We start from the raw sequence: 142,508 nt of genomic DNA on the forward strand, positions 1-142,508 counted from the left end.
AGACTAAATTACAGAGGGCAAGCTGAGCAGTGGGTGTGCACGCATGGATTTTCTCTCTGCTCTTGACTGTGGTAGTGTCTAGCTGCTTCAAGTTCCTGCCTCAACGTCCTTGCCATGAACTGTGACCCAGAACTGTGAGTTACATAAGCTTTCTCTGCTGAAGTTTCTTTTGTCAGGGTATTGTACACCAAGAACATGAAGGAAATTTAGGGGTTGTGGGTTCCAAGGCTTGAACTTCCAAGGTCAACAAGGTTTTCTTTCACAGAAGGTACCTTACCTGACCTAGGTATTTCCTCTGGCAAATTCAGGACCCCGTGAACATTGTAATAAAAAACTGATTATTTGTAAGCTAGGAAGTACTCTCCTAATGATCATTTGCTGAAAAGGAATCATGGACATGAGGGGCCTGTCACCTCAGAATGATGTCTGTAAGGGAATGTGGGCATCACATGACCTATCCTGAGAGCTGTCAGTGACTCATGAACTGTGTATTTCTAAAATGATCCATGGGTGATTTGACCTAGTTGGGTGGCTCACAGTCAGCTGGAACTGTTGGCAGGGAGGATCTCTGCACAGGAGCACCGACCATGTGGGAACTCGGTAGTCTAGGCATCCAGGCCAGGAAGCTGCTTTTAATAAGCTCCCGGGTAACCAATACAATGGAACATTTGGGATCCTCTGCCATTGAGCAAATCTATATTGATAATCTGAAGATGTTACTGTGTGTCCCAAGCATGTGAAACGTTCTACTTACTATTAAGTAGAAAGAACACCATTCACAAGTATGGACAGAAAAACATACATTGAAGATTTACTTCATTATCCTCTTCATGTAGATTTGGACATAAGCAAAACAAACAAACAAAACAAAACAAAAAAAACCCTAAGATTTCCCAGGAACTGACTTCTCTTGATGGTTATCATTTCATTAAAAATAAATAACCACGCTGCCATCAAATAGACAAATTCATATCCATTTAGCAAACATACTTCCTTGTGGCTTACCTGCAGGTGGGCTTTTTACATGGCATTCATCCCTCTTGATAGAAAGTTCTTCCTCCAAAACCTCCTTGATTCTCTTATGGGGCTCGCAGTATAAAAATGTCTTCCCTGGAAAGGTATTCACAATTGGTTTATATCAGCTTTACCCAGCCTTTAGCCAATACTCCTATAAGAACGGCCTGTTAAAAAACAGCCTGTCATCCCTCAGAAATAGCAGACAGCTTGTCCTTCAGGCTCTATCTTGGGATGATCTCTCTCTCGCTCTCTCTCTCTCTCTCTCTCTCTCTCTCTCTCGCTCTCTCTCTCTGTTTTATTTGTTTTTTTTTGTTTGTTTGTTTGTTGAGACAGGATTTCTCTGTGTAGTTTTGGTGCCTGTTCTGGATCTCGCTTTGTAGACCAGGTTGGCCTCGAACTCTCAGAGATCCTCCTGGGTGCTGGGATTAAAGGCATGTGCCACCACCGCCCGGCTGGGATGATCTCTTTCATCACAACTTCTGGTTTGGAGGACTTCAAACTTTTGTGTAATTCCTGAGTGTGTGGGGTAAGCTTCAGGATTCTCTCTCAGATATGATGAAGAAAGATACAAATGTTCTCATTACCTTCCTGAACTTTCACTTATCAATAAGGAGGGGTCGGGCTTGTTGGCTTTGTTTTTGCGACTGTTTCTCAGCCTGCTGTAGAACCTAAGACCATCTTGCCTCAGCCTCCTGGTGTTGAGATTACAGAAATGCACCACCATGCCCAGCAATGACTTCTGATTAAAGACCTACTCTGTTCCTGACATTTCCCTTGGGGATGAGGACAGAGTAAAGAGTAAGGTAAAATCTGTGCCTGGATTTTACACTCCAGGTGAGTGTGTGTGTGTGTGTGTGTGTGTGTGTGTGTGTGTGTGTGTGTAGCATGCATATGCTCCAGTGTATATATGGAAATGAGAGAACGCTCAGATTTCAGTCCATTCCTTCCAAATTGTCTGAGACAGGGTCTCTTGTCTCTTTGTTACTTGCCACTGCATGCACCAGGCTGTGTGTTTTGGAAACTTCCAGGAAATCTCCTACACTAGCCTCCTATCTCACCCTTGAAATTACAGATAGATGCTTCTGTGTCTGGCTTTACATGCTCTTGAGGTTTGAACTCAGGTCCTCACACCTGCATAGCAAGTGCTTAGGCCAGCCTCCCCAGCCTCCTCTCAGCCTCCTCGGCCTCCCCAGCCTCCCCTCAGCCTCCCCTCAGCCTCCCCTCAGCCTCCCCTCAGCCTCCCCCAGCCTCCCCCCAGCCTCCCCCGTCTCCCCTCAGCCTCCCCCGTCTCCCCTCAGCCTCCCCAGCCTCCCCTCAGCAGCCCTAGCTTCCATTTTAAAAGATTACAACTGAGAGGGTTTGCTGCTCCTGCAGAGAACTGGAATTCTATTTCTGACACCCACGGGGTGGCTCACAGCAGCCTGGAACTCCAGCTCCAGAGTATCCAACACTCTCTTCTGGACGCTGTGACACCACACACACACACACACACACACACACACACACACACACACACTAAAAACTGATACAATGAATCTTAAAATAAACAAGAGATTAAACCCATGGAAGCTAACCACAGATTAAGGTTCAGGACTTCTTTCTCCCTGGCCCCTGAGGCTAGCCCCACCTCTCACAGCTGCCCGGGCCCAGGACTGGCGTCTGTTCCCAGTGCCCTGCTGCCTTCTTTCCAATCTCCCAGAGAGCAGAACCCTGGCAGGAGAAAAGCACTGTGTGCTTCCTGGCCTGGGGTGCCTCCTGGCCTGGGGTGTCCGCAGACTCCCCTCGCTGTTGCTGGCTCCATGCTCAGTCCCCCTCGGCAGCCCCTCTGTCAGATCCCACCTCTGCATGTCACCTCTGCCTGACCAGCCTCTCTCCTGAGTGTGTGCCTAATTACTGCCTCGCACATTCTAAGTGTCAACTTGAGCACGTGACCACATCAGTTCCTGGGGGAGAGTCCCTGGTTCTGCAACCTAGAACCGTCTTTGTTTTTTTCTTTCCTGGTAACCTTTCTTCTCTCTCTTGTTTCGTGTATTATTGTTTCATTTGCATAGTTGTGTACAATTATTGAGTAACTGATGGCTTGATGTCTTTGAAAACCAGCCGTCAATGCATAGAGGCAGAAGTCTTTCTGTTCCACTCACTGGAATATTAGAACTGAGCTTGGCATAAGAGACGCACAGCAGATGTATGTTCACACTGCTGCATACATGTCTGTAAACACAGCTTCCTGTCACAATTCAAGGAGCCCTAGAGAACTCAAGCAAATTTTTTACATATTTAGGATTAGATGCTAATCTCACAAAGACCTGGCAGGCATCTCTTGTTCTGGTCTAGCCAAGAGAGAGCAGGAGTGTACTTGTCCAGAGTGCAGACGGCCACCTCTGATGGTGGGACTCAGACACACCCCAGACTCAGAAAAGGTACAGCCAGACACATTTAGCTTCTCACTCTTATTTCCTAAAGGTTAGGGGTCATGTGAGTAGAAATGAGTGTGTTACTTTGGCCTGTTTTAGACTTTCTCTGAAGAATCATGACCTTCACAGGAAGTGACTGGGGAAGGAAGGAGGCAAAGTCTGCGGGGTCACAGAAAGAAGAACTGCCTGCTCAGAGTGCTGGTCTCTTGGAAGACTGTGGGGTGGCAGCCGAGAGAATCCCCGGAGGAAACTGCAGAAGGAGATTTGTGGAGCCTTGAGTTGATTGATAAAAAGCCAGTGAGGGAGAGTCCTTCCTCAGTTAAGAAAAAAGAAGGGCAGAAGGGAGGGAGAGGGGCTGGAGACAGAGGAAGGGTCAACAGGCTGTCCTGTTAGGGACAATGGGGGGTGGGGCAGGCCTGCTGAGAACTAGGCAGCCCGGGCTTTGTTTTGGAGTAAAGTTTGCCAGGCTTGTTGACATCTAACGACGGTTGATACTGATATTTTTTTGTTTTGTTTTGTAAATGCACCTAGGTATCTTACTTGTGTTTCTTTTTCTCACAGTTACCTGTGGGCTAGTATAACTGCTTATGTTTTATAGTACGAAAAGCCTGGTATGGTGGCATATTGATCCCGGGAGCTCACTGGCCAGACAGTCTCGCCTATCCTGTATGAAAACTTCCAGATCAGTAGTACAACCTCTCTCAACAAAATTTGCATGGAACCTGAGGAATAGCACCTAGGATTGTTCTCTGGCCTGCACACTCACTACACCACACCACACCACACCACACCACACCACACCACACCACACCACACCACACCACACCACACCCCTGCTTGATTGCCTCTCTGGAGATTAGCCAGAGCATCTGGAGGCTCCTACACCAGTGTGTGGGATGCTTTCTGCCAGTGTCTTTATCTCTGTGTTTGCCAAACAGCAGCTCTCCATCCCTTCCCTGGAAATCTTCAGGGCTCCACCCAATTCCACCCTGGGGTCCCCAGCCTGGTTGCCACTGGTCCCCCATGGCCCCTGGACCCCATGGCCATGGTCTGAGGCTGAAGCTTAACTTACATTGTTGGCGGGGCTCTTGGGGGCCTCCGGGCTCTATACGAGCCCTGCACCCCAGCCCTGTGGGCCTCGGCTGTTCCCCGTCGCGGCCCGCCTCCGATGCTGTCCCTGCCGTCACCACTAGCGCCTCCTGCCGCCTCATGCCACTGGGGTCTCCGCTGCCCAGGGCCACCAGGCCTCCCAACTCCACCACCGGCTGCTCTGGAACGCGAGGCGTCTGAGGTTGCCATAGTGACTGCGGATGCTCCGGGCCTCCAGGGCTCTGCTAATTTCTCCCTGGCTGGGTGTGCAGACCACACCCCGCGTGTAGTCTGGCGCTGCGATACCTTAGATACAGACCCACGCAAAGGACCCAGCTTCTCAAGAGAGGTGCTTCAGTTGCGTGACTGGGAAACCGAGAGCCACAAAGGTTTGAAAATGTGCCCAAGGCCACAAAACTGGGGTGTGACTCAGCAAAGTCTGATCCAAAGCCCCAAGGGTTGGTCACCACCTGGGACATAGAAGGTGTGAGTGCTGGAACGGGCCACCGGCCCAGGACCGTGATTCCCTACTATGAATTCAAAACTTTGGGGCTGTGAGTTACTAAATAACTGTAGTTTCCGAGGAGTTTTGTACTTACAGTCTATGTCAGCTCACAAAATCGCCAATTTTACAGGTGACGAACCCACAGAATTGGAAGTGAGTCCGAAAATCGAGTTTGTTTGAAGGAGCGGTTACTTTCGTTTTTCTTTTCGAAGTTATTAAAAAGTTGCAATACTTTTATCAAAGTTAAATGTGCATTATCTTAGAAAGTTAAATAATTTGACAAGGCTTTTAACAAATTCAGGAGACACCCTCCCCCATATGGCTGTCTTTACTGCATCCCACTTTTCTTCTTTTTTGGTTTGTTTGTTTTGTTTTTCAAGACAGGGTTTCTCTGTGTAGCCTTGGCTGTCCTGGAACTTTCTCTGTAGACTAGGTTGGCCTTGAACTCACAGAGATCCGCCTGCCTCTGCTTCCCAATTGCTGGGATTAAGGGCATGCACCACCTTGCCTGTCTCCCATCTTTAAATTCCAGAACAAACCTTTGCACATGCGTGCTGCACACCTGCCACTGATCCAGACATCGCCTGCCTCTGCCTCCTGAGTGCTGAGATTAGAGGCCTACACCACCACCGCCCAGCCCACTTTTATTCTTGATTGAAAATTCATGTTTGTAACCATTAAACTACATTGGTGGGAGAGAATGGTCTAGAAATTGACCTAACCATGTATGAGCACCAGATATAAACAAAAGTGTGTGCGGGTGTGGGGTGTGACTGAGAGAGAAGAGCTTTTTGAGCAGTGGTGTTAGATGAATTGGATGTTCATCTGGGAAACATCTTGACTCCTGGTGTATTGTGAACACAAACAGCAGATTAGACGGATTATAGTCAGGAAGGTAGAACACGGAGGCTTCTAGGCGATATCTATTGAACATGTTCACGACCTTGGGGTTGAGAACACTTTCCTTTGCAAGCAATAAAAGACATTAATCAAAAGAAAACAGCAAGTCAGAGAACGTAAAAATTAAGATACCCTATTACGAATGTGGGGAGTCAAGTCACCCACTGGGAGAACATTTTCGAAACACATTAGCTAACAAATAAACCAGGACCAGATTATATAAAGAACTCTCACAGATCAGTATGAATAGGGCATAGAACTCAGTAAGAGCATGGAGAAAGATAGACAAATAGATACATGACAAAAAGAGGAGATCCCAATGGCTGAGGCACATAAGAGACACTGTCCCACACCATTTGTCATCAGGCCAAGCAATGGAAGCTGCAAGAAGATGTGACTTCCCCACACCAGAGTGGTTGCTGAACCCACACACAGGAAACGGTCCCAGCAGCAGCAGCCAGGCTTGGAGGCTCCATAGCCACTGGGCTCTCATTCTCCACTGTTGAGGGACACCTGAGCTGGCCATGGAGGTTTAGGCAGGATTGTTTGCACCCAGTTGGAGCAACATAGTGAGAGTTTGTCAAAAACAAAAGTGTAAGTTTATGTGACCAATTTGAAGAGCTGTTTTTTCCTGCTTTTACTAAAGAGGAAAGGAAGTGCTTCACAGTCCTAATATCAGACACGTACTAAACTGTGGAAATGGGTGCACCAAAAACACTCACTAGAACTGTCCCAGCAACACCATTCACCAGAAAGGCTCAAGAAAATTTGAAACAAGATGTCCCTATTAATTATTGTGTTCTTAGAATACCACAATGAAAAACAGCAAGCTCCTTCTTTATGTAGGAATGTGGGAGAATTCCACAGATATGACGTCGTACATTGCAAATTATTCCATGGTGTAGTAGAAATTAAGTAAAGATGATGAAGTAAAAATGGTGGCTAGTTTTAAGGAAACACTGAGGGTGTGCAAACAGGCTTTGGGGACCCCAACTATATTCTGCACCTTGATCTGAGAGTAGATACAAGTTTTATTCATTTTGTATAGTTCCTCAAGGTTTCTAAATTTTGTTGTATGTTTGGTATATCTCTAAGCAAATTTTAGTTAGAAAACAAAAGTTTGTCTGGAATTTTACTCATTAAAAATGTAGTTTATTTGGTTAAATAATAAAGAATCATACAATTCTTGTTTCCTATTTTTTCCAACATCAAAAACTTGGAGGTTATTTAATTTTGGGTGGCAGTAACTGCAATAATTTAGGTAATTTTTTTCTTCTCTCTTCTATGGCTTTGTCTTTTAAAATTTCCAAATCACAATATATGTATACCTCTTCAAACTCCTTTGTGTAGAAATTATTGGCAAAAAATACATACAATATGTTATTTTAGCTGTGAAAATGGGGTAATTGGTTTACCCTCTTTGTAATGAAACGGAAAAAACCAAAATGGCCACTAGGTGGAGACATAACCAAAGACCTAATCTAACAAAACACACACACACACACACACACACACACACACACACACACACACACACACACCCCACACCTCGGTCTTTAGCACAAGAAACAAAAGCTATTGTATTAGCAAAGTTAATATATTAAATCACATGGCTTTATAGTATTTTAGTAAAAATCTAGGTGGATGTTTAGTTCTTTAGATTTAGAACAGTCTCAAGAACGCTTACCTACTTGTTTAGGTTTTGAATAATGAGTAAGTAGTGAGGTGCTTCCTGCTGTTGTATTTCTTCAGAGAAGTAGATCCTATACTTGCTTCAGCGTCTCATCTCAATTCCTACAGTCCTAAGTTACTGTCAAAGCCAACCGATCCTCGCCATCATTTCAAATTTATTGAATGTTTCAGGGCAATTGGCTTTAATTCCTCATCTGTTAATGGTGAAGCTGTTTCCTACAAGGTCTTGTTTGCTTGGGATTTTAAAACTCCAGTGAATTGGTTAAATACAATTTTTTGGTAATTTGCAAGAACTCAAAAAACGCCCAAGAAAATATACTTCCTAGAATTTGGGCAGGAGGGCATCATGTATCCGTCCCTACTTGCTATAGAAAAATAAATGGATAAAATTAGTCATCTTAGATATCTACCTTCAAAAATCAACCTCATTGAAACTGGGTGTGGTGGCCATACCTGTAGTTCCAGCCTTCTCTGTAGGCTGAAGCAGGCGGTCATGAGGTCAAGCCCACCAGTAATATAGGAGAGTCTCACAAAAACCAATGTACTGGGCGCTGGTGGCACATGCCTTTAATCCCAGCACTTGAGAGGTAGAGGCAGGTGGATCTCTATGAATTCAAGGCCAGCCTGATCTACAAGGTCAGATCTCAGATAGCCAGGACTGTTACAGAGAAACCCTGTCCTGAAAAAACAAAAAACAAAGCAAAAGAGAAACCAATGTAATTGCACTGTGTTTTCTGTGCAGGGCCTATACTCTGCTCAAAAGACTGTGGAAGCCAATGATGTTTGAAAGTTGTGCCTGCCTAAATACTACCATAATCAATAGGTAGAAAGTTCTAACAGGCCTTCAGATCCCTTGTCCAGCCATTCTGCAATCTGACCATTATCCATGTCACTAGACAAATCTAGAATTTGTCTTTTTGTCTGTAAATGAGTTCTTTCCCCCAACCCCAGAGAAACATTCATCTAAGAAAGAAAAAGTCAACTTGTTATCTACATCTGGATGTATTTTGGCTTTAATCCGTTGAGTGTTACCACCCACTAATACCCTACTGCCTCATTCTGCTGTTCCATTGCTAGTCTTGAAACCACTAAGTCACCAGCTGCTTTTCATTGCAAGGACTTTTGCTTATTTGTGTTTTTATGCCACAAAGTGAAATTTGTTTCTTATTGTGTAATTGTACTTATGTGAGGTGGTTGAAAAAAGTAAGCTCATTGCTATGGGGTAGGAATGTAGTTTTGATGGTGAAAGGGAGTGGATTCTGTTCTGTGTACTGGCAGACTAACAAAACACTTATTGTTGGCTAATACCCTCCCTTTCTTTTTCAAAGAGACAAGTCCGGGTAAAATTCATTGCAACTTTATTCAGCAATACAATAAAATTTATATATCCAATCATGCAAATTATTGAAAATCAGGATGAATCACAGAAGTCAGAATTTTCTAAAAAGAAACTCATTTGACCAAAGGGATAAATTTCCTAGAGGCCAAAATTAGGAGTAGGAAATGTTTCCTTCCAAACAACACCTTGCATTGGGCAGGATTCTTTTCCTAACAGTATGTTTTAGCTCGGCATTTGAATGTATTTAAACGAGTTCATGAAGGAAATGTAAGGAATCTGAAGTAGAATCACAGATTTTTCTCTGATTTTTAAGGTGTGTACTGGTGTCCTAATTCCATTTCTGTTACCATGACAAAAGGTCCTGACAAAGGACAACTTGGGAAAGACAGGTCTTTTTTATTTTAATTTTCTTGTGTGTGCATGTGACCTCGTCTAAGAAGTTGAGTTAGGATACCTTCTCTGCCATACTCAGCCTTATTTTTTGAGGCAGAGTCTCTCACTTACCCTGAAAATACCCTTTTCTGCTAGACTGGCTGCAGTGAGCTCCTGCTGTTTCTGCTTTAGTAGTGCGGAGATTACAGGTGTGTGCCATCATGCTACATACCTGGCTTTTTATGCGCATTCTGAGGATCCAAACTCAGCTCTTTTTGCTTGCACAGGATGCACTTTGTCCTCTGAACCATCTCCCCAGACCCTCATTTTTTATTATTATTAAAATGCTCCCATGTTAGGGTGGCCACGTGTGAAAATGGAGCTTATGGCATCTCAAAGGGTCCATGTCCTTCCTGAGCTCAATACAATTCTCCAGTGTTTCCAGTTTCAACTACTGTGCCTCTCATAGAGATGAAACGCTGAGGATGTTGTACTCACAAAGAAAAGAAAAACAAACGAAGTAGCAGCTTGCGTTCGGCCCCTGAGAGCTATCGCTTTCCTTAATTCTATTCTGAAGCCCACAAATCTCCCTGCAAGATGAGACCAACTGGAGGGTGTGGCCTGGTCACTGAGTCCACAGTGGGGACTGGAGGGTGTGGCCTGGTCACTGAGTCCACAGTGGGGACTGGAGGGTGTGGCTGTATCATTGAATCCACAGTGAGGACTACTAAATGAACCTGCATTTTGAATGAATAAAATGATGAACCAGAAATGAATGCTTTTATAGATTATTTTCCCATTTGCTCCATATTAACAAGAATACAGGCTGGAGAGATGGCTCAGCGGTTAAGAGCACTGGCTGCTCTTCCAGAGGTCCTGAGTTCAATTCCCAGCAACCACATGGTGGCTCACAACCACCTGTAATGAGATCTGGTGCCCTCTTCTGACCTGCAGGCATGCATGTAGGCAGAACACTGTATACATAATAAACAAACAAACAAACAAACAAGAGTGCATCTTGAAAAAAAGGGGGAAATGAGGCAACTAATTTGGGGTGGTGGGCTTCAGGAAGATGCAAACAGAATGAACCGTAACCCATTCAAGACCTGGCATTTCCCTACAGCTATATTTTCTCTCAGAACCTCATTTCTCTCCAGTCCTTTCAATTAGTTACTTTTAAATTTTGTGCTTATTCCTTTTTTCTTATTGTGCTTACTCTTTAACTTTTTCTTGTTTTGCTCATTCCCTTAGTTTTTCTGTTGAAGAAACCTTTGATACATGGCTGGAGCCTTTGAAACTGGGATACGAGTTTTTTCTTTAAGTCTAGTTGCTTGAATTATTGAGAGACGCTCCATGCTGCTAATTTTACTGGAAATGTGTGAGAGAAAAACATAGCACGAGAAAGAAGAGCAGTCTTTAGAGATGCAGATGCCTAGGCTGGGAAGGCGTGTCTTCCTGAAACACCGGCAACAGCAGCGCTGATGCAATGAATAAGCACTGTATTTTGCATGTATTCCTCACAGTATCTCAACAAGGTAAGGAAAGACCTGGACTTATTTGTCTGAAGTCACACATAAGTGTCAAACAGGGCTTAATCTTAGGTTTGTCCATTTACAGCTGGCAAAGCCTCCAGAGCAATGGTGCTCCACCTTCCTAATGCTGCAACCCTTTAATACAGCTCCTCATGGTGTGGTGAGTCCAACTATAACATTATTGTGCTACTACTTCATAATTGCAACTTTGCTACGTTATGAATCATAATGTAAATATTTGCTCTAGGGATTATGCTGGGCACCTAAACCTGTCTGTTCCATGCAGTAGCCAGTACCCTAGTGTGGCTGATGGGAACTTGAAATGTGGCTAGTGTGAATCATGATGTGCAATAAAACAAACACACTATACTTTGAAAATGTACTACGAAAAGCAAAATGTATCAATTTAAAAATAACACTTATATGTATTTATTCATTCATTTATGTGTGCACCTGCTATGTGCATGTGTGCAGGAGAAGACAGCTTCTGGGAGTCAGTTTTCTCCTGCCACCATATTTGCCCTAGGAATCCAACTTAGGTTCTCAGGGTTGGTGGCAAACCCCTAATCGACTGAACCATCTCTCCAGTTCTCAGTTTTTAAATATGCATCTCATGTTGAAATGAGCATTTTAGATGTATTGGTTTACATATATGTTGTCTTAAAAATTAACATCACTTACTTTAAATATGCATCTCATGTTGAAATGAGCATTTTAGATGTATTGGTTTACATATATGTTGTCTTAAAAATTAATGTCACTTACTTTGGCTGTCACTTACTGTGGCTGCGAGGAAAACCCCCTTAAAGCTACTTATGAGGTGATGTCCTACTTAGGCTCTCAGAAGTAAAAATTTGAGATTTTTAAAGGTAAGTTTCCAGGAATTAAAATCACCAATGTCTACATTTGATCATTTCTTTCTTCTGAACTTAACAGATTGCAAGTTGATTTAAAGAACGCATTCTGTCTTACATGAACATCTAGAAACCCCACAGGATTAGACCACACCCTTATTAGAGAAAAAGGCACTGTGAATGAGTTGGGGGTTGTATTACAGAACAGCCAGCTCCTTAGATCCTAGAGCCACTTCAGGTAGGATGAAGATAAGCTGTAATCTCCCTGTCAGTCTATCAATCATCCATCCTTGTGTGCATGTGTGATGGAGTCACTCTGGAGACTTGGTTTGGTAAAAGAGCTATGTCTCAGGCAGCCTCTAGACTTCTTTTGGTCCTATCTTTAGCATGGTAATGGGATACCATCAACTAGAAATAATGCCCTCAGATCTCTAGTGTAAGGATTCCACACATCACATCACTGTGATAGGCTGTGGGCTGGAAGGCTCTCTGGAACTGTGTCAGACTTGATAAGGCAACACCAACTAGTTTTACTCTGGGCCTATGAATTCTTTCCACTGAACAACAACAAAAGTTGATTCTTCCTTAAACATTTACATTAATCAAGATTAAGCCCTTACTTACTTAAGACTTTAAACTTCTTTGGAATAATTCCCCAAGAGTATAGAAAACTTTGCTTATAAACTGAGCTATTTAGCCTGTATAAACTGGAAAGTACAGGTATGTAACAGAACCCAAAGTGAGGGCCTTTTGTGGACAGGAGTCTCCAAATGTTGAAAGAAAATCGAAGGATGCAAACAAGCAGAATGGACTTCTGGAAAATGGACTTTTATATGCCCATCGCTTTCTGTAAAGAGTAGTCAGATCAGCTCCCTGTTAGGAATAAGGAAAGTGTGGGGGTAGGACCAGGTCATCATCCTTGGATAGACAGCCAGTTTGCGTTACACAGAACTCTGTCTTCCAAGGCCAAAATGAAACATTTTAAACAGAGGCTTCTTTGACTCTGTGTTTACACAGTGAGGTAAGATAAAGGCAGGCATACAGCCCATTTCCAAATGGTGCTAGAGCCGAAAGCTCCTGGACTGTCAGGTCACTAGCAGCCTTGCTTAGTAGTCTACTAAGATGCGTGCAGACTTTTTCTTTCTTACAGACTTAAAAGAAAGCTGTCTTCCACTTCCTTCCAAAGCCCTTGTATCAGAGATACTTAGGAACAGAGGCACATTCAAGCCCCAGATCTTTTGAAGTTATCCTGATTTCTGAGACTGTCATGTAATCCAATTCATTATCAGCTTTCAAGAGATAATCTAATACTGTTCTGATAAATTGTTGCATATACTTAAAGATAATTATATGTGTGGGTGTTTTGTCTGCATGTCTGTGCACCACATGGTACATGCAATGCCCTCAGAAACCAGAATAAGGTTTTGAATTCCCTGGAACTGGAGTTATAGATAGTTGAATCTCCATGTGGGTGTTGGAAATTGAATCTGGATTCTCTGAAAGAGGAACCAGTGCTCTTAACACTGATTCAACTCTTCAGCACCACAGATATTTGATTAAACAATCATTATTTAATCTAAGTTGACAGAGTTATACGGGTTAGCCCAAAAGACAAAATGAGGTCAACTTTTAAAAACGACATTAGAAAGGACAACTATTTTAGTGTGTTCCTTTTTGTCTTGCTATGACCAAACACTTAAAAAACAAAACAAAACAAAACCCACCTTAAGGAAAAATGTATCATACGGTCTAAGAGGCAGTCATCGTGGTGAGGAGGGCATGGCAGTGTGTGTGAGGTAGCTGGTCACACTGTACCCGGCGAGGAGGGCATGGCAGTGTGTGTGAGGTAGCTGGTCACACTGTACCCGGCGAGGAGGCAGAGACAAACACTGGTTCTTAGCTTGCTTTCTCCTTTTTATTTAATCTGGGACTTGAGCCCATGTGATGGTGCCATCCACATCTGGGTATGTATTCTCGATTCAGTTAAATCTTTCTAGAAACTCCCTTTCAGAAATGCTAGAGGTGCATCTCCTAGGTGAGTCTGAGTTGACAATGAGGATAAGCCCCAGTGGCCTTTCCCTAGGACTCAAGTGAGAAGACCCTTTGGGAATAGAGGGGCTAGGGAGTCCATCACAAACTATGTTGCAGGCACCAGGAGGAAAAAAGTTAATGTAGTTTGAACAAATGTGCCACAGATCCCGTGAAGTTATATGCAAGTTAAAAAAGAATTCACGCCTCCTGTAGTGTCAGAGCTCATACTCTATTTCTATACACGTGTCACTATCCATACTGCCTGTTTTTCTAAGAAAGCCTGAGCCTCTTGTCGTTCTGTCCTCTGTAATAATCACTCCTCACTGTTCCAAGTCCTTGTCCTTTTGTCATGGCTTGTAGAAAATGAGGGCTGTGGGGGTAGTGGTGGACATTTCCTGGAACTCATGAGTCTAGGTAAGGAGTGCCCAACCCAGCAGGAAGAGAGACAGGTGAACCCTCGGAGGGCAGTTTTAATCTCCTGGACCAAGGTACAGTTTTGTGCATGTCTAAGTGGAGACACTGACTGGTCATAACAATAAGGATCACATGGGTCGACCAGGGTGAGGTAGGACTGTCCACAGGATTATGAGGAATGTGGTGGGGGAGGCAGTGTACAACATTCAAGGATTAGACATCTCCCTAACTGCTTTCCTCCACATGGCCTACATCTTACAAAACATTTTCCACTATTTTTTGAAACTTCCAAAGGTGTAAGTCACTAATTTGTTAGTGTTTCCTGTTTAGAATGAAAGCAGCTGGAGATGCAGAGAAGACAGCGGAGCCGCACCAGTGGAAGATGAAAATCTGGAGTCATCTTAGCTTATAAAAATACAAGTCAGTATGCTAAACATTGAACAAAGACCCAGGGCATGGGATATTTAAAAATACTTTTCTCTTGGATCAGCACCAAAAAAATATCCTTAGCTTCTGTATTACTCATGTCCAGCTAAAGTTACCTCTGATAAAAATCATAAGCTCTGCATCATTCACCACAGATGCATCTAAAACCTCTCAAATACATCTGACATCAAGATTGGGCAGGTCACCTGAAAGAAAACTGTGATGCACACAACAAAATGTCTGTAGTGAGCCATCTGCTCTCTGTATATGGGGTATTTTACATCTCATACGTAGGAGGCACTGGTACTTTGGAGCTTACGAAAATCACTAGAGCCCTTAAGAGGGAGGTGAAGAGTTTGTGCAGCCTTCCACGATGTCGAAGAGGTAGTGATAGATGCCTGTCCTCCTGGCGATATCCGAAGCAGTTTCTTGTGAGTTGTTCTTCAGCCCTGGTTTGATGTAGCGATTCATCAGGAGGAGTTCCAGGGTGTCCCTGCTGTCTCTGTTCCCAGCAGCAAGATGCAAAGGGGTCAAGAGGCCTTTTGTTTGGGCATTGATGTCTGCATCGTGCTGAAGTAAGAAAGAGGCCACCCTGGTGTTATTCCACTTACAAGCACTGTGCAGTGGTGTCCAGCCATCCACAGTCACTGCATGAACATCTGCCCCCTGAGCCACTAGTTCACGAACAATATCTAAGTGTCCACTGTAGGCTGCTCGGTGAAGAGGGGTATACTCATCTTCATCCCTAGTGTTCACTTCAGTGGCCTTCTCAGAAAGTAGTCTCTGCACTGTAGCAAGCTAAGGAAAAAAAGAGAACTTTAAAAAGTCCAACTCAAAGCAAAACAATCAATAAAGATAATTACATCATCCAGTGGCTTTAGATTTTAAGATTCTCTTTTAGGGGAGGAAGAAGGTAACTAATGATGAACAAGTTACAGCTCATTACACTCAGGTGCATCTCAAGAATGATTCTCTGAATATCACACCATACATTAATCCTACTCTAATAAGTGTTTATTACCCAGTGCTTTGGCCCTAGATGAACAGTTTAACTGTATATTTCACCTGTGAAGCAAATTTAACTTTCCTATAACAGATTATATCAATATACATAGTACGTGAACCAAAAAATAAAAATGAAACCTCCTTTAATGGTAGAATAAAGTGATGCTTCAGCAGCCCAGTGACTAAAGAGCTCAACTCCTACAGACAAACTCACAGACATGTCATGTTGCTGAGCATCAAGCTTAGGTTTGTTTGTTCTATGGACCTCTGGCAGAATACATTGTGCTCTGGGATCGAAAAGCTATTGTAAAGTGTAAAACCCTTTCAGTTTTTAGTTTACCAGCACAGACATGGGAGAACTTAGTAAAATGAAGTACAAATGGTCAAGTGGGAAGAACTGATTTGGGTAGTTTTTGGATGACTCTGGGCAAACATGCCTTGCCTTCCTTGTAGGGCTTTGTGAGGACTTATAAGTGCAGTTAGACACTTGATGGTGTAGTCCTCTAAGTTAACTTCTACCTTACCTGTCCTTAGTGATACTTACCTACAGAGTGATCCTAATGATTTAATCAGAGGGTGGTTTATAATTACCCCCAAACCTCTCAACACCTAAACAGTTTATAATGTAGTGTGCACTTTTATACACACCCACATGAGACAAATATTAAGCTGTCATTTTTAAAGACAAGAAATTAAAAGGGTCAGAAATGGTGGAATATGCCCAAAGATAAAGATAGAGGTTCAGAGGCAGGTCTTTGGACACCAAACCAAATGCTTTTCCAGCTCTGTAATGGTTTCTTTTCTTTTTTCTTTTTCTTTTTTTTTTTTTTTTTACCCGATTTTTTTCAGCAGCCCAAAGAAGCAATTTGCTTGGATCTTTTTCCATCTTTTTCTCTTGCAATTGATACCACTCTTCATGTTTTTCCTCTTGCTCCTCATCTTCATCAGAATCGCCTACCCAGAGACTCTGAGTACCAGTGGGAATCAGGTGTCCATGGGTTTCCAACAATTCAAGCTGATTAAACTGTTCAGAAAAGCCCAAAGAGTTTTCTGGGTCTGGTATTTCACCATCCCTTCCTTTTTCTTTTTCCATTTTTGTACTATTCTAAATAAAAAGCATTTCAAGCACTCCGGCAGTCTTTCTTGAGACAAATTATGTCCGCATTGTTTGACTCCTTCCAATCTGAAAACACAAACATAAGTGTTAGACATTGGTAACCGGGTATCATCAACACGGATACCAACCTTGCAGACAGGACAAACACTGTCATAAACTCTGGTGCTTTCTCATAATACCCATTAGATTTACTAAATACTGGACCTCAGAGGGTTCTGTTATTTATGATCATTTACAGTCCTTATTTTTTTTAAAAATGTTTTCTTTTACTAAGGGCTACAACTATCTTATTTTGACTTAATTGACTTAATTTAGGTATGTTAAGATGGATGGAGTCCAGGTACAGTGAGTACACAGGAGAGTCATAATTCATCCAGTCCTAAAAGATGTAAGTGTTCCTGTGGGCAGAGATGATTACTCTGCTAGCCTGCCACATTAATTCAGAAATTGACATCAGCTTAAAGAGGTACCCAGAATATAAACTTCAATGAAAGAAAATGAGAAGTTACGTTACACTTTATCAGCCTCTTAACTCTATTTGCTATTTTCAAATGTTGCCGCTTTCACTCTCTTGAGCCAATAAGGTTTCTTTAATGTTTGTTCTCTTGGGTGCTATGTCTTATACTCTTTTGCCATTAACGTTTTAAGGATACACCACCTTCAACTTAGATTTCTGTGCCACTTGTATGGAACTTGCATTAAGAACTATTTGTATCACTGAACTTAAGACCTATCATTTAATTTTGCTTTGAATGGCCTCTAAGAGGAACTAGTCAGTTATACATACTCCTCATGATTTTGTTTTACTTAATTTAATGTGTTTAACATTCTGTTGTCCTAGTAAGCTTCATTACTAGTGACAAGAACACCAAAATCATGACTCTGTCTTCTTAGGGCCTATAACTGTATTGTAAAATGTTAAATTCCACTAAGGAGTTTATAAGGTCTTGACCATGTTTTAAAAGAGCTATCAGAACTATTTTCTTGCAGTTTTCATGTCCTTTCATCTTAAACTATTTTCTAATAAGTTACTATATGTCAGGTCACTTCATTAAACGCTTAACCTGTCATTACCAAAATATAACAGCACAGATTTCAGCCCCCTTCCCACAGCTTTCCTTATGAAAACTCATACTGATTCTGACTTTACCGTTTCAGATGTAAGCTACATATAATCATTTTGGTATATTTAATTTAAAAATAAAACCCAGATGTATCTCCAGATGCATACTATTATGAAGGAATACATTTTGAGAGAGATACGAACTGTTCCGATTCTCATCTCAGTGAGATGGAGCCCCACGCCCCATTTCAGAGGACTGCGCTGAGATTCTGACAGTTTAAGACAAGTTGCGGTACATCAGGACCTTCTGGGGTCTGATCTAGTTCAAAGTTCCACATTATTTTTACTGCACTCTCTTCAAGGTTCTCAGCACACAAAGCAAGCAAGGCAAATGTGGTGAGGCGGGGATTCTGGGGCGATCGTCAGGGGAAGCAGGGAAGAAAAAGGCCTTTCGTCTAGAGGGGAGGGCTTCCGAATCCCAAATCTAAGAGGCTGCCTCGGTGCTACCTACGACGTGGCCCGCCACCCACGGTTGCCCGCCCCACCGCTCCGGACACCCGCCTCACCTTCCACAGAGAGAACCTCGCAGAGAACATCGCTTCCGGGTTCGCCCCTTTGCTGCCGATGATTGGCTCCTTAAGGGGGAGGAGCCATTCTGGAGCCAATGAAAGACGAAGGAAGACCTGTGCCGCCGACGTCATCAATGGATCTCGCGAGAAGCACGGACGCGGCTCTCCCGCGCCTAATTCAGCTTTCTGGTTGCAGTGTTCTTGTCCGGGTGACTCCTGCGCTTTTTTCCGTGCTGGAGATGACCTGTGGTCTCGCTGGTGGGCTCTGACGAGTCCGGACTGGGGTAACTTAGGCCTCGTTCCAGTTTTTGCGTGGGGGCTCACGGCGGAAGCCCCGAGTGCGTGGGGCCGTTGAGGAAGAAGGGCCGGGTGGGCCGGGTGGACCGGGAAGGGTGCGGGCTCTGCGTTCCGGCCCGGAGTCCGGCGGGTGGAGGGTCGTCTGTGGTGGCAGCGCCGCCTTCGCAGTGACCACTTCCAGCTGTCACCTGGCTCTGAGAGCTGCTCCGCGCAGACCACGTGTTTGGCTATTTATTTTAGCTTTAAAAGTGGGCTGCCTCATAAAAGCCCTGTTAGTATTAAGTGTATGTGGTGGCCTCTCCTCCAAAGCCCCGCGTAATTGCAGCTTAAATTTATGCACGTAAAGTGACGTTTGAACCTCTCCGTCCAGGGATTTACTACACATCAATCTCATGAGGAAAACAGGAGAGTAGTCATGATAAGGCAATTAGGGCCTCGCCTGGGGGAGGATGTGACTTTCTCTTATTCTTAGGTCATGAAACAATTATAGAGATGAAAACTAGTCTTTCTCAAAATTGCCAGTGCTTATTTAAGAAGTTTATCCCCCAGCTGAACTCATGTTAGTGAAATACATGCAACCTTTATAAAACGTGTATTTTAATATTTATTTTTAGAATTTAGAATCGGGTGGCTTTTCTGACATACCTGACTGAACACAGGACCCCAGGGTACTTGGAGAGGAGCCTGGCCTCAGAGGAGCTCTACCATACAAATGAGTCCCACAGATCCACTGTAAGCCTGACGTATTAATTGTGATGACCTTAAGAGAAAACTTGGCACTTTAACAAAAACAGCACAGAACTTGATAATGAACAGAGTAGCATCAAAAACATGCCTGGTGTGCTTAAAAGAGCATATTGTGGGCTTATTATCAAAAAGATAATATGGAGCTGTTAGAGGAGTGTGTTGCAGTAGTTTATTACATGGCCGTGAAGGAGAACTCATGCTTTTTTAAATTGTTGAGTCTATAAATAGTCTTTTAGAGCAAGTTGCTGTAGTACTGAGTAAGTTGGAATTAATTTGAACGAAATGGAAATGAATAAAAGAACTATAGAAGTTAAGTTGCGGGGGAGGGTCTTGCACATGTATGGGATCTTCCACTCTGGTTTCAAGTTCTTGGTCAAAACTGGCTCTGTGTTGTTAGGAAGATCAGCAATTCTCTGGGCTTGCCTTGTTTTGTTTTTCATTTGTCTAACTAGAGTACTTGAGAGAATTTATGTGAAAATGTGTATACTCAGGAAGGGTGTAACTGAGTTGAGAAGATTGTGGAACAGCCAGGACTCATGCTCACAACTGTTGAAGCTTCTGAGTTACGGAGTTGTATTTTGAATTCATGATAGCTCAGTGAAGATAGCCTGACATTTTTATGCCCTTTAGTCTTGTTTCTGCTACTAGTTGTGTGGTGAATGAGTTATCTCTGCGTCTGGCCTTTTCCTTTTTCAGAGATAGTGACCATGCCTGCCTTTCCCTGTGGGGACTGCGATGAGATCTTAGCTATGCAAGTATCTTCAAGAACTAGACGTAGCGCTGGTTAGTGAGCGTTATAATGGTTAAGTGAGGGTCGTAGCGGCTAAGCTACTGGTTCACACGAAAACAACCTTTATGTTGTGCTTGGATTGAAGCAACTCTTTTGTTACTTGGCAAAATTATTGAAAAACTGTGTAGCTAGCAGAGTCAGGCAGATGTTTTCTGGGTTTGGGATGTAAGCAACTCGTATTTTAGTATAAAATCTACTCTTAAACCGAGAGGAAGACTTTTAAATGACTTTCCCAGAAAAGTGTGAGTCAGATAATGAGGGAGCAGAGCCTTTGGGTTTTTGTGTAGTAAAGTGGGGAACAGATCTGAGAGTGTATAAAACTGGTTATAATAAGGCTATGAATTTTCAGAGCAGACAGGGAACACTTACAATTGTCACTCACATCTGTTCTGTATTGAATTTGAAATGGAAAACTGTGATGTTAAAGATCTCTTTCTTGAGTACTGCAAACTTTCATGCCAAGTTTGAGGCTAGAAAAATGATTTTGCTTTACAATTGCTATTATTTATTTTATGTTTAGGTCTCCATTTGCTTGAATATCCTTTTAATGAATTGCATTGAATTTTGTTTTGTATACAGTGACGATGAAGACACATTTAAAATCCTGGTTGCTACTGATATTCATCTTGGATTTATGGAGAAAGATGCAGTGAGAGGAAATGATACATTTGTGACCCTTGATGAGATTTTACGACTTGCCCTGGAAAATGAAGTGAGCTGGGGTTACATTGTGTGCACTCTACGGTACTTCCTTGGGTAACAGGCTCTGTCCATTAGGTTAGAGTTAATTGCGCAGTCTCCCACAGTCACATTCCCTGGCTAAATATCAATGTACTAAAAGCCCAGTTAAAATTTTGAGTACTTTGTGTTCATAATTGGAGCAGAAACTGCCTTGACAAATAGCCTTCAAATTTAGAAACATAAGGTGTTTAATGATACACTAACCTGTTGCGATTTCTACCCGAAATTAAAAAGATGGCTGTTAGTTTACAAAGAACATATAGCCAACCGGAGACAAAAAAAAAAAAAAAAAAAACCAAACATTCAAGTACAGGGTTATTTGTGGAAAGGCCAGTAGAAGCACCATTTCCTGGGACTTCAGAGGTAGAGGAGATTGGTGTTTAGATGAGACTAGTCACATGAGCTTAGTTGAGGAGGTGACATTTAACATGTGTTGAAGGAGATGCAGTCTTTATTGCTGGGTGACACAGAAAGGACATTCAGTGTGAAGCAGAAATGAAGGCACAGGTATAAGACAACACAGAGTATGTTAGATGACTGATTGGGCTCATGTGTGGGCCTGAGAATGTAGCTCAGTTGGTAGAGTGCTTTTGTATCATGCACAAGACCCTGGGTTTGATCCCCAGCACACCTTAATCCCAACACGGAGGGGGTGAAGACAGGAAGTGACTTTGAGGCCAGCTTAAACTACATGAACGAGACCATGTATTTTAAAAAAAAAAATGCTGAAAGACTGGAACTGAGTATTTGAGCTGTATTAATGAGGAGAGCTACAAACATTAGACTCAGTTTGTGCCCTGTGCAGTGGAATGTCTTCTCATGGCCTGGTATTGCAGCAGATATTGGAGAGCATTTTAATGCTTTTAGAAACTGGTGTTATTTTTCATAGGCTTTTCTGCAGTATAGCTTCTTACAAAACTAGGCTGTCTTGAACCCCTGGCAACAGGATTGTTTACCTTTATACCAAGAAGGTTGGGAAAGCACCTAAATCCTCATGTGTTATATGTCCAGGCAGTCTTCGAGGGGTTTGTGCTATGAGATCCAAAGTCCTTATGAGGTTGTCTAAGACAAAGAAGCATGTCAGCAGGGCCTACAGTGGGCCCATGTGTGCCAAGTGTGTCTGTGACAGGATCAAGCGGGCTTCCTTATTGAGGAGCAGAAAATAGTTGTGTAAGTGTTGAAGGCACAAGTACAGAGTCAGAAAGCAAAACAAAATGCAGCTTTCTTTAAATAATAAAGGTCAAAGCTTGGTCAAAAAAACAAAACAAAAAACTAACTAAAAAAACAAACAAACAAACAAACAACCCTCCCCCCCGAAAAAACCTGGTGGTATTGGGGTAGAAAAGAGAAAGTAAATATGAGAGAAGTTACAAAGAGATGTACATATATTCACTCTCAGGATTGAAAATGAGTCAAGTCTGTTGAACCTGGGCGGATGATGGTGGCATTGCTAAAAACCACCTAACTGAAGGAGAACCTGTCATGTGATAAGGTGTTGAATTCTGACGTGACACCAGGATAGAGTTGGAGATTGCAGTGGATTTTTTTTAAAGTGTATTTACTATTTATTTTTGAAATCTAAATTCTTAACTTTTAAGTTCTCTTGTATATGGACCCTTGTCATCCAGCTATTCTCATTTTATTCCTTTGTTCTTGATCCCCCCACCCTTAAGACAGGGTTTCTGTATGTAGCTCTGGATGTCTTAGAATTCCTTATATAGACCAGGCTGGCCTTGAACTCAAAGTTCTGCCTGCCTCTGCCTCCTGAGTACTGGGATCAAAGGCATGTGCCACCACTGCCTGGCATTCCTAGATATTTTAAAGCTCTTTGTGTGTGTGTGTGTGTGTGTGTGTCTGTGTGTGCCAGAGTGCATTGCATATTTGGTATATGAGTGCATATGTTCATGTGTGCATGTAGAGGTCAGCAGTTGATGTTGGATGTGTTCCTCAGTTTCTTTCCACCCATTTTTTGAGAGTCTTTCTATGAACCTGAAGCTGATATATTAAAGTTTCCATGACTAGTGCAGCCATAGAGATCTGTTTCCTTATCTTCTGAATAGTTAAAAACTAGCAATCTTTGTTCCTTTCTGTCTAGCTCCATTCTTTTGTGCTGTGACTGAACCTAGGGCCTACTGTGGATGTCATCTGTGGCAGGCCAACTACACCACTGGGCTGCCCCTCTTCTCTTTTAAAATTGAACCAGTAATCTCATGTCACTCTGTTGCTAAGGCTGGTCACTTAAAGTAGAAGGCTTAAGTGATCACATCAGGCTGTGAAATCTATCTCTTCTGTACTTTAAACAATTTTTACCTTGAACTTACCAGTTTTAACACTGTTTTCTGTTGATTAGGTGGATTTTATTTTGTTAGGTGGTGATCTTTTCCATGAAAACAAGCCCTCGAGGAAAACCCTGCACAGCTGCTTGGAGTTGCTTAGGAAGTACTGTATGGGTGATCGTCCCGTGCAGTTTGAGATCATCAGTGACCAGTCAGTCAACTTTGGTTTTAGTAGGTAAGTACACTTACATTTGAGGGAAGGTTCCCTTGGGTCTGATTTCTGTATAATATACATGTATGTGTTTTGTTTCTTATTGCTGTGACAAAATACCGACAAAGCAACTTTAAGAGAAAAGGGTTTATTTGACTTACAATTCCAGGTTACAGTCCATCATTTTGGGAAAGCCAAGGTAGGAACTTCAAGCAGCTGGTTGCATCCACAGTCAAGAGCAGAGAGAGAATGAATACATGTGTGCTTACTGCTCAGCTAGCTTTCTCTAGTCTCATACAGTCCAGGTCTAAACTTAAGGAATGGTGCTGCTCACAGTGGGCTGCGGCTTCCCTTATCAATTACTGTACACAAACATTTCCCACAGACATGTTCACAGGCCAGTAGACCACCCTTTGCTGAGACTCTTCCTGGGTGATTCTAGTTGTGTTATGGTGATGCACACAGCGCATTACCTACTAGCTCTGTTCCCTCCATTCTAGGCAGTTTCCAGAGTAAATTCAGTTCTTTGAATTTTCTGTATATCATTCCATTAATTTGTATTTCTCAACTACTGTTGGGCCGAAGTTTATTCTTAGATTTTTCATCGTCTTTGGTATTTTCTGGGTTTTGTTTGTTTGGTTTTGTTTTTTCTATTTTAAAACTTGGTGTCTCTCTCTCTCTCTCTCTCTCTCTCTCTCTCTTCTAGACAAGGTTTCTCTGTATATCCCTGGGTGTTCTGGAACTCTCTATATAGACCAGGATGGCCTTGAACTCACAGAGATCTGCCTGCCTCTGCCTCCTAAGTGCTGGGATCAAAGACGTGCACCACCACTGCCCAGTGGTATTTTTTTTTTATCTTTTGACATAATTTGTGCAAGTTTCTTATTTACGCTAGCTACTGAGCATTTTTAGGCCTAGTAAAAGGCTTAGGCTTTCCACAGTCATTTCCTTTTGGATGTACTTATAGTTTGTTGTTTCTGCTGCCAGATATGGTTTGGATCTAGAGCCTTACATAGTAAAGGTTTCTTTTTCCAACCTGCCTGTTGGGAGGGAAGCCAGGGCCTTGTGTCTATTAAGCAAATATTCTACCAGTATTTGAGCTCTGTCCCCACCCCAAGCCATCGTTTACCTTTTCAGTGTTGTGAGGACACCACATTGTATTTTAGTGAAATGTGTTCTTAGTCATGCATGGTGTCAGGTCCTTTCTTTCCTTGTCTTTGATGACCCTGGTACTGACTAGTTAGTGTTTGTAGACTACCTCTCATTTGCTTTTGTCTCTTGTTTCTTCTAGACAGGGATTGTGGGCTTGGAGGGAAGACTATCACTGAAGCAAAGGGCTCTTCTGATAGCCTTGTGTTAGGATGTTCATGACTTCTGCCTGGTCAGTGATGTCATTGACCTTGGTCGTTAGGCCAAGGTCTTCAGGTTTGTCCAGTGCAAAGCCATTTTTCTCTCCATTGCTCTTGGTTAGAAGTGAGTCCCTAAGTCCAGTCCATACTCAGTGGAAGAGGATTAAAGTCCGCCTCTGGAGGGAGAATACGTGTTCAACTACCGTCACTGAGCTCCTTCCTTAGCCCCCTTATTTTCCCTAGCATCTTTCTGCATATCCCTATTGGCCTCAAACTCACAGTCTTCTTGCCTCAGTGTTCCTGCTGGCTGTGATCACAGGTGTGCACTATTGTGCACACCTACCTTCTCTGTGAAGTCATTTTCTTTAGGCATATGTGAGTGATGAGCTCTTCGTTTTGTTTTTTTTAATTACTGTTGAATCTGTTGTCAGCTCAATTGCTGGAAAGACAGTGAAGTGATGGTTACAAACATGGATTCCCTGGATGTGGTTATGCATGCCTGTAATCTTATTATTTTGGAGGCAGAGGCAGGAAGATTGAGAGTTTGAGGCCAATAGGCATGTGGGTATACATCAACTTCAAGAACTGTCTGGCTTATCTCCCCAACTCCCAAAAGAGCATTGATTCTGGATGATGTGAGTTTAGACCCTGGCTCTGTCATTTAATGGTCACATGACTCAGTCATTCACTTAAATGCTGTGCCAGTTATGGAGATTGAGTTATCGAGAAAACTGCTTAGAATATTCTTGGACCTGAAGAGAGCATGCGGGTGACTGAGGCATTCTTTATCATCTTCAGCCTTTAGCTGTGGGTTGGACTCTATTTACCTGTTTGGGTTTCATTATACATTTCACTTTTCATTTTTCATAAAGTGGTGCTGAAAGTTGATTCAGGACCTCACATGCGAGGCTCAGTTCACTACTGAGCTGTGTTCCTCAGCCCTTCCTCCTGCATTTTAATTTAAGAATTCTTTTTTAGCAATTTCAGGAAATTCATTCCTTTTGGGGGGGCGAAAGTGGGGGAGTGGGAGGAACAGGGTCTCACTATGTACTTTTGGCTGGCCTGGATCTCACTATGTAAACCAGGCTGGACATGAACTCACAGAGATCTGACTTCCTCTGCTTCCCAGGTGCTGGGATTCAAAGTGTGTGCTCGCAGACCTGTCTTAATTTCAGGAAATTCTTTTTCAGACAATAGTCTGCCATTGTTTTTCCTGAATGCTTTTATCTTTTACTCTTTTTTGATGGGAACACTTAATTTCACGTCATCTCTTTCCATTGCATTTTGGTTAATTTCCTGTTCCAGTTTCCTCATGTCATGTGGGAAAAATGGACGAACATAGAAGGAAGATTCTGAAATAAGGAAAGATTAAGTAGCCTGATCAGATTATAAGTGATTAAAAATGTGATTCATGAACTGGCAGAGAGATGGGAGAGCCTAGGAACTCCAGAAAGAGCTTCATGTCACAGGCAGTTAGTCTTTGATGAAGGTGCTAGCTCACACCTCGGGGGAAATACCTATTATTCAATGCAAGCTGTATAAGAAATTATTAAGTATTAAAGAAAGTCTGTAGGTAGAGGACTTAGAAAAGCATCTCTTTCCTTGCTGTAGAGAGTAACTCGTACAAAGATGTTAAATCTTATAGAGGCCTGTTAACTCCCCACTAATCAGCTACCCATTCTTTCATAATACAAACTATTCGTGGTTTGAATTTATTTGAAAGGTCATGTACAAAACCCAGGAGCTAGAAAAAAAGATTTATACGTTTGTCTTCTTAAAAATAAATATATTTTTGACAAAAGAATCCCAGAGCAAACTTAAAAGTCATAGTTCACTAAGGAAGAGTACTTGCAGCTCAGCACAAATTAAGGCTGAATTTCCAGTGAATATGTCTTTCTGTTGTTTACAAAGTCCATTAGTTTCTAAAACGTAAGCAAAGAGTGTACATAGTAAAACAGAAATGGAAATAGCACTAATGTCTGTCAAGAGGCGCTGTCTCATTTGTAAGGCAGCAGATGAGTCAACTGAAGTGTTTTCTCATGGACACTGGTATAGGCAGACGGTTCTCAATGCACAGTACAGTTACCTAGCGCTCTGAGGTGCTCATGTCCAGTCTCCATGACAACTGGAGAGTCTCTTGGAGTATGGCATGGGCAATGGTATTTCTTAAAAGATCCTTAGCTAATTAGAGCTTGTGGCAGAGTTCAGAACCTCTGGTGTAGATTGAAAGGGTTGATAATAACCATGCTGCTGAGGTTGGGAGGAATGATCTCTGGTACACATTCACTGTGGCATCACTTGGAAAACAAGACCAGAAATAGTCTAAATGGTGGGGACCTGCTTATGCTCTGGACAGAAAGCCTTACACTGGAGTACATGCAGCTGACAGAAAGCTGAGGGGAGCTCTTTGTGTCCAGGATCTCTGGAAAGAGTTCATAGTAGGTTAAGCAGGGACAGAAAGCCATATTGTACTAATATATGTAAGAAGGAAAAGTGTACTTTTTTATACCTATATAGGTAAAATTTTCTAAAGATATAATAGAAATTGCTCACCCTACTGTCACAGAGAAGAGGCGCCTGATGGCTGGGGAAAGGAATGGACAGGGACTACTTTGCAAAGTAGAGGCAGTGGAGCTGGTGAGAGGCTACAAATTTTGGTGTTTTGGATTCCAAAAGGCCAGCAGCAGCACCACTGTGTGAGCACAGATTGTTTTTCCCCTCCTCCGAGCTATAAGGAGAAGCCTATTAACTTCCCAGTTACCAGTTGTCTATTCTTAGACATTCATATACTTTATAATTTAACTGTTTATTTCCAGCACTGGGCCAGGATTGTCTGCAGATAAGGCTTTGTAGTTGCCTAGTACATTAGTGCTTGGAAGGAAAGTTTTGGGGAAACTGCTTTTATCCCTTACAGAAACTCTCCCTCTTTGTTTTCTTTGAAGGTTTCCATGGGTGAACTACCAGGATGGCAATCTCAACATTTCCATTCCAGTGTTTAGTATCCATGGCAACCATGATGATCCCACAGGGGTAATTACAAATTCCATTGGAATCTTAAGAATGACATTGAATTAGTACAAAGCATCCCCCCTCCTTTTCTAATAGTTTGCAGTCAAATTGAGCCATGAAGTCAAATTAATTTATTATCATTAATGATGTTTTTGTATTTCTTTGTTGGTTTGTTTGTTTTTTAATATGGAGTAAGAATTGTATGAGAGAGCCGAGGTGTTTTTCTCCTTGCAATACTAAGGGTGGAAACTAGGGCCGGATGCATGCCAGGCGACAACTACCATCCTCAGCCCTCTTTTTCTCTTTATTTTGAGACATGATCTCATTAAGTTACCCAGGCTGTCCTTGAGCTTGTGATCCTGCCTCAGCCTGTAGTAGCTGGAATTGCAGCCTCTGCTACAGGGCCTGCTGGGGCCTTGCTTTGGTTCCTTTGGAGTTTGCTAACTGAGTCGCTGGCAGTAGGAGTGCCTACCTAGAGCTCCTCGGCATACTTGAGCTCCTGGATTCTCACTGTAAAAAAAGATCTTTTTCTTTGGTATTTTAAATCTAGATTTAGTTATTTTATTCCGTTTGATATGAAAGACTGGCAGTCTTAATACAAAGTAGCTTTGTGTCTTCTCTGCCACTCTAAGTCATTAGTTTAGTCTAGGGTTATATATGCTCCGCCCCCTGCCCCCCAAGAAAACCCCAACAATCCATTGTAGACAGGTGGTATGATTCTCACCCAGACCGTCCATTCTGTGGACACACTCATGCTCTTTGGAACTTCCAAACAGGCAGATGCCCTCTGTGCCCTGGATATTTTAAGCTGTGCTGGGTTTGTGAATCACTTTGGACGATCTATGTCTGTGGAGAAGATTGACATTAGTCCAATTCTGCTGCAGAAAGGAAGCACAAAACTCGCTCTGTATGGCTTAGGTAGGTGACTGACTGGCTTAGGTCAGATGGTGTTCATTCCATTGTCCATTTCAGTCAGTAATGTGTGAATGGTTGGCAAATACAGTTTTAGAGATAGTTTGGACCCAAGGAACTTCCAAAGGAGGAAAAAATCAGACAAATTTGATTATTCCTTATTGATAACTAAAAGTTGGTGGAATGCTCTGGTAAAAATGATTTTACTATTTCTAAGGACTGATAGCTATTCATATTTAATGGCAGTTTTGGTAGAAAAAACAAGCAAATGAAACTTTGCTTTGTTGTAGAATATTATTTTAAGGTGTGTTATTTTTGTTTATGTTGCATTTGTTTAACTCGGTGATGCTGTGTTACTTTGCCTGTCTAAAACACCTAACTGGTCTAATAAGGAACTGAATGGCCAATAACAAGGCAGAAGAGAAAGGTAGGTGGGGCTGGGAGGCAGAGAGAATATATAGAAGGAAGAGAGGAAGAAAAGAAATGGAGGAGTGAGAGGAAGAAGTAGCCAGAGAAGGAGGAGGACTCCAGGGGCCAACTACCCAGTCATCCAGCTACACAGTAAGAGTAAGATTTATAGAAGTAAGAGAACAAGGAAAGCCCAGAGGCAAAAGGTAGATGGGATAATTTAAGGAAAGCTGGCTAGCAACTAAGCCAAGCTAAGGCCAGGCATTCATAATTAAGACTAAGTCTCCATGTGTGATTTATTTGGGAGCTGGGTGCCCCCCCCCCAAAAAAAAAAAAAAACAACAACAAACAACCCAGCAGCATTGCTTAGTTTCTTTCTATTTATTGTTTTGGACCTTTTCTTTAGAGTCACATTTACAAAGCTGGATGATAGAAATGCACACTACTTAGCAGAACTGCATTTTGGTGTCATAGAAATGTATGAGAGGTCAAACATCCTGTTTAGTACAGTGACACTGGTCATTTTAGTTTGTCAGATGAAATCTGGCTGCTGTGAGTTGTGACACTCTGGACATAAGAGATTATTACAGATTATATACTTTATTTATATCCATTGTTACAGATTATATACTTTAAAATTAATTTTGCTGTCTTACTTGTTTCAGTGTGACTGGGAGAAGATTTTATATATCTGGTACATTAGTGGCTCACTTTGTGCACCTGTTCTCCAGCTGACATCTTATTATTAAAGCAGTCTGGGTGTGCTGTTATGTGCTTATAATCCCAGCACTGGGGAAGTGAGGGGGGGGGGGATCCTTAGGGCTCACTGGGCAGCCAGCATAGCCAAATCAGGATACCATAGACCAGTTTGGAGGTTCTGACTTCAAGATAAGGTGGGTGATGCCTGAAGAATGACACTCAAGCTTGACCCCTGGTCTCCACCTGCACATCTCACGTGCAAGCTCACACTCTCTCTCTCTCACACACACACACACACACACACATATACACACACACATACACACACTCACATACACACACACACACATGGACACATACACACACATACACACACACATTCACACATACACACACATACATACACACATACATACACTCACATACACATACATACACACACACACACACACACACACACACACACACACACTCTTTGTCAATTTCATTGTTTTCCCTCCCTCCTCCCCTTCCTTCTTTCCTTTCTTTTTCATTTGTTTGGTTTTTGGTTTCTTCAAAGCGGGCCCTCACTATGTAGCTCTAGTTGTCCTAGAACTTGCTATGTGGACCAGGCTGAATTCAGATCCGCCTGCCTCTGCCTCCAGAGTGCTGGGATTACAGGTGTGCACCACCGCTCCTGGCGCTTCTGTTTCCCATTTCTTTAGTGTTCTGTAGGAAAGCCTTTTTGCTAGGCTTTATTATACATGAAGGAAAATTAAATACTTTTTTAATATTTATTTATTATTTATACAGAGTTCTGCCTCTATGTATGCCTGCAGGCTAGAAGAGGGCATCTGATCTCATTATAGATGGTTGTGAACCACCATGTGGTTGCTGGGAATTGAATTCAGGACCTCTGGAAGTGCAGCCAGTGCTCTTAATCTGAGCCATCTCTCCAGCCTCATAAACACATTTTAAAAATTCTGTATATTTTATATCTCAAGTATTTTTGAGGCTAGAAATAATGTGTAAAGCCCATTTGTTGTGCTTTATGTCTGAATCTGAGATAGAACATGAAGGGGATAGACATTTTTAAAAGGCCACTGGCAGTTTTAGTGTCTGCAGTATTGGGTGTTGTGTCTCCTGGAAAATGGCTGCTCTTACATTTGAATTGTGTCTTGGCTATTATCTGGGGCACCCTTTTCACTGGTCCATTTTCCTCCTGAGTTACTCATCCTGTTCTGTCCTCTTTAACTGGCGTCTGCTCCATCCTAAACCTGAAGCATATGCGTTGTTATCAGCAAGTTCTCAGCACCCTCAGACTCTTCTGGAGCCCCACCTCCACCTTCTCCCTTCAGTGATGCACATCTGGAGCCTTGTGTCCCCCATAGTTCTTACACCTGGGACTGTTGGGCAGAAGTGGGGTCCCTGTTCCACTTGCACTGACAGCCTGCTGTGCCCATGTGCTCGGTCCCAGGAAGCTGCTACCACTGTAGGTTTCCCTCCGCCATGTCTCCAGGTCTTACTAGCACTGGGGGTTCCTTAGCAGGCGGCTTTTCCTACAGCACTGTGGGCCTGTGTGCTGGCTTGCCTGTCCTGTGTCCACCTCACTGTTTACTCCATATGCTCGGCTATCTCTGCATCCAGTGACTAGCTTTTCTTCTGTAGTCAACGTGTGGAGTAGAAGCCTTGTTCAAACCCTCCCCAGCTCCACAGTTACTCTCTGTGATGTGTCTTGGCCTTTCCTTCTAACATGATGATGACAATTTATTACTGTCTTGTTACTTGTTTTCTTGGTGTCTTCTACTAGACCAAGGCAAGCCTCTGAGTATAGGAAGAATTCTTTAAAATCATTGAATTATTAAAAAAGTACAAACTCAGTATCTATAATAGTAGTATACCTTAAAATACACTTTAGAAACTCTCATCCCCTTTAGTGTTCATTTCTGTGCATGTTATATGGCATATCATGTGAAGGGATGAGAGATGATGTTATTAGACATTCTGGTGGGATGTAAGCATAGAAATCTTTACATACTATCCTGATTCCCAAAGTGGATAGTGTTCTTTGGCTGCAACTGAGTGCTGTTGTGCATGAGCCTGGAGCATTTGTTGGTAGATCCATTTATTCGTGTGGTTCCAGAATTTCGATATATATCTGAACAGAAAAATGGAGTCCTTTGAGAAATACACAATTTAGAAGTAAAACCTATTCAACCTTTTAAATACACAGTAGGGAAACAATTTTAAAATAGTATTGTGTTCCTCCACAGGGTCCATTCCAGATGAAAGGCTCTATCGGATGTTTGTCAATAAAAAAGTAACAATGCTGAGACCCAAGGAAGATGAGAACTCATGGTTTAACTTATTTGTGATTCATCAGAACAGGTATAAACACTCTAAGTGAAGCACCGAGGTTCTTTAGGAAAGGCCTGACTCCTTCACTGTCTCTGGGATCAGTTTAAGAGGGCTTTCACTGTTTTGTGGGACTTAAGAGTGAAGCCAGTTGATGAGAATTAATGCCTGTGAAAGAATGTCTGCCCAGAATGGCTGAGACGGAAGAGTAACCATAACAGACAGGTTGCTGCAGCGAAGAGTGGAACATTGCCGTCCCTGCCCCATCCAATCTGCTTCCTCATATCCCTTAGGAAATATTACTTGGGTTGTGAATTAATCATTCCATGTGCTTTACTGTATTATCCATAGAAGATACTTAGTATATTAGGAATCGCTGTGTGTCCTAAACAGCTAGTGTTTAATATTACATCACTGAACCTCATCATCCTTCCTGGTACTTAGAAGTGTTACTGGTCTGTAGTTGTATTTTTCTTCTGTCGGTGAGCATTTTATTTCATAGTTTTTGCTTTATAAAGTTTGATGCACTGAGCATTTCCTCTTATACATCTGTGTTTGTGTGTGCTGTGTGTGTTGTGTGAATGCCCTTCCAGAGACATAGCTAGATCAGCTGTCTTTGCTAGTGGGTGTAGATAGTTTATTCTGTTTGTAGAGTCCATGATAGATTGGGAGGAAGAGAAACCAGAGGAAGCATGGTGTGTCCTGTGATCCTTACAGTGGGAAAGTGAGACACCGTGGTAGGAGTGGTTGCAGGAAGCTGGAAGGGGAGAGAGAGACAGAGCTGGGAAGTCTGAAGAAGGCTCCAGGGATGTGGGCCTGACTGTGAAGTGTGTTTGAGTATTTAGGCTAAGTGCTGGGTCAGTGCAGCTCTTCAGGAGGTAGATTTAGGAGTGGAACACTGTCTCAAGTGTGCTTTGGTATGCGTGAGTTCCTGAACCTTTACCCCACTTTACCCCTTTCTGCCTCACCTTGCACCACACAGGGAAAGGTGGAGGGAAGACCCATTATTCCAAAGATTAAGCCATAGTGGAAGGTGGAGAGCCCTGCTGAGAGTTAGGTGTGACATCTCGCCGCAGAAGATGGTGATGCCCATGTCTGATCGAGGGGTGTACTACAGCTCACTCCTCAGTGCAGTTCTCATTTTCTCTTTTGAAATTAGTATCTGAGGAAGATACTTTATAACCTTGTTATAAATGTGAATTCCTATAACATGAATTCCTTGTTTCCCATGATACTGTTGGGGACTAACTTGAGCCTGCAGGGTGATTGTGTCCAACAGTTAGCATTGTGGTACAAGACTTGTGCTGTTTGTTGGCCTTTATGGGGGGGAAAGGAGGGAGAGGGGAAGGGAGAGGAGGAGAGAGAGAGAGAGAGAGAGAGAGAGAGAGAGAGAGAGAGCGAGCGCATCTGTGTGTTTGTGTTTATTAGTTTATTTGTTGAGCATGGCCTTAGATTCTTGACCTCACAAGATGCTGCAGTCCAATCTTGTTTTCCTGCCCTCACCTTGGAATCATCCACATCTCGAAGGAGTTCTGATGGCTTTTACTGGCAGTACTTAGAAGTAGCGTTTATGTGAGCTCTGGGTGTGCTTGTTGATGTTGGATCTCTAAGCCATATCTCAGTGAACAGAGGTAAAGTATAGTAACACTTTTAAACATATCTAATTTCTCAACTGTATTTGTACACAAAAACACAACCATAAGTTCATGCTGATTCTAATTTAATCCAGATCTGCACAGTCCATTTTTGTCTTCTCTTTTGCATATTTGTAACTTTTTTTCCCTAGAAGAGGCCTGGATTATTAGCGCATTGCACATGTGTCCCCTTGCACATGCATGCTCATCAGGTACTCTGCCACTGAACTCGTTTTTGTCCTGTTGGTTACTGTTGTTTGTATAAAGTGCACAGAGAACCTTTGTTACTTCTCACCTGCATCCCTGTGAGGAAAACATTAGACTACAGTGCCTGTGACTTACGTCCACAGCCCTTCACATCGAGTCTGGATGCCAGGTTCAAAGCTGTACCGCTTCATTCCTGGCTTCCATCTTGCCGTTGGGTGTGTGCTTCTTATAGACACTTAGATTCATTTCTTCCCCTTAGATTCATTTCTTCCCCTTCTCATTCTTAGACATCTGCTGTTGTTACATCTGTCAGAGTTCTGGAAACCGGGACTGTTCAGTTGGGTGTGTGTCCTTCAGCCTGTGCATTTTACTTTGTTTCCACTTTTTAATGACCAGCTTTGCACTTGCTGCAGGAGGGAGACTGAAGCTAGCGAGAGAGACTGTTTGCAGTCTCTCAGCAAGCTGCCGGCACCATTGTCCCCTTCTTCCGGAAAAGATTGTGTGCGCTATGAAGGCACTGTGGCACTGTGCAGTGTTTGAGCATGTCCTGCTTTTCCTCACACCCCACACAAAGACACACACAGCACACAGGCCCTCTGCTGCTTTCCATCTCCCTGAGTTTCTACACTTCTCCTTGCTGTTCATATTGTAGTGCTGTCCTGACTTGCCCTTCCCTGCTGGGCACGCTGTCCTCCAATGGATCCCTCCCCTGTGAGGGATCTAGCCTACTAATTCTAAGCACAGCTTTCAAACGAGGTCACTGCAGTTCAGTGTCCTGAAAACTCTTAAGTTAAAACGACTATTTAGTTCTTCTTTCTATAGTCAGTAAAAGAAACAGATGATGTTAAGTCACAGGACCCATTTAGGAGTTTGTTATTTTATTATGAAGTTTAGATTTAACTCACCTTTTTTTAAGATTTACTTATTTATTATGTATACAATGTTCTGCCTGCATGTATGCCTCCACACCAGAAGGGGCGCCAGATCTCATTACAGATGGCTGTGAGTCACCATGTGGATGCTAGGAATTGAACTCAGGGACCTCTGGAAGAGCAGCCTGTGCTCTTAACCTCTGAACCATCTCTCCAGCCCCCTTAACTCACTTTTTTAATCTGTCTTTTTGTGGTGTGTGATCAGATCCACTTGTGGGTTTGCAGTGTGTGATCAGGTCCACTGTGGATCTGTGGTGTGTGATCAGGTCCGCTTGTGGATCTGCAGTGGATAGCTCTTGTTTTCCTTCTGTAAACTCTGCCATCTCCTTTCAGTGCAGACCTCATCTTACTTCTTGTCAGGCTTCTGGTCTGATTATGTCCTGCAAGTCTGTAAACCTGTGCTTTGGAATTCCATACAATACCCACCCCTTGGGCAGTTTCTGACAAGGATAGAGAAAAAAGATCTGTGTAGACCTAAGGTGGAATTTCCCTTACTCCTGTGAACTTATATTCTGCTCTTAAATCTTGGTGTAGGAGTAAACATGGAAATACCAACTTCATCCCAGAACAGTTTTTGGATGACTTCATTGACCTCGTTGTCTGGGGCCATGAGCACGAGTGTAAAATTGCCCCAACGAAAAATGAGCAGCAGCTCTTCTATGTGTCTCAGCCGGGAAGCTCAGTGGTGACTTCCCTTTCCCCCGGCGAAGCTGTGAAGAAGTGAGTACTTACATATTCTAAGTCAGTTCTTAAGACACACCCCACATCCATGGTGTTGACAGCAGAGAACAGCTTAGTTAGCTTTTAGATTTCACTCATTACTGTGTGTGAGGAAGGTCGTATACTGCGGTGAGGTCAGAGACAGCTTTGGAATCAGTTCTCTTCCACTTTGCTCAGGTTCTGGGAATTGAACTCGGGCCTTCAGGCTTGCAGACAGGTGCTTAACCCACTGAGCGGTCCCTCCTCCCCTGAGCTCTCTTTGTGTGTGAAGGTTGGTTATTGTAGTTGCACTGTTTCCTTGGTTTTGAGGCTTTTTTTTTCCACTTTGTCTCATTTATTTTTAGGTAAATAAAAAAATGAGAAATCAAACAACACTTGCTGCTTTCAGAGAAGGGTACAGATACCCGTAGTTCACTTCGAAAGACGATATACAAAATATAGCGGAGATAGTAGGGACGGGAGGAGGGAGCTGGGCAGATAATTTAGTTAATTTAATAAAATACCTCACAGCAGAATCCGAGAATTGGGTAAAATGGGCTCTCTACCAAAGTTCTGACTTTGCTGTGCATACATTTTTTTTTCCCCACAGTAAAATGGGGGAAACCGTTTTTCTGTAAATTCTGTGGTCTTGAACAACTTCTATTTAGCTTGTCTGGACGTTGTCTTGCTCAGTTACCAAGGAAGGCAGGGGTTGAACTAGTTAATTGCCAAGATCTCTTCTGGGCCTCAGATTCTTTGTTTTCCTTTTCCTCTGTGACAGGGAGCCCAAGGGAGACCACCACAGAGAGCAGTCATGTAAGCCACCATGGTCTGTCTCATTCTGCTAATGGAACTGTGGTTATAGCCATTTGGGGTAAACATCCCAGCTCAGCCTTGGCTCATGCAGAGCCTCCTTCAAGTCCATGTTCCTGGACGTCTGCTTCTCTCTAGCCTACAGTTCTGCAGCCTCACATGATCACTCCTAGAATTTCCACTCAGATGTGATTAGATTCAGATTTGGGCAGCTCAAATGGCAGTTGACAGGATCCTTTAGAGGTGTCAAGGCACTAAAGATCTGGCTTGACTTGCTTCCTGTCTTGGCAGGGTAGTAAGACCATGGCTACGCTAACATGGTTAAACATTTTACTGAGAGAGCGTTCGGTGGTTGGTGGTGGTGATTTTGCTGCCTTTTAGGAAAATTCAAGACTAACATTTAAAAAACAAATTTCAAATGATCTACTATGTAGACTTTTACAAATCTCTATATAAGCAAATCCCCATAAAGTCACTTAGCTAAGCCTTTTCTGCTTATAAATATACTGTTGCAGCATATCTAATTTCTTTCAGGTCCATGATGGGAGGTGGCTTTTAAGATGGTGTCTCATGGTATAGGACAGGCTGGCCTTGAACTCATGGTTCTCCTATCTTTGTCCCCAAGTGCTGGGATTAAAGAATGTGTTACGGTGCCTAGCTTTCTAATTTGATTTAAGTTGTTGACATTTCGTGAACTGGGCTTCTGTGGAAGGTCTTACCCAGTGATCTGCTCAGGTTTGGATGGTTATCTTAATGTTAGTATAAAGAGCATGGCAGTGGAGCGTGTTCTTGTGGGTTTTCCTGGGGCTCTGTCATGATCTGGATAGCATTTTAATATGCTGCTGTCAGGTCTGCTCCTTTATGAAACTGTATGCGCTCAAACAGGAGATGATGGAGGAGTACATTTTATTCTTACGAAGAAGAATGTTTGCCATTTTCTACTGTAAAAAAATAAAGTTAAATTGACAGAAACATCTATTTTTAAGAGTATTTTATAAGAACTAAGAGAAAAATGGAAGGGTCACAGCTGGCCTCTAACTTGTTATCCCCCTGCCTCAGTCTCCTTCCTGGGTGCTGGGATCACAGGCATGTGCCCCCATGTCTGGTTGATAGCTTTGATGCTTTCATCCTGCTGAGGATGTCTCCTTTGTGCCTGGCTCTCGGTTCCTCTGTAGACACGTGGGTTTGCTGCGCATTAAAGGCAGGAAGATGAACATGCAGAAGCTGCCTCTCCGCACAGTGCGCCAGTTCTTCATGGAGGACGTGGTTCTGGCAAACCACCCGAGTCTCTTCAACCCCGACAATCCTAAGGTGACCCAGACCATCCAGAGCTTCTGCTTGGAGAAGGTAACTTTCTCAGAACAGCAGTGATATCCGTGTGGTTTGAGAAACTGAGCTTCCATCACAGGGCTGAGCAGAGCAGAGAAGCCGCAACACCACAAGAGCTCAGGAAGTGAGCTCTTTTTGTTTTTTAAGCAGAATTATTTACTGATTAAATTTGTTCCTTGACAATTTCACACATGTATATAATGCCCCCATCTCTGCCCTTCACCCTGACAGCCTCCTCCCCTGAGTCTTTCCACACTTGTGTCTTTTTGCTTTGTGACTCATTGACTTTCAGTGGGGCCATCTGCTTTACCCTGGTGCCTGGTGGCTCTGAAGACGACTGCCCCTGCCTTCTCCAGAATCTGTCACTATCCAGCAGCTGATCTGTGCAAGCCTGAGGCAGCTGCGTGAGTTTATGGTTGTAATAGTATGTCACGCCCACAAGGCGATGCTTGCAGCCATTTTTGTCCTCTGGCTCTTACAGTCTTCCGTGCCTTCTTTTTCGATGTCCCCTGAGCCTTAGAGGGGAGTATAAGTGGACTGTTTTTTTTTTTTTTTTTTTTTTACATAGAAGAATGATAGATATAGAGAAGATGTTAGTTAAGTCTCCCGGAACTTCTTTTAAAGAGCATACACATCCATATCCTCACGTTGATCCATGTTTGATAACTGGTTCATCTTCCTTGTGAAGGCAGACATTGACTTTGGAGATGGAAGGACACTATGGTCCCACACCTCTCTCATCTCCATTACACTTTCCTCCCACCCTGAAAACTACTCCAAATAAAATTGAGCCTCCCTTTATGCTATAGCTGGCTGCCCTCCCTCAGCCTCTGAGGTTCTGGGTGCCCTGCTGTAGTTGTGCTGTGCATTTCATCACATATAGACCGGCAGCTTGACAGCCTTAACTGCTGATATTCTCAGTCCATACGCTGTCTCTTTGCCTTTACTTCGTAGTCTCATGGAAGGTAAGAAATGGCATGATAATGATGGTCAGTGATGTGTACTGACTGTTCCTGTGTGCTGCGTCCCGGGTATCATTTAATCCGTTCACAGTGCTGTATGTGGATAGGTTCTACCTCCCATTTTTTCTTTCTTTCTTCCTTTGTTCCCTCCTCCTCTTCCTTCTCTTCCTAGTTGTTATTTCTAGGAATTGAATCTAGGGCTTTATATATGCTAGATAATTTCTCTGCCATTGACTGCATTAGCCTCCTAATCTATGTTCTCTGCCACAAACTGGACCTCAGATTAGGCAACTGCCAGTGTCACAGCTGAAAGAGCAACGTGTGTGGCTTGCGGAACTGAAAAGCTTTAGTGTGTGCAGTTCCACAGGGACTGGCTTCCCAGATCCGCCTGACTAGGGCTGGAGGCCTCTCTATTTGCGGTTCCCTTTTCAAAATACTCTAGCCGTGTCAAGTTGTTGTAAAACTAGCCACCACAATCCCTTTCCCAGCAGTCATGATAAGACAGACTGTGAAATGTTCTCTGAGGGTTGAAATCACCTCCATTGCAACCCCTGCTTCTAAATTCCAATTTTTTTCTTTCTTTTTTTCTTTTTTCTTTTTTGAGATGGGTTTTTGACTTGAGGCCGGGCTAGTCTGGAATGTGAGTTTGTTGTGAACCTCCTGCCTGCCCCTCTCAAGTGCCAGGATTCCCAGCATGCCCCACCATGGAGAGTCAAGAATGCAGAGAGAAGAGTGGTTGCTAGCAGCAGAGAATCAAGCTGTGTGCATTTTGGTCGTTCTGATGTGGCCAGTAGTCATGTTGTCATCGTCAACACCTGTGAGGACAAGGCCTCATGTGACGGGTTTTGTATTTTAAACTTTTTTGTTTTTTAAACAGCCTTGTTCTGTTTAAACAGTCTGGAGCTCACTCTGACACCTTAAACTCTGTCTTTGTGCCTCGAATGTGGGGACCCAGGTGTGCCACCATGCCCAGCCTCCTAGCTCTACTGACTGGCACTAGTGCTGCCTGGCTCATGGGTGCTCATGCGTGCTCGATGAGCAGAGAACTGGCCGAGCAGATCTCACTCGTGAAGCTCTGTGTCCAGTAGCAGAGTCACCAGGACAGGTGGCTGTAGACTGGGAGACATCCCACACCACTCTCTTGATGGTACTACCTGCTTTTCAAGTTCCCTGTGTCCATGTGCTTTCTGGCAGCAGTGCTAGATACTGCTGAGGAAAAGTTATTGCTGAGGAGCTGGGCATGGTGCTGCACGCCTGTAATCCCAGAGTGTGGTAGGTGGGGTCAGGGAGAGCAGTAGAACATTATAAAATCTCAGACTTGGAGAAGAGCTCAGGCTGACAAACTACTGCAGCCATTAGGAAGACATCTTGGAATGAAAATCTGCCCTCTTAGACCTTAGGTCTCTCTCTGAGGCACTATAGGACAAGTGCTTTTGCTTTTGGATCTCTGAGACTTCATAAGCTTGACCTGGTACAGCATGAGGCAGCTTCAGATACTGGAAACACTCATCTTGTTTACTTGAACTTTTCCAAGGTAAACATTCCAAGATCCTATAGATCTCTGCAGAGTCTATGGTGCCACTGAAAACCTTGATTTATTTATTTGGCTTAAAGTTAAGGTGAGGGAACCCATGTTGAAACATGAGTAGAAAATTGGAACAGAATCAGTGTTTAGATTTTCTTGTGAAGGAGTTACATTAGAGATAGAAAAATTGCCGAGAAAGTTTAAAAAAGAAAAATGCTAAGGGATGGTTGTTAGTTATTTAGGCGCTCTTACCCCGCGAGGAACACGTCCCGAACACGACAAATCCACAGAAGAGCTGTTTATTAATAGAGGATAGAGGTGACAGGCCTGTGTGAAGCACACATGTGAGTGAGGAGAGGAGAGAAGAGGAGAAGAGGAGAGAGAGAAGAGAGGAGAGTAGAGACCTGTGCAAAATGGCACTGGCTTTTTAAAGAGTGAGCCGCGCATGCGTACAGGACCACATGTGGCTACTCCACGCATGCACGTAGATTACATGGCCGTTATGCAACCATGTAAAGCCACGGAGTCCTAGTCATGCGAGATGTTCTGACCTGGAAATGGCTATTTTGAACCGGAAATAACTAGGTGGTCCACCGGGAAAGCCCAACCATGTGGACATGTTGTGATTTCCTATCATTGGTTTTGGTGGTGGCACCACAAGGTGTGTTTAGAAAATGCTGTCAGTGACATGGGAAACCAAGGTGGCTGTGGAGTTTTGCCAATTCTGTGGTGTTAATCCCACCGAACGAGAGTAAAGACCATTACCCATTCCTTGATCAGATCAAGCAAGATTGATTTTCTGCCTGATAGGGCTTTGAAAAAGTGGGGTTTGAAAATATAGAATTGAACACAGAGAGTAGGGTTTGTATAGTCCCCAAACTGCAATATGAAGGGGCTTTGGAGGAATGGAGGATTTCCAGAGGAATTTTGGCTACGTGGGAACTTGGCTGAATATTTTAACATTATTTGGCAGAACATCTGATCTTACCAGGGTATATTCAGTATGTGAGTCAACTCCATAGGGTAGAGAACACGTCACATTCCAGAAACAGTTAAGCAAGGTCAACTTCTGTAGCAAACAGTAATGAACTTGTTATGGCCTTATAACAAAATGACCTCCGTCCTTAAGATGGAGTCAAGCCAGTTCATCAGTAGCAGTAATATAAACCATGTTAAACAATTTACACAAAATTTAACACTTTTCCTTTTTTTTTTTTTTTTTTTTTTGAGATTGAAGGAATGCTTGAAAATGCTGAGCGCGAACGGCTGGGCAATTCTCTACAGCCAGAGAAGCCTCTTATTCGACTACGGGTAGGTCCTTTGTGAACTAAACCTTACTAGTTTTCATAATAATGCAGACTTTACATGCTTTTCTGAAAAGTAGTAAGTTAAATGCTTAAAGTAGTGAGAATAGTCACCCCAGAGGCAGAACTGGGAAGCCATGCGGCTTGATGTAATCTCAGGTGAATTTGGTAGGTTTGTTACTTCATAGTCTGTCATTTCCTCAATGATTTGTTTCTGGCCTGTGCTCCACTCCGGGCACTTGGTCTTGCTGAGGCTCCAGGGAGGAATCCCATCTATTCTCACTCTTCCTGCTTCAGTGCCCCACAGCCCAATGTTTATGTTATCTAAAACTAAAAGGTTTCATTCTATTCTTCCTGCTCTATGTGGATTTCTTGTTCTGGTTACTGTGTGAGCTGCACTGTCAGCCTGCCTTTCCCACTCTCATATAAACAGAGTGGAGCAGGCCTTCCATTTGTCCCAAAGTGTCTTCTTTTCTGCCAGCCCTACTGTGTTTCCCTGACTATCTTCCATGTGCTCAGACACATACAGCCTGCAGTCCTTCTGACATTCTGTTCCTCAGGTCATCATCATCAAGCTGATGGAGCAGGTAACCTTTAATTTTGAGTTCACCTCAGTTTTGACCTGAGTTACTCAGGCCCTCCCTGAGGTATCTCCAGCTCCTCCGGTCTCTTAGCTTTCTTTTCAGTCTGGGTATATTAAGGTTTTAACAGCATTTGGTAGTGACTCCTTATTTACCTGTAAGTCCTGATGCTCAGGAAGTGTGGCCTTAAGCGTCACCAGTGTTTAAATGTGGAATTCCCACATTGACCTTGCTGCCTTCTGACAGGTCCCCAAGAGATTTATCTGCACATTACCATTTGAGAAGTCCTGCAATACACCTGAGGGGCTGAGAACCTGATGGTGCTCAGTCTAGGAGGCTGGTGCCTCGGTGGTCAGAGTAGTCACAGTCTCACACTGCAGAGAACCCTGTAATTGCACAGTCCAGGAGGCCTGGAGAAGACCTGGAGGGCTCCTGGAGAGCCACCGGGTCTGCAGTCCATGGTCGAAGTCTGGAAATGCTCATTTAAAATCAGCAAGGGAATCAACAGCAGCAGGAACAGGATGAATCAACTCAGCAGCAAGGAGGAAAACAGTGACTCGTCTTCCTGTCCTTTTTATCTGCGCTCCTACCAGAAAATGCTGTCCACATTGGGGGATTTTCCCACAGTAATTACAGCAGTAAAGACAAATATGGTTTCATGTTGCGGTAGCGCCCATGCTACCCCCACCTGTTCATGTCTGAGCAAGGGGCTGTGGATTGAAAAACAGACAAGAGACAGCGGGTCATTTGCGCCAGCAGGATGCTGAGTGCCATTTATTGAAGGAGGGAGGAAACCTTAAATACACGCTTATAGCACAATGGGAGAACCCTGGAGGGCAGAAGTTCGCTATTGATGTTTACAATCTTACAGCTAAGCTGTTAACGCCCAAATGCAGGATACACAGGCAGAGAACCTCTGGTGAGCATTCAGGAGGGTGGAGACCGGCAAGGAATCAGCATAGGGAGGACCTCTGATCAAGGTCGGCAAGCTGGGTGGCAGTTACCCAACTTGGGAGTTCCAGGGCCCTACAGTTTCCGAGGGTTAGAGTCCATGCAGCAGGTGGCAGGCATGGTGGCCGTCTTAGAAGCTGAGGGCTCATGTCTTGTGAAGTGGAGAGTGCAGTTAGCAGTAGTCGAGGCCTTTTACTCTCATAGCCTGAGACTACAGGGGACATCTTATTCAGACCACTGTTAGTAGTCGTTTCTCAGAACCTGGACGCGGAATTTCTCGCTGCCTGGATTTTGCTGGCACTTGTCTTTGTCCAGTCTGAAGATGTCTCCCTGGGACACAGATGAATAAGCTGACATATGTACTGAAGGTGGTTTATTTTGTTAAGGATTTGTCTTAGTCAGGGTTTCTGTTGCTGCAACGAAACACCATAACCAAAAAGCAAGTTGGGGAGGAAAGGGTTTATTTGGCTTATGTATTGCTGTTCTTCACTGAGGGAAGTCAGGACAGGAACTCAGACAGGCAGGAACCTGGAGGCTGGAGCTGATGCACAGGCAATGGAGGGGTGCTGCTTGCTGGCTGGCTTCTCCTGGCTTGCTCAGCCTGCTTTCATATAGAACCCAGGACCACTAGCCAAAAGATGGCACCACCTACCTTGGGTTGGGCCCACTCACATTGGTCATCAGTTGAGAAAATGCCTCGCAGCTGGATCTCATGGAGGCATTTCCTCGGCTGAGGCTCCTTCCTCAGATGACTCTAACTTGGGTCAAGTTGACACAAACCAGCCAGTACAGGGTTTATCCCTTTATTTTGAAAGTTGAAAAGTTAACCTAAAAATCCCACCTTGTTTCAGATAGTACTGTCACAGGAGAAAAAGTACATTTCAGCATGCTGGGATGGCATTGCCTGGTTCTCTTAAACAAGAAGTGTGTTCATATAAACCTCACCTTCTGAGTATGATTCTGTCAATAGGACAAGTGGTTTAACATTATCATGACCATTAAACATAGAACATGAGTTTGGAAATAAAAAAGTATTGAGCTTTTAGAGTGATGTAAATACTATAGACACCAAACTATAGATTCCAAACTGTAGATGCAAAAAAGGTGCATTTCTCAAAAATTGGCGCTCTGTTTCCTGTCTTTGCAGGTGGACTACAGTGGAGGCTTTGAACCTTTCAGTGTTCTTCGCTTTAGCCAGAAGTTTGTGGATCGGGTTGCTAACCCCAAAGATGTCATCCACTTTTTCAGGCACAGGGAACAAAAGGGAAAAACAGGTAAACTGGTTATTGTAAAGAGTTAAAGAATGCATTCGTGGGATTTGTGTAAATCATCTTTGGTAAGATAAATACAAGACAGTAGTAGACATTTTAGTCTTTGTAATGTTAGACAAAACAATGTAAGGGAATATTTTATCTTTTGAAAATGAGCATTTAAGGTATTTTCTAGTTGTTTATTTACTTGTTCTTCTGTAGCCTCTGGCCTCACACTCTAGATCCTTCCTTCTCCAGTGTCCTGAGTGCTGGGACTGCGGGCTTGCACTGTCCCACCCAGCTGTATTCAGCTTTTGAAGTTGTGGTCATTAATGATGGCTCGGAGGAAGGCTTTGTCTGCAGACACAGCTTTTTTAGACAGTGGTGCCAAGTAACAACACTCAGACTTGAGGTGTTTATTCTTCATAATACGTATTTCCTACTATGGAGGAATAGTCAGAGTGCATGCTTTCAACTTTTGCATTCTCAAGTATTTTGACTTAGTAGTGACACTTTGAAGTCAAAAGTGTCCTGTAGTTTGGTATTTTTGATGATTGAGTAGTTCATTTCCAGTTAAATTTTATAAACACTTAGTTAACTATAGAACAAAGTCATCAACTAAAGTAACACTTTTTCATAAGAAATAACAATCATGTTCATTATAGAAAGTCCTTCCCTTTATAACTAGTAAGAGACTTTCCAGCAGTGGTAACAATTAAGAATGATGGGTTGGGAGAGATGGCTCAGCCCTTAAGATTACTGGCTGCTCTTCTAGAGGACTCAGGTTCATATTCCCAGCACCCACATGGTGGCTCACAACTGTCTCTAACTGCAGTTCCAGGAAATCCAATGCCCTTCCCTGACCTCTGAGCACTCCTTATACATGGTACATAGGCATACATTCAGGCAAACGTTCATACACATTAGGAAAAAATAAATAAAATTCTTAAAAAAGTAACTTACAAATGCTGTGAATTCAACCCAAAGCCATCTTTCAGATATTGAAGTGTATCTCATACAGTGTTGCTATGGGAACAGAAAGCCATGTGCAAGAACTGTTTTGGATGTGAGTGGTTTGTTTTTTTTTTTTTGTTTTTTTGTTTTTTGTTTTTTTGGTTTTTCGAGACAGGGTTTCTCTGTGTAGCTTTGTGCCTTTCCTGGAACTCACTTGGTAGCCCAGGCTGGCCTCGAACTCACAGAGATCTATCTACCTGCCTCTGCCTCCTGAGTGCTGGGATTATAGGCGTGCGCCGCCGCTGCCGCCACCACCACCTGGCGAGTTTTATCAGTTACTTCTTGTTGGTTCCTTGACAAGAACCTTGTCCTGTTTGAGTTTTATCCCCAGTAGGTTTTGGCCTGGGAATACTTTTTTATTTAAATTTGAGTTGTTTTGTGGAAATGATGTCATGTGGGTGTGTCTTAACTGAAAGTCTCTTATTTTGAACACTTTATTACATATGTGACATGGTATAAATTAATAGCTTCTCCACTGTTTAGATTCCTCATGTATAAAACTGTACTTGTTTTGTAAATGGCCTGAACGCAGTGTCTGGCAAATGCAGAGTAGTCATTGTATTTAAAAGAAGTATCGACGCTCCTGGAACTCAAGAAGGTATTTGTCCACGTGGCAAGTGATGCAGTGTACCAGGTGGTGTCTCTGCATCACAGGCACTGTTGTATGTCTGCCTGCCTTGCGCAGGAAGTCAGCATAAGTGCATTGAGCATACTTCCTGTGAGTGCTTGCACAGAGTGCGGACAGGTGCTAAGGACTGAGAGCCAGCCAGTCTATAAGAGGCATTGCCAGTGAAACTGCTTCCTTTGTTTGAACTGGGGGTGGGGAGGTGGGGTGACATCAGTAGCTCTTTTGGGAACTCTGATTTATCATGGCCTGGAAGTTCTACCCACCCTTTTCTGTCACAGTGCATTTGTCCACACAGTGGAAGAAGCAAGTGATGTCTCTGTTCTTGTGAGAGTTTGGACTCATACATACTTCCTGAAGGGTTATGTGGTGAGGAAGAGTCTGGGGACAGTCTTAGCAGGACAGTGGCAGTAGCCATGGTCCTTAAAGATGGGGAAAGAGTGTGTGGACTGTGTGGAAAAGGAAATAAACCCCAAATAACACCAAGACAATTAGCAAACTTGAGCCGCCCCCCCTTTTTGGGGGGCCTCAAAATTTATGTGAAGCCACCAAGGAGATGGTGAGAGTTTGACTATTTCTGTATTATAGAAGCTGCTGTTTTTTCCTGGCCCTTCCTGTAGGTGAAGAGATCAACTTTGGGAAACTTGTCACTAAACCTGCTTCGGAAGGGACGACACTCAGAGTAGAGGACCTGGTGAAGCAGTATTTCCAGACTGCAGAGAAGGTGACTCCTTCAGCTCACAGGTCTAAGATGGCTGACAGCAAATTCTAGTGTGTGTGTACAGTCCCTCAGTAAAGTGACTCCACAGTGCTTCTGTGAAGTATGCAGTGTGAGGTAGTCTACCAAAGTGTTCGGTGGATGTTCTGATATAATTGACAACAATTGATGGCACTGTGCTGCTCTTCTGTCTCTGTTGTAAGTCTTGATCTAAGTTTCTATCTCATGTTCGAATGTAGCTTTTACTTTAGTTACATGTTTTTCTTTCTGAGACAACCTCTACGACTTCTTTAGTCATATTTATTTGAAAAAAACACAAATCTGTTACCTGGCAATTGTGTAGGTCAGAAATGGCACTGGTCTCTGAGCTGAAAGCAGGGTGTCAGCAGGGCCATGTTCCCTCTGGTGCTTGTGAGGGAGAGTCTATTCTAGCCTTCCCCAGTCTCTAGCAGTCCTCAGTTGTCTCTGGCTGAGTCTCTTTTGTCCATGTGCACAGCCAGCAATGCTGATCTCTGTCCATTTCCCCACCTGTGCCTCCCTCGTCTCCGTTCTGAAACCCTGTGATTATATGGGGTTGCCTGGAGCCCCTCACAGTCTCCATAGTTACAGCCAGATGATGAACAGCCGCACTACCATCTGTAGCCTCATACTTCTCACCATCAAACGTAGTCAGAGGTCCCAGAATGAGGTGGGGAGACTTTTATAACCATCATCTTGCCTCCCGCAATGGTTTCACCTCATTTCTAGTCACCATCCAGGGCTTTTCTTGGGACTCTCAGCCGTTTAGACCTCTAAGGTTGCAACTGTCTTCGACTCCCCTCCCATTTCTGGCTCTTTACTTTTTAGCCATTGGCCAGGTGCTGCCTGCTGACCCCCACACCCCAGCTTATCTTTTCCCGAAACAGATTGGTTTTCATTCTTGGGCAGTGACTGCATGAGGAACTTGTGCGTTGAGTAGCTTGTGTTTTCTCATGCAGAATGTTCAGCTCTCACTGCTGACAGAAAGAGGGATGGGTGAAGCAGTTCAAGAGTTTGTGGACAAGGAGGAGAAAGATGCCATCGAGGAATTAGTGAAGTACCAGCTGGAGAAAACGCAGCGGTTTCTCAAGGAACGCCATATCGATGCTCTGGAAGACAAGATCGATGAAGAGGTGAGCTGCTGGTTGGCAGCCAGCTTTTGTTTTGTGTCTCACCGACCACTGTTTAAGTCGTGTCTCGGCAGCACCCAGTAGAGTTTGACATGTGGCTGGTGCGGAGTCCAGGTTGGTTCTCTCCAGAGCAGTGTCTGTCAGAGCTCCAGGAGAGCCTCAGGGTGGAGCCTGCAGAGGAGACTGCTGCTCTTTCACTTTTTCGTTAGTCGTGACTGAGTCTCACCTGGAGCGTGTGCCCTCTGCATGTGCTTCCATTGGGTTACATCGAAATTTAAATGTTGGCATGTCCAAAAGCAAACTTAAAGGGTATGAACATGGAGAAAATATTTGTGACTGTACAAAAGAAAAGGCTAACATTTTCAATATAGTATTAAAAGGCTCATATAAAGCTTTAGAAAACATTAAACATTTCAGTAGAGCCATAAACAAAAGACATGAAAAGGGAGTTCATAAGAAAATAGAAATGTCTAACAAGCTTGAGAAGGTGGTATTTAATCACAGTCTACCAAGGCCATTAATAGTAAATGGATTTTATTTGTCCAATTTGACTTAAGAAACTGGCAGAAAGTCCACTGCTGGGGAGATGTGCAGGAATAGCTTCAGGAAAGCAGCATGGCTGCGGGTACTGGGAAGCTGAGCAAGTCCTTTCTGTAGTGTGGCCACAGGGAATTGTCCTGAGAAAACCGTAAGACAGAACAATTACTGCTAGTGCTGTCCTCAGTGGGGAATAGCTGGGACACTTGTTTCACTGAGCACTGTCATGTAGAAATCTGGAAGTTTTTAGAGCTATGAGCTATTAGGATTTTGGTCAGGTGCAATGGCATGCCCGTTACCCCAGTGTTTAGAAGGTGGATGTAGGAGGATCAGGAGTTCAGGGCCATCCTGTGTTTGAAAGACATGGAAAAGTATTTTCATTATGATGTGTCACAGGCAAACAGGACTGTAAGGATGCAGAGCCATACACACTGACACACTCATTTTCATCACACACATGAGTGTGAGTAGATACTTGGAGGATCCAAACATACCGACAGGCATCATGGTTACAGATTAGCATTACCTTCTCTATAGGACAAAACACTATTTTGTAAGCACAGTCCCTCACCTTTCATCTTAATGCATTTAGCATGGCCCTCTTAAAGCTTTGCTGTGTCATATGTAAATAGTATGTTCAATGCCAAATGCTGTTCAAGTCACAACAGGTGTGTACCCAGCGCCACTCACTCTGTGACTCTAGATGTGTTGGCTTAGTTGTTTTGTCTTTAGTGACACTGACTTCTGAGCTGCACAGTGTGTATGTCTGTGTCTTTGTGTCTCTATGTCGTGGTAGCCAAGAGCATGGCCTCCAGACTACATTGTCTGTGCTCAGAGTCAAAAGCCTCATCTGTGTGCTGATCCTTAAACTCTCTCAGCTCTCTGTGCCTTATCTTTAAAGTGGATGAATAATAGAATCTCCTCCACAGTTGTGAGGATCAAAACACTGTCTAGCCGTTTGCCTCCTACCTGACTACTCAGTGCCTTCTAGTTGTGCCTGCTCCTCCTGCATTCTCTGAATGACAGCACTTGGTACCCACAGCACCATGCCTTACTGTGTCAACCTTTTTCTTTTCTTTTTTTGAGAGAACGTCTCTCTATGTAGTCTTGGCTGTCCTAGAACTCACTATGTAGATCAGACTGACCTTGAAGTCACAGGGATCCACTTGCTTCTGCCTCCCAAGTGCTGAGATTCAAGATGGGTACCATCATGCCTGGCTCCTATGCTGGCTTTTGACCCATGGTGCCAGTGAAGCTCTTCTTGTCAAGGTTTTCTATGATTCATTTTAGCTCCCCTGTCAGGGACCTACTTTGACTGCTGCCGAACTTCTTATTGAGGCACTTTTGACTGAGAGGTCTTACAGGACTTCACATGTTAGGCCTGCTTTCTTCGCTCCTTGATGGAGAATTTTCTTTCCTGGTAACTTTCATCTCTCCATCCTGTTAAGCTAGACTCTCCAGGGCTCAGTCCTTGGACCCCTCCATCTACATACCCGCTTTCTAATTTCATTCAGCTTCTTGGCTTTGGTGGTGACTTTTCACAGTGCTCTCCCAAGCTTTTCCTCTGATCTCCAGATGTTCACAGCTCACAGTGTCTTCCTTGTGTATGATGAACAGATCTCCCAAGCAAAACGCCCATTCTCTGCCCTCCTCTCCTGGTAGAGTTCTAGTGGACGCTTCAGTCTTTCAGTTGCACAGACCAAAAAACCATCAAGTTGCCCATGACTCTGTCCTTCTGTCACCTGTATTCTGATTGGCTCTGCTGTGAGGACACAGTGTCTAACTTTTGTTTTGTTTTGTTTTTTGTTTTTTGTTTTTCGAGACAGGGTTTCTCTGTGTAGCTGTGAGCCTTTCCTGGATCTCGCTCTGTTGACCAGGCTGGCCTCAACTCACAGAGATCCTCCTGCCTCTGCCTCCTGAGTGCTGGGATTAAAGGTGTGCGCCACCACCACCCAGTTCTAACCTTCTTTATTGTGGTCTAGGTCCGGCGTTTCAGAGAAAGCAGACAGAGAAATACCAACGAAGAAGATGATGAAGTTCGAGAGGTAATTTTCTGGCTGTCATGTATTGCCCACAGGTTGGTTTGTGAACCAGAAGAGCCAGTGGGTATATTTGGACAGCTCACCCAAAGATGTGTGCCTGGGAGTGAAGCCTCTGGCCACCCTTGGTTGATTGGAGCTCAGCTCACGTCAGTGACAAGTGTGTGGCTGCCATTGCCGTTCTCTGTTCTGCCCTTGTTGGAATGTATTCGTACGTGTGGTGGGGCAGACTCAGAGTCCTCACTAATGAAAATAACATCTAGGGTTATTTCTGAGTTAGAATGCTGAAATCCTCAGTCTCCTTGAGTGTCAGGAAAGGAAGATTTAAAACTGCTTACTGAGTTCCGGGCCTCTGTTTAGTGCCTGCTGAGATCATGACTGAAATGTACACATTAGTTTTCTGGTTGTATGTTTGTGTTTTGATTACTGCGACCATTTCATGGTTACTTCACACATTATTGACTCCTGAGCTTTTGTCTAGATTACTTTCCATTGGCAGTTTGTGGCTATTGTGGTGAGCATCCTGCTTTTTACTAAGAGTACACGTATGGAAGAGGTCTGGTCTCTGACCACAGAGTTTCCTGTGCAGTCAGTGAGGTGTTGTGAAGAAAATATTGAATTATTTTTGGTTTGTACTGTCATCTCCTAGTTTACAAACAAGGAGACTGAGGCCAGACTCAAGGTCACATGGTAGTACTGGAATTTGAACATGTTTCTGCCTTGAACTCTTGACTTTGTGCCAACCAGTGTCTTTTCCGGGGTCCAGGTTATCATAACATTTTGCGTGGCCAGTGAATGGCTAAAATCAGAAAGCTTCTGAGCCCTTCAAAACCAGTGCTAGTCATATGCCTAGATGCACCTGCGGTGCTCTTTGTAGGCTGTGTTCTGAAATATAAGGGAAAAAAACAACTGGCTAGGGTTGGTTCACTTACATTTATTCCATTTGTATTCATCTTACAAGGTACTCTTAAAATAGAAAAGAATGTGCTAGAAAGAAATATTTCCTGATTCTTAGATTATCTGGTTAATCTCGGTTCCCCCTTTTAACTGGACATATAATGAAAATACTTTTTACATTGAATCCTTTGGGATTGAAGCCATTAACCTTAGTCTCTTATTAGTCTTTTTAAAGGGATAAGAGCTGGGGTTGAGGGCATAGGTCAGTGGTTGAGTGCCTACCTAGCATGTGTGAGATTCATCCCTATCACCAATAAAAAGAAATAAATAAGTAATAGGGATTGTGAATACTTTCTATGGAAATGTAACATTTCAAATGGGAGTCCTTCAGAGGAATAAAATTAACTTAAAACTTAGCTGTATTTTTTAAAACATTTACAGGTAACAGGATTTCCTGAGCTTTTTAGTCTGTTTTCTGTTGCTGTATCAAAATGCCTGAGACCACATTATTTATAAACTATAGAAATTTTTTGAGCTCACAGTACTGGAAGCTGGGAAGGCCAGAGAACATGGTGCCAGCATCTAATGAGAGTCTTCCTGCAGGGTTCTGATGTGTCAGATGGCATGGCACAGTGAGGCACTGAATGTGCTGGCTTTCATTCATACATAACGGCGCCACTTCCTGTAATACTCAAGGATCACCAAGCTCATGAATAGATTAATCCTTTCTTGAGGGCTGACCTTATCATGCAGTGACCATGCTGTTGATATGTGTGACTTTGTGGATGACGTTTGTAGCACTGGAGTCTGGAGAGCATATTAAACCCTAGCAGTAAGCAATTCCAGAATGTGTAGGGTGCTGACCAGGTGTTCAGCCTCAGCATCCTACTTAGGATTTGAGTAATAGAGTTGACACTTTCCCAAGATGTAATTCACAGCTTTGTCAGCATCTTTGAGCTCAGAATATGAATCCTAGTACCATGCTTCAGTTATTTTAACAGACAAATGGAAGTATTAGTCTTTTTATTTAGAGGGAAAAAATACATTCCATAGAGCTCCTTGTTCACATGGGAAAAACTCAGATATTTCTTTAGACACAAGTTGACTTGGAAACATAGGACCAGGACCAGTAAAGATTGGGTTTTATAGGCTACCATGATCTCCATATTATGCACTAGAATCCTTTAAAAATATAAGGCTGCCGGGTGGTGGTGGCGCACGCCTTTAATCCCAGCACTTGGGAGGCAGAGGCAGGTGGATCTCTGTGAGTTTGAGGCCGGCCTGGGCTACCAAGTGAGTTCCAGGAAAGGTGCAAAGCTACACGAGGGGAACCCTGTCTTGAAAAACCAACATATATATATATGGCTATTCTTAGTCCGGCGCACAGTCCTTGATCTTCTGGCTGATAAATTCTTAGGTCCTGTCTGAATTTAGGTGGGATTGGTACACCCTTTTAAAATGTGATGCTGAGCCCCATCCAGATTAAAAGGGATTCACAAGATGGGAGGGAATACTTATGAATTATACATACAAGAAATTGCTTTAAAAAAGGCTTCTAAAATTCAACAAATTAGCAACTTAAAAATGAACAAGAGCCTTGGATACATCTTTTCAAAGGTATTCAAGTGCTCCACCAGCACTTAGGATTCTAAGTATTCATAATGTAGAGAGACGGCACCACCCACATTAGAGAAGCAAGAATGAAATCCAGGGAGAGAGATGAGAACACGAACATGAAAGAACAAGTATGAGTATTGACGCCTATGTGGAAAGTTTGGAGCCCTGTACCTCCTGGTAGGTGGACCTGGTGTCATTGGGGCAGCGAGCAATATGGCCTCGTCTGAGAGAGATGAGACACAGGCTTACCATGTGGTCCTCATACTCCAGCTTAAGTACACAGCCAAGGGATTGGAAATAGAGTCTCAAATGGATACTCACGGCAGTGCTTTTAGAGTATGATTGACAGTAGCCAAGTTAGACACAGCCAGGCGTCTATCGATAGCCCACTGGATAAGCAAGATGTATCTTGCAAGGGAATGTTAGCACATCATTACAGTCTAACACATGTGCCATTGTGCATGAAATCTGAATGCACAGAGTGGGAAAAGCCAGACTCAAATGGACAACGAAGTATTTCATCTGTATGCCATACTGTGTTATTCAGTCATAGGACTGGAGCAGAACAGGGGCCCCCAGGGACTTGGGGGGATTTCAGTTTGAGATGAAGAATAAATCCTAGAGTCAGTAAATTTTGAGCTATTGCACAGAAATGGTGAGTTAGAATACTGACCATAATAATTAAGAAAATGAAAACAAAGATGGTATTTAGAAAAAGAAAAAAAGACAGTTCAGAAATTGTGGTTGGTCACTCAAAAATCAGCATCACAGTAGGACATCGGGGGTTTAAATGCTGCTGGACATCGCTGCTACTGTAGAGGTGGTACTTGCTTGCCTCTAATCACTGGTGTCCATGAGTGCATATCCCCACAGCCCTCTCATCATGTTGTGGTACTATAGATTTGATATTTGTGCATCTTAGGGGCAAGGTCTTCTTTCTTGGTGCTGTGTTTGTTTCTTAACAGTGAGTATTTCCCCACCCATTTCCTGGAGCTGAGAACTGAACCTGGGTCCTTGGACATGCTAGGCTAGTGCTGTACCACTGAGCTAAATCCCCAGTGGGCAGTTTTTTTTTAAATGTTTGTAAAGTATGCATGTGGAGCACCTGCTAATAGTGGGGTGGAGGATAACTCCCTCCCTTGCCCCCATTTTCCTCCCTCCCTTCCCTCCCTCCCTCTCTCCCTCTTCCCCCCACCCTCTCCTTCTCTTTCCATACTTAGTGTTTTTTCTCATGTAGAATAAATATTCACCTGTTCCTGAAGACTGTTGGCTTAAATCAGGACTAGTGGAAAACTAAAGCCTTTTGGCATCTGGGGAGGGAGAATGTGGGGCTTCCTCTCTGCAGTCTGTTGGTGTGGTTGTGTTAGTGTACACCTGTGTTGCCTGTCCTGCCATCACTCTGTAAACCCTGTTAGGTACGTGCCTGGGTACTCCTGGACTCTACTGTATTCATAAGCACTGTTTGGTTGTTTTCTCTGTGTATGTTCAGCTGTGTCTGTGTCCTGTTGGGCTGGCGTTGGGGAACTGGGCACTTGTTCTGTGCTTCAGGACTCCTGAAATAGCAGTGAGCTCTGTTCTTTGGAAATTTGCCTAGCTCACCTGTAAAACTTTCTTGTTTGTTTGTTTGTTTAACTTTATGTGTATGGGTGTTTTGCCTGCATGTATGTCTGTGAATCACAAGCCTGCCTGGTATCCAGGTAGGCCAGAAGAGGGAGTTGTACTACCTGAAAATGGCATTACTGATGGTTGTCAGCTGCCTTGTGGGTGGTGAAAATGTAACCCAGGTCCTTTGCATCAACAGCCAACACTCTTAACCTCTGAGCTATGTTTCCATCTCAATAATTCTCTCAAAATTTCTTGTATAATTAGACTGTTGATGCCATCTGTTTTTCTTGTATCTCTTTAGGTTGTTTTCAGAACTTGCATTACAAGTTATTTATCTTAGCATTGTGTTTGCACATGTGGACATGTGTGTAGAGAACAATCTTGGATGTCTCTCCTCCGTGCTACCTTCTGTGTGTCTGCCAGGGACCGACAAAGAGCATCCTCCTCTGAGTCTCGCCTGATGTTTTGAGACAGGGTCTCTTACTGAGCCTGGAACTCACTGATTGCGCTGAGCTGGCTGGCCTAGCAAGCTCCCGAGATTGTCTGCCTTTTCCCCAGTGTTATGACACTGGACACATACAGTGGTACCCAGCTTTTAATGTGGGTTCTGGAGACCCAAACTTGGGTCCTCATGCTTATACACTTTACCAAGCAAGCCATCTCCCTACCACCACTACCTTCCACCCGTACACACACACACACACACACACACACACACACACACACACACACACACACGTCTTGATGTCTTGGTGGCCTGGAGCTCCAAGTAGTCTGGGCCTCCCCAGTGCTGGAATCCTAAGTGTGGATCACTATGCGGGCTTTCACATGGTTGCTGGGGCTTCAACTCAGATCCTAACTTGTCTACTGAGCCATCCATCTCCTGAGCCATCCTAACTGTGGAAACTGAGTTAACCTACCTCCTTCCTACCCTGTGTCCTGCAACTTCACCCAGCGCTCCTTTCTCTCCTGCCTGCCTTCTGCCCACACATCTCCCCTCTCACTCCAGTGGTGTCCTACTGGAGCAGAAGAGTTCTCTGGGCTCCTTCTCTTAGGCACAACTTGCTTTTTAGGTAAGAAAGACAATTGAAGCAGCTGTGGGAGCTGTCTTTCAGCACTTGAGACATCTCACTTCTCAGCTTCTCCCAGGTGCCTGGATTTAATAACTGCTCTTCAGGGGCAGTGTTTGTGGGCTTGAATTGTTTTCTAGTTTTATTAAAAACCTATTTTGGGGTTGTTCCCTTTGTTATATTTTTGACTGATTTGGTGAAGAGGTCACGGCACAACTTGCTTTCATTCTATTTTTAATGAAAAATCTGTTCATTTTAGAGTTAGAATGTTTGGCTAAATCTCAAAGTTGTCTTTTCTGGATTTCTTACAAAATGAAGAAAGTGGATATCCTTTATTCTAAGATGTTAATTCTTTCTCAGAAGCCTTTTTTGTAACAATTTATAAGATTACTTACTATTCATGTGTTTCTGAGTATAAAAGTGTTATTTTAGGGGGAAATGTCATATTCAAAAATAAGAAAGAAAATAAATGAACCCTAAAATTTCACCTCTCAGAGGTAAGAGCTATTTTTGCAAGTGTTTTTTTTTCCTCCTTTCCTCCTCTCCTGCTTCTCCTCCTTCTCTTCTTCCTCTTCCTCTTCTGAGCTCATTCTGAAAACGAAGCCCATGACTGTCTTTACAAGCGTTGTGTAGGGTATGGAGCAATCTTCAGCATGGCTTCTGGTTCTGAAAGTGCTGACTGAAAACTGCATCTCTTGGGACCCTTGTAAGAGGTCTCCTGCAGGTTGTAGTACAGGTAACTGAACGTGATGGTAGACCGGTCCTTTACGTTTGTATAGCGCACTTGGTGTGCATGACATTATCAGTGGGTGGATGCCTGTCACTGGATGAGCAGGGGGTAAGATGCTGCTTCTACTGATGTGCTGTCCCTGCTGCACAGGCCATGAGCAGGGCCCGGGCCCTCAGATCACAGTCAGAGAACTCCGCCACCTCAGCCTTCAGTGCTGATGACCTGAGTTGTGATGTAATGGAACCGGCGGCAAATGACTCTGATGACAGCCTGTCAGCAGTGCCTAGCAGAGGCCGGGGCCGAGGCCGAGGCCGAGGGCGAAGAGGAGGCAGAGGGCAGAGCACCGCACCAAGAGGAGGGTCTCAGAGAGGCCGAGGTCAGCACTCATCTTTGCCTTTCAACACTTCAGACTTGCAAAGCTAGAAGAGGAATGCCAAATCGTGTCCTTTGGTCAGATTTGAATTATGAATGAGGTTTTGTTTCTAAAACAATTCTTTGTTTACTTATTTTCGTGATGTGTAACAGCTGCCTATGGTGCAGCTGTGACATGCACCCTTGGCTCAGATGAATTGTAACTGGCCGCATGCACCATAGGGTTTTAGTTGTTTTAAGCTATAATTAAGAACCTCACTGTGCATTTCTCTTGTGTGCATTCTCTCATGGATGGAGAGCATGAATGACACAAATGTGAAGGAAGGGAAATGGCTAGCAAACTGCAACTCCAGGGCATAAAAATACTGCTACTAGGGCTGGAGAGATGGCTCAGAGGTTAGGAGCACTGGCTGTTCTTCCAGAGGTCCTGAGTTCAAGTCCCAGTAACCACATGGTGGCTCACACCCATCTGTAATGAGATCTGGTGCCCTCTTCTGGCCTGTAGGGACACATGAAGGCAGAACACTGTATATGTAATAAATATATAAATCTTAAAATTAAAAAAAAAATACTACTATTAGAAGAAATACTTACATGCTTAGTATCCAGGAGCTGGTTTGAAAATGAAAACTAAACAACTTGATTTCTAAATGCAGTCACAGTATAACTGTTAATCGTCGCTGGCACTGTTGTCCTGAGGTGGCCCAGATGACAGAACATGGCCACCCAGTGACTTCCTGGTGTGATCCATAAATCTATCACTAAGAACTGTTCTTAGTTGTCTTTATTGAATATTTACCCCTGGGAGGGCTGGAGAGGTGGCTCAGGGGCTCATAGCACTGGCTGCTCTTCTAGATGACCTGGGTTCAAGTCTCAGCACCTACACACTGGCTTACACTGTCTGTAACCCCGGTGTCAGGGGATCCTGTGCCCTTTTCTGTTTTACAGGATCCTGATACATGTGAGGCACATAAACTTACATAAGCATACTTACGTACACATAAAGATAAGAGATACATAATTTTTTTTTAAAAAGAATATCTGTGAAGACGTGAGCTGGTATCTTAAATTGTGACTTAATATAAGTGCTGAAGAGCTGGGCATGGTAGCGCATACCTATAATCCTAGCACTTGGGAGGCAGAGGCAGGGGGGTCTCTGTGAGTTTGAAGTCCTCCTGGTTGGTCTACAGAGTGAGTTCCAGGACAGCCAGGGCTACACAGAGAAACCCTGTCTCAAAAACAAACAAACAAGCAAAGAGCTCTGAAGAGTCTGTCCCTGGTGAGTTTTATAATCTTTGCATTCCAGTGTGTGTCTTAGGCTGTAAAGGAGGACCCTTAACTGAGCACAGTCTCAGTCTGGACCCTGGGCTCTGGGGCTTCCTCACCTACACTGCTGGCTGGCTGCATGCTTTGTGACTGAGCTTTCCTCTTGCCTTGTGCTCACTTAGGTGCCAAGGCACTGTTACTGATCCCTGTGATTCTACTTGCAGACACTGGGCTGGAGACGGCTGCTCGAGGCAGGGGCTCCAAGGCCCCGACATCGACATCTAGAAATATGTCCATTCTAGACGGTGAGTATAGACAGTAGTAGAATGCACTGGTAGTGCATTCGTTGTAATCAGCAGCTGTTGCGATGACAGGGTGAATTACTCTTTAGAGATATTTTTTAGGACTGGAGATGTGCCTTGCAGTAGAGCCATGGCCTTGCATGTGCCAAGCTCTAGTAGAAAACAAAACGGAAAACTGAGAAACCTTTGCCATGCATCTGAGTTATTGGAGCTTTCTAACTTTTGTAATGGAGTTAACTTCCGCAGTATAGCTTCACTTCCCTCTGACAGATTCCTCATAGAGAAACGAGGGCAGCGAGGGTGGGTGAGGATGAGAGGAGGATGCGCAGACGTCAGTTACCCGACAGGATGTCCTCAGAACTTCTCAGTGTGCATGAGGGACTAAGCTGAGGTAAAAACCTGCCTGGTAAAACAATTGGATCCCAATGCCTGGTGCACCAGTAGGCACTGGAAAAAAATTAATGCTGCATAAAAAAAGGAAGTAGTGACATGTAGAAAAGAGTGCTTTTTGTGTGTGTATGATCAACTTAATCATTTAAAGCATCTCTTCCTATTTCCATTGTTGTTAAGGTATCAGCCATCACTTATGCTTGTTGCCTTTTCCTAGTAACCTCTTCTTCCCTCAGCTTGCTGTCTCTGGTCTTGTGCAGTTTTGCCAGATTAAATCTAAGTATAGTGTTCTTCTCTGTCCTGTTGAGGATTCATTGAGCTCCTAGAGATGTGTCTCATAGTGTCTAGAAAAGCCTTAGCTGTCATCCCTCAGACACTCTGCTGTGCTCTTGAACCCTGTCTGGCTGTTCAGCACATCCCCTGCCTCCACCTCCTTGTCACCCTCCTCGAGTCCATTAGTCTCCTTTGTTCCTCGAGACATGACTGGTTTTTTTTAGCATGGATACACAAAACGGTTTTATCACATTAAGTTTGATGAATTTTTTTTCATATTTCTATCTTTCATGGTTTTTTCAATTATTTCTTTTATTTTTTGTTATAAATACACCATTTCACCCTTCCCTTTCCTCCCTACAAGCCCTACCGTATACCCCCTCATGTTCTTTTAAGTTCCTTTTTCATTAATGGTTACATGTATATATGCATATGTTGTTTTTAACCTGGAGGTGCTGACCTCAGCACCCCAGGAAGATGTATCATTGAAATTATTCTTCCAGATGTCCGCTGTGGGCATAGCAGTGGACAGGTGAAATTAGGCGAGCGCCACTAGCAACACAAGACTGTTTACTGTTGGGAAAAGAAGAAATTATATGCTATAAATAAGAGTTGGCAGTCAGATGTCCGTCTCTGGCTCTGCGGTGTGATTTACTGCCCTGAGCCCCTAGTTCCTTTTCATGCTAATAGTTCTGTGTGTGGACGCTTGCTTCCTGCCAGGCACTTGCCAAAGCAATTTGCATTAAGCACCTCTTTATCCTGGCAGCGGTTTTCAGTGTGAGATACTGGCACTGCTGTACAGGTGAGGAAACTGAGACTCAATAAGCCACGGAACCTGGCAGTAGTTGCTGCTGGAAGTCAGACCTCTGAACTGCTGAAGCACATGGCCTTCATTACAAAGCATAGTGCGTCTTTGGTAACATTCCTGGTTTCATAAGCATCCCTTCATCTTTTGCGGTCCACTAGGGATCAAAAGAAAGTTTTCTTCACTTCCAGCACCTCAGGATTTGGGGACTGTTAGTAAGTACTGACAGATCCTTCTCTGAAAGCACCATGCTCCCCAGCTTTCTGTTCATTTGCCCTGTTGCTCCATTTTAGCAAGTGGGGTGAGGCCAGTGAATGAGAAAGCAGATGGGACCTGGGTGTCTGCCCTTCACCTTCCTCTCAGACAGCACAGGATCTGCCAGGAATGTAAGGTGGGAAGCTTGGGCAGTAATGACATTGGACTGGGTAGAAAGACTCCACTCGGAAGGATACCTTGGCTTTTTAAATGTCTGTCTTTGCCCTGTTGAGAATGGGAGTTGTCTTGGAGAAGCTATGTTGGATGTGCTTAGGAGAAAGCAGACCTCAGCCAGGTGTTTGGATCTATTGGAAGCATTGATGTCAAGTGACAAGAAGGGACAGGTTAGCCAAACTTCAGGTTTCTGTAAGGCAGAATGTAAGGGTTTAAGGGAAGTTTCATCAGGGTGTCAAGGGTACATGACTCATTGAACTCCCTCTGTGTTCTCGTGTGCCCAGTGTGTGCCCAGGGGAGAGAGTGAGAGCTAGTGAGGCCTCCGGAGCCTGAGTCAGCTGCGTGGGTGGGACGCTAGTGTAGTTCTCTTGGCTGAGTGACAAGTCTTCATCTTCCAGGTGTGTTTTATGAAGTATTTCTAATGCGAGTGTATGTATGAATCCTGCTTGTTACTATATTTGAACAAGCTGGGAAAACGTGAGATAGATAGGCAGACTCTGTGTACTTCAAGTTATATAGTCTCACAGCTTTTCAGATTCCAGAATATATGAATGGTTTTCTAATTGATCATTCCAGGTTTTTGTAGGTAGGCCTTTAAAATCCTTCAGCTGAGGAAGTGAGCAGGGTTTTTTGAGTTATTTTAAGAACTGTGTAACAGGCATTTCATCTTTTCCATGATAGCTTTCAGATCTGCTCGACAGCAGCCTTCCAGAAACATTGCCACGAAGAATTACTCAGAGGTAAGAAAACTGCTGGAGATTTGATTTTAATAATCTATTTTCTGAGTTATGGACTTCCTAATAGGCACAAAGTGTGAACATCAACACTGGTGAGAACTTGATGATTGTTTAGGCTCTTTTAAAACCAACAGCAAAACCCAATGGCTCACATTATTAGAAATCCATTAGTTTGAGTGTATGGTAGCATTTTAAAGGGCAACTGTGCTGAACTAAAGACGCTACTTTTACACCCTAACACAGAGATTTGTTCCTCGAGTGGAGGTGCTCTTTTCTTACTGGTGGGGGACTAAAGACTGAGCAGACCAAAGTCTCAGGACCCTTGTGTCCCGTTACAGATTTAACATGGGCCTTGCTGCCCCTTGGGATTCTGAAAGAAAATTCAGGATAGGTCTGACCTGCTGTCTCACTGTCGGAATCCATGCATCTTAAATCCTAATTCTTCTTCCTGTGCCAGGTAGTTCTGCTTGGTGAAGGCACATCCTGTGCCCTGCAGGTGTGTAGCAGAGCCCTTGACCTTGCATGATGCTCTTTTAGTGTTTGTCCTTGGCTCCTTCCTCATCTGCACTTTAGTTAGGTGAAAACACAGCACATACCTGTCACATGTCAAGATAACACAAAACATAGAGCATGATAGAATTATGTATATCTTTGCTGGCTCTTATGCTTGTTTGAAACTAGTCTGGGCTACTTAAGAAAATCTTGGAGCTGAAGTACTGAAGTCCATCACTTTATCAGAACCTGGAAGAAAGCTGCAGGGCAGGGATGCATTAGCATTTGTGTAAGTCACTCAGCATTCTGTGTCCTTTAGGGGCCCTGGCTCATAATTGCTTGAAGAGAAGTGGGCCTTGGAGTGGTGAATTACATTCATGAAGGAAGAGGGACCTTGGTGGATCTTTTTCTCCCTGATCTGGAGATCAGACCTTACTGCTAGACATTGTTCTACCACAATACACACACAAACACACACACACACACACACACACACACACACACACACACACGGCTGAGCTTTGTGCTAATCGCAAGCATTTGTGTAGTTTGTACACATATCTATATGTGCGTGCATCTTGATATTTTATCATTTAATTCATATGTTGGGATGAACTCGTTGCTTTGTTTCCTCCCTTCTGTAGACTATTGAGGTGGATGAATCTGATGAAGATGACATTTTTCCTACCAGTTCCAAGGCTGATCAAAGGTAGGCCAAGGACCTCCTTCAAAAACAAAAGTATAATGATCTTTGGCAATATATCTTTCTATGCTAGAGAGGATAAATAGAATTCTTTTCATCTAGTATAATATGTAGAAGTGAAAAATAGTATGATTCAGCATTGCTGTGTGTATTCTTCTGAAAAATAGCCTGTGATTCATGTCTTCTTGTCTTTATTACGCAGCTCCCTTTTTCAGGAAAGATTGTCTTCTCAGTAATAGAAAATGCTTTTGTTAATTCTGCATTTCGGCTTTGTTTATTGCTATGTAAATTTTTCTGTGCTTTATGTACATGGAGCTGTGTCAAAATATGAAAAAGCTGATAGGAACTTTGGAGTACATATGTGACTGACTGGACTTCCTCTGGAGTACTTATGTGACTGACTGGACTTCCTCTAGAATACTTTCATGACTGACTGGACTTCCTCTATAGTACTTATGTGTCTGACTAGACTTCCTCTGGAGTACTTTTGTGTCTGACTGGACTTCTAGTACTTAGGTGGGTGATGTAGACTTACTCTGGAGTGCCTATTTGTCAGATTGGACTTCCTTTAAAGTCCTTATGTATCTGACTAGACTTCTAGAGGACTGAAGTGTCTGATTGGACTTCCTCTGTAGTACTTATGTGAGTGGCTGGACCTCTTCTGGTGTACATATGTGCTGACATGGACTTCCTCTGGAGTACTTACCTGGCTGACATGCAGTTACTCTAGAGGACTTAAGAGGCTGATGCAGACTTACTCAGTTCTGGAGTACTTAATTGACTCACTTTGGAATATTTATTAAACTATTTAAAAGTCACAGTTTTATGTGTTAACATTTTGGGCAAATACCGCTACTTAAAAATTAATAAAAATTTCTACTTCTGTAGAAAATGAGCAAGGGGGCTGGAAAGATAGCTGGCTAGTTGAGTGTACTTGGTGCTCTTGTGGACAACCTGGTTTGGTTCCTAGTACCCACATGCTAGCTCATAGCCATTTGTAACTTCAGTTGCAGGAGGGTTCATCTGGCCTCTGGACACTGTATGTACCTGGTACATATAGATCATGTATGTATTTTCCTTGAAAAGAAAATAATCTGTAGCCCCCTTTTTCTTTTGTTAACACTTACTGTTTTCATGTCCTATTAGATCTGATGGTACATAACAGATTCTGATAAGGCTGCAGACTTAGGTGACTTAAATTGTCCTGAAAGGGGTTGAACACATACAACTGCATTAAGGATGATTGAATTAGTTCAAAATTTTGTGTGAAATGTTGTGATTCGGGCCCTTGATTGTGAGTGCTTATGGAAAAGAACAAGTGTTGTGGGGTGTAGCGGAAATGCTCTGGAGAGCAGTGAGCTTGTCCCAAGATCCTCCACAGCTGTGAAGGGAAGCTGGTCCTATAGCAGTGGTACAAGTCAGCACTTGGGTGGTGCTAACATGTCGGACCATGGCCTAGTGCTTAAGCGTATTAGCACATAGTTCTTTAGCACATTTCCCCATTTGACAGATGAGGGAATCAGGGGCAGAATGGGTAACATAGCTCGAAAATGGTTTTCGTACCATTAAGGGTTTTTGTTTTTTAACAGAAAATGTTTATCATGAAACTGTTTACTAGTGGAGAAACAGGTTGTGCTGTTCTTAGGACTCCTCAGAGAAATAGAGCTTGTAGGATGCACATACACACACACTGTGTCTATGTAGTATATTATCTCTTAGTGCACATAGATACATAAAATTATTATATATACTAAAGGGAACTGTGTGTTGTTTCTACTCAGTGGTTGCTATGGGATTAAACACTTAAAACTAGTAGTGCATTTTTGCAGTGTTCTCATTCACTCTTGGTTTTTCTCTCTTCCTCAGGTGGCCAGGCACAACATCTAGCAAACGGATGTCCCAGAGCCAGACAGCCAAGGGGGTTGACTTTGACTCAGATGAGGTAATAGTCATGTCATTGGCTTTTTCTTACCTTAGCTGTCTATGAAATGTAAGTGGAGACCACTGGCTAAGCACTGCGGCTTGTATTTTAGGCTCCCTGATAACCTTGCTGTGACTTGTAATGCTAAAAGTCAGTAAGTGCCCATCAGTGTAATTACCCATAAAGGCCTGTGGGTTTTTAAAGCACAATCTCCACTCTGCTCTCATTTGTCCCATTAACGGATCAGAGCTGGGTTGGCTTTTTTCTTTTAGCTTCTGCTATTCCTATTTGGAGAGTGGGGTGATGCTGGTGTAGGGCTTTCAAGGTTACCCAGTGAAATGTTCCCTGCACCTCCTGTGTTTCATACCCTGGACAGAATGCTTCCTCAGCACAGGTACGCGACAAGGACAGAGTGGTGGTCTGCACCCAGCTCTCATGGGCTGTAACTCACAGGAGAGCGAGGAGGTGTACACACCTCCCTGTGTTCACCTGTTGTTTAATGAAGAGGGCATAGCTGTGAGACACAGGACCCTGGCCTTGCCTGTTCCCACATGACTGCCACTTGAACCTCTGCAAGCTTGTAGAAGATGTTTTTTGTTGAGCCTGTCTTCACTTTCATTTAGTTCTTATTTTTTTAAAAATTATGATTGTAGTGAGAACACATAACGTAAAAATCATGTCTTATCCATTTTAAATGTAGCTTGGTAGTATTAAACAGATGCGTGTTATAAAACAGACCTTAAGAACGTTTGTCTTGAACAACCATAAGTATGTCCTTTAAACACGCCCCAGTGTCTCTACCACTGTCCTGGCCCCTGGCACTGACCACTGTGCTCTCCCTTCTATGACTTTGTCTGTTGTACGTCCCTGTGTCATGGAACCTCCCGGTGATGTCTGTGTGATTGGCTTATCCCACTTGCAGACTACCCTTCGTTTTCATCCATGGTGTGTGTCCCGACTCTGTTGAGAGCATCTACTGGTGTGGTCCTGCTCCTTGTGTCTTAGCTGCCCCTTGGGCTGTGAGCTCAGTGTGCCTGTGAGTGGTGGCATGTTGCTGTGCCAGGGAGGCAGGCACACACCTGATGTCCGTGGAATGTCCATGGTGGTAGTTTAAAGTAACACACCGGGGTGGGGCTGGTTTGACGGCTGCTGCACGAGCAGGGGGACCTGAGGCCTGATATAAGACTTGCACAGAAGTTGGGCGTGGCCACACATCCCTGTAGTTCAGGACTGGGGTATGGGGACGCCTGGGTGCCAGGGCCTTAAGAGCAGATGCACTTGAGCACAAAAATGCATACACACAGAAGAAAAGAAAATGTATAGATACTGTTTGGCATCTAACTACAGAGAACTGAAGGCGCATTATCAGTTTTCATTTGTGTCTTTGGCAAGGCCCGCCTTTCATAGCAACAGTTGAATTTGCGACCCTCAAGGCATCTGTTTCTCACTAGAGAACATGGACTAGAGAACTTCATAAAACATGGATTTGTTAATGTCATAAGTAAAGTCTGATACTAAATAGTCATTTGCTTTTACTAACATCTTAATGGAAACAAATTTATAAACATTAATTTATCTTTTAAATATGTAGCTATAAAGTATAATTCATTTATTACTGTCTTTCATCAGATTACATAATTAGGCTTTATATAAGGCTTGCTAGTTGTTTTTTGCTTTATGACTGGGGTTTGAACCCTGGACCTGGCATATGGTAGGCAAGCTCTCAACCACTGAGCTATATATAACGCCAGCCTTTTTTGTCTTTCCCTTGAGACAGGACCTCACACAGCTACCAAGGCTTTGAACTCGTTCTGTAGCCAAACAGGACTTGAACGTGTGATCCTCCCGCCTCATCCCAGCCTCCCTAGCTGGGATGACACACCTGTGCCACAGACCTAGTTTGTTGTTTTCATTCTCATTAAATTCTTAATGGCTGATATTCATATTTATTCTTACCGTACTTATAGCCTACATCCCATTAGCTTGGGAACACCAGAAATAGACCATCTACTTTTTTCTGCAGAAGCTGAAAGAAAACTTTGCTTGGCTCTTTCCTCCACTGGGCTGAAAGCAATCTTCTCTGTCATGAAGTGGGTGACAGGAAACGAGAATCATGGTCCTTCAGACTTGGGGCTTTTCCCTGTGACTTTCAAGAAGGCAGACACAGTGAGAACTGGAACTGAGGCCAGCCATTCAGTGGGTGAAGCACAAGCCAAGACTGGCAGCCGAGTGGGAGCCCTGGAGCCCACAAAGGGTGGATGGAGATGTCCAGCTCCATGAGTTGTCCTGACAGGGCACACAGCTGTGCACGTGTGTGCATGCACATACACATAATAGAAAAAACGAGAATTAATGTGAGTGAGAAAATGTCACGAATGGAATAGAATGACTTGAATATTTTCTGTCCTAGAATTCCCACACCTTGTTTGCCCCTTTATTAAGGTTTGTGACTTGGCAAAATGTGTGCATTGTATTTTATAGATATATTCAGTCTCACATAGGACTTGGTAGATTTTTATTCTAATGCACAAAGAAATGAGCATTTACATTTCACAGTATCAGAGGAGATAGGTGAAATCAATGTAATTTCCCTGATGCTATTTTGCATAGGAAGAATTTCTGTCTTGGCTCAGCAGAGGATGAATGGTCGCTGACATAATGTTTGTGTCATTTCAGGACGATGACGATGACGACCCTTTCATGAGCAATAGTTCTCTAAGAAGAAACCGAAGATAATGTTTTTAATGGAACCTGATTTTCATGATACAGGCAGCAATTGAAGCACCGCCTGCCGACTCTACAGCTGAAGATGTTTTAACTGTGTTGTTAGCTAAGGAGTCTGAAAAGTCTGCCCACAGGGATGCTAGTGTATAGGGTTATACTTCATTGTTTCCAAACGGGACTCCATTAAGCCATTTCCTAGCCCAGTGGTAAGGAGATTGCTGCTTCTCCTTAGTCTTTAATCTGGTTGTTGGCACTCTCTGGGGATGCTCTGCCATATTGAGAATGTTAACTTCCTGACATAACTGTGTTTCCAGCTTGTCAGAGCTTTGCTAAAAGGCCATTCTTGAGTGAGGATTAGAGAAAAACCTTCTTTTCTTCATTTCTGCTTCAGGATCAAAGACTGTCAGCCTGTTGTGCCACAGCTAGCAGAGTTGACGGGAAAGCTCGCAGACCTGGCCCCTTCATGTTGTAATTATTTCCTGGATCTCCAAAAAGCCAGGCCCTTCTGTAGAGCGGCCTGAGCCCATGTTGGTCATCGTATGTGGATTTCAGAACTAGAGGATCAGCCACTGAGAATGGGGGCTAGAAGGGCCTTGTATTTCAATAGTTAGTTTAAGGTTTTTGTTAAGTACATGTTTTTCTATTCACACTGTAGCAGAGATTTGGGTTATGTTCCCATTGAGTGGTAGTCATTTTGTTGATCTGTATCATTAATGACACACTTTTTCTTTCTCTCTCATATACCTGTCAGGTGGAAAAGTATTAGAGAATTTTTCTGTCTTAAAAATATTGAAAAGCTTAATTTAAGCAAAGCAGCCAGCTGACCTTTGTGGTTGGGTCAGACTGACATACTGAAATACAGCTACCTGGTATGAATGCCAAGCTTCCTCACCAGCAATACTTTATCATGGTTTTGGCTGTTACAAAATATCTCTGAATAGACATCTGAAAACTGACTGAAACAGCTTATATCAAGTTTATATTTTCATATTTGTTTTAGAAAGGGAATAAAAATGTTACCCCCTTCAGAGTTGAGTTAAATAATCTCATTCACTCTTCCATACTCTAAAGACCTCTGCTGGTCCTTTTCATTCTTTGAGTCAGATATGTTCACTCCTTGAGAAAATGTGGATCCTGCTGACAGAGCAGCGTGACGTTCTACATAGACACTAGTGCCTGGACTCGACAGTGTTCATGACCATCGAAATAATCCTGTCTGGAGCTCACCGAGTATTGGAGCCCAGCACCTAACAGCAGTGCCTCTGTACCACAATGTCTTGGAAGTGGTCTGAGTCAGAACTGGAACCCAACACTAATGGGCTGCTTAGAACATGCTCTGTAACTGATGTGAGCACAGGATTATCAGCCAGGAGCATTGACAGCCGAAGGCCTGGTCCTGTGACTTCCCTCAGACAGTCCTCCCACATCTTTATCCCTTTAAATACAAAGTATTCCCAGGTTTGAATGGAATGGACCTGGAGTGTGGGGCTCTGGGGTGGAGGCTAGTGGAGAGGTGGTGGTACTCCCTGACACTGAGTTGTGGGCAGCATCAGCTGGTGATGTTCCTAGGTGAGTGACGGTGAGGACTTGGTCACTAAGCTCACTGACTGGCTCCTGGAAAGGTTATCGAGACCTTTCCTCTATTAAAAACCATGGCTAGGGTATAGAATGATACTGATAGTTGCTAGGGGAAGTGAGCCCTGGCAAGAGGGAGCATGGAAATCTTTCATGTAAGTATGAAAACCCCACATGTTCAGTTTGTCAGATGGAAGGGTGTGACATGCCGTACCTGATGTCAGAAGTGAAGGCAGTTCAAAGGGCCCTGGGCATTGTACAGTCAAGTAGCTGGCAGTGGGGCGTGGTGTCTCTCATGGGGCAGCCCAGGCCACACTTCTCTCTGTCAGCTCCTGTGCAGCCTAGTGACTGCTTAAGTTCCCTTACCACAAGATCTGTTTAGTTTCAAGTTTGTTAGAGCCTGTTTAAAAGGAAACATTTCCCATGCCACAGTCTTTAAAATGCCCTCTACTTGTTCATGTGTTTGAAGTGATGGCGGCAGATGCCTAACTCAGCTTGTTTTTCCAGAGTCAGGAAATACATAAATAAGTAAGGCCATAGCCAGTAGGGTGAGACTCACAGCTGCTTTTCTCTTGACTAGGACCCAGGAAATGAGGGTGTGTATTTTGCATTAAGTGCTTTAGCCTGTCCCTCCTCCCTGAAGACCCCTGTGACTTCTTATTTCAGTGTTCATCTGGTAAGCTTTGCATGGGTGCTTCAACTCCAGATGATAGTTTATTATTACTCTGCTTTTGTTAGGGATGGAGCCCAGGGTCTACTGCAGACTCTACCACTGAGTTATACTTTAGACCCCTAAAATTCTTGAAATATTAATTTTATAGAAAGTTGGTGAGACTAATGGACTTAATCCATCCCTCATTTAAATTTAATTTAAAATTTTTCCCATTTTACTATATATATGTGAGTGTTACAGATAATATCCATACATAGGTGCATGTATGACTGATCTACCAATATATCCATGCATAGGTGTGTGCATGAGTTAACTACCAATATATCCATGCATAGGTGTGTGTGTGAGTTATCTACAGTTATATCCATGCATAGGTGTGTGTGTGTGTGTGTGAGAGAGAGAGTGAGTTATCTACAGATATAGCCATGCATAGGCATATGTATGAGTTATCTACATGTATATCAATGTATAGGTATATGTATGAGTTATCTACAGCTCTGTCCATACATATATGATTTGTCTACAGACATATCCAGACGTCGATGCATGTATGACTTACCTTTGATCTTTGCAGAGTAGGTTGTAGGCCTCCACTTACTGTCCTCTCACCTGCATATTGCTGTTCTCAGGAAGCAAGGATTTCTCTTGTGTATAACCATGGAATAGTGGATTTCAAAAGCAGTTGCTTCCAGAAATTCCCTCATAGCATATTTTTCTCTCTGGGGTTTAGTTTTACTTTTTGGCTATGGAAGACGTTAAGATACTTCTTAAATTCTGAACCATTGAATACATACCCAGATCTGTACCCCTTTCTGCCGACCTAGTGTCGTTTACTATCTCCATTTTAATTTTCCTCTCTATATTTTTTTTGCCAAAATAATTAGAATTATTTTATCATTTTCCCTTTGCTACACAAAAGGTTTTTGCTATAACAGAGGCCTTTTTTAAAAATCTAAGTATTATGCCCTGGAAATTGCTTAATAGCTTATACAGATCTTCCTCACTTTTGTAGCTTTGAATATACACTTGAATTTAAACACCAGTAGTTTTTATTATCCTGGGTTCATGCATTATGATAGCTCTGATTTTTAGAAATGCTATTGATGTGTTAGTGTATTCACAGTTTTTGAAGTTATTTATTTAGAGAAAGTTCTGAGAATTTCAATCCCTTAATAAAAGTAAATGCAGATGTTGTTTTGTTTGGTATTGCCAAGTTCCCATTACAGAGGCTGCAGCAGCAGTGTGGCTGTGTGTGTCCCACACCTCCCAGTCTCTGGTGATGCTCCTAGTTCTCAACCAGCAGTGCTAAACAGCTTCTCGGTGCAACCATGTCTTGCATTTCTTGTGAGTGAGCATGCTGAATGTGTCTGGGGCCATTTCTGTTTCTCTTGGGGGATTGCTCAGTCACGTATTTTGCCCATTTGGGGGAGATCTTAGTTCCCATTTGATAGAAAAATATGTTGATATTGTTGATAATCGTATGATTTTAATTTTTACTTATTTTTTGAAATGGCAGTAGTCCGAGAGCTTTTGATGTTGTTTTTTAATTTTCCCTCACAGAGTTTATCAATTCCGTGGGTAGATCTTTTCACTGCTTTTAGTGATTGTTTATGGAAGTCCACCGCCTCACTGGACTCTAAAAGAGTGAAAGTGTCGCCAGGATCAGCTTTGTCTCTGTTCAGGACTGAACCCTGGGCACTGTATGCTAGGCAGCTGCTGAACCCCGGGCTGCACATCTGCTCACTTTTAGAACTGACTGATTTTTTTAGATTACAGGTTAAGGTATTTCATCATGGTATTGTCATACATGTAGTGACACTTTGTTCTCATTTGCTCTTTCCCACTGTGCCCCTTAAACATTCCCCTAGTGATCCCCCCTTCCCAGTTAGTTCCTTGAAGCCCTCTTAACACAGGCCTTCCTTTGCCCTATCTCTCTTCCCCGAGGACTTCTTCCCTCCTCTGATATCCTTCCTCGTTTCTTGATCTACACACACATACACATGTATATATAAATATGCACATGCACACACCTTTAAATACAGCTCCCACATGCAGGAGAAGATGGCGTTGTCTTTCTGACCTATTTCACTTAATAGTGGTATCCAGTTACATCAGTTTTTCTAGAAATGGCATAATCTCTTTTTTTCTTTACAACTGAAAAAATTACAGTTGATAAAAATGTTTATTATCCATTTATCTGCTGATGGACCCCTAGGCTAATTTCATTTCCTGGCTACTGTGACTAGTCCCAGTGAACATGTCAGCAGTCTCTGGGATATAGCACAGCCATGGAATAGTTCAATTGTAGTTTTTGAGAATTCCCCCCTACTGACAGCTACAGCTCTGCACAGTTCACACTCCCCCAGCAGTGGATGAGGGCTCCTCTTGCTCCACACACTACAGCTCTGCACAGTTCACACTCCCCCAGCAGTGGATGAGGGCTCCTCTTGCTCCACACACTACAGCTCTGCACAGTTCACACTCCCCCAGCAGTGGATGAGGGCTCCTCTTGCCCCACACACTACAGCTCTGCACAGTTCACACTCCCCCAGCAGTGGATGAGGGCTCCTCTTGCTCCACACACTACAGCTCTGCACAGTTCACACTCCTGGCAGTGGATGAAGACTCCTCTTTCCCCACACACTACAGCTCTGCACAGTTCACACTCCCCCAGCAGTGGATGAGGGCTCCTCTTGCTCCACACACTACAGCTCTGCACAGTTCACACTCCCCCAGCAGTGGATGAGGGCTCCTCTTGCTCCACACACGCACGGGCGTTTGTTGTTATTTGTTCTCAGCTGTGCCCATTGTGACTCGTTGAGATAGAATCAGAAAGCAGTTTTAGTTTGCATTTCCATGATGGCTAAAGGTGCCAAACAATTTTTAAGGTATATATTGGCCATTTCTGTTTCTTTTAGTTGAGAACTGGTTATCCATTCATTAACCCATTTATTGACTGGCTGATTTGGAATTTTTTGTGTTTAATTTTCACACTATCTTAAAGATATCAACCCATCATTAACTGTCTCTTCATTCTGGTGGTTGTTTTCTCTTATGTATAGCTTTTACATTTTCTTATAATCACATTTATCAGTTCTTGGGAGCATTTTCTATGCTATTAGAGTCCTTTTAGAAAGTCCTAGCCTATTTCTGTATGCACAGAGGTCCGAGGACAACTTTCAGGAGTTGGTTCTCTCCTACCATGAGAGTCCTGGACATTGAACTCAGGCTGTCAGGCTTGTTATTTAGTGATCCAACTCAGCAGCCCCTAATAATTTGTGTTTAATGTAGTCAGGTTTATTTTTTGTTCCTATATCTTTGCAATTTAATTTCATAGTTGGATTTTTGTCCAGTTTATTAATGACTAATATTCTTACATCTGTTTTAGAAGACCATCCCTACCATAAAGGTGATTCTTTTATGTGCCTTCTGGGAGTCTATCTAAAGTTTGCCTTTTACACTTCACTGTTTAACTAGGAATTAATTTTTATGTGTGGTGTGAGGTAGAGATCATGTTTCATTCATTCCATTCCACAGAGATGATTCACTGGCACCGTCTGTTGAGACGGCCACTCTTTCCTATGAACCGCTGGGTTGCCTCCGTTATTGAGTTCCTGTGTACACCAATGTTTTTAATCCTATTTCTTCCTCAAGGCCTATTTGAAATGAATTACAATTAATTAATGTAGTTTTATAATGAGTGCTTAACTGAGAGACTACTCTTTGCTACTTTTGTTTTTCTTAAAAGCCACCTTGGGACTTCTAGGCTCTTTAGATTTTCAAATACATTTAATAATTACATGCACTACTGTGACCTAATAAAGCGTTTTAACAAAATCTCATGCATTTCAACTTTATTATGGTTCATAGTTATTGACAGTTGCAGTTGGCTTAATTTAAACCTTGGTCTTGTTCCCAGGGTTTACTAGACATTTCCTTCGACAGAGAAGATAATGTGTTCCCCAGGGCTAAACCTTGTAGTATGGGCTTAGCAGCATTCCATCCACGTCCCCTCTGAAATGCTGCGGGCCCCACTGATTAGCTAATATTCGCTTGCCCATTTGCAACACAGCCCAGTTGAGAGAATTGTGTAGTTTCTCATAGCCAAACCTTCCTCCCTCCAGCCTCTGTGAAGCATTGCACCCTCCCTCCAGCCCCTGTGAAACATTGCATCCTCCCTCCAGCCCCTGTGAAGCATTGCACCCTCCCTCCAGCCCCTGTGAAGCATTGCACCCTCCCTCCAGCCCCTGTGAAGCATTGCACCCTCCCTCCAGCCCCTGTGAAGCATTGCACCCTCCCTCCAGCCCCTGTGAAACACTGCATCCTCCCTCCAGCCCCTGTGAAGCATTGCATCCTCCCTCCAGCCCCTGTGAAGCATTGCATCCTCCCTCCAGCCCCTGTGAAGCATTGCATCCTCCCTCCAGCCCCTGTGAAGCATTGCATCCTCCCTCCAGCCCCTGTGAAGCATTGCATCCTCCCTCCAGCCCCTGTGAAGCATTGCATCCTCCTTCCAGGCCCTGTGAAGCATTGCATCCTCCCTCCAGCCCCTGTGAAGCATTGCACCCTCCCTCCAGCCCCTGTGAAGCATTGCATCCTCCCTCCAGCCCCTGTGAAGCATTGCATCCTCCCTCCAGCCCCTGTGAAGCATTGCACCCTCCCTCCAGCCCCTGTGAAGCATTGCACCCTCCCTCCAGCCCCTGTGAAGCATTGCATCCTCCTTCCAGGCCCTGTGTAGCATTGCTGCCCTCCTCTGTTCTTTTGAAACTTATGTGTCAATTACTTTTCTCATCTCTGGTCAAATGTCTGGCACAAGACACCCTGAGCATGGAAGGGTTTACTGTGGCTCATTTTAAAGAGTATATACAGTTCATCATGGCAGAAGAAGCATGGGGGCAAGAACTTGAGGCAGATAGTCACATTGTTTCTGTAGTCAGGACTCAGATGCATACTGCTGCTCAGCTAGCTTTTTCCATATCCCCACCCCTCTTTTGGAACAAAATCTCACAGTGCAGCCCAGCCAGCCTTAGACTTTGCTACAGACATGCACCACCACACCAGTCCCATTCTTCTCATATGGCCACACTTCTCCAGTTCACCAAGGCTTGAAACATAACTTATCATGACTTATCACTGAAAACAATGGCATCAAATCCAAAGGTGAATTTGAACAGAAACTATGTGGAAAATCAAATAAGAGCTCCTATGAACCTGAGTCATCTCTAAAGGCAGAGCCTGGCCTGTGTAAGGTGAGTGAGGACAGGGCTGTCTCTTGGAGAAAGGCATTTCAGATTACATGGGCTGCACAGCAAACACCAGGCTGGAACCGTTGGTGCTCTTCGCCAAGTTCTCATAAGCGGTGAAGATGTAAGCAGCAGGCAGCTGGTTTAGATGAGTCTGTAATCGGTGGGGTCTGAGGGATTCTTGAGATAACATCATGTGCCTATCCACCAAAAACTTATTTAATGGTGATTTTCCTCAGGATGTTTCTGTGATTTGTTTTTCTCAAATCACATTTAATTGGTTTCCCCCTAAATATTAAAAATATGTGGTATTCTACAAGACCCGAAAAGAACTAGAAGCATGCAGGAGGATACTCAAGAACCAGCCTGCCTCCATCTTAGGCTTGAAAGCCATCTTTCAGTAAAGACAAATTAGGCTCATTCCTGTTTATGATTAAATCTGTTTCTCAAGGATTGGGCTGTGCCCCACAGTAACCCTAACTACAAATGGGTCTGTACGGCCTGTCCCAGGAATGGCAACCATGTCTTTGTTTCAAAAGGTTGTTGTGACTACCTGTTGTTATGACTACTTTGTTAGGCCCAGCTTGCAATCATGTCTTTGTTTCAGGGGGTTATTAGTACTAACTAGTTATGCTTATGATTCTACTCCTGTGACCCCACCTATTTTGCCCACCAAATCCTCCGTTTGGAAACCTGTACCCCAGAGCTGTAAAAAAGCCTTGCTATCCTCACATCCAATCCTGACCTCTTGAACTCCATCTTATGGGGAGGCAGCCTGTGCACATGAATAAAAAGCTTGCTTTAATTAATGGCTTGCTTAACTTAGTTTGGCCATGATGATTTTGGTCAGTGGTCTTTTCCCTCCTATCTTTGGGATTAACAATAGATATGTGTGTTTGTGGATGGCTGCCTTATAACACGAATTGCTAAATGGTCTTATTAATAGAAAAAAAAAAGGAGCCATATATTAAAGTGAAAGCTGAAAGATCAGAAAAACAGAACAAGCCACAGCCAACTTCACCTTACCCACTCCTCAGCCTCCAGAGCGAGACTTCCTGCCTTATATACCTTTCTGTACCCTGCCATCTTCCTTCCTTCCTAGTACTGGGATTAAAGGCATGTGTGATTCCAAAATACTTGGTAGCAAAGGCATGAAATCTCAAGTGCTAGGATTAAAGGTGTGTGCCACCACACCTGGCTCTGTTTCCAGTGTGGCTTTGAACTCACAGAGATCCAGAGGGATCTCTGCCTCCTGAGTGATAGGATTAAGGGTATATGCCATCACTGTCTTGCCTCCACGTCTAATCTAGTGCCTGGCTCTGTCCTCTGATCCCCAGATAAGTTTATTATGGTATACAATATATTGGGGTACATAATATATCATCACACTGCCTCGTTTCTTTAGGACAAACTCTTGGATATGAAGTGTTGGTCTTGGTGTGAGGTGGTATTCAAAGATGGAGTAACAACTCATCACATTGCTTGGCTGAATAACAAAAGGATATGAAGGTAGAACAGAAGACTGGAAATGCAAACAGCTAACCAGCCTAGGACTTTGTCAGCTTTAAGTAGCACACCACCTTTGCCTGTCTGTGAGCATCTCACCACTGGCAAAATATGAAGGAAGGGAAGTTCATTTTCCCTCAGAGTTTCAGAGGCTAAAACCCACGGCCCACTGGCTCCATTGTTTTAGGCCTCTATCTGTTAGAGGCAGAACATCATGTAGCTTTCTCTGATAGGGAAAAACTCACTTTGTGATGGCCGAAAAGGCTAGGGACCAAATATATCCTCCAGGGACCTGCCTCCTCTAACTAGGCCCCACCTCCTAGAGTTTCCTGCATCTCCCATGAAGATCTGAAGCCATCAGTGGTTAATCCATTGATGAAGATGGATGTCTCTCAGTCCTAGAAACTCAAAGCCCACCTTGGGTCACTTGTTGCATTGGAACCAAGCTTTCAACACAGGAGCTTCTGGGAGACATTTCAGGTCCAAACCATAACATAAATGTGGTTTTGAAGAAAATGACCCCTAAAGGGAGTGGCACTATTAGTAGGTGTGGCTTTGTTGGAGTAGGTGTGGGTTTATTGGAGGAAGTGTGTCACTATAGACGAGGGCTTTGAGGTCTCCTATGGTCAAGCTGTGCACAGTGTAACAGTCCATTTCCTGTGGATTGAGATGTAGAAGTCTGAGCTCCTTCTCCAGCACCATGTCTGCCTGCATGCCGCCTTGCTTCCCACCATGATGACAATGGTCTAAACCTCTGAAAGCCATCCCAATTAAATGTTTTCCTTTATAAGAGTTGCCATGGTCATGGTGTCTCTTCACAGCAATAGAAACCCTAACTAAGGCAATGAATATGCAGCTTTGTCCTTCAGTATTGAATGCCAGCTGTGCACCAGGCACTAGGAAAATAGCCAACAGTGAGCCTTAGCTTTTAGCTAAAACAATTAATAAAACTGTGTTCTTTCTCTGAGTCAGGCCTGCCCTGGATCACCACAAAGCCCACTGAGGTGAGAATTTTTGTTGACTAAGGGGAAGCAGTGTTCCAAAACCGACTTGGATGAATCACACAACTCTAATTTCCAGAAGGTGAATGCCCAGGTCTCACCGACCAGCCAGCTCACCATTAGCTTATGGGTGAGGAGGGATTTTAGAGCTCAGAATGGATGGAAGCATCCTTTTACAATGCATTTCACTGAATCAGGTAATGATGAAGTATTGGGTGGGGTACAGTGAACGAGGTGTTCTCTCCTGCTGCTGGTGGGGGTGTAAAAAGATATATCCTTCCTACCAAGCAATCTAACAAATAATCATAAGCCTTAGAACATTTCATCTCTGTTACCTACAATTGTGTGTTTTGGACTCTATCCTAGCCTCTAATCTGGGTCAGTGCAAAGGCAATGAATGAAACTGGGAGATAAATGTATGTCTCCATGTAACAAGTCTAAAAAGATGATACAAAAACCTTACCAAGCACTATTCATTACAGTGGAAACTATATTATGCTGTAGTATTCCACAGGATAAAATACTATCCAGCTTTTTGTTTGTTTGTTTGTTTTTTGAGACAGGGTGTCCCTGTATAGCCCTGGCTGTCCTGGAATAGCTCTGTAGACCAGGCTGGCCTGGACCTCAGAAAGATCCACCTGCCTCTGCCCCTTGAGTGCTGGGATTAAAGGCATGTGCCGCCACCACCACCCGGCCTATTCAGCCATTTATAAGAAAATTTTCATTTCTCCTAAGTTTTAATCTTTGAATTAAAATTTTTGAGAAAAACTTGAGAATGGGGAAAATGCTTAAGAATAATATAACCCTGACATGAAACTGATTTGCATTTGCAGTATATGAAAAAAAATTAAAAAAACACCAAAATGTTAGTGGTAAGATTGTGGGGACTTAAAAAAAAAAATTAAGTGTACACCTGAGTGCAGGTGCCTTGAGGAGGGCACAAGAGGGCATCACTGTCCCCTAGAGCTGGAGTTAGAGCTAGTGGATTCTGGGAAGTGGACTTATCCTCTGCAAATGCAGTCAAGCTCTCAGACACTGAGCCATCTCTCCAGCCCTGTGATTGTTTTCTTTATGTTCTTTGGTATTTCTAGGGTTTTATTTTTTCACAAATACCATTTATATCCAGGAAAAACAGGCTTTTAATACTCTGACAGGAGAGACTTGCAGAGAGCATTCTAGTTTATTCTAGTACTTCCTACAGAACAGCCATCTGTGCTCAAAGAGGCAGGGGGAATTTAGCAGCTTTGTTGGGGTTCTCTGAACACTTCACATGCTTTTCTTTCAACAGAGTCTATGTTTTCTTATATTCTTACATTAAGTGTTTAGTGAGAGCTGGCTCTGTGCCAAACATCAAGCCAAGTCATGGTATTAAAGGCAGGAGCGGGCGCCTCCCCTTAAGAAAGCTGTGAGGTAAGCCAGCAAAGTCAGCTATTACACCATGTAACAAAAGGCTGGTGTGGAGGAGAGGGCAGGGTGAGTCTAGCCTGGGGTCCAGGAGGAGAGGGCAGGGTGAATCCAGCCGGGTCCAGGAGGAGAGGGCAGGGTGAGTCTAGCCTGGGGTCCAGGAGGAGAGGGCAGGGTGAATCCAGCCGGGTCCAGGAGGAGAGGGCAGGGTGAGTCTAGCCTGGGGTCCAGGAGGAGAGGACAGGGTGAGTCCAGCAGGTCCAGGAGGAGAGGGCAGGGTGAGTCCCACTGGGGGTCCAGGAGGAGAGGGCAGGGTGAGTCCAGCCGGGTCCAGGAGGAGAGGGCAGGGTGAATCCAGCCGGGTCCAGGAGGAGAGGGCAGAGTGAGTCCAGCAGGTCCAGGAGGAGAGGGCAGGGTGAGTCCCACTGGGGGTCCAGGAGGAGAGGGCAGGGTGAGTCCAGCAGGTCCAGGAGGAGAGGGCAGGGTGAGTCCCACTGGGGGTCCAGGAGGAGAGGGCAGGGTGAGTCCCACTGGGGATCCAGGAGGAGAGGGCAGGGTGAGTCCAGCAGGTCCAGGAGGAGAGGGCAGGGTGAGTCCCACTGGGGGTCCAGGAGGAGAGGGCAGGGTGAGTCCCACTGGGGGTCCAGGAGGAGAGGGCAGAGTGAGTCCAGCAGGTCCAGGAGGAGAGGGCAGAGTGAGTCCCACTGGGGGTCCAGGAGGAGAGGGCAGGGTGAGTCTAGCCTGGGGTCCAGGAGGAGAGGGCAGGGTGAGTCCAGCAGGTCCAGGAGGAGAGGGCAGGGTGAGTCTAGCCTGGGGTCCAGGAGGAGAGGGCAGGGTGAGTCTAGCCTGGGGTCCAGGAGGAGAGGGCAGGGTGAGTCCAGCAGGTCCAGGAGGAGAGGGCAGGGTGAGTCCCACTGGGGGTCCAGGAGGAGAGGGCAGGGTGAGTCCCGCTGGGGGTCCAGGAGGAGAGGGCAGGGTGAGTCCCGCTGGGGGTCCAGGAGGAGAGGGCAGAGTGAATCCCACTAGGGGTCCAGGAGCTTTGAGGACCTGGTGTTCACTTGGTGTTCAGAATTTTTATTTAGCAATTAAGCCACTAGGTGTCATATAAGTGGTTTGGTTATTTTTCTCACATAATTTAAATTATATTTTATTACTTTACCCTTACACGGTCTTTCAAAATGTCAAGTGAACTTTTGGAATAGTCTGACTGGTGGGCCAAAATCTGACTCACATTCTGATCTGTGCTTGCTGCATGGTAAGCCTTTCTTAATTCTGAAACATGGTCATCAGGCTTCCAACCCCGTAGTGGCCATTCTCAGCCCACTGCCTGCAAGCAGGAGTCTCAGATATAATTGCTAGAATTTGTCTTTATTAGATGAATCTTGTAAAATAGAAGCCTATAAAATGAATGCGAAAAAAGACATGTTTTCCTTCCTGGAGTTCAGAATTAATGCCCCGCAAATGGTGTTTTTAAAAGTCTTATTAAAGCATGTTTTCTAAAGCGTGTGTCTAATGACAGCTTTAGCTTCGTCTTCAGAGAATGACTGCACATCTGTCCACTGGTGCTTTCTAGAACGTCTTTTAAAAACAGCTTTATTTTACCTTTAAATTGCATTTGTTCAGGGTGTGTGTGTGTGTGTGTGTGTGTGTGTGTGTGTGTGTGTGCACATGCCACATGGTCATCAGAGGACAACTGTTAGCAATCAGCACTCATGATTGAAGCCAGGTCTGGGGATTTCTAGCAAAGCCACTTTACCCGCTGAGCCATCTCCCTGGCCCCACCCAGAAACAGCTTTAACAAAATTTTGATTTGTTGTTTTTAAAAATACGTTGATCACCGTTCTTCCCCTGTAAAATGCAGCATTCCTCAAGGGGCCTAAAAATCCCGGGTAATTATCCTCTCACGTTCTAAAGGCCTTATTTGAAACAAAGCACACAGCAGGAATAACTGAAGTAGAAAAATAGCTCAATGGCAATTAGCATGAAATCAGAGCTGACGCTGAAGAGAGCGCATCAACATGGAATTGTAATTCCTTGTGACATCAGTTCCATGTCTCTGCCTTAGAGGCACTGTGTCTTTGCTCCGTCCAAGATCGAGTGAATAAGTGTCCAAGTGGTTAACTAGCAGCAGAATCAGAAAATAGTCATTTATAGAAGACGGAGGTTTATCTGCTTTTTAACTTTTTCATGTACAAGTATGTAGGGGTGTATGATGTGTGTGTGAGGTGTATATATGGTGTGTATGTATGAAGTGTACATGTGTATGGTATATGCACACATACATGTACAGGTGTACATGCACATGGAGGACCAAACAGGAAGCCAGATGTCCTCTGCCACTCTCTACCTTACTCCTTTGAAGTGGTGTCTTTCACTGAACCTGGAACTCATGGTTAATTTCTTATTTCTCTGTTTGTTTTTAGTTAAACTGGCAACCAGTAATCCCCACCCAGCTCCCCAGCAATCCTCCTGTCTCCATCCCCGTGTTCTGGGGTGACAGTCATTCATAGGACTACACCTGGCTGTTATGGGTGCTTGGATTTGAATTCTGGTCCTCTTACATATGCGGCACCATAGCCCACATGATAGACAATGTATCAGCAATGATAGTTTGCATCCTGGTACCCTGCCTGCCTCGGGATATACCCCTGCCTGGGTGCTGCACTGCATGTAGGAGATGGTGTTAGGACCTGGGGAAGCTAACAGTGAGGTGGGAACGGGGTGTGTAGCTACAGCAAGCTGACAACAAGGACAGGAGCGTGGGAGACGGGCCCTTGTGTTAGAGAGCACCACCACACAGGGTGATTTGGGAGCCCTCACCTTCCTGTCCTTCGGTCTGGTGGTAAAGGGGTTTAGAGGTTCTTCAGTGAGGAGGCCACGTTAGAACCGGGTCTTGAAAAAGAGAAGAATTGGTTTGCAGAGATGGCTCAGTTGGCAAAGTGCTCATGTGAGCCTGAGGACATGCTAGAGTCCCAGAACTCAGAAAGGTTCCTTTGAGATCCCACCACAGGACATCTGGAGGCTTGCTGTCCAAGTAGCCTAGTTGGTGAGTTCCAGATGCCAGAGAAAGATGGTCCTGTCTCAAAAACCAAGGTGAATAAAAGAACGACACCCAAGGTTGTCTTCTGGCCTCCATACAGATGCTCACATGTATACAAATATGCAAACACACTTGCACACACACAAAACAAACAAGGGTGTTTCTGGCCCTCCAGTGGCAGAGGCAATGGCCATAGTGTAGAAACAGCATTTTCAAGTGCATCAAAAAACAGATGAGATGCGGGTAATCCAAAATTCTTGCTAGGTTAGAGAGGAGAAGGGAGAGTTGGGAGAAAGTAAGGGAAGAATGGGAGAGGATGAGTCTAGTTTGCAGCTTCCCACTAAGAGTGAGTATTTCAGGTGAAAATGGCCAGTCAGCTACCAGTGTGAAATACAGGTCTGGGCTTTGCAGAGAGATGGCCAGTGAGATACAGGTCTCGAGTCTATGGTGGTGATGGAATGATAAACCAATAGAGGTGGCTGGCGTTACCCAAAAGATACATTTGAACCAAGTGAAGCTGATCATGGAGAATGGTACCCTGGAAACCCAGGCTGTGGACGCAAACACCTTACACCACCTCACTGATTAGTTTGATGTGAGTTGGCTCAAACTCATGCCACCATTTATAAAACTTACACATAAAAATGGAAAGTGGGCTTGTGAGATGGGTGAGTGTGTAAAGGTGACGGCCGTGCAACCCTGGTGACTTGAGTTCTATCCCCAAGTAAAGGTGGAAGGATGGAACTAAGTCTTCAGAGTTGTCCTTTGGCCTGTACATACGCCATGGCACCCTGAACACAACCCCCCCCCCCCCCCCACATGCATCATTCATACATCCACAACACATATGCCATGGCACCCTGAACACACACCCCCCCACACACATGCATCATTCATACATCCACAACACATACGCCATGGCACCCTGAACACCCCCCCCCACACACACACACATGCATCATTCATACATCCACAACACATACGCCATGGCACCCTGAACACCCCCCCCCCACACACACACACATGCATCATTCATACATCCACAACACATACGCCATGGCACCCTGAACACCCCCCCCCACACACACATGCATCATTCATACATCCACAACACATACGCCATGGCACCCTGAACACCCCCCCCCCACACACACACACATGCATCATTCATACATCCACAACACATACGCCATGGCACCCTGAACACCTCCCCCCCACACACACATGCATCATTCATACATCCACAACACATACACCATGGCACCCTGAACACCCCCCCCCCACACACACACACATGCATCATTCATACATCCACAACACATATGCCATGGCACCCTGAACACCCCCCCCCCACACACACACATGCATCATTCATACATCCACAACACATATGCCATGGCACCCTGAACACCCCCCCACACACACACACACATGCATCATTCATACATCCACAACACATATGCCATGGCACCCTGAACACTCCCCAACACACACACATATGCATCATTCATACATCCACAACACATATGCCATGGCACCCTGAACACCACCCCCCCACACACACATGCATCATTCATACATCCACAACACATATGCCATGGCACCCTGAACACCCCCCCACACACACACACACATACATCATTCATACATCCACAACACATATTCCATGGCACCCTGAACACCCCCCCCCCACATGCATCATTCATACATCCACAACACATATGCCATGGCACCCTGAACACCCCCCCCACACACACACATGCATCATTCATACATCCACAACACATATGCCATGGCACCCTGAACACCACCCCACACATACACATGCATCATTCATACGTCCATAACACATATGCCATGGCACCCTGAACACCCCCCCACACACACATATATGCATCATTCATACATCCATAACATATACGCCATGGCACCCTGAACACCACCCCACACACACACACATGCATCATTCATACATCCACAACACATATGCCATGGCACCCTGAACACCCCCCCATACATACACATGCATCATTCATACATCCATAGCATATACGCCATGGCACCCTGAACACCCCCCCCCACACACATATATGCATCATTCATACATCCATAACATATATGCCATGGCACCCTGAACACCCCCACCCCCATACACACATACATGTATCATTCATACATCCACAACACATATGCCATGGCACCCTGAACACCACCCACATGCACACACATGCACATACATGCAAGCATCATTCATACATCCATCTCTAGTCATAATTACACAAGCAAACACACCCAAGTGCAGAGTCTAGGGTTTATTTCAAGTGATCTTGAAGAATCATAGTCCATCACTTTGTAAGACAAAAACTTAGAGGATACCACACAAAGGTTCAAAGAGGTGTTTCTAAATTATAACAATAAACATTCAGTAAATGAAAAGAGCAAAAAAATTAAAACAAAGAATTTTCTGAGTATGACATTGTGGCATTTTGAATAAGAATGGCCCCCAATGCACTCATATATTTGACTGCCCGGTCATCAGGGAGTGGCACTATTTGAGAAAAGGATTAAAGAAAAACTTAAGCACTGAAGGAAATGATTAACAACAGAAAGCTCTTGCAGATGTAATTCAAGGAGGGGCCATGTTCCAGCCCCAGCAAGGAGCAGAACTTGGCAGCTTCAGCCATGTGGTTCTGGCTTAAGAATCAAGGATAGAAAAAAGGGACTGTGGAATCTCCCTTTGGGGCTAAGGGAAGCTACCGAGGCCAGGCATGTGTCAGGGCTGTCCCTGCCAAACCTGTAGGACCTCTCAGGTCCATCTGCAGGACTGGGAGATCCCCTCCCCTCACCGCCCTACTCCCAAGTGCAGTGGCTTGAAAGATGAATGCAATGTGAAAATTAGAATATTTTCTGGAACTTGCTGATAAAATAATGGAGAAATATGGGCTAAAACTCCAGAGAGGCTTGAGATCAAAGGAGGATCCTTTAGTGTTTTTAAAATATCTTTACTATTTTTCTTTAAAGATGTATTTGTCCATTTTATGTTTATGAATGATCTATCCGCATGTACTCTTTTTTTTTTTTTTTTTGAGACATGGTTTCTCTGTGTAGTTTTGGTGCCTGGCCTGGATCTCACTCTGTAGACCAGGCTGGCCTCGAACTCACAGAGATCTGCCTGGCTCTGCCTCCTGAGTGTTGAGAATAAAAGGCATGGGTCACCGCCACCTGGCCTGTACAATTTTATGCCAGAAGAGGGCATCAGATCCCACTATAGATGGTTGTGAGCCACCATGTGGTTGCTGGGAATTGAACTCACAATCTCTGGAAGAGCAACCAGTGCTCTTAACTGAGCCCATCTCTCCAGCCTCACCCTCTTTATGGTTTTTATGTTGGACTTACTTCAACCAAACTGAAAATCTGTCAGTCATCCTGATTCCTCCCTCCGATCTGTCACCCTTTCACCCCCTGCCAGCACCTTGAGGGCCAGATGACAGCTGCACCCCTCCGTCACTTGAACAGCCTTCACACGTGTTCTAAGCCACAGCCTTGCACACCCCCCACCCCCACGTGCTGAAGTGCCCTTTCCACAGTGCAGATCAGATCATGTCAAGCTCAACATTCATTGCTATCACTCTCAGGAAATTGTTCACATCCTTAGCACATCCTTTAGTTTGGGTCCCTGCCTTCTCTTCCACACCGTCTCAGTTCCCACCTGGTATCACACTACTGCTGTCCTCCATGTCTGTGAGCACACAGTTCCCTATGGAGAACTCTCTCCTACCCACTTTGCCTCTGCCATGACTTGTCTCCTAAAGGACTGGGCTAAGTGTCACTCAGCATGGAAAGCTTATCAGCAGGAGTTTGGCCTGTGTCTCTGGAGCTACAGAGAGTGCAAGGGTAACGCCCACTGTTCCAGGAGAAGGTCCATAGTGAGAGATGACTGAAGCCTTGATGGAAGGGGCCGGCTTTTCAGGGTCCGAGTGAGACAAAAGGCATGCTTTCTTGGGTCCAAGTGACCCAAGGACACCTGTGTTGGAGACGTTTGTATTCCAGTCCCAACTTGAGGATTGCTGACCTGAGTCAGCTGACACACTAGAACATCTTCAGGGGTTAACTGGCAGAATGAGGAGTTGAGGACTGTCTGTCAAGATTAGGTAGATACACAAATAAAAAGAGGCCTAGAGGCCCTAGAGGGCGGTGAGGGACAAGAGAGCAAATCAAAGTATGTCTGATGTGAAGAGGGAAGAGCTATTTTGCCAGAGGAAGGAGAACGGAAAGAGGGGTGATGGGAAGCCAGGAGGAGGGTGAACAAGAATGAAGTGTGATATATATGCATGAGAGTCTCATAATGAAACCCCCTACTTTGTGTGCTAACTATAATTTTAAACAAAATTTTAAAAGTCTGACCGGAGAAGCGGGTGGGTGGTTGGGAGGCAGCTTCCCGACCTGCTATGGGAGCAAAGCTACTGTTTGCAGAGGAGTGGACACAGAGCCCAGCTCTTTATTTCTTCCGTTTCTTGGATGTGTCAAGAAGTATTTGAAGTTTCCTTTAAAGACATCAGTACCCATGTCACATTCCCAAGGGCTGTTAATGAAACAATAGGCCTTGACTAAGCCCTCCAGTGTGTGTAAGGGCTAGCTAGAGAGGAAATACTCCAGGTCTATTTCAGGATTTGCCACATCCCAGGATCCACTTGGATCAAGAGCCACAGATGGAAACCAAGGTGGTGGATCTTTTGAGTGCACCAATCCAGCCTTGCAGTGTGACCTCACATAGTCCCCAAGGCTGCTTACAGTTCCCTGGCTTGCTGTACAGAAAGCTGGTGAACGGGAGGAAGGGGGCGGCCCGAGTCCAGGCTACAGTGCTGGGGGCCAGTGCCGGCTGCGCTGGGGACTGCGGTGCCGTGCCGGCAAGCGCAAGCGGAGAGAAGGGCAGCTGGAGCCGAGCGCGTCACGGGAGCTAAGAGACGCTGCACAGCCCTATAGGCGGAGGCGCTCTGGCAGCTGCGGGAGCAGAGGTATAAAAGTGCTGCGAGAACCGGTCGAGCGCCACGGAAGGCTAGGGTGACAGAGACGGGTGGCAGTCCACACGATCCCGAGTCCCTCTGCATCCTGGAGTTCCCTCTGCGGTTCTGACTCCCTGCAAATCTCCGTTGCCTCTCCAGTAGGGACCCAGCGTGCTCCAGGTTCCTCAGAGGTCGGGGCTTCCTCTGTGCTCTGCGCCCCTCGCGTCCTGGTTCCTTCTGCCTCGCGGAGCCCTGTAGCCCAGTGCGTCGAGCGCCCCGCGCCCCGCGCCCAGCCTTCACGCACCGAGCCCGGTGAGAAGTCCGACCCTTGCACCCAGAGCCGCAGTGGCTGGGCATGACGGTCCCTCCTGTCCTGCTGTTCTTTCTCCTGACCTCAGTGCGAGGCACTGAGCAGCCGCAGGTCGGCACTGAGCATCCCAGCATGGAGGCATCATCCCTGACCGGGCCCAATGCCTCGCACTTCTGGACCAACTACACTTTCTCCGACTGGCAGAACTTTGTGGGCAGGAGACGCTACGGGGCCGAGTCCCAGAACCCCACGGTGAAAGCCCTGCTCATCGTGGCCTACTCTTTCATCATCATCTTCTCGCTCTTTGGCAATGTCCTAGTCTGTCATGTCATCTTCAAGAACCAGCGCATGCACTCTGCCACCAGCCTCTTCATCGTCAACCTGGCAGTGGCAGACATCATGATTACCTTGCTCAACACGCCATTCACTTTGGTAAGGATAGCCCTCCAGGGCTGCCTCTCTTTTCCTGAAGCATTGGGTCTATTCTCTCTCCTCTCTCTCCTGTCATTCTGTCTTGTCCAGGTCCTACCATCCCCAGGCTCTCCACCCTCCTCCTTCTACCTCCTATCCTCTGTCACCTCAGCCTTGGTCTTGTCTTCATGTCTTAATCTTTGCGTGTCTCTTTCTTCTCTCCTGTCACTCACCAATATTCCTTCCACCCCTGTCGGTCCCTCTTTTTTCTTTTCCCCCTTCCTTTCCAAGCCAGAGTTTCTGCAGTTGGTAGCATTGACTCAGAGTCAAGTGTCTGCACTTGGCTCTGAAGGATTGACCATTCACTGTGTAACCTCCCTGGTCACTGGCATTTAGAATGAGCAAACAGTATAAATCAGGTCCCCGAAATGTTAGCAGAGGCTATTAGGTCACTTCTTGTCCCTCAAGTCAGCCTGTGAAAAGCTTGCCTCCCACGCATTGGGTACTGCTGGCTGGGTCATCAGAAGCAGCAAGTGTTAGTTGTTAATGGAGTCTGAAGCATCTTTCTCGATGCTGGTGGGTTAAGCTGTGTTCCCTTGGTGGCTTGACAGGGGGGCCCTGTGGGAGGCTTGTGCTGGGAGGTGGCCTGGAGCCTGGGGCCTGGGACATTTGCACAGGGTAAGCAAGTGGCTCCCTCTCCAAGTCTCTACTCTTCAGCATTACTGGTGCTGCTTCTGTCCCTTAGTAACTAGGGAGCTCATGGACGGTTTGAAACAGTGAGGGTGTGGCTGAGCAATCCCAGTGACAGACAGCTCATCTCTATGGCAGAGTTACATCCCTTTCAATGTATGGAATGACTTGTTATTAGAGTTATTAGCCAAGCAGAATATCTATCTATCAATCATCCATCCATCCATCCATCCATCCATCCAATCTCATACACAAATAACAGACAATGAAAAGATGAATAAATGGATCCTTGCAAGTCCATTGGCCCATGTGATGTTCTTGCAAATTTTCCATGTTCAAAGCATTCTCCTTCTCTCTCCCACTCTCCCTTATGAGAGCATATTCACATAATATGAAAGGAAACCAAGGCCCAGCAGTCCAGTTCTTGTCCAGGGCCACCTGCAGAGCCAGGAGACCTTGCACTCAAGTCCACTGCTGTGTTCACTAAGCCACCAGTGGGAGTGGGGACTCACGTTCTGATTCCACCGCTCTAAGACACCAACTTTTGTCAGCCTATACTGACCGATTGGTGGCCATGCAGCCTCTAGGCACCGGCCAAGGACATAAGGGCTTCCCAATAATGCCCTGGGCCTTCCTGATCCCCAGAAAGGCTGCATCTTGGCTCTCTATGGCTTCTCCCTGGGCTTCTCATCAGAGAAAGGGCAAACTGGGGTGGGTCTTGGATGATAGCTGCAAGGCTCCAGGCCCTTGTCTCTGCTGTTCAAGGGCAGGTGCAGGGCCAGATATACGTAGACACGAGGGGACAAAGAAGTATTGACAACTGAGAGCTGAATGTCCCAGGGACCTCCTGTGAGAAGAGACTTTCCACCCTTCCTACATAACAAACTAGAGCAGCCTGGCTTTGAACCTGGCCCGTGGAACCTCCCCAGTCCAGGCTTCCTTTAGAGCTTCCAGGGTGTCGCCATGTGCACACAGGTGGTGAGTCCTGGGAAAGGGTATCTTCAAATCCCTCCACCTTCTCAGCACAGCCTTCCCACAGGGTGAGGCATCACCTTTGGCTGCTTGGTGACAGTAACCTCCTCCTGGGCCCTTCTTCCCAGCCATTGTTCTCACTGCAGTCAGCACGAAGATTGGCTCTGCTCATGGAGACAATAACAAACCCTTGCTGATGGATCCCATGACAGAGACACGCAGATGGTGTAGTGGAGCCTGGAGGAGGCAGGCCTTCATTCTGACTCACCAGAGGGTCAAAGGGGACTTTGCAAAGGATGTGACATTTCAACAGTTCTGCAAGAGCAAGATCTCCTGGGTTGAGATGAACGACCAGTACTGACGGTACAGAGGGGGCAGGCAGAACACAGGAGAGGAGCCACTCAAGCTCACCTTGTGTTGAGAGGACACTGAGGGGCTGGGTGAAGGTGGAGAGCCAGAAACAAAAGGCACATCAGAGAGGGCCAAGGGAAGCTGTGGTGGGTCAGAAGGAGAGGCTGGACCAGATGTGTCAGGCCTGGGACCTCCCGAAGCATCCGTGTTTGCCTGGGTGAGTCTCACAGCCAACAGCAGTGTTCCGCCCGATGTGTGGGAGCAAGATCAAGAGCGGGGATCTCTTGGAGCTACGGCAAGGGGTGGTGGCCCATCAGAGATTTAGGTGTGCTCACTTGCTGATTGTGGGTGGGAGGAAGAGGGGCTGCGGATGTCCTGCTCTGCAGCCTCATTGGCTTCTCCCAGCCACAGGACAAAGCCCTGGTTGTTCTGTCTCCCTATGGAGATGTAGCCACACTTGACCCAACTTTCCTGTACACATGCCAGGCAAACACCCCACTCCACGTTTCCAAACAGCCCCTGATCCACAGTTGATGGATTTTATCCTGGTCTCCACAATGTGGGTCCTTGCTCATCTTACACGTTCCCCGTGTAGTCATGATGGCAGTTTAGATGCTAAGGTACTTGCTAATGATGCCATGTTGTACCTACTCTACACCTGTTTTCTATCAGGCATGATTTTCATCACTATATGTGAAAGTGTGAGCCTGCTTCACAGATGCAAGGGGTGAAGACTCAGAGACCCCAGAGTAACAATGATAAGCTATGCTGGGGGAAGCCTAGTGGTCTAGACCTCAGCACAGCACCTGGAATATTTCTTGGCTGAGAGGGCTAAGAAGCCTCCTGAGAGGATGCTCCTCAGATACCAAATAGATGCCTAACTGTGTATCAGTTAAGGTTGGTCTGCTCTCTGATCTGTCTTTCACCTCCTGGTCCACTAAGGTGACAGCAGGAAGTGGCAAATTCTCCACTGTAAATCCAAGCAGCGAGAGAACTCCTGTCCAGCTGAACCGCCTCCTCTGTCTCTGCTGTCAATCTCTCCCTTTGCCCACTCCACCCCCACCTGGTGACCCATTTGCCCTGTGTCTGACCCTCTGTTGGGCATGTTCTATATCCAGTCCCCTCCTGGATCAGACATGCCTTAGTTAGAATTGATGCTCCATCTCTCCTGGGCACAAGACATTCCTCACAGGAGCTGTTCCAGGCCTGAGTGAGCATACAGCTCTGCATGCTGCTGAAGTAGGACCTTGTCCCCCACCACACCACAAGGGTCCCATTTATCTCCATCCTAACCTTCACCTTTCCAGGTGTCTCAAGACTGGCATAGACATGGGGCTGGGGTGTAGCTTGCACACTGTGTGTGGCTCTGAGTTGGATCACACACACACACACACACACACACACACACACACACACACACACACACACCTTCTAAGCACAGTCGACACAGTCTATTGTGACTCTTTAGAGATGTTTCCCCGTTAGGCTGGGTTTCATTCAGCCAATAACTTTATTACACTAGAAAATGTCAGCTTCCACTTTTTAATAATCACCTTCTAACAATTTGCTGGTCAATTTTTCCCATCTTTACAGATTTCATAATAAGTCTTTCAGGTAAGGATTTTGAAACTATTTTCTGCAAATGGGAAAAGTGAGGTTATCAGAGTTTATTGCCAAAGCCGCAGAGCAATGAGTAGTGGTGGAAAGGCCAACCCCCAGAGCCCATGTTCTTCCCATGCTCTTCTGATTCCTGAGGGCCAGGGCCGTCTTGGAGGTTTGGTGCACTCAATGAGCAAGAATGGGTTATGCTGGGGAGAGCCATGTGCTCTGTGATTTGGCACAGTAGCTGGGAGATTCCTTGGCTGGGAGAGGCTTCCTGAAGAGATGCTCTTCAGAGACCACTGAGAGGTAGGACTGGGTATCAGTCAAGGCCTGTTCAAGCCTGACATCTGTATTCTACCCACAGGTCCGCTTTGTGAACAGCACATGGGTGTTTGGGAAGGGCATGTGCCATGTCAGCCGCTTTGCCCAGTACTGCTCTCTGCACGTCTCAGCACTGACACTGACAGCCATCGCTGTGGATCGGCATCAGGTGAGGGGCCTACCCCTGGACCATCCTCCCCTCTCTAGCTGTGCCTGCCTGGCGTGTGTAGGGAATACTCTCATGGCTCATTCAACCTGGCTGTCAGTGTATACACTTGTCTCCTTATGATCAATTCTGGTGAGGACATGAGGGATGTTAAACCCTCTGGTAGTTGCAAAAGGTTATTTCCACTTTGCTGTTGGAGTGAAGACTCACTGCTGGCATTTCCCACCTCTAAATTTAATGATTTTTTTTTTTTTGTGTGGTAGAAAGTCAAACCCAGAAAATCACAGATGAAAAGGAAGAAGCAAATAACTACACCATGGTGTTAGGCACTCAAAGAGGACCCAAGAGCATCCATTGTGAAAGAGGCCAGCTCTGGGCCAGGTACATTGCACTTACCAACTCCAAGCACACTGTTGGTTATCCAGTGATTCTCAACCTTCCTAATGCTGTGACCCTTTAATACAGTTCCTCATTTGTAGTGACCCCCAACCATAAAATTATTTCCATTTCTTCTCCTTCCTTTTCCTCCTCCTTTCCTCCTCCTCCTCCTCTTCCTCCTTCTCTGGGAACAGGGTTTCTCTGTGTAGTCCTGGCTGTTCTGGAACTCACTCTAAACCTGGCTGGCCTTGAACTCACAGAGATCTGCCTGCCTCTGTCTCCCTAGTGCGTTCTGGGACTAAAGGTCTGTGACACCACTACTCCGCTCATTGCCACTTAATTTTGTTACTGAGTGGTGTTTCAGTTCCTGTCGTGACCCACAGGTTGAGAATTGCTGGATTAGACCATGTAAAATCAGGAAACAGGTTCAGAAATGTACACACAGAGCTTTCCCATGACCATGTGACCAACTAAAATGAGGACCAACATCTGTCTGGCTCCAAAACGTGGTCTGACTACTGATCTATCCTGCTCTGTGATAGTTTAAGCAGACCCACAAGGTAAGTATCCTCAGGACAAAGAGAACCAAGGTTTTCTCTGAGATGACCTGAGAAGCATTAATGGCTAACAGAGAAATGGCTTCAAAGACTCACACTTCAAAGCATCATTCAGTGTCCGGAATGATTTTCTAGTAGAAATAAATGGACAGAGCTGCCTAGGACACGGTGTCTCACGTCACCAGTCACATCTAAGTGCATCTGGATGACAACTTGATAAGGATGTTCTTGAAGGAGTTTGCCCATCAGACAAGGAATGGACTGCCCAAATTTGAGATCTCTCTATTTCCAACATGCCATGATCAGGTCTTCATACAGTGCAGGTGCATCAAAGCAAGCTGAGAGAAGTCTGCACACAGCTCTTGTGAACCTTTGCCATAGGACCCAGCCTCACAAATGCGAACGCTTTCAACTTCCATCTTTATTTAAGCATCTTAGAGAGTTGATGGGCTGGCACAGTATCAATTCCAAGATGCATTTTGGCCCCACACCTGTGGTACTGGCTTCCTTTTAAGTGCATGGAAGGCAGTCTATGCTGGGATTTAGTGATGGCTTTAATAGGTGACGTCAAATCAGCTTTCTGCAATGGGTGACAAGAAACTGCTCCCTGTGGTCAGAATCTTAGATACCACGCGGGGGCTGGAACCACTGAAAGATACACTGAGCCCAGGGTCCTTCTCCCAACTTTGTACCCTCCTCCCTACACCCTGCTCTTCTCACTCGCAAGAGGCCCTGGGACTGCCAGGAGCCGCAGAGTCCACGTGAATCCCTCTTCCCATCCCTGGAGCTGAGCTGTGGTGAGAGTGACCTCCCTTCAATGCCCCAGCTTTCTGGTGCAGCCCAGGGGCCACCAAGGAATGGAAAGTGTGCTCAACCTTTGGTCAATAGACCTGCCTTAGGTGACCCGTGAGCCTTGCCTCCTGCTTTCTTATCTGCTTCCCACTCGAGTAGGGGCACTTTTCACTTGCTTTCTAGGTCATCATGCATCCCTTGAAGCCTCGGATCTCCATCACCAAGGGTGTCGTCTATATAGCTGTTATCTGGGTCATGGCCTCCTTCTTCTCACTGCCGCATGCCATCTGCCAGAAACTGTTTACCTTCAAGTACAGGTGAGACATGTTCCTGGGAGCAGCAAGGGGCACAGGGGAGATTGTACCACGCTAGTCTTCTCCAGAATGGACCTGGACCGCAATCAAAGGGACCTGACTGGAGCCCCCCTGATATAACTCTTCCTGTTAGGTGTACCTGACTCACTGAGTTGTTCTTAGCAGCTCCCAGCCCACGCCTAGTCTCTGTATTGTATTTCCCCTGTGCTCTTCTTTAGCTCTGCCTTACTCTCTAGGCTGTTGGCAAGAACAAGGAAGTTGTTATCAGTTCTGCCACCAGGAGGCGTGTGCTTGTACAGGCCAAAATAGGTCTCCACTCTGCCTTGCTTTAAATGAGCAAGATTCCAAGTCTTGCAGAACTTAGAATCAAAATAAGCATGAGTATATGCTACTGAGGCAGGATTCTGAAACAGGTGTCTCTGCCAGTACCCAGTTTGGTCCTTAACATATACTCTCACCAAACAAGAAACTCCTTCTTTCAAACACTCAGTTTAAAAACCTACAGTCTACTTCATTATAGCCTGTCTCCATGTAGACTGAATGGAAGGACGAGCTTGCTTATTCTGAACTTTTGAGATCTGAGTTGAACACCTAACTCACTGTCCACATGATCACAGACCTGCAGTTCATGTATCCACATCACCACAGACCTGCAGTTCATGTGTACACATCACCACAGACCTGCAGTTCATTGTCCACATCATCACAGACCTGCAGTTCATTGTCCACATCATCACAGACCTGCAGTTCATGTGTCCACATCACCACAGACCTGCAGTTCATGTGTCCACATCACCACAGACCTGCAGTTCATTGTCCACATCACCACAGAACTGCAGTTCATGTGTCCACATCACCATAGACCTGCAGTTCATGTGTCCACATCACCACAGACCTGCAGTTCATGTGTCCACATCACCACAGACCTGCAGTTCATGTGTCCACATCATCACAGACCTGCAGTTCATGTGTCCACATCATCACAGACCTGCAGTTCATTGTCCACATCATCACAGACCTGCAGTTCATGTGTACACATCACCACAGACCTGCAGTTCATTGTCCACATCATCACAGACCTGCAGTTCATATGCATAGTCTGTGAACAAAGGAGGTGCTTTGAGTGGTTTCAGCTAGTTCCCTGTGAATCAGATCCTTTCCTTCTTCTATTTCTTTCTAGAATGTGTAAAAAGTTAATAAGCCACAGACACGGCCAGAGACATGTTCACTTTACCACAAATTTCCCCTGCCTTTCATCTGTTTTAATGATTTGTCTGTTTCTCTTTGGGGTGAGAGCTGAGTACAAAGAAAACTCTAAGATTTCCCCCAAGAAAGTGCTGGTTTTCTGAGCAGGAACACTGCTGTTTCATTCCTTCATTGATTCATTGATTCATTCATTATTTGTTGATTCATTCCCTGAATATCTGTGGGGCCACTGGGTGCAAAGGATGGTGTCAAATTCAGAGGACACAGGGTCTGGAGTCTCCCCACCCTCTATAAAACGCCCTACCTTTGGGGAGACTGAAGCATGATGGGATGATAAAGCCAAAGTTTAAAAGACTATAACAGGGTTGGGGATTTAGCTCAGTGGTAGAGCCCTTGCCTAGCAATTGCAAGGCCCTGGTTTCGATCCTTAACTTTAAAAAAAAAAGAAAAAAAAAAGACCATAACAGATGTGCCCAAGCCTGGGGCAGGGAGGCCCTAGGTAGGAAGTGGCAATACTGACTTCCTCACTCATAGTATGCCCTGTCCCCATCTTTTTCTCCTGCCTCTTGGTCCAGTGAGGACATTGTGCGCTCCCTCTGCCTACCAGACTTCCCAGAGCCGGCTGACCTCTTCTGGAAGTACCTGGACCTGGCCACCTTCATCCTGCTCTACCTCCTTCCACTATTCATCATCTCTGTGGCCTATGCGCGTGTGGCCAAGAAGCTGTGGCTGTGCAACACCATCGGTGACGTGACCACGCAGCAGTACCTCGCCCTGCGACGCAAGAAGAAGACCACTGTGAAGATGCTGGTGCTTGTAGTGGTCCTCTTTGCCCTCTGCTGGTTCCCCCTCAACTGCTACGTCCTCCTCCTGTCCAGCAAGGCCATCCACACCAACAATGCCCTCTACTTTGCCTTCCACTGGTTTGCCATGAGCAGTACTTGCTACAACCCCTTCATCTACTGCTGGCTCAATGAGAACTTCAGAGTTGAGCTAAAGGCATTATTGAGCATGTGCCAAAGGCCACCCAAGCCTCAGGAGGACAGGTTGCCCTCCCCAGTTCCTTCCTTCAGGGTGGCATGGACAGAGAAGAGCCACAGTCGGAGGGCTCCGCTAGCAAATCACCACCTGCCCTCTTCCCAGATCAAGTCTGGGAAGACAGATCTTTCCTCTGCGGAACCCATTGTGGCAATGAGTTAGGAGAAGCAGAAAGAGGTGGGGAAGGACTAGCTCACAACTGACTTAATGCTCACTGTGTTGGAAGGTCCCACAGAAGCAGGGAGATGCTTGAGTTCCTAGGAACCTGTCCAGCCTCCTTCCCCATCTGATGTGTAAACCACCTTGAAGATGCCACGAGGTGTCATAATGATTGTTGAGCAAGATCTCTGAAAGCTGCCTCAGCTCCAAAAGAGGCTCAGTCCACCACTTCGCTGCCCAGCACCTGCCACCTTGTCCTTTCTACTACTGAGCACCCACAGGGGGACCTGAGTTATGCTATTGGTGGACCTGACCCATGTGCCCAGAAAACAGCTTCACAAGTCAGGAAGAAGGGATGTAAAGGCTTTCTAAAGTTATCAGACCAAGTGTAATCACAGATCTTCAACAGCAGTGGCTCTATCTATGACCAGATAGGACCCATTTTGGTTTCTTAAAATGAAGAGAAATTAAAGTTCAGTCAAGTACAGGAATGAATTAAGATCACCCTGTTAGCCCATCAATCTGTAAAAATGACTGTCAATGTGCTGTGAATTTGTCCGTACCTTTGCCCTCTGTGTGCCTGTGTGTTTGTAGTTTTAAAATCCTAAACCACATGTGTTCATTTAGATTGTGGTAATTAACAAAAAACGGGGCACATCACAGTGCTATTGAACTCCTCCATGATGAACGGGGTCCCTCAGCACAACTGAAGAGAAGAGAGGATGGCAAGGTGAAGACTGACTCCTTATATTAGTAATGGCGGATGGGGCCCAGCCCTGTCCTCGGTGGCAGCCATCAGGATGAGCAGCACAGGGGAGCTGAGAGGTAGGACCCCTTCCCTCCAGCCCTCAGAAATGAGGTGGGGTGAAGCACACTTTTGTTTCCACAGGGATTGAGGGAACTTGCTTTCCAATGAGCTGGAAGTAATTGTGCTCAGACACCTCATCTGCCCAAGCTGTCTAGACAGGACATTTCTCTTTGTTGTCTGAAAGATGAATTTTTTTCACACCAATTCCAGAAAGAAGATTCCCCCGGCAGCATCACCTGAAAAATTCATGTGTCATTTTCCAAAACCTCCAGGCTTCTTGAAGCAACTTTATTCTGTGAGGGCCCATTTTTCAGAGAAATTGCATTCAAGGTAGCCAGTGTTCTCATCATCCTGCATGTGGTCTCAGTGGCTTCAGTATCACCCCAAGAGTGCTGTCAGGCAGGGCTGAAGAGATTCTGGGCCCTCAGGTCCAGAGCGGCCTCTGTGGCTGCCAGGCTTGGTTCAGATTCCCGTCTTGTTGCAGAGAAATCTCAGAGACAAACTGTCTTGGTGGAGCTGAGTGGGAAACTGAGGTCTGAGGGAGGAGAGGCTCATCCAAGACTCATTTAGAACTCCCAGTTGCTAACTGAAGCATATCTCGGTTACCTCTGCTTCCCTGTGATGAACGATGGGAGTTTCGTAAACTAGTTTATCCACAAGAGTGCTAGAAAATTACACACACACACACACACACACACACACACACACACACACACACACACACCAGCAGATCTTTTTTTTTAGTGACTTGGAGAGGGCAGAAGGAGATTTATAAATATAAAGTAGGTTTGGGGCCACAGCTTCTGCATCTGTCTTGGTCTCTGTGGTCTCAGCTGGTAGCTGTGAGTTACATTTTCCATGTGGCCATGAAGAGTTTACTAGTCTGAAGACAGGCAGCAGGTTCTTACAGTCTGTGGGAAAAGCTCCAGTCACTCCCCACCTGAGGGCAGCTAGAGATAGTGCCATACCACCCAGAGTTAGGCCTCAAGTCTGGTACCCATCTGTTCCCTGCCCTGGTTCCCATATGCTTCTGAGCAAATGTGACTGGTAATTGTGAATGTGGTCTTTGTAAAGCCTGAGTTTGTCTAATATAGTGTAAAGTGTGCTTTATTGTAAATCACTCTCTGCTCAGTAAAAGCTCTGCTCTGTGTACAGGCTGTATTTCTTGGACTGGTGATCGTGTCCAGTCAGTAACCTTAAAAACAGGGGTTGGCATGGGTTACCTGAAGAGTACATGGAGATTCTCAATGCAAAGCCCAGAACTTTAGCTTAGGAAGTCTGAGCACAGAGAAGGGGAAGAGAGGGTAGGGAGACCTCTTACTCTTTGTCAGGAGCTGCCATGTCTGCTTTGGTGGTGAGACATCTGTGCTGTTTGCTTGAACTCTGAGCTACATCTGTCTCTGCTGATGGGGAAGACTCAAAGCTGCTACTGGAGGCTTCTGGACAGCAGTACACAGCAGACAGCCTCCCCTGGGTGTGCCGTGATCAATGCCATCCTAGGCCTGGAGTTCCTCTGCAGAGAAACACCCTGATGCCATCTCCTGCAACCAATAAAGTCAGTTTTAAAGACAGATGTAAATGAAGGTGATCAAATGACCTAGATGAACATGTAGAACATTTAAAAGAAAAGATGATAGAGATGCAAACTCAGATTTGTGGCTGCTTCCTCCTGTAGTGGATGCCAGAGCCTTCAAGCTTATTGTCACACCCTCCCTGCATTCTGTGGGCTATGCACCAGTATTTCTGTGTCTCAGAGGAAGAAACTGAGGCTCAGCAAACCTAGATAACTTTCTGAAGATCACACTCTAAACTGAAAAATATTGCCATCTAGGAAGTCAAGTTCTGTGAAAGTGTAGAAAAGAATACTGTGTTTTTATTTTGATCCACATTCTCCAAAGTGTCTTGATGACAAGGTTTTATTTTGAGGGCAAAATAGTTTAGCAACCCTAAAAACTAGGGCTTGATTTACATATTTTGGGAAACACTTGAATGAGTCCTAAAGCCTCCACTGATCATGGATCAGCAGATCAGGGGTCAGGCAGCATGGCATGGCTGCTTCCAGAGCACAGGCCTGTCAAGAATCATCCTCATGTTGCTGGTGCCTGTGAGACCCTGACAGGTTGCTAAGGACAGTAATCACCCTGAGCCTCTGGGTGTATCTATGAGGGTCTTTCAGAGAGGATTTCCTGTGGAAGGAAGACCTACTCTAAGGTGGGCAGCATACTCTCTTGGGTGGGAGTGGAATTAGACTGATTGAAGAGAGGGAAGGAGAAAGCTGGTAGGGTGCCAGCATCCCCTTCTCTTCCTCCCAGTCTGCTGTGATGTGAGCAAGCAGCTCCCCCCACCTTGAGCAGTGTGCCACCATGCCTCTGTACCATGATGGGCTACATCCTAAAACCACGAGCCGAAACAAACCCATCCTCAAGTTACTTGTCTCTCTGGCAACATCAAGAAGCAAAATAACTAAGACAGAGCCCACGCTGCTAGGCTCCGGTGCCAGAGAGACCAACTGTTAGCATCTTTAGCATCTCCATGCACCCTCTAGGGCCAATTCTCTCCCATTTCAAGTAGTAGTTAGGGAAGAGAGAAAAACCAGTGCGAAGCAGTGGTGTTTCACCTCCGCAAAGCTTGGGCTAATTCTCTTCCTGAGCTGTCAGAACAGTCTCACAGACTGCTGTTTGCAGCTTTGAAGGGGCAAAGTGGCTGATTTCAACAACCTCTCTTTTATGTCTGTTTCCAACCCAGCAGGGACCATTGTCAGATTGGTGAAGAGTTTAAGGTGCTCAGCTTGCATACAAGGAGAGAACAAGGTACCACAGACAGGAAACTCATGACATTGAGTATCACAGTTGGGATGAAGAGTTGGTCTCAGGATAGGATGTGGACCATAGTGCTAGATACAAGTTATTCTCCAGGTTTCTGCTCTAGCTTAGGGCAGTAGGGGATCTATTAAGTATTAAAAGCAATTAATCAAATCACTAACCAGATAGGAAGGAGCAGAGTCATGCCTGGACTCTGCTTAGAGTGTGCCATAGACCAAGGGCTGCAATTAACCTCATCATGACTCTGTGGCCTCCACACCATCAAACCCACCAACAAAAGGCCCAAACAGCAGACCAACCGAAACAGAGAGCTGGAGGCCCAGGCTACACCCACATCTGGATCATTAGAATACACAAATCAATCATGCCCTTTCTCCTGAGGCCCAGGGGTCATATCAGAAGAGGAGCCCGAAAGTCAGTAAGAGCCAAGATGGTAGGGGATCACATTGAAACAGTGTTTTCCCAGGCACAGTGGGGCGGCTGCACATACGAATCCATTACCGTGTTCTACCAGTGTGCAAAAGCGCTGTGAGGGGATCTGGCCGGACAGAATCCCAGAACGGAGTGCAGAGGGAGTCACAGAGTCCCACCCCTAGTTACGGGGTTATTGGCAACTGATAGCTGCCAAGGGAGAGTGAGGGCTGGTTTTCTTTAAGAGTGTGACCATGGTTGGTCGACCATGTTCCAGCGATGGTCCCACACCCAGGAGTATATAGGAAGCACACATTGGATTTCATGATTAAAAAAGAAGTTAGAGGGAGGTGTAGGGAGGTATGAAATTCCCAAAGAATTGGTAAAACTATTTTTAATGTGCAAGTAGAGCTCACTGTCATGACAACAGGGATGGAGCAATCATTTCTTTCTTCTCAAAACAACCAGCTTGCCTGGAGTTGAAGCTGCCTCTTCACTTAACTTCTACGTCATTGTCACTAATTCCCCTGATCTTTCACAATAGTGAAAATCTGTTGTGTGACAGGAGCCTTCATGAGAGTCAGGCTGAGTACCCTGCCGGCTGTGCTAGGACATCAGAGCTCCCACAGCCTCCTCCAGTCCCTGGGGGACAGGCTTGTTCTCCACACCCATGTCTGTTCTCAAGGGCCCCCTCGCTACCTGCTCCAGGGTAAGGCAGCTGCTTCTGTGCACTCTGTCTCCGCCTGTTCCCTTATTTTGGGAGACTACATCTTCCCCCATGAAAAGGTGCTTAGGAGCTCAGATTTTTCGAGACCTTATTTGTCTGAAAATGAGCTTAAATTCGTACTTAACCAGAAGTGTGCCTGAATTTAGGTAATGGGTTAAAATCATTTTTCTCTTGCAATTTTGAAGGTATTTCAATTAGTTTTAAATTACTGCTATAACAAATTACCACAGTCTTAGTGGCTTTAACAACAAAATTGCTCATCAAGGCTGCAAAGTCTGACACACACTGTGTGCTTCTTTCTGCTGGTCCCTGCGGAGGACTCATGGTCTTTTGAGCTTCCAGAGGCCACATGCAGGCCTTGTTTCTCGGCTTCCTTCCTCCAGCTTTGAAGTCAGCAGCATTGAATCTGAGCTGCTTCTGTGACCACATTTCCCTTGGACTCTCTCAGATCTTCCATCACCATTTTTCAGGGTTGTGTGACTGTATTCTGCCCACCTGGGTAATCCAGGATACTCAAAATCTTAAATCCATTTAAAAACATGACCCACCTCATCCTGAAGATACACTCAGGGCTTGGACATTGAAAGGTGGGCATTTGCGGGGAAGGCAATAGTTCTGCCCACCAGCATGGGCTCCATTATCCCCTGCTGCACAACCTGATGTTTTCCTTCCTCTCCGTGCTGCTCAGGAATGGATGCTGGCACAGGTGCCGTGGTTCTTTGAAGACGTGTTGTGGTGTTGGCTCACTGTTTTCTAGAGAGGAGGGACTTCAGGGACTTCTCCCGAGCATGAACTGCTCTCACACTTGGAATCTGTCAGTTGCTTAAGTATTTCAGCTCTGCTTGGCAGCTCAGAAGTCGATCACAGAACAGTGAGTGCTCAGGAGCCCAGCTCTCCTGATCCCATGACCTCAGAAGCCCAGTCAGTTGGAAGGAATATTGCATACTCTATGCCATGGGACCAGCGCTTCCTCATCCAGCCATGCCATCTTGATCCTCAGTGCCTCCAAATCCATAAAGAAAGGCAACTCCAGATGCATTTTCTTGAAAGTCTATATCCTGCTTCCATGTGGGGGACAAATCTGTTGTTTATCAGTGGTTTTGTTGTGGTGTTTTTTTTTTTTTTTTTTTTTTTTTTTATAGCTTGGGTACACTGACTTGTGGTGGAGGTTTGGTTCTCTGAGCAGCAATGAATGTCTCCAGGTGACTGGATCATGAGGGCTCAGACCTTATGATGGGTTAAGCCTTCAGTGGACTACTTTGGTGTAGCTGAGTGGACTACAGGGAGCCAGCAGACACTGCAGAAGTGGAGCCATTTGGACAAAGAATGTCACTAAGGGCACAGTCTTAAAGGTGCGGGCTGTCTCCAGGCCTTTACATGTGCTCTTAGCTTTAGATGGCATGAGGTGAGCAGATCTCTCTACCACAGGCTCCTGGTTCTGCCCCACTACAGGCCCCAAAGCAATAAAACCAAACAGCCATTGAGGGGGGAACCACTGCAAACATAAGTAAAAATGTTTTCTCCTTAAGTTATTTTTCATGGGTATTTTATCACAGCAAGGGAAAGCTGTAACACAATGCTTCTGAAAGTTGAAATCTGAATGCAATTTGCCATAGGGTCTCAGAGAGGTCACAGGACTTCTGGGATTACTGCAGAATGAGGTTTGGATGCCTATTACAGGCAGAGATATCTTGAAGATGTGCTCAGTTATTGGGTTGGTGTGTGAAGAGCAAACCTTGCTGCCATGGGTGAGGCAGGTTCCTCCAACCCAGGGCTTCTGGGAAGAGCTCATTGACCTGAACACAGCTTCGCCTTCATAAAGCTCACTTTGCCTTCTAAACTTCATGACTGTTTCCCATTCAAGAACATGACATGTGTATCACTGACTGTAAAGGAGTCGAGAACACAGCAGGTGGTTTTTGGTTTTTTGGTTTTTATGTTCCGGCCTCTGTAGTATAAAAAAGCAGTGGGAAAGGGTGTCAGATAAACTGGTCTGATACATTTGATGTGACAAAGATTAATGGCAAGTAATTTCTTTGGAGGCTTGAGACTTACCAGGCACAGTGACACCTAAGTGGAACTCCAGCATTTGGGAAAGTGAGGCACAAAGGTTGCTAATCAAGGCCAGCCTGAGCTACAAAGAGAATTCAAGGCTAGCTCAGGGAATTAATTTAGCAAGACCCTTCTTCTAGGGGAGGACCTCCCGTTCTGGAGTGACAGTTTAACAAGCTATGATTTGGGTCAGTGTCCCCAGAGGCTCACATGTCACATGTTGATCTTAGTGGCTCTAGTGCTCTCTGGAAGTGGGGACCTTTGGGAGGTGGGGCCTAATGGGAGGAAGGTAGGTCATTGGAAACATGGGGCACCCAGTTTCTTCTCTTGTTCTCCCTTTGCTCTGTTCCACATCATGTCTCACCCCTACCATGATCTACAGCTTCATCAGAAGCTTGACGGCCACAGGTCAGCCAGCAATGGATTGAAACGAGAGTCAAAATAAACCTTTGCTCCTTGTAAGCCAACTGTCTCGGGTACTTTGTTAGAGTAGCGGAAGTCTGACACATAGGCTGCATAGTGAAAACAAAGTTGGCTGTCACTTTTCCTAAGTACTGGGAAAACATGATTGTGTTGCTTCTGACAGCTAGTGTTTGTGACAAGGGTCTGCTACTTGAGTGGCATTAATTTGTAGGAAGTGTTCTGTATTACTTTAATTTTTAATTTTCTAATCTTATTAAAATATAGCCATCAAAAATGTAGATATTGCCTCACATAACTATCAGTTGCTTGTGGTGAGTCTTTATTTCCTATCTACTGTTTTAGCAGTTCTCAAGTCTGTAGTTTGCTGGTGTTAACTGACGTCACCGTGCTGTGTGACAGGCCTCCAGATGTTTTCACCCTGACATGGACTTCTGCACCCTTTAACTGACATCACAGTCTCTCACATCCCCATGTCCCTCACCTACAGCAATCACTGTTCTGTACTCTGCTCTGTGAGTCCTGTGTTTAGAGCCCACAAGCTAGGGCCATCAAGCTGTCATTTTATTTCTGTGCCTAGCTTATTTCACTTAACGCATCTGCCAGCTTCCTTGTAGGCAGCTTTTATTTTATTTATTTATTTTCTCTTTGTCTTTGACATTTGGACTTCTGCTATTAAGCTTGTGGGTGTGTATTTGTTTCAATTTATTTTGTTTAGAACTCAGTTTAACCTTTCATCCTGAGGATTTGTCTTTTATTTCTCAGTTCTGCAAACTCACTTGATAACATCACCTCAAATATTAGCTCTTCCTGCTTTCTCTTCTTCTCATTCTGTAGCTCTTGTTATTATTTTTTATTGTATTAGATCCTCCTTTTCTTGTTTGTTTTGTGGTTGTTTAGTTTTTCAAAGGCAGAGACTCCTGTTTGTAGCCAAGGATAACCTTGAACTCATGACCCTCCTGCCTCCCTCCAGGCACTCGTTCACTAGCACTGCCATATGCTCTTTGATGTCTCACTTCTTTCCCATCTCTCTGTGCCTCTGGGTTGCACCCTCTGTGGTTTGTAATAATATTTTAATTCATTTTCTTTGCCTGAATCCAGTCCCCTTATTCATTTTTTAACTTAAATATTTTTTCATATTCCAAGTATAGCTGCATATCTAAGATTTGTGTGTGCCTCTATGCATGCATGAGTGTGTGTGTGCATGCATGTGTGTGCGTGTGTGTGTGTGTGTGCATGTGTGTGTGTGTGCGCGCGCGTGCGTGCGTGCGTGCGTGCGTGCGTGTGTGTGTGTGTGTGTGTGTGTGTGTTTAGGTACTGAGGCCAGAGGTATCTGTAATAAGCTGCCCAGTGTGAGTGCCAGGCACTGGACTCTGGTCCTCTGCAAGAGCAGCAAGTGCTCTCTACCAGTGCACCATCTCTCCAGCCCCTGGCTACATAGTTCATTTTTGAACTATGTCTATACTTTCTCTTTCTCTTCCTTGTTTATAGACCATATTTCCCCATTTATCCCTTGCAACAGCTTGGTCATTTTGTGTTAAAATCCCTGAGTGATGATCAAGCTGGTAGCTGTCACCCCTTGGCCTTCTTTCCCGCTCTCTTAGAAGAAGAGACTTTTGCCTGATTCGTCTTTGGCAGGAACTGCTTTTTGTAGACTGGAGGCGCCAGGTTCTCACAGGTGCCCTGATGAATGAATTATCAGTGTTGATGAATAGCCCTGTGATTCACTCAGCTTTAGTGCCTACTCAATCATAGTTTGAAGTTTTACTGTGTCATTCTCCCCATTCCTACATGAAGAAGTTTTATGCCTTTGTGCAATAAAAACTTCAGACGTTAGGGAAATTATAAAGCCAATACAGTTCATTCTCAATTATATACCATAACTAATTTTCCTGAATGCCAATATCATATGTGTTTCAGTTAATGATCTAATATTGGTAAGTCATTCTTACCAAGTTTATATTTCATGTTCCCTAAGGTTTTGTTTTGAGACAGTCTTGCTCTGTGGTCCAGGTTTTTCTCTTGTTCAGGTTCCTGAGTGCTGGTCTTACAGGCCTGCGATACCATGCCAGCTAAGCATACTGTTTGAACAGACATTTTCTGTCTCAGGAGTCCATCAGAATACTACAGTTCACTTACATTCTGAGCCTCCTTGAGAACAGTATCAGACTACCCTTGCTTTTGGTGACCTCAATAACATTAAGGAGCATTGTTTGAGGGCTTGCACAGAATGTCACTTGACTGGGATTTCTGTGATATTCTCATGATTCCCTAGGAGAAAGATATGAACACAAAATAAGTTCTCATCGCATATTACCAAAGCTGCACACCGGACATGAATCACCACAACCAATAGTAATTATGATTGTCTCACTGAGCCTCTGCTCCCAGGATTTCCCATTGTGACTGTAATGGTTTGAATAAGAATGGCCCCCATAAACTGATTGGCGGTGGCACATGCCTTTAATCCCAGCACTCAGGAGGCAGAGCTGTGAGTTCGAGGCCAGCCTGGTCTACAGAACAAGATCTAGGACAGGCATCAAAACTACACAGAGAAACCCTGTCTCGAAAAATCAAAACAACAACGAAGAAGAAGAAGAAGAAGAAGAAGAAGAAGAAGGAGAAGGAGAAGGAGAAGGAGAAGGAGAAGGAGAAGGAGAAGGAGAAGGAGAAGGAGAAGGAGAAGGAGAAGGGCCCCCATAAGCTCATGTATTTGGATGCTTAGTTCCCCGTTGTTGAACTACTGGGAAGGATTAGGAGGTGTGGCCTTGTTGAAATAGGACACATCCTTGTTGGAGGTAGTGTGTCACCTGGGGGTGGGCTTTGAAGTTTCCCCACTTACTGCCTGAGGATAAGGATGTAAAGCTCTCAGCTACTGCTGTAGCACCATGCCTTTCTGCCTGCTACCATGCTCTCTGCCGTGAAGATAATGGACTAACGCTTTAAAACTGTAGGCAAGACCCCAAGTAAATGCTTTCCTTTATAAGAGTTGTCTTGGTTGGGCTGGAGAGATGGTTCAGAGGTTAAGAGCACTGACTGCTCTTTTCAGAGGTCCTGAGTTCAATTCCCAGCACCTACATGGTGTCTCACACCCATCTATAATGAGATCTGGCGCCCTCTTTTGATATGCAGGCAGAACATGATAAATAAATCTTAAAAAAAAAAAAAAGAAAGAAGAGAAAAATTATAAAAAAGAATTGTCTTATATAATAAATAAATATTTTTAAAAAGTAAGAAAAAATATATAAAAAAGAGTTGTCTTGGTCATGGTGTCTCTTCACAGCAAACTAACAGTGACTAAGACAGTAACCTTTCACTATATTCCACCATTTTTATAGTGTCCCTTTGGAGGGAATTACCAGGCCTAGTCCAGAGGAAGTGACACAGTTACCCTCTACCTCCTAGAAGAGGGAGAGCTGCACACATTGTAATTCTGTTACATGGAAGATTCGTCACTTCTACTTCTTGACCATTTTCCTATCACTAGAGACTGTAACTGTTTTCTGTTGGGGCTGTAGCAATGCTGTTTCATTTTTTTTCTTTTTGGTTTCTCCAGACAGGGTTTCTCTGTGTAGCTTTGTGCCTTTCCTGGAACTCACTCTGTAGACCAGGCTGGCCTCGCACTCACAGAGATCCACCTGGCTCTGCCTCCTGAGTGCTGGGATTAAAGGTGTGCGCCACCACCGCCCGGCCTTATTTCTTTTCTTTTTTTTTTTTACTGCTAACGTTGTTGCGGGCTTCTCTAGAAAACTGTCTCCTCAGGCCCCATGTCTGTTTGGCATGCTCCCATTGGTCTAGCTCTGGATGTAGCTTTTTGGATTTGCTTCAGAATTTTGTTGCTTTCTGAAACTATGGTATGCTTGTGACTCACCTTGTGTATTTTTTTAGTTTTCCTAGAATTACCTATATCCCTAAGAGGACTGGCTCCATTGATTGGAAAAAAATGTAGGCATCAATTATTGGAATGCTAGGTATGCCCTTTCCTACTGGGATATTGTTGCTTCTAAGACCTTCTAGGTAGCAGAGCACATAGCTGTGAGTGTGTCTGCATCCACGCTTGTATTGTGTGGCAAATAAGCTCATCCTGAGGTTCTCAGCTCTGACCCATCATCAGATGATCATTCCAGCAATGGCTTTTGCAAAACAGTGATGCTAACTCTTAAAATCTGGCTTGCCAATATTTTCTTTAATGTATAGTGTTTTTCACATTGTAAGTGCTGTAACTATTTTTATTCTTAAGTAAATGGATTCATAAGGCAGTTTCAAATGTTTAAGTTCAGAAATTAAAATGCTGAAGGTATGAATCAGCTTTCTCATCTTCATCCTCAGCCAATGTACTTTCCCTAGCTGATGCCTGCAGCAGCATCCTCCCGCCCTCCGGACCATGGTTTCTACTCTTACATCCTTCAACACCCCCTAGACTATTCCCACTTAGATCCCTAATCAGGGATGAGTCAAAGAGAGGGGAGGAAGAGAGGGCTCTTATGTGATGGGCTGACTTCATCCTCTCTGCTGTGGTCAGGTAGTCACTTTGTGGATACTTTGGGTGGCTCTGCAGACTCCTGCTGATGCCTCTTTAATCACAGGCACAAAAGATACACTTGAATCCCTGGAACACTGTCCTCAAACCTCCCATGCAAGATCCCCTGGATTTCCCCCACCCAGCTCTGGCTCTACCCTCTGTCATTGTAACCTATGTTTATTGATAGACATCACGAGGACATTCTTCACTCAGATGATTTCAATGTAGCAGCTTTCTCTTTGGCCCATCACCAAAGCAGAGGGCCAAAATTTACTCAACCTCCTATGATCCCTGGACCAGAATTAGACGCATGCTCACAGTGGTCCTATTGTGGGTTTTCTTGCCTTGTTTCTGATGTGTGGTACAAAGAATTCAGTCTTTCACCACTGAGTCTGAGCTTGTCTGAGACACCTTCTCTCACACCAAGGGTGTCCCCTTCATTTCTTGTGGGTCCCGAATTGTGTTAAATGACTTCTGTCAGTGGCCACATCTGCTGGTTTTCTCTTTTGTTCCATGGTCATTTTGTTCCATGGTACATCACATTCACAGAGGTTTAAGTACGATAAGGATCTAGCATGCTTGAGATGAACCCTGTTTATGGGTGTGTGAGAACATGGCCACAAGGACTAAAGCATGCTTTGTAGTAGTGGAACATACCTAATTCTTGGTTGACAGTTCTTTCTCTTTCTTTCTTCAAAAAGTATAATTAATTAATATAATACCACCCATAATAATTGTTATCTATAGTCAGAAAGACAGACTGCAGTGGCATTATGCTGCCTTAGGACATTGAGATTTCTCTGCTTAAAATTTCCAGCTCCCAGCTTCTTTTCCGTTGAGCCTGGTCCCTGGAGGTTTCCACCGTTGGCACATTTTAATGGTAAGGCAAGGATTCGGGCCCTTCTGCAGTCTTCTATCTTCTGGAATTTCCCTTCCAAATAAGGCCTGGCTGAATAAATCTCCTTTTCCTGGTAGGACTTATATTTTAATTGGCTTACTGGGAATGGGTTGTCAGCACTGCCTGGGCCCAGGCTGTTGCCTAGCAGCCCCATCAGCTCTCCAGCCTCAGCCTGCTGGGACCACAGTCCTGCCCCACCACGCCCAGCCCAACCCTCTGTTTGGTCACTCAGCTGTGTTTGGTAAGTCATCGTTTTTCTAGAGGAATGGCCTGACCACTCAAAGCCACCAATAGCTAAGTCCCACCCTTTACCATTTGAGATTTTAAAACAATTTCTATTTTTCTGAGGAGTCATCCATTTGTTAATAAATACATTTTTCTTTAAATTATTTGAATATTTATATTAGTGGCTTTTTGTTCTTCTGCTAATTGCAATGACTAGGTCACCTCACGGTAGTTTCTACTACCTGGCATTCCTCTAGAGCAGTGGTTCTCAATCTTCCTCATGGTATAGTGACTTGCAACTATAAAGTTATTTTTATTGTTACTTCATAACTGTAACTTTGATACTGTTATGAATCATAATATAAATATCTGATATGCAGGATAGCTGACATGTGACCCCTGTGAAAAGGTTGTAGGATTCCTGTGGGATCTCGACTCACAGGTTAACAACCATTGCCCTAGTGGGATCCACTGTAATCAGATTAACTCTCTCTATTGCCTGTTTGTCTGGCTTTTTACTCATTACCTTAGAAGGATTTTCTGACCCAGCCCTTCCATTATTCATCCATCTGAATGAAGTTGAAAGACTACTTTCAGCCTGAGTTGTGTATACTCAACCACTGTGCATTTGGCCTCATATTAATTGTAAGACTGGCTTAGATTTTGACATTTCTTGGAGACTGTTATTTCCATGCTTGAATCAAGGTGTAGCAGGATATTATAGCAGTAAGTATACATTACATACATTTGTCCAAATCCATAGACGGTACACCACTAAGAATAAACCTGATGAAAGGTACAGGCTTAGCAAGGTAATGACATGTCTACGCAGGTTCATTAACTGGAGCAAAAGAACTGTGTAGACGGATGTTGACGATGGTGGAGTCTGTGTGGGCATAGTGAGTGCATGAGGGATCTTCACATTTTCCACCCAATTTTGCTATAATCTAAAATTGCTCTGGAAAAGAAAAACCTATCAACAACCTGAGCTAGTTTGCTAACAGCCTCTCCTCTGATTCCTCAGTTTTTTCAAACCTGTTTTTCAAACTTTCTCCACTTCCTACTTGTGTTGGTTGAATGATCTTGGTAAGAAGTTTAGTGATGTTGGATTAGCCTCCTTGGGCTGACAAAACACCTAAGGGCTCAAGCAATGAAGTTCGTTTTCTCATGGTTCTGGAGGCCAGAAATCCAAGAGGAAGCTACCAGAGCTGGTGTCTGATGAGGCTGCTCTTCCTGGCTTGTAGGCATTTGTCTGCGTCCTCACATGACCTTTCTTGACAGAGTCTGTGCCTCTGCCTCTGCCTGTGAGGACACTCGTCCTTTCTATGGTTTACCTTAGGACTTCACCTAGACAGTTACCTCCTTAAAGGCCCCATCACCAGTCACCTTGGAAGTGAGGGTTCCAACAAACGATTTGTGAGCACCACAATTCAACTGACAACTGGTATTCTTATAAACAATTTGTTGAATTTTCCCCTTTTGCTCATCACATTTTCATTATTTGATGGCCCTTTTTGAAAATGTGTGGAAGTGGCTTCTATGTTGACTTCCAAGAGGAAGTCGGTGTGGTTGGCCAGAGATTAGAAGCCTGAGTTAAAGTGGAGAATGCCAGAAAGGTTGCTAATTTGTAATGATGACAAGGCATTCAATCTAGACAGAAGGAGAATTCACGAGAGACTTGAGGATAAGAAGCATGCCTTTTGATAGAGCATGATTTGGAGAGGAAGCAGGAGGCAGTGTGGATGCTCTTACATGTTAGCAGCAGAGGTTTGTCAAAGACTTGGGAGTAACCTTTAAAAATGTCAAGAACCTACCATCTCATGTCAGTGAGACAGGGCAATTTGTTTTTCCTTTCTTCAAAGATAAAACATGAAAAATTCACAGTGAAAATTCATTTGTGAATAGTTGGCTCTAGATCCACCCCAGCACTAGAAATAAACATAAGTGGGGGACATGGAATGTGATGACACCCTCAAACTTTAGCATGTGGGAAAATATATACAGAAATATAAAAATCATACACACAGGGAGGCAGCCACCAGGAAAGCATGATAGAACATTTTTTATGAATTATCCCTGAGGAAAAATGATTTTTGAACAATGAATAATTTTTATTTTGTTACTCAAAAATATTTTATTTATAGCAATTGGAGATTTGTCTTGGGAGTAAGAAATGAATTTCTGTTGCTGATTGGTCAAGAGAAAAGGGGAGCTATTTTTGATGAAGGATGAAGATGTATTTTAAAAATAACACTTTGATTTCATTTCTCTTAATTTTTTCCAACTAAACTCAACAGGAAGCAATGAATTGAAATTATAGCAAGAAGTGATTGTGTTCTGCAGAATGGAGACCTTCTCAGAGCAGCCCCAGGATAAAGCTTGAATACCTGGAACTGCTTCCTCAGGGAGGCTGAGCCTTTTTGTCCTGGGATGTGCTCCCCTGGGAGGAGGCCTCAGTGGAGAAGCAAAGGTTGGCCACTTGTCTTCCTGTGTCTCAGAAGCCAGGAGAGGTAGGAGGATGCAGGGTTGTGTATCCCACTCTGCTAGGACCAGACAATAGGAGGCTCAACTCCAGCTCAGTCTGTTTCAGCCTGTGTGCAGCCAAATGGATTTCTCTGCCCCTTGATGTCACTGTCTTCAGCCTGGGGTTGCTGAAGGACTAAAGCAAACAGATGAAATGTTTGCACTATGGCAGTAGCTGTTCCATAAGATGTAGTCTTTATTGAGAGAAGACCCTTGACTTTTTTCAGAAAAGGAGACTGAATAAACCCTAAGGAGGCCAGCTGTGCCCAATGTTTTGCCACAAGGTTCCCCAGTATCTGTTGGTTATTAGGCTTCATTACCGTGACGAAACACCAGACAAGAAGCAGCTTAAGGAAGAAAGGGTTTATTTCAGTTCATGGTTTGAGGGGCCAGAGTCCATAATGGTGAAGAAACCATGGTGCAGGAGCAGATTGATGGTACAGTGGCAGCAGGAGGTTGAGATGACTGGCTGCGTTGCATCAGCAGCCAGGAAGAAGAGAGAGGCCAGAAAGTGGGTGTGGCTAGATTCTGAACCCCTTCACACTTAGCCCAGCTTGGCCTCACCTCCAAAAGGTTCCACAACCTTTCCAAAACAGCACCACCAGTTGAGAGACAAGGATTTCACACATAATAATTTTTCACAACTCAGGGAGGCTTCATTTTTCTCATGTATTTAATTTTCTCTTTGTGTGGGAGTTCTTGGGGCTTTTGTTCCAGCTTGTGACTTGTTGGTTTAGAGAGCAGCCACACCAACTAGGGGTGAAGTCCACTCCTACAGAATATGCTAGTAATGCTAAGAAGCATGGACACTGACCTAAGATGCAGTGGGCATAGATGGACACTGTACTTGACCTGATGGCTCCTAAAGCTAAGTTCAAATCCCACCTCTTGGCCACGTGCTGAGGAGCCAAAATCTGTTTTGATAAAATCCCTCCCACATCAGAAGCAAAAGCATCATTCTATTTCCGATGCTGGCCAAGGCCCACCAAGAGTCCAGTCCTGAATAGTGAGCCCTTCTGCTGACTGCAGGAGAGGTCAATGTTTGCAAGGAGTGCTGTGTGTTAGGTACTTCAGTATTTTTCAGTCTCTAGCCTGAGGCTTTCACTAATACCTTAGTTCCCACACAGATGATCAGGAATCTGTGCATCGATTCATATTCTCCACCAGAGCTGGACCATGGTGGGTTCATATTCTCCATCAGGGCTGGACCACGGTGGGTTCATATTCTCCACCAGAGCTGGACCACAGTGGGTTCATATTCTCCCCCAGAGCTGGACCACGGTGGGTTCATATTCTCCACTAGGGCTGGATCATGGTGAGGCCAATAGAATGCTAAGGTATGTAAAGAGGCAGATGCACAAGTCTGAGCATGAGTATTTCCTTCAGCCTGTACCCGCGGAACTTCATTTATTTCCTCCTGGTAACCAGTGATTCCCAAACTGGCCCTCCTGTGCAGACCTTGCAGCTTCCCAATGGGTTTCTAGGCTGTGTTGAAGTGGCTCAAAGCCTACAGGCCTTTATTGGAGCTTCTGGACTGTTCCTGTCACCACGAGAGCCTCTTATCTCCCTCTTGGCTTGGATACCACTATGTCAGACTTGAAATTCCCTGTGTGCTGGACTTTGGATAGCAGGATGCTTCTGTGTGCGAGTCCCACTCGCCTCCTAACCAAACCAGGGATTTCTTCTTTGCTACCTCCTATTTTTTATTTCTTTTTTATTCTTCTCTCATACATTAAATCGTGGCCACCACTTCTCCTCCATCCACTCCTTGAAGGCCTCCCCAACTCCCCTCTCCTCCAGAACTACTGTGTCTGCATTTCCCTTTAAAAAAAAAAACACAAAAAAACCACTGGGTGATTGGCGCACACCTTTAATCCCAGCTCTCGGGAGGCAGAGGCAGGTGGATCTCTGTGAGTTCGAGGCCAGCCTGGACTACAGAGTGAGTTTCAGGACAGCCTCCAAAGCTACACAGAGAAACCCTGTCTTGAGGGAAGAAAAAAAAAAGAAGAAGAAGAAGAGCAGGCTTCTCAGAGATATCAACCGAACATAGCATAACAAGTTACAGTAGGACTAGTCACAAACCCTCATATCAAGTCTGGACAAGGCAACCCAGTAGGAGAAAAAGGGTCCCAAGAGCTGAAGAAGGCAGAAATACCCCTAATCCCACTGTTAGGAGTCCCACAAGGACACCCAGCTACACAACCACAAGGCATGCAGGGGACCCAGCTCAGACTTATATAGAGTCCGTGGTTTTCACTTATTCTCTGTGAGCCCCATGAGCCCTGCTTGGCTGATTCTGTCGGTTATGTTCTTGTGTCCTCCACCTCTCTGACTCCTATAACCCTTATTTCCCCTCTTCTGTGGGGGCTGCCCTGGCTCTGCCTACTGTTTGACTATGAGTCTCTGCATCTGCTCCCATCAGTTGCTAGATGATACCTCTCCGATGACAACTGGGCTAGGCACTGAATCATAGCAGAGTATCATTAGGGATCATTTCATTGAATTTTTTCCCTACTTTTATCCTGGTTCTCTGGACTGTCCAGCCTCTGGTTCCTGGCCATCCAGGCAGTGTCAGACATGGGCTCCCTCTTATGGTGTGGGCCTCAAGTTGGCCCACTCATTGATTGGCCATTCCCTCAAATTCTGTGCCACCATTACTCCAGAACATCTTGGAGGGAGGACAGATTGTAGAGTGAAGATTTTGTGGTTGGGTGGGTGTCCCAGTCCCACTGCTGGAAGCCTTGCCTGATTATAGAAGATGGCTGGTTCAGGCTGCATATCCCCCACTACTAATTCTCTCTAGGGTCATCCTCATAGATTCCAGGGAGTTCCCACTGCACTAGCTTTCCACATCGCCCCCCAATTCCAGTCTTCCCTCCTAAAACACTCTCCTTCCTTTCCTCCCCACCCTGACTGATTCCTCCTGTTCCCATCCCCACCCATACCCCACTCCACCCACAAAATATATCCTATTTTCCTCTCCCAGGGAGCAAATCCATGTGTCCCCTCTTGAGCCATTTTTGTAACTTAGCCTCTCAGGGTCTGTGGATCATAGCCTGGTCATCCTTCACTTAACAGATAATGTCCACTTATAAGTGAGTACATACCACGTTTGTTTTCCTGGGTCTGGGTTATCTCACTCAGGATTTTTTTCTGGTTCCATCCATTTGCCTTCAAATTTCATGATGCTGTTGTTTTTAACAGCTGAGTATACTCTATCCATTCTTCGATTGATGGACATCTAGGTTATTTCCAGTTTATGGCTATTATGAATAAAGCTGCTATGAACATAGTTGAGCAAGTGTCCTTGTGGTAAGATGGAGTGTCCTTTGGGTATATGCCTAAGAGTGGTAAATAGCTGGGTGTTGAGGGGGATGGATTCTCAGTTTTTGGGGAAATCACCATATTGATTTCCAAAATGGCTTTGCAAGTTTGCACTCCCAACCATAATGTGGAGTGTTCCCCTTGCTCCACATCTTCTCCAGCATGAGCTGTCCCTTTGTGCTATTGATCTTAGCCATTCTGACAGGTATAAAATGGAATCTTTTTTTGTTTGTTTGTTTATTTGTTTGTTTGTTTCAAGACAGGGTTTCTCTGTGTAGCTTTGCGCCTGTCCTGGACTAGCTCTATAGACCAGGCTGGCCTCAAACTCACAAAGATCCACCTGCCTCTGCCTCCTGAGTGCTGGGATTAAAGGTGTGTGCCACCACCACCCAGCTAAAATGGAATCTTAAAGTGGTTTTGATATGTGTTTTCCTGATGACTAAGGATGTTGAACATTTCTTTAAATTTTATTTATTCATTTGAGATTCCTTTGTTGAGAATTTTCTGTTTAGATCTGTACCCCATTGTCAGACTGGATGATTTGGTTTGTTGATGCCTAGTTTCTTGAGTTCTTTATGTATCTTGGATATTGGTCCTCTGTCAAATGTGGGGTTGGTGAAAATATTTTCCCCTTCTGTAGGTTGCCATCTTCTCATATTGATGATGTCCTTTGCCTTACAGAAGATTTTCAGTTTCATGATGTCCCATTTATTGATTGCTGATCTTAGTGCCTACACTATTGGCGTTCTGTTGAGAAAGTTGTCTCCTGTGCCAGTGCGTTCAAAGCCATTCCCCAATTTCTCTTCTATCAGGCTCAGTGTACTTGGTTTTATGTTGAAGTCTTTGATCTTCTTGGTCTTTTTTTTTTGTGCAGGGTGATAGATATGGATCTATTTGCATTCTTCTAAATGCAGACATCCAGTTAGACCAGTACCATTTGTTGAAGATGCTTTTCTTTTTCCTATGGTGCATTTCTGGCTTCTTTATAAAAAAGTCTGGTATCCATAGGTGTGTGGATTTACTTCTAGGTCTTCAGTTCAGTGCCATTGATTAACCTCTCTATCTGTTCTTTCTTCAAAGACTTGAAGTTTTTGTCATACAAGTCTTTCAGTTGCTTGGTTATAGTTACTCCAAGGTATTTTATATTATTTGTGACTATTGTAAAGGGTGTTGTTTCTCTGATTTCTTTCTTTCTTTCTTTCTTTCTTTCTTTCTTTCTTTCTTTCTTTCTTTCTTTCTTTCTTTCTTTCTTTTTCTTCCTTCCTTCCTTCCTTCCTTCCTTCCTTCCTTCCTTTCTTTCTTTCTTTCTTTCTTTTTTTTTTTTGGTTTTTTGAGACAGGGTTTCTCTGTGTAGCTTTGCACCTTTTGCACCTTTCCTGGAACTCACTTTGGAGACCAGGCTGGCCTCGAACTCACAGAAATCTGCCTACCTCTGCTTCCCAAGTGCTGGGATTAAAGGCGTGCACCACCACTGCCCAGCCCCTGATTTCTTCCTTAGCTCATTTGTCTTTTGTATATAGGAGGGCTACTGGTTTTGTTTGTTTGTTTGCTTCTTGTTTTTGTTTTGTCGTTTTTTGAGCCAATCTTATATCCAGCAGCTTTATTAAAAGTGTTTATTGGCTGTAGGAGTTCCCTGATAGAATTTTGGGGTTGCTTAGGTATACTCTCATATCTGCAAATAGCAATACTTTGACTGCTTCCTGTCCAATTTGTATCCCCTTGATTGCCTTCAGTTGTCTTATTGATCAGCTAGAACTTAAAGTACTGTATTGAATAGATATGGAGAGAGTGGACAACCGCGTCTTATTCCTGATTTTAGTGGAATTGCTTAGAGTTTCTCTCCATTTAATTTGATGTTGGCTATAGGCTTGCTGTAAATTGCCTTTATTATGTTTAGGTATATCCCTTTTACCAAGAAGAGGTGTTAGATTTTGCCAAAGGTGTTTTCAGCATCTAATGAGATGATCGTATCATTTTTCTTCTTTCAGTTTGTTTATATGGTAGATTATGGTCATTTTCCTGTGCTTCAGCTGCATTGGAATATTCAGGTCTTGCTGTCATAGGATAGCTGGGCTCTGGTGGTGCCATATTGCCCTGGCTCTGTTGATTGTGTCCCTACTCTGGCATTTAGGCATGTGGGTTTGGGATGATTATAGGTCTAAATGCTGATTTCTGAGTTTGTCTTTGTTGGATGGTGTAGTTGGAAGGTTTCTCTGACCTGCTCTGGCCCTGTGGTCCACAGCAAGTTCCAGGAAAGGCGCAAAGCTACACAGAGAAACCCTGTCTCAAAAAAGAAATCACTCAGAGGCTTAATATTATTTACAAACTGTATGGCCTATGGCAGGCCTCTTGCTAGATAGCTCTTATATTTTAAATTAACCCATTTCTATTAATCTATATTTTGCTACATGGCTGTGGCATTACCAGTCTGCTGGAATGTTGCTCCTTGGGTGGCAAGCTAGCCTCTCTCTAGATTCTGCCTTTCTCTTTCCTGTCTCTCTCCTTGGATTTCCTGCCTGCTTCTAAGCTGCCTTGCCATAGGCCAAAGCACCTTATTTATTAACCAATGACAGCAACATATATTCACAGTGTACAGAAAGACATCCCCCAGCAAGATGGGTGTTTTGTTCCTTGGTTTCTGTTTGGTCTTTGGTCTTTGTTTTCTCTTTGGTCTTGTGGTCTTGTGGTCTTGTGGTCTTGATTTCTGGTGGCTGGTATGATTTCTGATCCAGTACGGGGTCTCTGTCCAAGTTGCAAGCTGGACTTCTGGCACCTAGCTTGGCCTTTGGTGCAGCAGGGAATCTCTGCCCCAGTTGGGTAGTGGGATATGGTGATGAGAAAGGGAGTGGGAATTGAGGGCATTGTGTGAGTGGCAGAGGTCCTCTGGTGGGCTGCCTATCTGTGGTTCTGGAGGCAGGCATGGTCTCTGGTCCAGCAGGGAGTCTCTGTCTGAGTTCTCCTATGTGTTTTTATGGCTTGCTTGGCCTGTATCTGCTCTTCTGAATGGTTTGGTTTGCTCTTGGGCAGCAGAAATCTGCCCAAGTTGGGGCCAAAGGCACAGCAGCAGGAGGGGACAGTGGTGGGGTGGGATGGGAGGAATGCAATGGGTCTTTGGGAACTGAATCTAGGGAATGGGGCAGTTCAGCTGGCAGGTGAGTCACTCATCTGTTCTTCTGCTTGGTGAGGCCTGAACCTGAGCACATATATTCACAGTGTGGGGGCAGAGGGCCAGCCTTTATGGTGGGTTATATTGACTGATTTTCCTATGTTGAACCATCTCTGCATCTTTGGGATAAAACCTACTTGATCATGGTAGATGATTCTTTGGTATGTTCTTGGGTTCAGTTTGCCAGTATTTTATTGAGTATTTTTGTGTCTATGCTCATGAGGAAAATTGGTCTGCAATTCTCTATTTTTGTTGAATATTTGTGTGGTTTGGTTATCAAGGTGACTGTGGACTCATAAAATGATTTTAGCAATGTTCCTTCTGTTTTTATTTTGTGGAATAATTTGAAGAGTATTGGTATTAGCTCTTCTTTGGAATCTTGTAAAATTCTGTGCTGAAACCATCTGGTCCTGGGTATTTTTTTGGCGGGGGGGGGGGGGGTTGGGAGACTTTTAATGACTGCTTCTATTTCCTTAGGGGTTATAGGTCTATTAAAGTTGTTTATCTCATCTTGATTAACTTTTGTAAGCCTTACCTCCAATTTTTTTAAAACACAATTTCTTTATTGGTTTTTTGGGAATTTCACATCATACACCCCAATTCTGCTTACCTCTCAGTCTCTGCATATTCTACTCTCACACCTGCAGAGCCTCCACAAAGAAAAATGTAAAATATCAACCAAAACAAAAAACCCTTCACTCCTCCATCTTTCCAGCCTCTCCAACCCCTCTCCATTTGTTCTGGTGGTATTGGGAGTTGTGGTGTGTCACACAGTGTACCCTTTTGTGCCATCAGCTTTACTTGCAAGTATTTATCACAATGAGTCCCTGGTCTGGGTCAAAGCCTCTGGTTTCTGGTTCACCATCATCACTGGATCCTCACTGAAACTCCTCTGGGATGTTCCATGGTTGCCCCAGTCATGGAGGTCCTGTTTGTATTGTTCCACAGGACCAGTCCCTTCTGCACTCCAGCAGATCCTCAATGGGGTAGATGTTAGAGTGTGCCAACCCAAGGACTGGCTATGGGCCTGGGTAGTAGCTGAGTTGGTCAGTCCAGGCCACTGGGGCAGCCTCCCTCAGATGGGCGTGGGTGAGCAGAGACAGCTCCCCTATGCCCATGCCATCAGGGTCAGTTCTCCCTCGCCCTGGTGTCTCTCCTGACTGCAGGGACCAGCTCTCTTGCTGCAGTGTCCAACAAGAGGCAGGGCCAGCCTTCCCAGGGCCAGCGAAGTGTGGGGATAGCTCAGCATGGCCCTCTGATTCTTTCATGAATGGTTTCTATGCCCCCCTGAAGTGACATGGGCCACAGATATCAACATAGACCCCTGCTGCAGCTGAATCACAAACCCGGACATGGCCCTCAGCAGCAGCGTGGGCCTAGATGACACCATGGCCCCAGGTGCCAGCATAGGCCACCCACACCAGCGTGGCTCTGATGGCAGCATGCCCCTCTTACCTCCTATTCTTTAAGGGTTGGATTAGGATCATATATCCACATCCTGAGAGCAGGCTAGAAATGGTGTTACTTACCATTCTTTCTGTGACCAAATATACATTAAAAAGTGACCTTTAAAAGGCTTTAGTTTAGCTCATGGTTTCAAGGAAGAGTCCACATGGTGGGGAAATTGTGTGGCTAGAGCAGCCCTCGGCTGGCAGCAGGAGTTCAAGGCTGCTCACACATCTGGACAGGTCCAGAAGCAGAGAAAGGAGGAGTTCTAGAGGAATCAGCTGGCTTTCTTCTTTACTCATTAATTATATATATTTGGCTTTTTGAAGCAGGATCTCACTATGCAGCCCTGGCTGTCCTAGAACTCACTATGTAGACTAGACTGACTTCAAACTCACAGAGTTCTGTAGTTTTGTTGTTGTTGTTGTTGTTGTTGTTTTTTTTTTTTTCTTTGGGGGCCCACCACCCAGCTCCCAAATAAATACACAGAGACTTATTCTTACTTATGAATGTCCGACCTTAGTTTAGCTTATTTCTAGCCAGCTTTTTAAAATTTGAATTATCCTGTTCTCTTTAACTATATTTGCCTCTGGGCTTTTTACCTTTCTTTATTCTATGTATCTTTCTTTCTTGCTTGCTGCATGGTTTGCTGGGTGGCTGGGCCCTGGCATCCTCCTCTCCTCCTTTTCTCACTCCTCCCTCTTCTCTCAAGCCTAGATTTCTCTTCCTATTTATTCTCTCTGCCTGATGGCCCCACTTATTTCTTTCTCCTGCCTTGCTATTGATCATTCAGCTCTTTATTAGATCAATCAGGTGTTTTAGGCAGACAAGGTGACACAGCTTCACAGAGTTAAGCAAATACAGCATAAGAGAATGCAACACATCTTTGTATAATTAAACAAATAGTCCACAGCATAAACGAATGTAACACATCTTAAACTAATATTCCACAACAGAGATCCAACTGCCTCTGCCTCCCGTGTGCTGGGGTTAGAGCTTTGTACCACCACACCTGGCTAAAAATATCTTATTATTGTTACATGCACAACATGAGTGTGGACAACTGTCGGGAGTCAGTCCTCTCCTTCCACTGAGCTCTAAGGCTGGGACTCAGCTCATTGGACTACATGGCTGGGGCTTTCACCCTGTGAGCTGTGTGTCATGCCACTGTCTGATCATTTTTATTCATTCCAAGATCCCCTGGCATAGCATGGTGCTGCCTACATTTGGAATAGGTCTTCTTCCATCTGGAAATACCCCCACGGACACACCCTCAGAGGTAAATCACTAATGCTCTAGGTACTTTGTATTACAATCAAGTTCACATGAAGATTGATCATCATAGGAGCCTTCTTCTATGGAAGCAGGGATGCCTAGTTTTCTGAAGCACTTTGTAGATTCCTTCCCACTTGCCTGGCTCCCCTACTAAGTCCATTGCTGCCCGAGGAAGGAAATTGTGTTTTAAGGAAGACCTGCTGAGTGTGCAGCCTAGAATCACTGGGAAGGAATCTTAGCTAAATGTCTGTGTAACAGAGTCTTGACAAACACTTCATGGTTTCTCTCCTTAAAGATCTCTCCCCACTATTCTAATAGCTCGTATGACATTTGGACTAGATCAGGAGTCTTACAGCCTAAGAAAGGAGGGTATCAACACCACCTCAAAGAAATGACTACAGAGCAGAGGTGAAGGATGGCAGAGCACAAAGTGGAGCCCTTTCCAGTAGAAGAAAGGAGGGCGCTACTGTAGTGCAGGAAGAGGGCGGAAGAGAGAGGAGAGAGAAGAGAGGAGAGAGAAGAGAGGAGAGAGGGGGTAGAAGGAACTGAGGAAGGCAGGAGAGGGGAGAGAGAGAATATCCTCCTTAAAGTATGTCTTCTTCCCCAAAGCCTAAAGGGGCAAGAGGTAGTCACCTGGAGGCAGTTTGGAATATTCTAGAATGTCCAAGCTGGGCTCTCCATTTTCAGACACGAGTTGAGTTGACTGCAAGCTCCAGAGAGAGGCACACTCCTGTCCTGGGAGTGGCAGGGGAGTAGAAAGCGAGGGACTGCTTAACTGTCACTCAGACATCCCTGCTGTGTGCCAGGCATTCTGTCCGCACTGATTTCTGGTGGTCCCTGACTTTATTATAAACAGCACTGGTCTATTTTCTGGAACGCAGACAGAAAGCACAGGAAGAATTGTGCAGGGGAACAGCTCCTTCCTGAGATGCGCCCCAAGCCTAGGAAGTTCAGCCATTTAGTTGGCTGCATCAAGTCAAATAGATCATCTCTCCTTAGGCAAGGGGCTGATGGAGTAAACGAGTGAATCTCCTGTGCAGCAGGCAGCCGCTGTTCTTCAGCAGAACACAGAGTGCACCTGGGAGAGAGCGGCGCTTATGTGGAGCAATTACCCTGCTTTGTGCGGGAAATAAGGATGCAGATGGAAGGCATAGCTCAGAAACCGCGGTCTGAATGCCCAGCAGTCAGCCATTTAGCTATTAATTCATTAAGCACGGGTACTTACACCCACCAAGGATGGCAGTGGCAGTAAAACTGAAAAGGCACAGTCATTTTTCTCAAAGAGCTGATGATTAAGTTCTGGGGAGTTAAGAGATATGAGCACCGGCTGCATGGTGTGACAGGTATGGAGAGGAGGGAGGTTATCCTGTCCCAGCAGTGAAAGGCTCCCAAGCCAGTGGACCTGGCATGGCCCTCATCTCCTCGGCAAGGAAACCAGCATCAGGTCCACTTACTGCAACTGAGCTTTCCTGAGTGAGGATCACCCCCACTTTAGACGCAAGGTGCCAGTTCCAGTACCACCAGGCCACCTGCACCTGTGTCTGACTGCCTTGCCACAATTTCAGGCTTGGACAGCCTGATAAAAACACCACACAGAACTCAAGGAGGTTCTCCACTCTCTAGATATGCTCTTCTATGTGCTAGTGTATGAGCACATAGGTGTCCACATGTATGTATCCACATGCCTGTGCATACATGTGATTTGTGTGGAAGTGTATGTGTGTGAGTACATGTGCACAGGTGTGCCCAGGGACCCACCTGTCTGCCTTCCCAGTACTGGGATTACACGTGTGTACCACCTTGCCCAGTCTTTAAAATGTGGGTTCTGGGGATTGAACTTGGGTTCTCATGCTTACAAGGTGAACATTTTACTGACTGAGCTATCTCCACAGCCCATTATTACAACAGATATGCTGCAGTGTGAGGCTGAAGAAAGACGCAGAGCTTCTGTGTCCTGTCCTTGGGGAGTCAGGGTGTCTGGTGTCCTCCCTGCACATGAACCTATCCCCAGGCTGAGAGGCTCCACGGAGCTGCCGTGTACAGACCTGCCATTAGGATTTCAGAATGCTTGTTAGTAGGCATGACATACTTTACTAGCGTGAAGAAAGCACTCCTGAGGAAATCCCAAGGGTTTGAGGGTCTCTATGGCAGGCTCCAGGCCGAGGTGGAGATAGATACTTCGCTCAGCACATCTTGATTTAAAACATCAGGCTGAATGTCAGAAGTTAGGCATCCCTGTCAATCACCAACTTCCCATGTGACTTTGGGATGCTGTCAACTCTGACTTAAGCCATCTCCTCTTTCTCTCTGCAAAGCAGAGACTGTCACTTCCACCATCAGAGCCATTAAAAACCCAGACCTATGGTGTTGGTGAGGAAGTGGATGAGCAAAGATTCATTAGACCCAGGTCAGCACTGGAAGAGAGCTGATTGCTGGGAGGATGGTGAGTCAGGAGCAGGGGAGGCCATGGATTGGGATGCTTGGTTTGAAACTCAGTGGCCACCTACCGGGGACACTTTTGTCAGGTCACTCAACCATCCTGGACTATGATTTTTGATCTATAGACTGAAGAGCTGAGAGCTTGGAGTCAGTGGCCAACGCTGCTTGCTGGCCAAGGTGATGTTCTGAGAGATAGAGGAAACCCAGAGATGCTGTGACCTTGGAATCGAAGTCCTCATTTTGTCTGGGTGACTGTTAGTGGATTTGCTGCTGTCATCTGAACCTGTCCTCACATGTGCTTTCTATAATATAAGTCTGCCATTCTAACCATTAAACAGGCTCCCGCCTTGGGGAATAGAAGCAGATCTGTATGGGCGCTTTGCATGCTTGAAGGCTCCACTTAGGCACCTTGGAACTATGAGTCCCCAACCGCTCTAGCTTGGTACTCTCCGCTCATCAGTCGGACCACCATACTGACCTTTGAGGCCTGTGGTTACAATGCATGCTAATGTGTGTTGATGTTTTGCAGAAGTTAATTTACAGACATCTGCTTCTAAACAACTGGCTTTGCAAAATAGGAGAGGGTGCTATCCCCTTCCTGTAGTCGGCTCTTGTTCCAGTGAGCAAGTTTTGCAGAGCAAATGAGTCACATTCTACCCAAGGCCAAACAGCTCTTAGTGCTGCTTATGTAATTACCTTTCCTTGTTCCTTTGTTTATTTCTTCCTATTGTGGTATTGCATGGTCCTCCAGATAGGAAATCGGTGGCTCCATCTGACAAGTTGAATTTAAAACATGGTAAGCGCCAACAAAGCAGGAATTACTAGAAAAGCCAAGAGGTTGTTTTACCGTCAAGGAATCCCAGGAAAGTGTGGAAAGAAGAATGACTTCATCTGGCTCAGAGTTTGAGGGTGCAGTCAGTCACGGCAGGGAAGGTGAGGTGCCTGGTCATGGGGGGTCCCTGCAGGTTTTCTAGCAGGCAGGGAAATGGTCCATGAAGAGACAGGAGTGAAACCCAGTTCAGTCCAGATTTAGGTACCGATACTGGTCAAGACTTCCAGAGTCAGACACTAGTTTGTTTATTTTAGCCATATTTAAGAACAGCAAAATGTTGGGGAAAAAAGATTTTCTGATAACAAGTAACTCTGTCCCATGAGTATAACAAAGCTTAAGATATATTTGTATTGAAACTCTTTATAAAGTATATGTGGGTGGTACATGCCTTTAATCCCAGCATTGGTCTACAGTGAGGCCCGTGCTCGTCTACAGAGTGAGTTCCAGAACAGCCAGAGCTACACAGAGAAACCCTGTTTCAAAAAATCAAAAAAAAAAGAAAGAAAGAAAGAAAGAAAATAAAAGTATATATGGCTTCTTCCATAAAGATGGTTCTGTTGATTCAGAAACTGTGCTCAAGATAAGGATCCGGGAGAATGACTGAGGTGACCATTTGCCTGTGGGAGTCAGGACTGGCATGGTCCTAGGGTAATAAAGAAATCATGTAAGGTATTTTAGAGCACAAGTGATATCGTCATAAGGACTGGTTTAATGTACTTAGAAGCAATGCTCAAGATTTATGATGAAGCTGGGCGGTGGTGGCTCACACCTTTAATCCCAGCACTTGGGAGGCAGAGCCAGGCGGATCTCTTTGAGTTCGAGGCCAGCCTGGGCTACCAAGTGAGTTCCAGGAAAAAGGCCCAAAGCTACACAGAGAAACCCTGTCTCGAAAAACAAAACAAAACAAAACAAACAAACAAACAAAAAAGATTTAGGATAAAAGGGTATGGGATAAACAGACATAATATTCTGGGGGACATGGGCAAAGCCTGGCTCAGCAGGTAGCAAAGGATTACCAGGTTGCAACAACTCTCCCTCCCCCCATCCCACACCATTCTGGAGAGATAAGCAGTGTGTTTAACATGTCCTGGCTTCTCCAGTGCTTGTCTGGAGACAAGGACCTTTTTGCTCTCTACTTGGTCACATTGCACCAGTCAGGAAGAAGAGAGAGTTGGCTGCAGTTCAATATCTAGATACTGTCGGGACGTGGATCAATGCTAACCACCACAGGAAGGGAAGATGGACTTAGTTCTCCAGCCTCACCCAGGGGAGGCAAGAAGGCAGGGATAAGGTGTTCAGCAGATCTCATCTGCCTGGCTGGGGAACTGACTTCATTACAGACAAGATGTTGAGAAGGATGTGTTCTTAGAATAGTGGTCCTGTTGGAGAGGAAGAGCCATGGAAGCCTCTTCCTGGCATTTGATTAGTGTGATTTGTGGGATAGAAAGAGGAACACCTGGCCTTCATTGCATGAGCTGGTGACTCTGACCTGTATATTGTCCTGTTTGCTTGCCCCTTATCATCTCCTGCAGCTTTGACAGAGGTACTCTGGGTGGAGTGCTGTTTTCTGAAACACAAGGTGCAAAGATGGGCAGAAATGCTGTGTGTGGAGATTCCCAGCATGGAGAAAACGCACCATGAAATGTGGTAGGCTCCGGGCTCAGAATCCAAGACACGCTGTGGAAAGAAACCCTGCCCGTGGCTACAACCTCTCCTTATCTGTGCTCAGGGGATGGTAGGGGAGCTCAAAGACGTGTAGAAAATACTTCCGGCTGCAGGTTTGGGGAACAGGAGAGAGGCACTGCAGACATCATTTTTCCTTTCTTGTAGAAGAGACCCATGATCTTCCCCACTGGTCTCTGTCTGTACTCCACTAGCCTCCCTCTTCCCATGTCTCTTTGTTGAAAGAACTCAGAAGGAATGTAGAAGATAAGGCAATTTTGTTGCAGAGTACAGCAGACTTGCAACGGGAGAGAATGGACAGTGGTCACAGAGTCCCTGACCCATCTGCTTTCTAAACAGGTCTTACACTTTTCTCCAGAATTCCTAGAACAATCAGTTTCTCCTGAAGGACTTTGTCTTTTCCCAGTGATTGACAGTCTGGATTGTGTCTATACAGGAAAGCCTCCTGCCTGCAGGCACATCTAACCTGGGCTCATGGGCCACATGTACCTAGAGACAGCTATGAATGTAGCCCAACAAAGACTCCTAAAGTTGCTTAAAACATTATGGTGTTTATTGGTTTTTATTTTGTCACCCAATTGAGTGTTTCTTTAAAAAATATTTTATTTTTTATTTTTAATTGTGCACTTGTGTGTGCTTTTGTTCATGTGAGTGCAGTACCCGAGGAAGCCAGAAGAAGGCATTGTTGGAAGAGGCCTGAGGTGGTGTTGGAAACCAAACTCCCATTCTCTGCTTGACTGTGAACTTAGTAGGTAACAGTGTAAAGCTCGAGGCACGAATAGGGTTTCTGGATCCAGCCTTGGAAAGTCATCCATTAGTGACTTTTAGGGTGGCCACTCTTTCGAGGGCCAGAGATCCATTCTTCTGACTAGCAATTACGATCTTTCTGCTCCAGTCCTTTGAGTTTAAGGGAGTGGACCATCCCCAGTGTCCTCCAAGCCCGCTAACATCTAGCCAATCACTAGACACTCCTGTTTTCTTTCTATTTGCTCAGATTCAGCTTTTCAGAGTTCAGAGCTCTGTTCTCCGGTGGATAACAATTCATGTTTCATGCTCTATGTTATTGAAAGTGTGCTGGTTGAAATCATTACATTGGTTAAAATCAGTACTCTCAGCTATATATATATATATATATGTGTGTGTGTGTGTGTGTGTGTGTGTGTGTGTGTGTATGTATGTATGTATGTATGTATGTATGTATGTATGTATGTATGTATGTATATATCTCAGCTTCCCTGAGCCGGGAAATGGACTTTGAACATAGTGATTGCTAATGAACCCACGGCACCCCACAGCTTCCTGCAGCCATTGTGGCACTCTGAGGGGTTGGAAGGAGGGGCTACACATTTCTTATGTCCACAAAGGATTAGCTAAACTGAGCTATTAGAGAAATCAGCCCCTTCTGCCTGTCTGTTCAGGTCTCTGATCTAACCCCGTTCCCTGAGGCTTTTGGCTATGGCACCAGATTCTAGCATAGGAAAAATTGCTCCGCCCTCACACAGCCTGCCACTGAATGGGAGTAATCACAGCCTGCTAAGTACTAGGCTCTTCCTGCCTGAAGCAGTCAGAATGCCTGAGCCCATTAGCTTCACAACCAGCAGCTGCTCTAGCTTCCTCCGCCAGCCACAGCCTTCATCTGGGTGGACAGATGTGAGGCTCATAGAGGCGACAACCATTTAAGCTCCTTTGTTTTCTCTGCTGTTAGTGCCAACTTTCAGGTTCTGTATAAAGTGTTCTTACCCTGAAAATAATCCTCTCAGGTTTCTGAATCTCACCCTTGGGTCAAGTTTGGTGGTCTGAAAAGTTTATCCTTGCCATATGGCTGAAGAAAGATAAGTTCATATGGACTATGAACTTGGAAAGCTGGCCATGAGGACCAGCTGCCCAGACACTACGCCGTGGCCAGAACGCTCCCAAGGGCCAAGGGTTTTGAGCATCTAAGCTCAGCAGATGGCCAAAGCCTGGTGCTAATTGAGTCAGAGGGTTCTATCTGAAACATTTCATTCTTAGACTGCTTTTGAATATTTTCTGGTATTCAAAATACACCCCAGAACTGGCTCCTCTTCACCCTCCCAGGGTTCCTGAGTTCCTTTTCTAGCAGATGCCTTGTCTATAGTTCTTGAAGTATTTTTTTTAAAATATTTTCTTACATTTTTATACTATCTTTCATTAAAAGATCAATTTCCAAGGACAGGAACCCTGTCTGCTCCCTCACCTGGCCATTTGAGACAAGATGTATTCAAAGACACTGGGAGAAGATGCTCTCAGTGTGCCTATATGGGAAGAGCAGAGGGGTCTAGCAACACCTCTCGACCAAGTCCACCATGGGAGTTCTGACACGAGGTTTAGGTTTACACAGAGAGCAAGAGGTATGCATGCCACGAAGGCATGGTCAAGGAGTCGTCCCACATACTTGTCTCTGCTCCAATCTTCCCTACAAAGTGGTCTGCTAAGTTGTCAGAACTGTGGGACCTCTCTTTCCAGGAAACAAGTTCCTCCTCTGACTGGCACCAGGCTCCAGCCTGTTCCTTCTCACAGCATGCTATTCCTAGAGAAATCACACCTTGTTGGGGACCAGTTTCAGTAGTCTGATAGATAAAGGGATAGACACAAGTGTTTCTTCAGAAGATCTTCATTTCTGTCCCACGAGTAGCAAGAACTAGACAAAGAACTGTAAACTGCCCTATTTTTTAATTATTTGTGTGGGTGGAGATGAGTGTATGAGCACATGTATGTGGGCATGTATACATGTGAGAATGAATATATGGAGGCCAGAAAAAAAACTGTTTGCAATTCCTCTGAGCTAAGATTAAAGGTGTTTATAGCATGTCTGGCTTGTTATGTGAGTGATGGGGCATGAATTCTGGTCCCCATGATTGTGTGGTGAGTGCTCATGATCACTGGGCCATTTCTCTAGCCCCTACCCTAGTTTTTAAATTCATGATTCTGATTAGGACCAAGTTATAAAAATCAAATATTCTACCCAGTCATATGGACTCAAAGTACCTCATGTCCAGCATCCTCTGCCAGTGGCACACATTTCAGGGAAGACCCAAAGCCTTCTTCCCTGCCTTTCATTATCTGCCAAAATGCAAGCCATAACAGCTGCTGATAGCGTGCCCTGAACAAACAGCCTTTGCTGGGACTCATCGGAGCGGTCCTTGTTCCTCTCCATGCTTTAAAGCAGTCTCCCAGGGGACAGCCTCACCCCACAGCTAGACTTTCCCAGCAGCATATAAACAAACAGCCATGTAGGAAACCAACCCAGCCATACAAAGTTAATCCAGCCTCATTCGCAAATGTACACAGACAGCCAAAGTCACCAGACTTGGCAAACTAGCTGTGCATGGAAAACATCAGAGAACAGAACAGAGCGGCCTTGAGGGGAAGTACATCTTTTAGAGACTAGAGACAAGCGTTTGAAAAAAAAATTTTTAATTAGATCTTCAGTGAGACTTGAGAAGATATTACACCCACAAAACCCAAAACAGCAGGCTGCGAAAAGCAAGGGCATAGAAAGTATCTCTTGGAAATAATTAAAAATGGATTGCTGAAATAAAAAAGATTGCAAGATGAATTCAAGAAACCATCAGCACAGAGTGTAAAAAGGTAGTCTGAATGTATAGCAGAGGAGAAAAAACAGTTTAAAAATTAACTTTGTGTTTATGAGTGGGTATTTCTCAGTCATATTCCTGGAGTAGAACGTGGGGCAGCTGGGGCTCTGAGCTGTGTGTCAGAAATCGTTTGGGCCCATATGTGTTAGCTCTGGTCAAAATAATTTGAAACTCAATAATTCGCTTTTCTTTTTATGAAACTTGCCACTTGTCCCAAAAGCAAAAGGGGGGCAGGAATCTGTCTCCCTTGCCACATGAGCCCTCCCAGGTTCACCCAACTGCACTTCCACCCGTGTCCTCTATGGACTTCAGTTCCACTTCACTGTGGGCCAGGCTGGGCAGTGTAGATCTGGAGCTTGGGGCCAGCTGGAGATGGGGGTCAGCTGGAGAAGGGGGGTCAACTGGAGATGGTGGGGGTCAGCTGGAGATGGTGGGAGTCAGTTGGAGAAGGGGGGATCAGCTGGAGATGGTGGGGGTCAACTGGAGATGGTGGGGGTCAGCTGGAGATGGTGGGAGTCAGCTGGAGATGGTGGGGGTCAGCTGGAGATGGTGGGAGTCAGCTGGAGAAGGGGGGTCAGCTGGAGAAGGGGGGTCAGCTGGAGATGGGGATCAGCTGGAGATGGTGGGGGTCAGCTGGAGTTGGTGGGGGCAGCTGGAGATTGGTGTTGCCTAGGGTTGATAGTATAGGCTAAAGTTGTGGAATCAGATGGAACTTTGGGGTATGCAGGAGCTGGGAGTTAGACCTGGCTGGTTTTAAACATACTAGTCAGAAAAACAGAGATAAGGAACATGCATCAAGGCTTCCATGAGACTCAAATGAAAGAGCTGATGTGTTGCATACTTAGAGCCCTTCCTGCATGGAAGGCCAGCAGATTCTGACTATTTAACAGAATGAGCCCTGTTTTCTTCACCTCACTTTTAACTCTACTTTGGTGAGTTTTATACTTCTAACTAAAAACACTTTAAAAATCATTAAGCTCTTGACTGTATGAGCAAGACACTCTCTGATTCTATTACCAGAATGGTCCTCCATTCTGAAGAGAAAGATGGGGGTGGGGGGCGTTCCTGTATTGTATATTGGCTAACTTCAAACTTGCAGCAATTCTCCTGCCTCAGACTCCTTGGCGCATGCTGCCACACCAGGCTCCCTGTATGTCATTTTGAAGGTGTATGTGTTGATTCATTTATAAGCCATGGGCAGCTCTGTTCCTTGTGGCCTCTGACTTGGAGCCTCAGAGGGATTTGAGAACATTCTCTTTCTGTTCTGTGCTGGAATTCAAGCCTTGCTTCTGTGATGCACTCTCAGTGCTCATCTAGCTGGTTCCTTCCTTCTAGACATCTTATATACAAGTTTGTCCCCATTGTTGCTGCCAGCTGTCCCCTCCTGCCGACTCTGAGTGCCACACTTGGTTTTGCGAATCTAGCGTTCTTCTGGGGACACATTTGTTTCATGAATAAGCAAGTGCAGGAAGAATGCTGGCTGAGTCTGTTGATGAGCAGAGTTTGTGTCAGGCAAGAATCAGCATCCTTGAGAAAATACCTCCGCTGTCCCCTTGTCACACAACGTGTGACAGGGAAGTCACCATCTAGTGCTGGGAGAGGGTCCGCTTCTGGCTCTGGAAGATTCCTGGTGTGAGCCCACTCACAGGAAAGACTCGAAGCCAGGGGCCCTTCCACAGTTTAAATCTGTGCTTCTGTCTCCGTCTGTTGGATATCACTCCTTCCATGATCTAGTAAACGGGCCCCTGGCTTTCTTCATCTCCTTTCTTTTCTGTAAATTAAGTCGTCTGATCCAACCTCTCACTCATCTCCACAGGGGAAAACTTCAAAGCATGAAGATGACTAAAAGAATTCTCAAGTGTTACAGAGCAAATGGAAAGGCCTCCGGGTTGGGGATTTAGCTCAGTGGTAGAGCGTGTGCCTAGCAAGTGTAAGACCCCCAGTTTAGTCCTCAACTGGGGGAGAAGACAGTATCAGGAAGTGGAAAGTCAGCTTAGAGCTCAAGGGTCCAAAGTTCAAGACTACAATGCTGTGACAGCAAGGGAAGAGGAAAAGGGGCTGGGATGTGGCTCGGTGGGTAGGGTGCTTGCCTGGCATGGATAGAACCCTGGTAGCTCCTGGCACAGCATGAAACCAGGGGTGGTGGCATATGTGTATAATCCCAGTTATAGGAAGATGGAGGCAGGGCCAGAAGTTGAAGGCCATCTAGTTTCAGGCTAACCTGGGATACAGGAGAGTCTTTTTCCAGAAAGGGAAGGGGAGGGTAGGAGGGAAAGGATGGACATGGATGGACGGACAGACACACACACACACAGTGTGAGAGAGAAACATTCCAAATGGCCAATTAATATTAAATTGCCACCCCCATTAGTAATCAAGGAAATTAAAATCTCAATGAGGACAAACCAGCTCCCTCTTTATTCATCTTGGGTTGGTACCCAGGGGACTAGAACAGAGTGCCACATGAGGAGGAGAGTTTCCTTGTCATTTTATCGAGGGTACCGTGATAGGACTGGTCACTTGGTTGAAAACATTGTCTCCATTACAAAAAAAGATGGATGTAGACATGATAAGAAATACCTGGAATCCTATAGTAGTGCTCATTCCTAAAGGCAGGAAAACAAGTTACCTTAGACTGCTGGGCACCAGCTGCCATCCAGGCCAGTGGAAGCAGAGCCAGACAGTGGAGGGGACCCTGGGTAGCATGGGAAGTCCAAGCCTGCTCCCAACCTGAATAGCCTGAGGAGTCATGGCCCAGGAGGATCAAGGATGTGGGTAGGAAAGGGGACACTCAGGAATGGAGCAGCAGGTACAGAGAGAAGGCTGAGAGGATGTAAGAAAGCTCCTGGGCTGAGGCAGAGCTGGCAAAGTGGAGGGCCACTTCCATGTTGGGGTTGCCTTGGGTGGGCTCAAACCACTTCTGCAGACACCGTCCACTAGTCCTGCGCTCAGGACTGGCCTTGAATGTGTTGCTCCAAATCTTCTCACACAGATCAGCAGGGGTGGGGAAGTAATGTGGGAAAGGGTGGCAGGGCGCCTGGACTGGGCAGCGGTTCTTCCCTGTGGAGGTTGAGGATGGTCTCCTAACGTCCCGTTGTCCTGTCCCCCCATGCCCCCCCATCATAAGGGGACAGAAGGAGGTTTGCATCCTCACCCAGGCAGACGGGTCCACTCACCTTGACTCCAGTCCCAGCCACTGTGCCAGTTGGATTTGCACGTGTAAGATGAGTGGCAGTCTTTCCACCATTCCTCACACTCCTCCCTGCACAGTGGCACACCCCAAACTCGCTCTTCCTGCCTGTCTGGGACCACCTGGTGAAGGAAGAGAGAGAGGAAGATACCTCACCCTTTATCAAGTCCTCAAGTGTGCACATTCTGTAAGTGCAAGGGAATGTGTGTGTGCCCGAGTGGAGGTCAGAGGACAGCCTCAAGTGTTGCTCTGCAGGCATCATCTGTGTTGGTTTAGAGGCAGAGTCTCTCACTGGCCGGGAGCTCACCAAGTAGCCCAGGCTGGCTGGCTGGCAAGCCCCAGGGACCCACCTGTCTCTGCCTCAGCATGCTGAGATTACAGCAGCTCACCTCCACACCTGGCTTCTTTATATGGGTTCTGAGGATTGAACTCGGGTTCTCACGTTTGTGTGGCAAGTGTTTTACCATTTGAGCCATCTCCTAGCCCTAGGTGCTTACTATTATTTATTAATTGTTATTATTATTGGACAAGTGAGAACCATGAAGCTGAGTGGCTATTTGCTCCAGGCTATACAGTTTGTAAATAGAGGAGATGGAATCCATACTCAGATGCATCTCATTCCACCCAGCCTCATCCTACTGGCCACATCAGTCATGCTATCCTTCAGGGACAGAGGCAGCTTCCTCTTCATCCCTTTCCCGGGCCTCTGACTCTGCTCTTATCTCTAGAGGGACAGCATCTCCTATTCACACTCCACTCCTGTAGATGCCAGCCTAGGATTAGTGGAAGCACGTTGAATGGGTCTGCCTCCTGTCTCCTCACCGGCTGGATCCAAGGCCCCAGGTTGGGGGAACACTCGTGAAAGCAGATGGCCTGGATGAAGTGCTTGTGACAGACCGGGGTCAGCAGTCCACAGTGTGTCATGCTGAAGTTAAATAACAAGGATTCCTCCAGGTGGGCCTCCCAGCTTGTGGCGAGTGTGCAGCAGGCACTGTCCCGCCAGGGCATGCACTGAGGGGGACAGAGAAGCAACAGGCAGAGTGTAAGAGGCTGAGGTTGAGGGTTCTGGGCAGAGGGGTGTCAGGAGAGGGAACACCTTGAGCCCCCCTGTAGAGGAGGGACCCTGGGATCTGTCACCATGCACCTGAAGAACAGGAGGCACCTGCCCACTGCCCTCCCTCCCCTTTTCTTCCTGCCACAGAACACAGCTTCCTGATGTCAGCTCCAGGGAGGCAATACATCCAGGAGAGCAAATAGAAAGAAGTCGCCAGGAGATTCAGGCACCTGGGTTATGAGGAAGGGTAGGGAGGAACTTAGAGTTGGGATGTCCCTCCCCCCGTAACTGCCAATAGGAGACTGCCAAGTAAACAAATGAAGTGCTGTGTCTAGCCAGTACATGTTGGCAGGAAGGCTTGCACTGACCCATGGTTGGCCAACAGAGCCTCTGGGATCACCACATGGCCTGTTTCCCAGGTGGCCAGAGCAGCTCAGGAGCAAAATTCTGGATGAAGAAACTCAAACTAAGGAAGTAAATGATCAGGGCTGATGGGGTACAGAGGCCACCCTGCCTGTATTCCTTCTCCCTTAAGTCTAAGAAGCCATCTCAGCCCCTGGGTCAGTCCTTGTCCCTGTACCTCCAAGAAGAGCTTGTCTTCTGGGCCAGGCTCTCGCTTGTGGTGCTTGTCATTCATGCAGATGTTGACCGGCTTGTCCCCTGCCAAGGTGGGCATGACTGTCCACAGTCCTAAGAGGATCTGCCACCATTGTGCCATGACCTGCTGCAGAGAGGAGCCTGTGATAGAGGACATCCGGTCCCTCCACAACACCAGGCACTAAAGATGGGGTAGGGGCTCCAAGGCTCCCTTAAGTTGCTGGAACATCCTGGCTGCTCCTAGAACTTTCTGTATAGAGCAGCACCAGAGACTGTCAAGGCACGTAGAATAATACTTGGATCTGACAGCCCACTACCAACCTTGCAGAGATGCAGAAACCAAATGGAGCAACAAGGGGAAAGAAAGAAAAATGGAAACAACAGCTCTGAAGAGGAGGGCGGGTGGGGAATGGTTCCAAGCCATGACCACTCAGTGATGCACACACTGGGAGTATAGAGCTTCAGTCCCAGCCCACAGCCAGCCTCTTGGCCAAGTAACCAATTCCCAGTAAGCAGATTCTCCTGTGACCAAAGGACATGGTGGGGTGGCCATGCAAACCTTTTCCATCAAGTGTAACCCTAGTTCTTTCCCTAGGGGGGGTCCACACAGGTCCACAGCTCCTCAGAGTAGCTCACCCCCTGTCCCTCCAACTGGAGTCCTCTTCTTAGAGTAGCAGCTCACTTCAGCCCCAGTCTATCTCAAAGCCACCCTAAGCATCAGGTGGGCCGGCCAATGTTAGGAACCCTGCTGGCCTCTCGGAGTCAGGGGCCCATCCAGGCATGAGGATGTGAGGCGCCTTCCCCTCTAAGCCCTCACCCTAGCACAGGAGCAGGGAGGCTGGCCTGTACCTTGATGCCTGTTGATTATTGCATTCCCAGTTCTCTTCTAGGTTGTTCTGGCAGTGTGGGAGGTGGGGGTGGACAGAGAGATCTCCCTCTGCCAAAGCAAAGGAGCACCCTGCTTCTGGAATGCCCCCCTTCAGTCCTCACCACCCAGGACCTCACAGCTCCTCTGTCCCCTGGGCCTAGTGGAAACCTGCTCTAGACATAGGCAATCTAGCCTCAGACATCCTGGGGATTGGAGACCCAGACTCCACTGCAGAACCCATCATCAAGTCTAAGCCAAGGCTGTTCTCCCCACAGCGCCAGAACAGATATTCTCAAACTAGGAAGGTAAGATGGAGAGAGGAAGATGGCAGCCCTTTTGGCATTCTCTTCAGACTTACTTTCAGGGCAGGGCCCTCCTGTTGCTCCTTCCAGGCCTACAGAGGCGAACAGGCTGAGGGCACCCACCTGTTGCCCTTTTAGCACCCTTTGGTTTCTATGAGATACAGGTGCAGAGAGCAGCAATGGCCGGAGCTGAGCAGCCTCAGCCTCCATGCACCCAAGAGTTCGTCTTGTAGAGAAGCAAGACATTACTGCCCAGAGATCCCTGCAGTCGGTGGCAAGTTCAGCCTGCAGCACAGCTTCTAACCGGTGAGAACTTGGGGATAACCTAGATTCTCTGTTTTCCGTTCTGTAATGAGAGCTGTTGACAGGGACTGTTGGGAAAGATAGGTCACGAGAAGGTCTTGGCACAGGGAAGTCCTAATAGCGTTCCTTCTCCTCTTCTGCTCTCTGAAGCTCTCTTCCTCACCCGTGTTCGGTTCCCTGTCCCTTCCTCCACTCAGCCACCTGGTGCCCTGAGTAACAGTGTCCTCTCACAGCAGCAGGAGCCAGCTCCACAGCACACAGGATGCAGACAGGCTGAGTTTTGGAGATCCAAAGATTTAAGCGACAAAGCTAAAACAAAAGCCGCCCCTCAGCACGCACAGGGGCAGCCTGCATTTGCACACAGTGCATGGTCTGTGTCCTCTGCTCCTAAGGTCTCGTTGGAGGTGATGCCCGTATCTTTGCTTGTTTCTTATGTTCTGTCTCCAAAGGAGAAGTAGCCAAAGTCACTGAAGTTTTATCCTAAATAAATAAACTAAAAACAAATGTGTTTTTCACCGAGGAAGACAAAATACAGCCCATGGTGTTCAGCTTCCAGTCAGTAGACAAATCATGTGCAGGCATGGGTGGGGGTAGCATTTTCCACAGCTGGGTACTGGGTACTGAGCATCTGCAAGGACTAGTCATGGAACTGGAGGCAAAGGCATTGACACACAGCCTAACTTACTGTCTGAAATAACCCCCTAAATGGGCACTTTTTTTCAAAGGTAGGGGAAACTGAGGCTCAGAGAATGAACTGGGATCTGAGCTAGGCTTGTTTGACTTCATAGCTAGTGCTTATGGACCAGGTGAGGGGGATACCCCAGGTACTGAGGGGTAGGAACTGTCCAGATCTCAAGTTTTCTTTAAAAAAAAAAAAGTTAAATGCCACAGTCAGATTGTGTATGTGTGGGAGGTATGTGCTGGTTTTTTGGGGGAGGGGTGGGGGCAGTGTGGTCACCAACCCAACTTCCACATACTGTCTTGAGCAGAGCTGAGAGTCCCTTCCTGAAGTCAGACACCATATGGAAAGGCATTTCTGCCATGTGGGTCTCTTTGTATTGGTGTCCACAAAGACAGTAGAGGCAGGTACTGGTGTCCTGTTCTTCATAGACACCCAGGGAGCAGCAAGCCTTGACAAGCAAGAGATTGGTGTTGAATGTTCAGTTTTAAATGGCTGTAGATGTGGCAAGGGCAAGAACCCAGAAATGAGTCACACGTGTCATTACTGAAATGGAAAACTGTCCTCCACAGGGAGGGGAGAGGGACAAAGAGGAACTGGCTAGCCACCTCCAGGACAAAGCTGTAGGAAATGAGTCGAAATTACAGCCAGCACAGATGCAGGTGGAGGGAGGGAGGGACAGCCGTAGAGGCTGCCTTTCAAGCGGGCCATCAGCCCCGACATCTGTCCCTGGATAAATAATTTGAGGTCCTTGAGCAGAGCTTATTTTGCCTTATTGTGGCTGAGTCTTCCAGAGAAATCTGTTTTCTAACCGAAGGCTGCTAAATCAGGGCTGGCTGTGGATGGAGCCACTTGAAACAGATAAAAACAACAACAGAATGATTGAATGGCAGGGAAGAGGTGCGGTGGGTTCAGGCTGCTCTAAAGGGTGTGGGGAGGGGATGGTGCATGAAATGACCTGAAGTCTCTCTCCTTTGGGGTCACAAGGAATGCTGGATGGTGATGGCTGTCCTGTCCCACCCTTTATCAGGTCCCCCAAAGCCAGGACCCTCCTGAAAACTTGGAGTCAGAGGCAGTGGCAAGGCCTGTCGGGAACTCAGGGTTCTCACTCTTGAACATCCTCCTCATCCTCTAAATAGTTAAAGCTCTTTTACAAGTTTGTAACTTGGGCAGAGGAACAGCAACACTCCCTCTCCTTTGTCCATCCAAATGCCATGGTGTTGATTAACCCTCCTGAGTACTTCTGCTTCCCCCTGCAGCTGGGGTCAGGCTCCCTCCCCCACCCCCTTTCTCCAGCAGCTGGGGTCAGGCTTGGACACTCCAACCTGGCTCCCTGGTTCCCCCCAGGCAACAGCTAGAATGATAAAACTCCCCAGGGCCCAAGGCTTTATTACAAACTCTTCCAAACACAAGGGAGGTTGAGAGGACTGCACAATGAGGACTCATCTACCACTTTGACTTTACACATTCCATTTTCCTTGGGGGCAGTGGTATTTTTGAGCCAACCATGCATCTTGTTCTTGAGGGGTCGGTCCCATGAGCATCTCAAAGCAGGAAATCGGTGTATTTCTGAGTAATTCAAGCACATCCCTAGTCAGAGTCCAATATCTCTCACAATTTTTTCTTTTATCTAGAATGATACTTTAAAAATGTAAAGATGGTTGCCATTCTCTCATATTTAAAATCTTTGCATGCATTAAGATAAGTCTCCTTGGTACATGAGCCCTTTTCAATCTGGTCCCAATTTTCTTTTCGATTCTAATCCATGGTCGTTTTTCTTTTAAAAAGTTTTTAAATTTATTATTGTGTTTGTGTGTGATGTGGAGGAGTGTGGCATATGTGGATGTGTGTTTAGGTCAGAGGACAGATTTGTAAGGTTGGTTCTCTCCTTCCACCTCTCCTTGGGTTTCAAGGATTGAACTCAGTTGTCAGGCTTTATGGCAAGCACTTGTGCCCTCCCAGCCATCCTGCCAGTCCACCGTCCTTTTCTTTGCCCTCATTCCAGAGTGTTTGATTTTCTAAATCTGTAATTGCCCACTGTGGAAAGGTGGCTCCTTGTCAAGGCTCACTCTCTCACAGCCCACTCAACCTCAGTGTCTGCAGACCCCTTCTTAGTTCTGGCTCCCAGAAGGGACAGCTTGCCCTCCCCATCCCCACCCTGCCAGCCAGGAAGCTCCAGGGTCTCTGTGGATGGGGGAGATGCTCTCTTGGGTCTGCTGTCTCCTTCTGTAGCTCTGTTCTCACAGCTGCCGTCTGCCACCATGAATACCGACCACAGCCTCCCCACCTCTCTTCTGGACACAGCCTGGAAGACAAGCCTGACCTGGAATGGACTGTCCATAACAATGCTTCTTTAGAAAAACAGCAGCAACACCGATTCAGACAGTTCCCTAGTTTAATGTCCTACCCGCCACCTCCTCCTCTCTCCCTCCATCCCTCTCCCTTCTTCATAGTCTGAGCCACCCTCTCAGCCAGCCTCTCCCCTCAGTTTAAAGTGATATCTCCTGTCTTCCCCCCATTTTCCCCTCTTTTTCATTTAATTCAAACTTCGAGACAACTTATTTCCTCAATTTTTTTGAAGTGCTAAGGATTCACTGAGAGCCTTTCTCGTGTTCTGCCACTGAGCTGTGCCCAGGCTCCTTTGTCTGTTCTCCAGCTTTTCATTCTGTCTCCTTCCCAGCCTCCCATTTCCTCTCTTGTATTTTTCTCCCTCACCCCCACGCTCTCGTTCTCCGATGATGCCTGAGATTTCTGGCTGTTTAATACTGACCCTCTCACCACCACTTGACAACAGCTACTTTTTAGGTCTAATCACAAAGCGGAAATGAGTGTGAAGCCTACCAGGTACTGAAGAGCATCCGAGTGGAGGGATGCCAGATAGAAAATATCAAGTTCTAGTGGAAAGATGAGCTGAAAATTAGACACACGAGCTGCCTCTTTGCTGCATTCACACCCGGCCATGCTGGTTCTCCACATTTGTCATGACAACAGGGTTCAGATGGTGTCTGCGGTGTGTAGTCTGTCCCAGCATCCCACCCGGGACTATCTTTGACCCCACACTCCTCATCTGTCCCTGGATTATCTTCCTCTCCTAGCCACACTTCTAAAGCCGCGTTTGTTTGCCCTGGCCCCTCTAGACATGGCCTCCCAGATTCTTCCTACCATCTCATGTGACCCACTCTTGTCAAATTTGCCAGCCACCTCCACTTGTTAGAGCTAATGGGCAAGGCCTGAGAGAGCTCCTTTGACTGCTCTTGGTGGCTTTTGACTAAGGTAATACCCCTGCCTCATCTTTGATTCACAGGGCTCTATATTCTTCTATCCACATCTCAGCATTTTTGTTCCTTTAGAAGCTCCATTTTCTCCCATGAACCTGTTCCTGACTGCCCCAGGGCCTCTTCCTTTCTCTCTGGACCATCTGACCTCCAGCTTGACTTCTTTGATTTTCTGTGTACGGCTACCTAAGCCACACTCTCCATTCCTGGCCCATAGTATTTCATGTTCCAAGAACTCCAGTAACATTCCACTCCTCTCCCAGCTCCTCACACCCAGCTGCTTTCATCTTCCCACTCCATCTTCTTCTAGTGCTAATGGGACTCCTTCCTCTAGTCCCCTGGGCCAGGAGCCTATAGATATTATGGACTCCTCTTCTCCCACTATATGTTAGTGTTTTAATGTAACATGTAAAGCTCTTCTTGGTCCAGCCACTGGTTACTATGGAAACATCCCCTCCCTTCCCATCCCATCCTATGCATTCGTGATGCTGCTCTCTGAATGAGCCACCATTCTCTGCCTTTGCACCTGCAAGGCTGTCTGCCAAGAAGACTTGACCCTGCTTCTTCACCAGTTGGTTGCCCTACAGGGCTCCATTCTCATACCCTACTCTTCAGAAAGTCAGCCTTTGTCCCTCACTAATGCAGACATCCTCTGTGGATACCCTGGACATTCTGTACATTGTTATAGCATTGCATTTGTTACAAGATAGTGTGTCTCCAGCATACTTACAATGTCCTTTTTCAGACTTTGAGTCCCTTGAGGAGGAGGACTTGTCCTGTCCCTTTGTTCCCAGGTGCCACCATAGTTCTTGGTACCTAGAAGGCCTTTAAATGTTTGAACAAATGAGTGAGTGCAAAGTGTCTCGTACAACAAGACCCAAGTCTGTAGCCAGTGCTCTTTCCACATAGGTTAGTTTTCAGCAGAGGTTCTGTTCTGCCACTCCAGTATACTCAAAGCTAAAATGTATTTGGACAGGGTACTAACCCATCAGTGGCACCATTGAAACATTATTCCCTTTCCCCAGGGACCTTGAAACATTCCTACACTTGTGATGTCAGACAGGTATGATTTCTAATGGTTGCAGCAGAAACAGCCCAGTGGCCCTATTTAGACATGGCCACCAAGAGCCTGATGCTTATCACCTCCACACACACACACACACACACACACACACACACACACACACACACACACACCTTCTCTTCTATCACAGGAACCTGAGCTAATGTTGGTTTTAGCTTTAGGATCAAAGCCATAGCCACGTCCTTCTAGTGTGAGGAGACAGGAACCCATACTACAGCTAAATGGGATTGTCTTTGACGCCTCCACTGGGGCCTCTCTCATGTGCTTCCTTTTCACATGGGAAATTCCTTCCTTGTCCTGGATGTCCCCACATATTTTTTTTACAGTTGACATTGCCAGGACTCGATTGGAGACACCCACATCTGAGTGAGGAGTCCCTCCTGATACTCCTGTACCCCTCAGTATTACCTTTATCATGAACCCGCCATGCTACTCTTGAACAACACAGGTGGACATGCTCCACTCTGGGATCTGCTCTCCTGGGAAGTAGACAGCTTGCCAAGCAACTTCACATGTGGAAACACAGTGGGTTTGTTAACTGAACAAGAGACTGTTTTGTAAAGAAGGTCCTAAGACTCTTATTTTTTTTTTTTTAAACCAAGAAGCTACCAGCAAAAATTCTCAGAAAGCCAAACTTTTGTATTTGGCCACAGTAAGTGGTGTGTGTGTGTGTGTGTGTGTGTGTGTGTGTGTGTGTGTGTGTGAGAGAGAGAGAGAGAGAGAGAGAGAGAGAGAGAGAGACAGAGACAGAGACAGAGACAGAGACAGAAACACAGAGAGATAGACAGAGAGACTATAGACTTCCTGCTTTTTTGTTTTAAGTGCTTGTCTGTCTGTCCCCACCTTCTCAGTGTACCATGAACCCTGTCCCTGGAAGGAGCTATTGGGTTCATCTTCCCCACAGCTCAGCAGATGCAACCTGGGACTCATTTTTCCTCTTAGGCACATACATGATTTCAAGTTTGAAGAATGGAATTAGTTTATATTTCATGAGTAAGAAAGTAAATATATACCTTTTCAGATTTGTTTTTATTCTTTATGTCTCTGTTATGCATTGAAAATGACAAGGAAATTTCACAATGTATTTTGTAGTTTATAGGAATAAAATGATAAAGAATAATTTTTAAATTTACATTGATTGTGTGTGCACATGCACACATGCCACAGAATGAGTGTGGAGGTCAGAGGACAACTTGCAAAGAGTTGGTTCTTGCTTTCCATCACGTGGGTTGCAGGGATTAAACTCAGCTCATCAGGTTTGGTGGCAAGCACAGATGACAGGCTAGCCAGAGATGAACTCGCTAAGAGACTGTGGGTAAATCACCCTGGAGAGCAATCATTAAGTAGTTTCCATTACTAGAAAACTGAGTCTTATGATCCTAGACCCTGCAGTGGCATGTTTTGAGACCTGAAACTCTTGAGTAGCTATTTGTTTTTATGAGACTTAAAAATGCCAGAAAATGCGAATGGTTATAAATATTCATTGACTCCAGTTTACAAAGCAAGACTTTTCACTCACTGAGTATCCCTTATATTTGAGCTGAAGATTCTGTGTTTGTGCTCAAAGCCAGTGGGATGTCTGGTTACCACAGATACTGGGCATAAGAGGATTCATTGAGTCATTTTGCTGAACTATTCTTGAAGACAAAGCATGGGCACATATCTGCAGCTATGTGGGACATCTTTCACATTCTAAATTTCCTGGCATGGTGGTGTGCTTTGAATCTGGCATTTGTCTGATGAAACCATCTCTACAAATGGGTGAATGTGTCCTTTGGAGGGAGCAAGGTTGTGGTTGTCCAAACACCTTTGCCTTACCCGTGTCAGGCACAAAGGGAAGGTGACTAAGATGTCTCAAGTGTCTGTCCACTTCTAGGTCCTATACAAAACCTTGGGCAAGTCTCAGGTCCTTGCCTGTCTGCTTGCCAGGGGTAAAAATTAGGTCATATGTGAATGATATGTGGTGTGTACATGGTTTGGTACTGTGATTTCTTAATGAATGGATGTGCTAACAACCCTGCAGAGGGAATTATAAATCCATTTTATAGGTGGCCTTGGAGAGGTGAAAAAAGTTGATTAGTTTTGTGTTTTTACCACCAAACTTTAGTAATGGTTAACTTGCTATCATAGTGTTTATGCTATGAGTCATCAGAGGAAAGGAAATGGGTATGTATGTCTTTCCTGAGAAGGGGCCAATGCATTCCCCAATGTACACTGGGTTGTTGTGTTGTTCTAACTGGAAATATTCTTTGGTTGTCTTTATTTGGATATTAAACATGGCTTAAGGAGAAGTGTGTGCCCTAATGATTTATGAATTTGTCTAGGCTTTTGTCCCATTTTAAAACCAAATAGTACTGTGGATGTTATTGTGAGATATTTTGTGTGTTGTTAATTTAGTCATGAATAATGGAATGAGGATTTAGACTAAATATCTCCATAAAATTAATATTCTCCATATTCTGTATTAAAGGGGGAAACGTATATCGAATTCTCCTTTAGCATTTAAAACTTATGATCATTTCTTTTATTTTTTGAGATTATAATAAT

General features: G+C 45.1%; 5 protein-coding genes across 9 annotated transcripts in view; 2 read left to right on the forward strand and 3 right to left on the reverse strand.

Moving 5' to 3' along the window:
• The window catches only part of C7H11orf97 (chromosome 7 C11orf97 homolog), a 24,442-nt gene extending 19,733 nt beyond the window's left edge, over window positions 1-4,709 (reverse strand). The window contains exons 1-2 of the mRNA XM_036192369.1: window positions 4,504-4,709; window positions 1,006-1,110 (exon numbers count right to left, since the gene is read on the reverse strand). Of these exons, the coding sequence (XP_036048262.1) occupies window positions 1,006-1,110; window positions 4,504-4,642 (244 nt within the window). The 5' untranslated portion in view covers window positions 4,643-4,709. The remainder of the gene's footprint in view (window positions 1-1,005; window positions 1,111-4,503) is intronic.
• Window positions 4,710-13,617: 8,908 nt separating this feature from the next.
• Window positions 13,618-18,385, reverse strand: Ankrd49 (ankyrin repeat domain 49). Of its 2 annotated transcripts, none has more exons than XM_036192969.1 (3): window positions 18,337-18,385; window positions 16,426-16,773; window positions 13,618-15,383 (listed from the first exon to the last, which is right to left on the reverse strand). In XM_036192969.1, the coding sequence occupies exons 2-3, from the start codon at window positions 16,681-16,683 to the stop codon at window positions 14,922-14,924; spliced, it is 720 nt and encodes a 239-aa protein (XP_036048862.1). In that variant the 5' UTR covers window positions 16,684-16,773; window positions 18,337-18,385; the 3' UTR covers window positions 13,618-14,921. The 2 variants fall into 2 exon arrangements, with proteins under 2 accessions (XP_036048862.1, XP_036048863.1); XM_036192970.1 differs by lacking the exon at window positions 18,337-18,385 and adding an exon at window positions 17,975-18,288.
• Window positions 18,386-18,471: 86 nt separating this feature from the next.
• On the forward strand, window positions 18,472-72,798 carry Mre11 (MRE11 homolog, double strand break repair nuclease). 4 transcript variants are annotated; one of them, XR_004945430.1, is made up of 21 exons: window positions 18,472-18,623; window positions 19,251-19,368; window positions 20,753-20,885; window positions 23,265-23,425; window positions 27,693-27,780; window positions 28,536-28,677; window positions 32,031-32,145; window positions 35,420-35,605; window positions 37,573-37,744; window positions 41,444-41,524; window positions 44,197-44,323; window positions 46,559-46,662; window positions 47,634-47,807; window positions 50,324-50,386; window positions 56,450-56,675; window positions 58,162-58,242; window positions 60,818-60,876; window positions 62,010-62,074; window positions 63,935-64,010; window positions 66,666-69,296; window positions 69,336-72,798. XR_004945430.1 is itself a non-coding variant. In XM_036192691.1 (20 exons), the coding sequence occupies exons 2-20, from the start codon at window positions 19,349-19,351 to the stop codon at window positions 66,723-66,725; spliced, it is 2,133 nt and encodes a 710-aa protein (XP_036048584.1). In that variant the 5' UTR covers window positions 18,472-18,623; window positions 19,251-19,348; the 3' UTR covers window positions 66,726-72,798. The 4 variants fall into 4 exon arrangements, 3 of the variants coding, with proteins under 3 accessions (XP_036048584.1, XP_036048585.1, XP_036048586.1); XM_036192691.1 differs by having other exon boundaries at window positions 66,666-72,798; XM_036192692.1 differs by having other exon boundaries at window positions 18,619-18,677; window positions 66,666-72,798.
• Window positions 72,799-85,995: 13,197 nt separating this feature from the next.
• On the forward strand, window positions 85,996-97,380 carry Gpr83 (G protein-coupled receptor 83). The gene is made up of 4 exons (XM_036192890.1): window positions 85,996-86,897; window positions 90,856-90,981; window positions 92,889-93,022; window positions 94,801-97,380. Exons 1-4 carry the CDS (start codon window positions 86,511-86,513, stop codon window positions 95,423-95,425), a joined length of 1,272 nt encoding a protein of 423 aa, XP_036048783.1. The 5' UTR covers window positions 85,996-86,510; the 3' UTR covers window positions 95,426-97,380.
• A 34,020-nt stretch (window positions 97,381-131,400) lies between these two features.
• Izumo1r (IZUMO1 receptor, JUNO) lies at window positions 131,401-133,571 on the reverse strand. The gene is made up of 5 exons (XM_036192373.1): window positions 133,434-133,571; window positions 132,622-132,810; window positions 132,107-132,127; window positions 131,786-131,921; window positions 131,401-131,669 (listed from the first exon to the last, which is right to left on the reverse strand). The coding sequence occupies exons 1-5, from the start codon at window positions 133,569-133,571 to the stop codon at window positions 131,401-131,403; spliced, it is 753 nt and encodes a 250-aa protein (XP_036048266.1).
• Between the last annotated feature and the right edge of the window lie 8,937 nt (window positions 133,572-142,508).

This window comes from Onychomys torridus, chromosome 7 (genome assembly GCF_903995425.1).
Source record: "Onychomys torridus chromosome 7, mOncTor1.1, whole genome shotgun sequence".
In the NCBI taxonomy this organism is placed as follows: Eukaryota; Metazoa; Chordata; class Mammalia; order Rodentia; family Cricetidae; genus Onychomys; species Onychomys torridus.

Coding starts and splice junctions, on each gene's coding strand:
- Ankrd49 (XM_036192969.1), bottom strand. CDS start 16,683: ATGGAAAAAGAAAAAGGAAGGGATGGTGAAATACCAGACCCAGAAAAC. Junction 15,384..16,425: donor GGGCTGCTGAAAAAAATCGG/GTAAAAAAAAAA, acceptor TTTTTTCCTTAG/CTTGCTACAGTGCAGAGACT.
- Mre11 (XM_036192691.1), top strand. CDS start 19,349: ATGAGTCCCACAGATCCACT. Junction 20,886..23,264: donor GACTTGCCCTGGAAAATGAA/GTGAGCTGGGGT, acceptor TCTGTTGATTAG/GTGGATTTTATTTTGTTAGG. Junction 46,663..47,633: donor ATTTCCAGACTGCAGAGAAG/GTGACTCCTTCA, acceptor TTTCTCATGCAG/AATGTTCAGCTCTCACTGCT.
- Gpr83 (XM_036192890.1), top strand. CDS start 86,511: ATGACGGTCCCTCCTGTCCTGCTGTTCTTTCTCCTGACCTCAGTGCGA. Junction 86,898..90,855: donor TCAACACGCCATTCACTTTG/GTAAGGATAGCC, acceptor TTCTACCCACAG/GTCCGCTTTGTGAACAGCAC. Junction 93,023..94,800: donor CTGTTTACCTTCAAGTACAG/GTGAGACATGTT, acceptor CTCTTGGTCCAG/TGAGGACATTGTGCGCTCCC.
- Izumo1r (XM_036192373.1), bottom strand. CDS start 133,571: ATGGCACAATGGTGGCAGATCCTCTTAGGACTGTGGACAGTCATGCCC. Junction 132,811..133,433: donor AAGACAAGCTCTTCTTGGAG/GTACAGGGACAA, acceptor TGTCCCCCTCAG/TGCATGCCCTGGCGGGACAG. Junction 132,128..132,621: donor TGGGGCCTTGGATCCAGCCG/GTGAGGAGACAG, acceptor GGGGCTTGCCAG/CCAGCCAGCCTGGGCTACTT.